The 118,535-nt window shown below is 43.3% G+C and overlaps 1 protein-coding gene across 1 annotated transcript; it reads left to right on the top strand.

Moving 5' to 3' along the window:
* Positions 1-13,984: 13,984 nt before the first annotated feature.
* On the top strand, positions 13,985-117,321 carry KIF26A (kinesin family member 26A). The gene is given in 21 exon segments (XM_086462853.1): positions 13,985-14,024; positions 14,027-14,119; positions 16,653-16,819; positions 16,821-16,916; positions 49,749-50,249; positions 67,656-67,822; positions 67,946-67,959; positions 77,052-77,123; positions 77,126-77,210; positions 87,228-87,411; positions 102,250-102,459; positions 104,401-104,494; positions 104,969-105,231; positions 105,492-105,675; positions 105,953-106,112; positions 107,834-107,996; positions 108,558-111,942; positions 115,385-115,575; positions 116,032-116,052; positions 116,450-116,600; positions 117,146-117,321. Coding segments are annotated over 21 exon segments (6,417 nt in total).
* Positions 117,322-118,535: the final 1,214 nt, after the last annotated feature.

The raw sequence follows: 118,535 nt of genomic DNA, 5'->3' as shown, positions 1-118,535 counted from the left end.
GTCAGTTATATCCATGTTGTACCTCAGCTGCTAGGTTTATGTGAATCACCTCTTTCCTTGCTTCCTGGAGTGCAGCGGGAAGCAATTTTTAAAACAACAGGCACTAAAATTAGAAGTAATTCAGTGACACTTTTATAGTGGCCACATGCAGGAGTACTTGTTCTGTAGTAGTTTAACCTTCACAGTATCATAAAACAGCTGTAGAGCTGGTTTTGGTGTCAAGATGAAATAAATTTATAATAATGTTTAGTTACCACATTTCATGAGTCTTACAAAGAGCTATTTTTGCCAGTAGCTTTTTTTCCTGACTCCGTAAGAAATCAGGACTGGGAAAACTGGCCTCAAAGTAAAAGCCCCAACTGTTTTTTTGGGTGTGGCTTTTTGTTTGGTTATTTTTTTTCCCAGGAACATTGCGCATAGTTGATCTGGATTAATACTGAAAGTGTAGTATATTGGCCCTTTTTTAATTTTAGGCAGTTTTAAACTGTTCTAGCAAATGTGATCTTTTCTGAGTCTTGCAGCACAGCCAACCTTATGAACCGATTTGGAGTCCATGGCTCGTTAATTACTCTGATATTTTCATCCTGCATACCTTGTTAGCTGTTTTTTTTTTCTTGTTAGCTTGTTTTGTTAGATGTTTTTTGCCCCAAAGGCTCCAGCTTCAGGATTCATGTGATTTAAGAATAACTGAGGATCTTTAAGACAGTTCCTAGCTCTCATTGTGGCAGAAGGGTTTGAAATAGTAATCTGACAACACAGAAATACTCAGAAACTGGTAAACAAATGGAATCGAAGCCATTTTTACTCTCGTGATTTTTCTTGTAGGGTGGGGATGCATGATTCATTATGTCCTCTTTTTTTCCTTCATTTTCTTAATGCTTGGAATTGGCAATATTGCATTGTAATAAGCCTCTAAAGATGTTCTCTATTAATATTATGACATCCAAACAGCCAAATCTTTTCTCTTTCACATGGGCTTAAAACCAGGACAACAACAGTAATTTGTGTACACTGATGGAACAGAATAAACAAACAGAAGATACTAGAACTGCTACAGTGATCTGTGCATTTGTCATTTCAGGTAAAACCAGTGATTCCCAATCCCAAATGCTGTCTGGCCCAGCCTGTGTTTTGCTGATCTTACTACCAGGTCAGAAGGCTTGTGAAGTTCGATTGGCACATGGAAAAATTACTTTTGGTGGGCTATTGAGAAGGGCAGTTTAAATTCTGCCAGCAAGAGATCTGGAAAGTGGTTCCCTTGATGCCTCTGTTGCCTGGGGGGCAGAATGCATAAGCCCCTGGCTCCAGGCAAGGGAGGATCTGGAGTAGGAAGGAGCTCTTTGCACCGTAGTCTTTCTCTTTGCAGTGTCTCAAGCTTCCTCCTGAATTTTTCCTCTTGGAATAAGCAGCTTTCTATGGAGTATGCTGACTTTTGTGGATCATGTTCCTGGGCACCTTAATCTCCCCCATGGATGGATGTGATTGAGATTTAGAATTAGAAGGAGAAAGTCTGACAGGATTTTTGTTCCAACTTGATCCTTCCACTCATTGCAGCCTGTATGTAAACTTGCCTCATCAGGCCATGCTTACCCTGCTGCATTCACGCAGCTTGATGTGGACTCAGCGGAGTTGTGCAGGTTTCTTTGGGGACCATTGTTGCCATCATACCTCAGCGGCACATTGCCAAACACTAAAGGTCAAAGTGGTGGCATCCCAGGCTCCCTCTAACCAGATTCAGATGTAAAATTGTAAAAGGCAGTTTTGTGCTCTTGTCAAATTAAAGAATAGTGTTTTATTGTTTTCATAGACTCAGAGTTTATAAGGCCAGAAGAGGATATTCACATGACACTAATTTTAGATGGCACATGTGAGAGGCTTATCTTCACAGACATCTCCAAAAGGAGGACAGAGGACTGTAGTAAGGCTCCTGGACAGAATCCCCTTTGCTGTAGAGGGAGTGTAGAAGACAGGCTTAAATCAAATGCACGTCAGGAGGCAGTGTGAATGCTTTCCATTGGGATAAGCTAGTTCCCTCTCTTGCGTAACATTGCTAATAGGATGTCCCTGGAATATTTATGGTTTGGAGTGGAATGCATCTTTTACAAAGACATGTGGTCCAATTGAAAAAATAAGGCAATTTCCAGACTCCCTAAAATAAACAGAAGATTCATCACATATAATAATGTTGTTCACATCTTCCCTCTCTATTTTTCTTTCCCTAGCAAATACAAACATATTTTTCCTGGCTCTTCTTATGCATTCCATTTTGTAATAAGGGTTTAAAGAAAAAACAGAGTGACCACACTACTTTAAAAACAGGCACTGGATTTTTATGTTAGTGCAAACTGTGTATTAAACAGCTAATATCCCAGAAGAGGCTGGCACCTTGCAAAGCCATGCCTTTCCAGCCCCAAAGTCTAAACTTAGCTCCAAAATCTATATTTAGACTTAATTGTAAGTGGTCTAGAAAGTCAACATGTAAGATAATCCATCTTTCAGCCTGTCAGCATCCAGGAACATGGGCATTGCCAGTATTCACTTGCTGTCCAATACTCATCACATCTGGGCTGGTGTCAGTCTGAACCCATATAGATGTGACTTCAGGTGCTACTTAGTGATACTATAGTGATCAGTGAAGAGTGCTTCTATTGTAGACATTTCAGCCTGTGGATATAGCTCCATGAAGCTATGAATTATTATTACTTGCTATCTATTAATCAGTAAAACCAAATACAGAATATGTTAGCATGAACTGTTTTTTGACAGAAAGAGAGATAACTAACCTGGCTTCAGGTGGCTTCCCACTGGGAGCAAATACCAATAGTTTTCCATGTACTGTGAATTCCAGAAAGAGCCTAGATTAAGATTATAGTTACCTTTTTATATAATGTCTCTTGAGAAATTTTCTGGATATAATAAAGTACTATAAATAGAATAGTATAAATAAAACAGTAATAATTAAAAAAGTTGTTCTCCATCTCCCTTTAAGAGATGACTTTTCAGCATGGCTAGGCATTGTACAAGAGAGATCCTTTACTGGTGGTAGCAGCTGCTCTGTCCTGGGACAGAAGATCATTCAGATTGATGAGGAGATGCCGCTGGGACCTGCATGCCTCTGACTGTTTTGCCATGTGTAGATATATCAACATTAGTGTAACTGAGGCAGTTAAGAAAAAATAATACTATGAGCTAACATAATTGTGACGGCAAACCATCCTGTGTCCCTCCTTCTCATCTGTGGGTTGTTAGATTTTTTTTAAAAAAAGGCCAAGGGCCATTTGTTTTGTGGCAGTATGTGCCATGTCACCCTATATGTCCAAGCTGTGGAGAGTACAGGCCTAGCTCTTTCATTTGGGTGCTTTCAGTCACGACTTTCGGGTCACTGGTGTTGACAAAACAGAAACTATCATACTGGTGAAGGTAAGTTCAAGCAGTATAGCTAAAGATTTTTCTACTGCTGTCACCATCCCTGTAGCTGTGAATTTGACTCCTGAGTGGCTGGGAGTCTGGGGTGAGTACACGCAACCTCGTATAAACTGGGGTTATTCCTGACTCTGTACTGGAAACTAAGCAAGACCTATTAAGGAGCTGAAAATAACAGGCTATTGTGGGGCCAGAGGAGCAGGGAGCTCTTCCTGTTCATGAAGTAGAGAAATGGTGGGTTGGTGGTGGGTGTGTGGGGTATCTTGCTGGGGATCAGCGTGGTGAGGCGCTGGCCTACGAAAGCAGCCAGCCAATGTGTATTGTGCTCTATGCTTCTGGGTGGGTTTGATAAAAGAGTGAGTTGAAACGAAGGCAGGAAGGGGATGGGTGCCTTGGTGGGTGAAGGAGAAGGATTAGGATGAATGTGTTAGGGAGAAGGTAGAAAAGGGGATGCCTTAGGTATTCATTTACTTTGAGGTCTTTTTCAAGGACGTTTTGACTCCTTACCTCTCTCCCAGTGGGGTGTCTGCCTGTATGGGAATGTTGCTTTTTCTGGCCTTTTCTTAGCCTTCCTTTGCCCTCTCTGCTTCTCTCTTTTCTCCTTTCACCTTCATACATGTTCTTCCTGACTGCATTTCCAAAATCCTGACCTTTTCCTGTGGTCCCACCTGCCAGAAGGATCATCAGAGGAGAAAGTAACCTTTGTTGCTTAAAGCTGTTGCTAGCTTTTTCAGGTAAGTCCCTGTTGAGGTTCAGTTAGCAGAGTCAGTGAACCAGCAAGATTGCCTTTCTGTTACTGTTTTAGTCTCCTGAAGATGTTTCTGAATTCTTTCCTTCCCGACTGGAAACAAACTTTTCCTTTGTATTATCAGTTTGCATCTGGTATATGATGGACTGTTTTGGCTTGATGTGTTCAGCAGACCTGGTTGAAGGCTTCTCAGCTATGCAGGCAAAGCAGCCAAAATTTGATACATTGCCCTATAAATAAGGGCATGGGCTCGGTGTCTTCTGCAATTAGATGGAGAATACTGGGGGAGAGATTCTGGCTTGGTGTCCCTACTGCTGTGGGGGAGTTGTGCCTGTATGAGAGAGACAAAGTGATCTTCCCTTTTTCCACGGAAGGGTCTGTAGCTTCCGACCTGGCTTTCTCAAGCTCTGGCAAAGGGAATAGAGGCACTGGAGCTTGTAGTCATTTTGCCATGTCTTGTCAACTGCTGCTATAGAAAGCTGCTTACTTTGCCAGTAGCTGGAGCTAGTCCTGTTCTTCATTGCCTCCATGTTTGCTGCCTACTCGTTCAGGATGGCCCGGAGATACAAATGGAAAAACATTGTTAAGCCCATAGGAGCCTCATGTACAAATAAAGTATTTGTAGCTTGAAAATGTCTGGTTCAGCATGGGTACAGAAGGAGTGCGTTTCCAGTTTAGTGAACCATTTGTAGTTTTTAAGTGTTGTATTATGCAAGAACCTGTCATCACTTTTTGTGTCATAGGCTCCCCAGCAACGTTTTCCATGTGCCAGACTGATGCTCTCACACCCCCTTTCTGCCTTGTTTCACAGAAAACTGCATTCATTCTCATTTGCCTTCTCAGGCTGTCAGTGCCCTGACACCAGTTCAGCTCTTCACTCTTTCTATCCTAGGACAGAGAATATACAACATACAGCCAAAATTCAGTGCTAAAGTTGGATAGCTAAAAGAGAAGGTTTTCTGAAGAAGACCAGTTGATGAATTGGTTGGTCTAGCTACTTGATTTTAAAACTTCCTTTGTAAAGCACCCTCATGGGGGGTGGGGGGTGGGGGGTGGGGGGTGTGTAAGAAAGAAAGGAGACCCACCAACAGTCCACCGATGCATTTGTTCATTGCGATACGTGTTTTCTTGGGGTTTTTTCTAAGGTGCGGAAGGCATGGCTAAATTCCAGCAGTGGCCCTGCAGCCCTTCCCCGCTCCCCTCGACTTCAGCCCTTCTTGGCAGCTGGCTCTGGTGGCTCTCCCGGGCCGAGGCGTGGCGGGGACCCCGCCGCAGCGGCTCCCGGCGGTCCCGGCGGCGCAGTGCCATCTGCCGAGGGCGGGCGGCTGCTGCTGATGGAAGGCTGGGAGAGACGCTTTGTTTTGCGTTTGCCTGAGGTTTGGGCTTCAAGCTCCTCCCGTGTAGTTCTGAAGATTTACAGGTATTTTTCAATCAAAATGTTCCTGCCTGTTGCTGCGAGGAGGAGCCACTAGGCTGTTGAAAAATAATCACCTGCCCTGTCCTTTGTCTCTTACCGCCAAAGCAGCCCCGTTTTAGTTGAGATGTGCAATTTTCTCTTTCAAATAAAATATTTTAAAATTGAATTTAAAAAATGAAGTCTTTTTGCTTGGTGAAAAGATAAAAAAATAAGGCACTGGGCTTCGGCCAGGGCAGTAAGAAAAATGCACTCAAGATCCAATGTGGTGAAGGAAATAAATCAGACAAGGCATTAGATGCACTGAAAGGAGATACAAGAAGAGGGCATGCCGAGCTCTCTGGAGCACGTTTTCTGACTTTGTTCCTTATAATATAATCTTCATTCTGTACAGGTGGACGAGGGAGGGGAGGAGGCTGTATTTCCAGAGTCGTGCTCGGTGTGTTCTCTAGTCACAAAAACTGTAAATGCTTCTGCTGTGTGTGGCCAGCAAACCTGATTCTGCTGCAACTTCTTGGATATTTTCATGTTTGTTGTGATGCTCTTTTACCTTTTATGAAAATATGGTTGTGTAGAACTTGAGGTTTGCTTTTTAAACGTTTGCCACAAGCAGAGTGTCCCTGGGAACGCCTCCGTGTGTGCCGTACTAGGGAGACAGGGGAACTATCTCATGAAGGCTAGAAGCCGGGGCTGGTTTGTTCCCTCTCTCTTTGCCCTTTCCCACGCACGAAGTCTTCCCAGGGTCCCGTTTGCTGCCCGGGGCGCTCGCAGCCCCACGAGAGGGTTTCCCCGCCATCCGGAGTCACTCCGCGAAGGAGGCAGAGGAGGACCCTTGGCTAATCCCAGTTCGCCCCCCAGCAGCGGAGCGAAGATTTGCCCGTGGAGCCTCGTGCGGGTCTGCTACCTCGTTAAAAGCACAGGTGGTTTTTGTTGCTTCTTGCGCTGTCTGTGTGGGCTCAGTAACGCAAACCTGTCACGGGAGAGAGCAGAGCAATCCCCAGCGCACCCGCTCCTGCGGGAGCGTCCGGCACCACCTCCCACCTGCTGCCCGCGGGATCCCCCCGCCAAAGCCGCAAGGAGCCTAAACCAGGCCCCCAGCTTCTGCCAGGAGCTTGTCTTTTCCTTTTTATCACCTGCCCCGCACGTCCACGGAGGCGGGGGTGCTCCGGACACCCTCTCCCGGGCCCTGTTTCTCCCAGAGGAGCGGCCGCCGGAGGGAGGGCGGCGGCGGCGGGCCCCGGCCGGGAGCGGGGTCGCTGTCCAGGGTGCTGAACCTCCGCCTCGCCGCGCCCCTCGGCCCGCTCCAGCACCGCGGGCGCCGCGGGGTCCCCGTCCCCGGCAGCGCGGGAAGGGGACCAGGCTCCGTGCCTCCCCCCGCCCCGCCACCGCACAGGCTGGCGAGGGACTCCCCGGACGGGTGTCTCCGCACCCAGGGAAAAGGTAGTTCTAACCGTGCGGGTAGAGCTCGGAAAAAGTAATCCTCACTCCTACTGGCCCCTTCGAAAACTGTCCAACAAAACACTTGGTTTGGTTTGGTTTCGTTTTGTTTTCTTTGCCGCTCTTCCTACGAGCTGCTGCTGCTCAAATGCATCTGGGCAGAGTTCACTGAAATAGTATTCGAACCACGGATCTATAGTGGAAGCAGGACGCTGAAGTGTCTGGGTAGGCTGTTTCACAGAGGAGATGGCAGCCAGGGCTGAGGATAAGAAGTGCCTAGGCAAGCGAGTGAGGGTTAAACTGGCATGATTAGGGTGACAACAAATTAAACGGGAGACCACGGACTGCATACTATCTCTTTATGACTTGCAAATTAGAATGGAAATTAAAAAGCTTGAAGACAGAGATCCCCACGCCTCCCAGACACGGACAACTGAGCAAAAGATTGTCTGCAACTGTCTTTCATTAAGTGGTGTCAGGCTTTCCTTCCCCTGACCTTCACCAGTTGTTTACAGGAGAGCTTTCAATCTCCCCTTGGAAAGCCAGGTCACGAAGAGGCAAGGGACCAAGCCAGAGCAGGCCTGAGATCAGCTCTGAGCTGCCAGGCCGAGGCAATGACAGTAGAGCCCTTGCATCAAGAAGCCCTCCCCTACAAGGCAGATCATGACCTGAGGATTGCTTAAGACCCTGCTTTCTCAAGGCTTGTGAGATCCACTCTGTGGCCTGAATTGCCTCAAGTGCAGGCAGGACATGGTCTTGGCATGGCAGGGAGCCCTGTTACTGTGCTGGAAACTGAGAAGGGGTCCTGCAGGCTGGGCTGGACACCCCCCCCCCCACCCCCCCCCGGACCTCAGGGGTGGCAAAGAAGCACCAACGAAGTGAGCAGAGGGCAGAGCCCTAGTGCTGTGGGGAAGAGTCACCCAAGCGCAGAGCTGGAAGGAGAGCTGCTCGGAGGCAGGACAGAGGTGGCCAGCCCGGCTCAGCTCGGGGACAGAGAGGAAATCTACCTCGGGGGGTGAATTTGGCCACTCTTCTCCGTGTGTCCTTCCCGGCCCTTTTGGTGCAGACACATCCCGCCGCGGAGCCACCACGGAGCCGGCATCTTCTCTCTTGCAGCCCTGAGGCTGCGGCTGGCGACCGGGAGAGGATCGGGGGCTTCTTTGAGCGCACTCCCGGACTCCAGGGGTGTCCCAGGCGGCCCTGTAGCTGCACCCGGGCACCCCCAGGTCTCCGGGGTGGCTGCATCCCCATCTGCGTGTGAAGATGCTTGTGGAGGGGGGAAGGTTGTGTTTATTTTTCACGATTGTTTCACCGATACGATCGTTTTCTCCACAGTCTGCAAGGGCTGAAGTTTCCCTTGATAGTCTCAAGTGCCCGCCCCGCAAATCAATTAAACCCAGTGCCGGCAACCGGCCCTGATCAAAATAAGGGAGAGGCCACGCAGCAAACAAACAAACAGACCAACCCCAAACAAACAGGCGCCCCCGCGGCTCCCAGGGCGCCCCTCGCGTACGTTCCCCCCCCTTACCCGCGCAGCCTGGGGTGAGGAGCGCCCAGGAACGCCCCGAAACCTGCAGCGCCCCGCGGGGAAACTAGCTCCCCTTTACCCCTCCCCAGGGAGAGGGTCCAGCCCGCCCCCCCCCCCCGCGGTGCCCCCGCGGCTTCCCACCGCCGGTGCTCTCTGCCCCCGGGGCTCCCCGGGGCTCCCCGGGCGGGCCGGGGCCGGGGGAAGCCGCCTCCCGGGGCGGCGGGAAGGCGGGGCGGGGAGGGGTGTATGTATGTGTGTCTCCGCGGGGTCCTGCCGAGGGGCGCCTGCGGGGCTTTCCCGTCCCCCCTCCGAGGTTTGGGCTCCGCTTGGGTCGCCCTCGGGGCCGGCTTTGAAACGGGACGTGCCCGCCTCCCCTGGCCACCCTCCCCGCCCGCTCCGCCATCTATCTCTTTAAAGAACCACTAATTTATCGTGTTTTCCTAATTACGTTTTATTTAGCTATTCATGAGCTATTTGGTGTTCCAGTGTCTAGGGCTATTCCTGCTCTGCTTTCCTTTCTCTCCCTCCCCCTCTTTCCTCGCTTTGATGTCCTTTTGCATATTATACAAACAAGATCAAAAGCTACTTTTACCACCTCCGCCCACCTTGCGCAGTATTTGTTACAGGAGAAAGTGTATTTCGGGTCTAAACGCTGCCTTATTAGAGAGAGCTACTACCTAGCTGAAAGCTAGGGGGGCGACACACGACACCAGGTATCTGAACTTTAAAGTGAGCCCTATTACCGCGTTATTTAAAGGTCTGATCGTGTCAGGCGTAATACTGAAGAAAAATGTTATGTCAGACAAAATGCTTATATTTTCCTGCGGTATTAATGAGAAGCTTGCCCTGGGCTATTTCCCCATCTCAGAGGGCAGCAGATGCGGAAAGTCCTTGGGGAGTCGATCTTTGAAATTTCATCAGCATTCATGGGTGACCTAGCCTTTTCAAGCACAATGATAGACATGATAAATCATCTTTACAACGAATTCTAATTATCCTTTATATGGCCGGGTTGCCTCTCGAAAAGCAGAAATCTAACACTTTTCCATATTGCTTCCAGATTTCGGTGAGGGTGTCCAAAGTCTTGTGCCATCCTTCTTCCCTGCTGCAGACTGCATTGCATGACATTAGTCCTAAACCCGCAAGTGTGCAGGAGCCAAACTACTCTATTAAGTTACACGCTTGCCTGTATTGAACTAAATTTAATTCCTATCCTCTCTTACCCAATGAAATTATGTGGCGTGGTGTAAGATAGGATTAGAAGTATATCATTATAGCAATTAATACTATAATGCCTCCATGATTAGTGTGCTACATTGAATTTCATGGATTTTTGCTCACTGTTGCCTAGATTTCCCTTGGGTCCTCTAGCCCAAACCATTGTATTCTTAGTAAATTAAATGTGAAATCACAGCAATACACTTAATAAATCCACTATCACCTGTATGGTGTAGTAATAAAGGAGTCCAGTGCAACCTGTACAGCATCACCTTGCAGCCTGGGATGCGCACACTGGGAAGGCCTTTTCCCCCAAGGAGATGGTGGCTATGTCCTGCTCTCCTGACCAACTTTCTCTCTGCTTGCAGAGCAGGCCCAGGCGGGCAGAACTGTGGGACTCCAATGGAGGGCACAGGGGGGATGTATTTAGGCTTTTGACTGGCAGAGAGCGCCTTGCTCCGTGGTAACTTATGGAAGGGAATGCATTGCAATGCAGTAACCCCCCACCCTTCCTGGGAACTTGGCTGAAATCCCCTGCCTCTTGCTGGCTTGCCCCTGTGCAAGAAGCTTCAAGCCTTCCCCCACCTCCCCTCAGGGAGGAGGGGGGGGGTCTTTAAAGAGGAGCCTGTTTGAAGTGGCCCTGATGGAAATGGGGTTATTTCAGAGGTACAGTAATGGCTGTCTGGTTATCTGCAGCCAGGGCTCTGTGGCAGGGAGATAAGATATTTATTAAGAGACCCGTTTTAATGCTCAGGGATCGCTTTCAGAGGGCCCAAGAAAAAATGACTTTATCTAGTCTATTATTATGTACAGTCACCCCGTTGATGTTTTACTTTAGTTTAGACACCATGAATAAAAGCTAATAACTTTTCCTTTAGCTTGTTTATCGGCAAGACACCTGAGGGCAGTGAGGTGGGGAGATATTTGCTTTAATAAGGGTGATTAAAGAGAGACTTTCCAGGATTAGAGGTGAGGTTGGTCTTGCACAGGGACCCTCACTGCCTGACATTCAGGGCATATTTTAGACTCAGACTTTCCCAGGATTCTTGCCAAGAGCCTGGGAAGAGGAGCAAACTGTGATGGGGAAGGGAGACCTGGTAGGCTGGAGGTGACCTGGGGACAGGGAAGAGCTAGGCCCTTCCTGGTGCCAGACCAGCATGGGGTGAGTGCTTAAACTTGGGTTGGGCTGAAGATGTGGGGGAGGGGGACAGATGCCACAGGCCATCTCCAAAGTGGTCAACAGGCCTCCCTGGCCTGGCCATGTTTGTCTCTGCCCTTGGATGTTTCAGAATCTCTTTCCCCAATGCATGGGAAATGGCATTTGATGCTTTGGGTTCTGGTGATGGGCACTGTCCTACCTCATGATGAGCACCTGGGCTGAGGACCTGTGTGCAACGCTTTTTACCCCTAGGTTCTTCCTAGTATAGGAACTATATCCTAGTTCCTATATAGTCTTGGTATAAAACACCCTAGCTGATGTTCATACCACCATTTTGCTTGAATTGTTTTTCCTTCTACCCTCCCCATCACCCTCTTCTTCCACCCCGCTGGCAATGTGGCACCTTCCAAGCACAGGGATCTCTGGAGCAGGGGAATGTCCCACCTGTGCAGGGGAGGGTGGAGGAAGACTTTGTGTGCAGAGTGGTGCACAGAGAGGCAGGAGGCTGGGAGGGGGTTGGTGTGGGGGTGAAAGGATGAGTCTGTGCAAGGCGGCACAGGGGCTGGGTCCCTGCAGACTCCATCCCAGGAGGGTTCAGGGACCAGTTGGCACATCTCTGGTCTGAGATGCCTACATCAGGAAGGGATGCAATAAGGAGCCAAACAAATCCTTGCCCCTTTGCTGTAAGCATCTCACCATTCCCTTCCTCCTCTCCTCCATCCCAGCATCTCTCCTGTGCCTGCCTGTGGACACTGTATTTCACCTCCATTGTACAGAGCTGCCATTATGTGGCTAACACCTACCTCATCCATCACACAGGATCATCATTAGCTGGAAGCCCATAACAGGCAACATAGTAAATTCAAAATAAAGATAAGTGATGGTGCCCTTTTGTGGCCATAAAGACATAAGATCTCCTTCTCTTCTCTTCTCTTCTCTTCTCTTCTCTTCTCTCTCTTCTCTTCTCTTCTCTTCTTCTCTTCTCTTCTTCTCTTTCTCTTCTCTTCTCTTCTCTTCTTCTCTTCTCTTTCTCTTCTCTTCTCTTCTCTCTTCTCTTCTCTTCTCTCTCTTCCTTTCTCTTCTCTTCTCTTCTCTTCTCTTCTCTTCTCTTCTCTTCTCTTCTCTTCTCTTCCTCTTCTCTTCTCTCTTTCTCTTCTCTTCTCTTCTCTTCTCTTCTCTTCTCTCTCTCTCTTCTCTTCTCTTCTCTTCTCTTCTCTTTCTCTTCTCTTTCTCTCTTCTCTTCTCTTCTCTTCTCTTCTCTTCTCTTCTCTTCTCTTCTCTTCTCTTCTCTTCTCTTCTCTCTCTTCTCTCTCTCTTCTCTCTCTCCTCTCCTCTCCTCTCCTCTCCTCTCCTCTCCTCTCTCCTCTCCTCTCCTCTCTCCTCTCCTCTCCTCTCCTCTCCTCTCCTCTCCTCTCCTCTCCTCTCCTCTCCTCTCCTCTCCTCTCCTCTCCTCTCCCTCCTTCGCCCATTCCCTTCCCCTTCCTCATCGCCATCCCTCCTCTCCTCCTTCCCCCCCACCCTTCCCTCCCTCCCTCCCTCCTCCCTCCCTCCCTCCCTCCCTCCCTCCCTCCTCCCTCCCTCCCTCCCCGCTCCCCCGCAGCACCCTCGACGTGCCGGCCCGGCCGAGGCCGGGCGGCGGGCAGGACCTCAGCCCTGCCCAGGCCGCAGCTGGGGCCGGGAGCGCGGGTCCTGCCGCTGCTGCCCCCCCTGCCCCCCCGCCAGCAGCGCCCGGTGTCCGGGCGGGGCGAGCGGCGCGGAGCCCGCGGGCGGGGCGCGTTGCCCCGCGGAGCCCCGGCTAAACAGATTGTTCAACTCGCTTTCACCGCGGGCGTTACGAAGCGGATAAGGCTTTTGTCAGGGGGTGAATTATCTGTTTAGCGTGAAAGTACACCGGGAAGGATCAGCGCTCCGCCAGAGCCCCCACCGCCGCTTTGCAGGGAGCCCGGTCGATCCATCCGCCCGCCCCGACGGGACGGGCGGCGCCTCGGCGGAGGCCCCCGGTCCGAGAGCTCTGCCCCGGCTCCCGGGCTGGCACACGCGTGGGGAGATACGCGTGGGACGCTGCGTACGCGGGGGCGGAGGGGGCGGCTGGAGAGGCAGCCTGCAGGGAGGGCTCCCCTCTCCCCGGGGCAGCCGGCAGGGCCCTGTTTCTCGGTCCTCTCGGTGAGGAGGAGCTCGCTCCCTCCCTGCCATCCTCACCCACTGCAAATAAAATTAAGCGGCGAGGGAAAAAAGAGGTGGAAGCTTTTCAGAGTGAAAGGCCGGATCCCTTCCGGAAAGTGCTCCACTTCTGCTCCCTCACGCTTTCATTTCTTTCTTCTTCCCCCTTTTTTCCCCATTTTTTCTGGTGCGTCCTCTTTTTCGCCTCCTAAGCTGACTTCACTGGCATTTTCCCTCCTCGCGCTCACCCCGGAGGAGGAGGAGAAGGAGGAGGGAAAAAAAAAACCCAACACAACCAACCCAGCCACTAAACCCACCCAGCAGTGGATGGGGGGAGGCAGGAGGCTCGCAGTGCGGGCTCCTGACCAGCGGGCGGTGGAAGCCCCCCTCGCTCGGCGAGCTGATGGCCGGCGGCGGGGAGCAGGGCGCTACCGGCCCCGCGCACCCCAGCGCAGCGGCGGCCCCGGCCCCGGCGCCGGCGGGGCGGTGAGCGGGGCCCGCACCCGCGCTCGCTCGTCAGGCAAGGTGCGCTGGAGGGGGGATAAAACGGGAGGGAGAGCGGCGGAGAGAGGCAGAGAGAGGCAGGGAGGCTGGTGGGTCTGCCCGGCTGCTGGCTACCTCACCCGGCAGCGCGCATCCTGGCAGATGAAGGAGTAACTCACCCGCGTCTGGCTTTTTAAAATTTTTTCTTCTTCCCTTTATTTTTTTTTAAGGGGTGGGAAGTGTTTTACTATTTGATCCCATTTTTTCTTTCTTTCTTTCTTTCGTTCTTTCTTTTTTTTTTTTTTTTTTTTTTTTTTTTTTTTTTTTTTTTTTTCCCCCCCTCTCTAATTGTCTGTTTGTGTATACAAATACATCGCCTCCGCTCAGGGAGCCGGATATTTCCAACCCCAAACTATGGCTTTTCAAAAATCGCCTGATGCCTCCAACGCCACGAGGAAAACCCCCAGCTGCTGGAGATAGGAGCCTTGTGCTTGGACTCGGAGATCATCTTCGGCTTCACCAGCCACCTCCTGAGGGAGGAAAGCCAAGGTAAGGGCACCTTGCCCTGGCCCCGGGGGGGCAGGGGGCCGGGAGGGGTTCGGGGGAGGGGTGTTGTCCCGGCTGCGTTCCCTGCCCCGGGCCGGCTCACGGGAAGAGGAAGGCAAACTTGGCGGTGCGAAGTTTGGCGGCGGCCGTTCTGGGGCGGTTTTCAGCACAACGAACAGTCCTGGCGGCTCCGCGGAGCGGCGCGGAGCGGCACGGGGGGACCGCGCTGCCCGGCCCGCTCCCGGGGCTCCCCGCCCGGCACCGAGCCGCCTTGTGTACCCCCGCCTTCAAATGGGGAGTGGGGGGCACCGCGTCCCGGTATTTCCAGGAGGGTTTTTTTTTTTTTTTTAACTTAATAAGAAATGGAGGGGGCTCAGCCCAGCAGCGCGGCTCAGCCCACCCTCCTGCGCCGGCCGGGGGAGCGAAACCCTTTACCCCCCCTCCCCGTCCAAGCTGGGACTTGGAGCCGCGGGAGGGTTTTGCAGCCGTTACTCGGGCACATGAAATTTCGGAGCAAGTTCCCGGAGACCTGCAGAGCCCCGAGTAGGCGACAGAATGGACCTGGGGCGGATCGACCTGGGTGCGTGTGCCTGTGCCAGCCCCGCTTCCCCCGACCGCCCCCGAGGGGGGCACATGGCAGCCCCCGGGGCAACCGCCCGCCACTTCCCCGCGTCCCTCCTCTTCACCTCCCCACCCAAACTTTTCTCGGGCTCCAGGCGGGCGGGGGGGACAGCGGCCGCAGTGCCCCCAGGGGCTTTGCCCGCTGTGCGGGGGGCGCCTCGGGGGCTGTGCCGGGGCGCACATGGCTCCCGCCCTCCCCCGGGGCACGCACCCCTTTGGGGGGTGGGGGGGGGAGGGGGAGAGGCGCTTCAGCGACGTGCTGAGGAGAGCCAGGAAAGTTTAAGCGGCTGGGGAAGGTGCCTGTTGAGGCGGTGGATATTTCCCCCCCCCGCCATATACATGTTTTTTCCCACTCTTTGTGCTCGGCGCTGCTCGCATCCCCGCAGACACCCACCCCACAGTTCAGGTGCCACTGGCACCCACTCGCGCGGGTGGCGGGCAAGGAGACAAGGAGCCGCGTTTGGCATCGTCGGGGGGAAGCCGCCGCCGCCGTCTACCCGGCGCTGCCCCGCCGCTCCCCCGCGGTGGTGCCGGCTCCGGCTCCGGCTCCGTCCCGGGTGGGACCGGGGGCTCCCGTGTGCGGTCCCGCAGCGGCGCCGGCAGGTGGCGCTCTGGTCACGGGGACGGCGGCGGCAGCCGGGCTGCGCCCCGCGGGGCCGCTCCGAGCGCCCGGGCACGTCCCGGCTCGGCCCTTGCGCACCGCCGCCGGCCTGGCCGCCGCGGGGGCAATGGGACCGGGCAGGCCGGGGGCAAGGAGCGATAGACCGTGACGCAGGGTCCTCTCGCTGGGGGGATGGGGAAAAAAAAAGCTAACAAATGGGCTAAATATACGAGCCGGAGCGGCAGCCAAGTAGACAATTAGCTGCGAACGTTAATTTCTCCATCTGTCAGGTCAATTTTCGCATGTAGGAACATCCCATCGCGCCCGCCGAGCGGCTGGGCAGTCGGCCCGCCGGGGGGGGTGTCTGTGCCCCGCGGCACCGCGCATCTTGCCTGCGGAGGGGGGTGGGAGGTGGAGTGGGCACCGTACCCCCAACCCCCGGGCAGGGGGAGGACCAGCCGCGAGGGCGGAGCGGGGCCCTGCCGGTCCCCCGACCGCCGTCTGCAGCTGGTCCGTGCCCACAGCTCCCGTTCCGCGCCCGCGGCAGGAGCCGATGCCTGCGCGGGGGCAGCAAAGCGGGACCGGCACCCGGAGCCAGGCCCTTTTTTCCTCACTCCCGGGGAACTTGCGTGTGGGAACTTGGGTGTTGGAGTGTCAAGAAGGCACCCGCGGGAGTGTCCACGCTTTAGTCACAGCGGTTTGGGACTATAGTATAGGGTCACTATGAAATGGCATCTTCCCCCCTATCCCCCCCCCCCCCCCCCAAACCTAAACCCCAGCCCGCCCTGACCGAGGCTCCCCCGCCCCGCTTACCCCACCCCACCCGCCCCCGCCGCCCAGCCCCTCCTCCCCTGCCCTCCGAGCACTTTTCCAGCTTTTTTTCCGACGTGTTCCCGTGCTCCGGGTCCTTCCCCGTGCCGCCGTGGGGAGCTCACTCCGCCTCCCTTTCCCAACCCAAACTTCACTCCCTTCTCAACATGGGAGGCAACATCACCTAGAGCGGCAGCCCGGACGGCGGGGAACGGGCGAGATCACTGTTGGCACCCCCCGCCCCCCGCCCCGCCATGGGCGCCGCGGGCCGGCCGCACCGCCGGGCACCGCACCGCCCGCACTAGCGGGGCAGAGGCGCATCCCCCGCTATCATGATCGCGGCCGCCGGCAGGAAGGGTCTGGGACCTGAGCCCCGGGCGCCGGGGGTAAGTTGTTACAACTCCTTCCCCGCGTTTGGGCTTTTTTTTTTTTTTTTTTTTCCCCCTTTCTTTTCCCGCGGAGGGGGGTGGGAGCCGCGTTGCCTCCGCGATCCGCGGCGCTGAGCTCCGCTCTCTCCGCAGGTGGCGGAGGGGAGCGCGGCGCGGGAGCTCTCCCCGCGGAAGAGGCCGCCGGCCGCCGCCGAGGAGGAGCGCTGCGCTAGCCGCCCGCCGCCCGAGGGAGCGGGGGCCGCCGCGGGGGCCGAGCCGCGGCCGCTGGAGCGGGCGGCGGCCGGGGGGCTGGTGCCGGAGCTGCCAGGCCCAGCTGGCCGAGCTGAGGAGGCAGGCGGCGCGGCTGGCCGCCGGCGGCTGCCCGCCCAACGCCCCGCCGGTAAGTGCGCCCACGCCGCCCGTACAGCGCCGAGCACCGCGGGGCGGGCCCGGGGGGGGCGGAGGGAGCGTGGGGGTGCGGGGGCCGCGGGAGCCTGACCCCCAGCCCGGGAGGGGTCAGGTGTTCATCCCCGCGGATCTGGGAGGAGAGCGTGACGGCAAAGCCGGCGATTTCTAAGCCAGGAAGGTTCCTCAGAAGTTCAAGGGTTTCCCGTCCCGGGCTTTAGCAAAAAGCGAAACCGTGCGGCTGGACGCTCCCCCGCTGTTACAGTCACCAGCTGCCAGAAACAGTTACAAAAAAATATAATAATAGCGAGTTTGGCAAGAGGAGCGGGCGCCGTCCGGGACGCGCACTCGGTGGAGCCCAGAGCCGCTCCGAGAGCCCCGGTGCCAAACGAGTCCCCGTCCCGCTCCGCGGGGGCGGCCCCCGCTGGCCTCTGCCCCCCGGCCCCGGCGACACCGTTTCGGGGGTGCCGGCTCGGGGCTCTCTTCCTACGAGGAGCTGCCGGTACCAGCGGCTCAGCTCCTCCTTCCCATAAAATGCAGCTGAAAAGCACGCGCTCGTGATTGTGGCACTGGAGGAAACCTGGAGCTGGATGGTTTTGCTGGGCTTTGGCCTCCTGGATGCTTGAGTGTACCTCCCTGGCTTATGGGCTCGTTCCTGTCCTCAGTGTCACTCGGACAAGCCAGGGCTGTGCCATTTTCATCCAGTTTGTGCCTTAGGGTGGCCCTTCATCTTTGGTAGTGAATGGAGAAAGCGCATGAGGACGCCAGAGGTTTCCTTTAACACATATGCAGCTTTATTTGTGTGTATTGTAGTTGCCTGCACAGTTTTTCTTTCTATGTTTGTTTTCTGTAGATCAGAGGTCTTTGTTATTGTCGTCCCTTTTCCTTTAGTCGAAGGCATGTGAAACAAAAGTTTTAAAGGATGATACAGGTGAAAAAATACAGTCTTGATAGAGATTCTTGTCTAGGCACCTGAAGAGGTCCTGAGGATTTGCTGATGGGGCAAAATGCAACAGAAGACCCTGAGATTCTGTTTCAGGGCACATAAAATGTGTGTTGGGTTTTCGATAACATTTGGAAGTAACGTATTGTTTTCTAAACAATGCTTATCTGGATGTTTGCAAGAATGGGGGGGAGGGTCTGAAGAGGAAGCCAAACCCTACTGACCTTCATTTTCATTCAAAGAGTTCCTGTATGATCTACAGAATTCCCATTGAATCTAAATATAGTTTTGTTTGGAAGTGCATTGTGGAGCAGTGTCCGAATGCGCAGTGAGGTTTGTGTTTTCAGGCTGGATCCAAAGCCCTTTGAAATCAACAGGAGTCTCTCTATTGACCTGCTAGGTTTGGAGCGGGCTCTTATTTCTGCGGTGTAAAAGGTCACGTATCTTATCTCATTGAATTCAGGACTGCTGGGCCTTTTGTTTTCTGGATTGCAGCAAATAGTGCAAAGAAGTTTAATTTCCCCTTGTGAAGTGCATGAGACAGGCTGCTGCAGCATGGAGCACTTTCAGACCCCTCTTCCCACTGTTGGGCTGGGCCTCTGCCGTAAAGAATAGTGTCCTATCTGGGAGCGGATCTCTGTCATGGGAAAAAAAGCTGCTGGTGCAGCAGAGTCAGGGGGCCTTGGCCAGGTGTTCAGGTGAGGAGACCTGTGAGCAAAGGCCTGTTTGTGTGGTCTCCTTCCTGCAAGTCTCAGGGGACTTCCTTGATAGGCACTTGATGACGGGTAAATGAATCCCCCTTTTCTGCAGGGTTTCAAAGCATGCCGAGGAGCATCATAAAGCAGTAGTCATCACAGTGTCAGAACCTCAACAGACCTGATCGCAGAGTGACAGATACCGGGACTTACTGAGTAGCATACAGCACAGTTAAATGTTTAAATTTAAAAAAATCCCCATACCTTTTCTAATGCTTGTGAGACCTCTAGCCTAGTTGCAAGCTCAAAACCCCCACTAATCCTGGTGTAGTGAGCAGCTCCTCAGGAAGGAAGATGCAATAAACAGTCCTACTTACTGCCTTTGGAGTGTGAAGTAGGTTAGCGGGAGATAACAGTCAGGGGTTCGGCTACTCAGCTGCTGTGAATTGGCCTTGCAGTGGGAATCTGATGCAATATGCTGGCAGGTTGAGCACTGTGTTAATGTTTGTGCCAGAAAGGCAGCTTGCTTTCCCCCCCCCCGCCCCTTCCTTGTTTAATTATATAACAAGACATCTGAAAAAGCAATTCCTCTCCCTAAGAGCTTCATGCCCATACAATAAAAGCCCAAAGAGTTGCTTATAAGTTCTTCTAATGTACTGTCAAACTAAGCAACTACTGGCTGAGTAAACACCAGAAGGCTACTGCTCCTAGCGTGGGGCTCTCAAAGGGTTTACCTCCTTTGCCGTAATAATTAAGGGATCTTTCAGCACAGATTCAGAAAGATTTCCACACCTGGCTGAAAACCCTTTGGAAAGGTGGGTGGGTGCCTCAGAGATGAAAGAAGGGCTAGTTTCCTGCTGTTGATATCTTTCCTGATGAAAGAGAGGAGGTGTATTCTCATGCGTGGGGCAGCTGACAAGGGATTGAATTCACATTAGAATAAAAAGCCAACATACTGTTTGCAGTCTGCAGGGATAACAAATCTAATTGCTTGAGAGGGCTATGATTCATACAGTTTATGTGTTGCTGTCCTTTCAATTAGATGTATTTAAAATATATAAATAATTTAAAGTTTCAGTGCTCAGATGATGTGCATTGATTACAGAATACTGTTAGTTGTTTGTGTCTCTTTAAAACTCCTCCAAATCTCTGTGGACATCTGATAAAAAGGTGCACCTCTTTGCTTATGTTAAAACTCTTTAACAGTTCTCCCAAGTACAAGATTTACTGCACCCTACACTGTCAATTCCCTTCTTTTTACTGCTGCTGCCTTTACAGTTTGCCACCACAGCGAGGCCTGTGTGTGAATCAAAGCACTATTTTCATCAAATGTGGATGGAAATGCACAAAGTTTAATCTGAAATTATTCCAGATTAGGTATTGCGGTGTCAGCATCAGTTGCTGGGTCATGTACTGAACTGGTGTAGGAGTTAAAAAAAAAAAAAAAAAAAAAAAGGTGCCTTGGTTTATTCCTAATTAAAAGTTTTGTATGTGCCTTGCAGGTTGTGTCCCTGGGGAGCTGGTAATGGGATACAGGATCTCCTCCCTCCAGGGTTCTGGCTGGAGTGGAGAGCAGGTTGTTGTGCCTGGAAGTTGTTGCTTTTGGCAGCTGTGGGGCAATCCACGGGAAATGGGTTGGTGGTCTCTGTCTCACTCCCAGTTGGCAAACAGCCTTGTCACAAAACCACCACAACAATTACCGCTAATTGGCATCACTGTTGGCAGTTTCACAGGAGAGGCTGAGGACTGAATGGGGATGTAGATTAAATTAGTAATAATAATACTTAGCACCTCAAATCTTCACAGTTCTTTGCAAATGCTAATTAATTAATTTGCGTCATGCCCCTGTTCAGTAAACCCAAATGTGCTGTCATTTCTAAAGTGGTGTATGTCAGAGCGAGGTGTGGGTCTCTGAAAGGAAGGGGACAGGCAGGGACTGTCCAATGTGAGATGTGCTCCTGCAGCTGCATCGCTGGAAGTAAACTCTGCGCTCCCTGTAGCGCAGGCAATAGCCTTAAGGTTATACAGCTACTGGAAAATGGTTTTGGCGAATCCCTTATGAGCAGAGGAAGAAAACTCTCATGGTATGAGAAATGTGCACACTGATTCAGCTACATCCACAGAAGGGTTTTATACTGCTATAAATATTTTGGTTATAGAAAAGTAATAGTCGTACCCAGTTATACTAGAACAAAAGAATTTTTTTTTATTGGTACTGAAAGGAAGGCAAGACCAGAGGAAGTTAATTTTGGAAGTGATCAGCTTTGAGGATTGTGTTTCTCCCAGCCCAGGGATTCAGATGCCTCATTTCACCTGTCCCCACCCACCCTGACCCCCAACCCCTCCAGTCTGAACAGTTTATATTGTACCTACTGCTGTCGCAGGCGTGTGTCAGAGGCAGCATTAAGAGAGGCAGAAACAGGCACATGGTATTGTAGCTTGAGTTCAGCCAAGTTCTTGCTGTCCCATTTTTTAAGAGCTTCTTTTCTTCCCTGTTCCCCCCCGCGTTGCATTATCTGCACTGCATCTTACATGACGCACACCGCTGAAAGTCTTCCAGGGAGCTTGAGGGACAACGGAGTGAGTGTGGGCTCTTTATTGCTGGTGGGGTGGACAATACTTTTTCTCCAGTACCTAAAAAAACTGTATTGCCAGTTGAGCGAGTAAGCTGTGGTTGGGTACAAAGAGGCACACTGCCAGCCCTGGTCTGCAGAGAGTCTTGGTGACCAGGACAGGTCATGCCTTTTGTTGCTAACAAACCATGAATCATTTGAGGGAGCTAAGCAAGTCCTAGCCCGCCGTGTCCTTGGCAGGACTCTGTGTTACACCAGCTAGAGTTGGAGGAAGCCCAGCTTCTCCAGGAAAAAGGGGAGGATAGCAGTGGCTTTAGACATGCTGTTTGCACTGACGTGTCTCAGCTGTGCAGATACCACGCAGCACTGCTGGACTGAACTCCCACCACACCTGCTTGTGATCAAAGCGATGGTCTTTTGGTACACCTGTATGTGCTGCTGCTTGCATCACCTGAAGGGGAGATGAACAACAAAGTTTTGGGAAGGGCATGCTCTTTCCTGTGGGTTTCTCCTGTATGTTAAATAACCCCACATGTTTCCACGAGCAGCAGAACTAAGGAAGGATGGTTTGGTAGGATGGATGCTTTGCTTACCTCCTTTGCTCTCCCCATCCCACTGCATTAGTCTCAGCTGTTCCTGCCTTGTCCTCGATGATAAGAGGCAGCACCTTCGCTGCACACATACTGGATGGTTGGCAGTAAGCTAGTACTTGGACATCTGGCTTCTGCCAAATGGTTAATAACAGGTGGATCCTGCCCAACTTGTGGATGTTGTAGGAACTTGCGCTGAGCCTTCTACCTCAATTTCAGATCATTGGACAGGTTCAAAAGGTGTTGAGGAGGGCTCTCGGCAAGGAGAATGGAAAGAAGGGCAATGCAGCAGTTCTCATTGCATTGGAAAACTAGGCCAAGAGGACAGGCATGGGATTGAGGACTCTGGTCTTGATGTGTGAGGGCCAGGTACACTTTGTCATTCCCACCTTGGCCACTCTAATGGCATGGTATCAGCATGACTAGTAGCAAGGAGAGCTCGCATGATCCCTGGCTGCCCGTACTTGTCTCTTCACAGTTGTGCGCACTGTTGGGTGCTTCAGGAGCTTGTGCTGCACATGGAGAAGCCTGGGAGAGGGCTCTGTGTCCTTAGTGTTTGCCTGCAGGCTCATACTTCCCTGAAAGAGCGAGGATTCAGAGCACATGGGGACTTCTCACAACATTTGAGGTGGATGTGGGATAGGTCTAAGCGTTTAGGAGCAGTGCCTGATTTTTTGTGCAGTTTCTCTTCCCGTGCCCACTGTTTTCTATTAGTGTGTCAGCCCTTTCTACTGAGTGGCATGGTCACCTGGAATTTAAGAGTCCTGGTGATGGTTTAGAAACTGTACTGTCTTGCCTAATTTTGGGACCCTCTGTTACTGAGGGGCTGTTTTTCTTTTCTGCAGCAGGGTTGATGTGGATAAGGGGAATTGAGTGGGAGAACTGTGTCTTTTACAGATTCCTCTGTAGAGGAATCTGGTTTTCAGGGCTCTTTGCAAGCACTAAATGCACCTTAAAGCATTCGATATTTACCATTTCAAAAGTGAGTAAATGGAAAAGTAATGTCTTAGTTAATAAATATGAAACTATGGGGCATTTTTTTTGAGATGCACATTTAATATTTAATTTTGTGAGATGCTTGCAGAGACTTGGCCATGGAGTGCTTCAGGCTATGAGCTCAGATGTGGATTTCAGGTACGTGTGTAGTCTAATAACGGGGTTAGTGACACCCCTGTGTCAAATGTGTTGACATGAGCAGTTCCCTTGTTTCAGTCAGTGCAGTAGTCCCCATGCTATACGATAGGCTGAGGAAAGTAATTGTAATGAGTTTGCTTTAGACATTTAGGATTTTCAAGCATGCCCTTTTAACATACAGGTGAGTGGGATTATCTTGCAGTTCAGATGCTGGAGGCAAGAGACCTTCTCACTGGGGGATCTGAAGTGGGAGAGCGGGGATTGTGCAATTAGCTGAAGGTACCAGCGGTCTCCTGGGTAGCTGAGGGTAATTAGTATTGCTCCAGCTCTTTCTTTAGCTAATTCCTTCAGCACCCTGCCCTATTAGGGAAAGGGAGGAAACACATAAACCATTTCAAAATCCCAGGGGGTGGAAAAGAGCATCTGCTCCTAACATCTGAGGTTACTTTGAACCTGTTGAAATATGTAGTAGCTGCTTTATTGTTTTTGCCAAGAGTTTCCACCTACAGTGATCCCAACCTCTGACTTGTTAACAGTGGGGTTATAGGAGGCAGTAGTCATCCTCCTCTTCCTCAGCCCATGGCAGCTGATAGTGGCTGCTGCTCTGGACTTGGCACTGCAGGGTATTGGAGCAGGGATGGCTGAAACCACCAAGAGATTTTTCTTTCCCAAGACCAGGATCACCCACCATGTACACAGTTGCTGTATGAGTCTCCTGCTGTTCAGCTGCTCCACCAAAACTGCACTCTCTGGGTCTGAATCCTTCTTCCCACAGTGAGGATGCTGATGAAGAGAAGAGCCAGCTAGTCTCTGGGTTTTCAGCTGGCAGATGAACATTTTGTCATGAAAAGTGAGCGGAGCTTTTGCTTCACCCTGGCTAGAGGAAGAGAATCTATTGTCTTACGGAAGATTTTTCCATGATGATGCTGTTGCCTTTCTCAAAATTGGATTACCTTCAGGAACTAGTTCTATTCAGATATTACTCACACTGTGTATGGCAGGCAGCTGGACATTTGAAAGCATTGTATCATCTTTTTTTTTTTTTTTTTTTTTTTTAATTTACTGGAAATCTATGGAATTTAATTTGTCCGGATTTGTCTCCCTGCCCTCTGACTTCAGACCAGCAGCACTGGAATAACTGTTTTGTATTTATGTGTCCAGTATATCCCCAAATGGAAGGCATCTCTAGGAAGATGGGGGTCTTGTATGGTGCTGGCTGTGCTTGTGATCAGGAACAGGCTGACTTCTTTTACAAGTGTTTACTGATTTTTCAATGGTCTTTCAGATGGGTGGCTTATGGGAGAAAACTTGTGCCTTACTTTCAGGAAATTATGCCTCCTGCTGCCTTTGTTAACAGGAGGAATTGTGTCCCATTGCAGGGAGGCAAGACCTGAATTTAATCCCTAGATCTGTCACTGACTTTGTGAATTTGGGCAAGCTGCTTAGTATCCATGTGCTTAATTTCTCCTTTGCCCAGCAGACAGAAGGTGCTTCCGTCTCTTGTCCATTTCCAGTAAAAACTTTCTTTTTTTTTTTTTTTTTTTTTTTTTGTGGTGGGGACTCTGTCTTGCTTGTATGGCATTCAGCATCATTGGCTGCTGTTAGTAGGGCTGACTGCTCCTGTAATATGCACAGGAAGGAAAAACATATAATAACGCAGGGACACAGAAAACAGCGGACTCTGTGACTAGCAACTGAACTTTCAGGTCGGGTGTTGGGGAGGGGGTTCTGGGACTGGGGTCTCTGTAACAGCAGAAACAGCAAACAAAGCCAGGGGCTTCAGATAAACTGTGAAGATAGTAACAGACAGTCCTGAAAATCTTCCAGCTCACCAGGAGGGGAGTGGTGAGGCTGCGGAAGGGGACTGAAGGTGCTGCAGTGTATGTTTGGGCAAAGGGGAGCTTGCTTAAGTAGCAGGTATCAGATCAGCTTGGGGAGCATGGATTAGAGCTGTGCTGATCCTATCTAAAAGGGGTTTATCTGCATACTGTGCTGTGCCTCCCTGTGATAAAACTAGAAAAATGCCTTGTGGAAATGTGGTGTGGCCTTCTAAATCAGGAACTCTTCAGTGGCTTCAGTCCCTCATACTGCTATTGAAATTTATGCCAAAGCGTGTTACTTATTAGTTTTTCATTACAAATGTTTTATTTTTAAATGGAAAAAAGAAAAATTTTGTAGAGGAATCCAAGAGCAGCAAAGCTTCGAATGATTATTCCAAGCAAGGGGGGTGGTGGGGATATGTCACTTTGCAGGGGTAATGTATTCTTCTCTAGGATAAGTTAAAGTGAATGTAAACTTTTGGTGTATAGTTCTTTGGATGGACTTCTTTGCTTTGAAGCTGCATGAGCTTTTAAGGCGTAGCTGGCAGATGTTCATTTTCATGTTGGAGAAAGAATGTTTAACTCGTATAAATATATCCACCTATTTTAGGCAGCATAATGCCATTGTTGCATGTTTGTTTTATCACTAAGAGTCTGACTGTTTATGCATCACCCTAACATACAGTGAATCAGTGGAATCTCAGCACTTGCTCACAAAAAAAGGCTTAGGTGCACACAATTATCTTTCTGTCTGAGTCAAGCCTTAAAATCAGTCTTTGATCAGTGTTCCTGGAATTTGGTAGGCTGCTCTGAGTTTCGGCTGGGGCCAGGACAGCATTGGCATATGTCAATACCTGTGCAGAATGCCGTATAGCTGTGGGAGAATGATCAATTTCCATTTAGCTCTTAGCAAATCTTCCCCTAACATTGCTGAGGGATTTTACACTGCTCAGTGAATGGAATGGGAAGCCTTCTGTACAAAACTGAAATGTGATACTTCTGGCTAGGCTGGGCATTGACTGGCTTTGAGCATTAACTGTGAAAGTGAAGCATTAGTCCTAGTTCTCACAGCATTCAAAAGATTATGTTAAGATATGTTTCCTGTTTTACCACAACATACAAATTGTTACAGCATGGTTTGTGTCGCTGTCGGTGTGTATATATTGATCAGTGATGATTATACTGTAAATGGGCAGTGTTTGGCTTTGTGTTTTAAGTCATTTGTGAAGTTAGATGTACTCAGTTTGTATTGTACTCTTTTTTTCTTTTCTCTTTTTTTTTTTTTTTTAGTTGCCTTGTGTTGTTCTCCCTGTATTGTGTGTTGTAGCATGTTTTTACTCCTTTTGGCCTTGTTGCTGTTCTCCTGGACTTCAGAATACAGCAGTATAGCTTTGCCTGTAGCTTTATCAAGTAAAATTTTTTTTTCAGGGGTTGCCTGCTGCTTTTACATCTTGCGTGGGTCCAGTTCAGAGGTGGTGGCTGTGCCCAGGGTACATCACGCAACCCTCAGCAGAGTGGTACTGCAGAGTGTTTTGGGGGAGGTGAGCCTGCTGGGGTAATTCACGTCAACGGCATGATGCTGGATCGGTGGTACACATCTGATTTCCATCCCAAGACAGGGCACTGGGAGCTGTTGTCATCCCTGGGCTGTGACATGTCTCCAAGGACTCTCTGGGATGTGGCAGTTTCAACAGCTGTTGGAAATACCATGCAAGCGGCTTCTACAATCAAGAAATCTGGCCATCCTTGTTTCAGTTGCTTTACAACTTTTGGGTCATCTGTATAGGCTCTCTGTACTGCTTGGTGTGGAGTGGCGAGAACATTTGGCTCTTTCCTTGGTAGCTGTTGAGTCCTCTTTGAGTGCCCCTGGACACAACACACCAGTGTGGTGACAGACCCTCCCTACCACCAGATTGTCTAGTGTGGAGTGTAAAACCATCTGCTTGTGTCTACTGCCCAACAGCAGCCAGGCTCTAGCAACCAATGGGACAGTTCACAGGAGGGTTAAGAGACCAAGAGACAAACCTTAAAATGTGCTCTGTGCTTTGTCTGTGGAGCGCTTGGTAGATGTTGGTGTGGTGATGGCTCCAGAAGCCAAGACCAGTGCAATGCCTGGGTGACCAGTCACCAGCCCAGACTGGGAACATCTCATACTGCCTGTTTCATGCAAGTAAATGATTTTCAGCTGCAATAGTCAGCAAAAGTTGAACAGATCTGGCTGAATAGAGGTTCAGCAGGTGAAGCTTGACTAATAATGCCAAAGCACCTGGCATCCAAATGATTGAAGGAAGGACAGGGAGATAGTTGAGTGAGTAATCTCTGGCAGCTGGGGCAAGGAGGATTTTGCTTCCCATGTAGCGAGTATGCTTAGGACAAGTGTAAAGAGCATGCCAACCTCTGTCAGTGTTGGACTGTGTTTTGTGTTGGTAGAGCAGCAGAGTTTTGTCAGAGTTTTGGCCTGAATTAAGTAAAAGTGATTGCTGAATGTTAGGAGAAGGGAAGTTTGATTGACTTGGGTATTACTTGAGAAACACCAGCCATGTTGTGATAGTGCATCAGTTTTGTGTTGAACACATGTACATGTGTGTGTTTGTATAGAGACCTGGCTGTTCCACTTGTGAGAACGAGTGCTCCATGAAAGAGAGGGAGCAATCTTTGATGAAAATGTCACATAATCCCCAAGTGCATGCCCTAATGCTGGGTGCATCGTGAGGAAGAGGGGCGTTCCCATATCACTGCCTGGCTCTGGGCCATCTGGTTCTAAGGAAACAGTAATTAGTGATGAAAACCGAATTTTCTCTACAAAATTTGGCCTTTGAAGGATGCAGATGAGGCACAAGTGTCTTTGCCACTGTAATTTCTGGGCAATGCTGGTGCTCCTTTTCTGGTAGGTGGGCAGAAGATGGAAGGGCTGGTTTGTCCCAAATACCACTTTTAGAAGTCCTTAATATGAACTACAGGTGCTGCAGAGCTTTTGTAAGTTATCTTGAAAACTATGCTGTGGGTGAAACATAGGCCAGTAACTATTTTGCCTGTAGCTTGTAATTAAATACAAAGTTAAACCCAGAATCTCCAGTGAAAATGTTCAGGTGTTAGTGTAGCTTGTACAACTGTGAATGCAGAAGTGAGCTATTTTGCTGTCTTTCTCTGAAGATTTTGTTGCAAAGGAAGGCAAGTACATTTGACATTCCTCCAACAAGCTCTCACAAGGGTAATTTTGTGTGGATGATTAAGTGGCATGGAAACACTGTAAGATACTGTCCTTTTGTGGGTTTTGTGAAGAGGAGATACAGTTGAAGTAATTTATAATATGCAGAGTCTCAGCAGTCTGCTGAGAGAGCTTCTTTCAGCAATTACCTGTAAGAATAAAGTAAAAAGCATTTATTATTGATATTCACATTCCACATATTAAGAAATATTTCTTCTGATATTGTTAATTTTTTATTTGTAAGCTCCAAAGGAGTGTAGAGTAAGACAAATGTGGTAGAGGAAGAAAAATAGATGAGTTAATGTATTAAGTTTACATATTTTTCATTTGATGGATTTATGGTTTTTAATTACACCGTCATGTCTTGCATTGGGATCCCTGGGGGCCCTTTCTGAATTTTGTGCTTATGCTCTTAAAAATATGAGATGCTTTAACCCGCCACCTTGTGCAGTGTTACTGCTGCTTGACTGACCTCTGTTAAAGTTACTTTTCATTTGAGTTTAAAATTCAAGGCCTCACCGAACAGCTAAATGAATTGAAAAATATTTGTGTGATTTAGAGAGTTTCTCAGCCTGCCATGTTGTGCCTGTGAAACACAGATTGTGAATGGATTTCTTTGATATTTGCATGGAAGGCTGGACTTTGTGCTCAGCGTTTGCCAATTTGATCATGAGTAGCAACACCTTGGCCTCAGCTTATGGCCTTACTGGCTCCCAGTGGGGTGTCTGGCAGTGGAACGTGGTCGTGTCTTTGGTCATAACCTTTTGGGGAGCCATCACTGGATTTAGGGAAGAGTATGTTCAGTAATACATTGTCCTGAATCTGGCTGTACATCTCTTTACTTCTGTCTTCAGTTACATACAGCACTGGATTTTAATTTCATAATAGTTTGCATCATGGTTCTTTTATTGACAGTGGAATCGAAAACCTGTGTTAACAGGTGGAAAATGAAGCCTGTTGGCTCTGTGTAGTTTCAGTTGATTTACACTGGTGAAACAGGAGAGGAAGCCAGACTGCAGAACTGAGTCAATGTCAGTATTCCAAATCCATTTCTCTGTGTAGCTATCATTACCTCTGTCTGCTTTTTCCCAGCATATCCTCTTCATTTTTATGTTCAGTGGGAACATAATTACCTGTATGTGGGGGGAAAAAACATAATGCCAGGATTGTTTGGTATAACTGAGATATAGCTTATCTGAGAGGTGAACAACCCAAGCGGATAATACTCAAAATTTCCAAAATAAATTTGCCTTGGGACTGACACCGAGCATGAATATTCAGCCACAACGTGAGCCTCTTTTCTCAGATCTGTGCTGTATATCCTTTTATAATTCTGTTAATGGCTGCTCTTAAGCACACACAGCTCAGGAACAAAATAGCTCTGATTTGTGTGGTTAGAATTTAGTTTGGTTTCAGCTTCTTATTGCCAAGTCTTTTGATGACATGAAAGATATGTTAGATGCAGGGCTGGCTTTTCTGACCCACCCTGAGTTCTTCTCTGAGCTTTTTATTGCTGTGGGAGGGCTTGACTCTTGCAGGATTGGGTACAATGAAAAGCGTGAAGTAGATAGCTAAAGAACTGCAATGCAGAATAGACACTTGGCGCTGGGAAGTGAACACAAGTGAGAACACAAAGGCATTGTTCTCTGAAGTGATGCATTGGAAGATCTCTACTTTTCTGTGTTTTCTTTTTGTAGTTTCTATTTTGGTTCCTCTTGCTAGTCCTGGTTCAATCTGATTTTTCTTCTTGCCACTGGAGCAACAGCCCCGTTTGCCAGTGTTGGAAAATAATCCAGGGCATCCCCTCCTTACTGAAGGCTATACTTCTGCTTTCTGTGGAAGCAATGAAAGGCCTGGTACAGAAGATCGTCTCACTAAGCATAACGGTACAGAAGCAGTTCACCTGCACCTAAAGCAGTGAGCTGAAAAATGTCTATGGTTGTTCAACAAGAAAAAATGTAGATCCACTGTGTGAAAAATCCGCTTCTTTCTGTACCTGGAGAGGATTCCTTAAGTCTGCGCAAGAGCAAAGTAAGGTAATCCTGATCTTACAGAGGAGTTAGTTAACCCAGGAGTCTTGTAGCTCAGCTGAATACAATACAGGAGTGACATCAGTGAGAGATTAGAATAAGCTTGTTATCTTCAAAGACTGTTTACTTAAAGGTTGGGGAATCACTGTGTTTGTAGGTAGAGGTAGGAAATGTCCTCAGGCAGGCAGGAGCTGATAACGTTAAACAGAGCAGTAGTGTTTCTCCTGGAGCATCCTTGTGTGCTTCTCCCAGCCTGCTGGCTGCCTCTGCTTTTGTGTATGCCACTGGTACAGAGGTCTTTAAGACATAGCCAGGGTGATTTTGGAGGCTAAGCACTGAACTCAAGCAGTATCCTTGTAGCTTTTGGGTTATTTCTTCCATGATCTATGAACTTTGGCCCTATACGGGGTGATTATATGGATGGTTTGTAGCCTCTAGCTTGTTTTTATATTGTTTGCCTGTAATTTTTTTTTTTCCTGTTAATTTTCAGGGTAGATGTGCTTATAGGGTAGCTTCTGAAAGCATATCCTGAATTAGCCTGTCTGTCTGTGGAATGGTGGGGAGGGAAAGGAGAAGGGAGCAGGGTGTGCTGCTTTTCTGTGCTGGGCTATCAGTGGCCTGTCTAGTGGTGCGATGCAATGACTATGGGGCACGTGCTGCTGTACAGCATTTGCTCTGCTGGGAAGCAGAGTTGTTCTGATAAATATCTCCATGCGACAACCTGAGGAATCAACTTCTACGAATCCTGGGGCAGTATTGCTTGTATTTTTCTTACATATTTACATCTGTAAGTTTTCTTTAAAATGTTGGTTAGAGGTATTTTAAAAAAATCTGAGTTGAGCAGTGTTACCTACTCTTGGATATTTCATCTACTGCTTGTATTGCATGGAAGACAATATGTAGTTGGCTTGGTTTTTTTTGAGCATTGTTATGTAGGACTTGGATCTTTCCCGCAGCGTTCCTTTTGACAGCAGTGAAGTTACTTCTGTTCTGCAGTAAAAAGGGCAATTTGATTTGCAGGTTGCTGCGTAAGAGCGTCTATAAACTTAATTTGGAGCCCACTGGGATACATGTCCTGCATGCAAGTGTTTAGCTTTTCCATTTTGTTCTCATGAAAACATTTCTGTAAAAGTGGTCTTTAAGGCCAATTTGTACCTAACTGGCATTTTTTTTTAAGACAAAGCAGAGATGCAGTGTTCCAGGCAGATATATTTTTGTTCCCAGCTGTTTTGAATGCTCATTTGATGTTAAGTCTTTGTTTAATCCAGTCCTATGTCGTTAATGGCTCTGGAGTAAGTAGGTATGCAGAGCTGGAGGAAATCCTGTTTTATACCTCAGAAAGACTAACAATAATGCCGCTTGGTGAGGTAATGGGTAAACACAGTAAAAAATAAAAACGTGCTTACTTATTACTGAAGCAGAAAAATAGCTTATGAAGCATAATGTTGTCTTTGATACGTGTAGATAATCTGACCTGCTTCAGTCTGTGGATTAAGGCATTAACTGGGCCAGCCAAAATGGCTTCTTGTAAAGAACCCGCCCCACTGGTTGTAAAGGAGTTGTCAGCAAATGCTAATGAGAATTAAAAAGAGGTAGGAGCCCAGTCATAACCCAGCAAAGTCACTTGGAAGACTTGCCTTTACTTCAGTGGTCAGTTAATTCCCACCTGAGGTGGAGGGTTGCGTTGTGCAGCTCAGTGTTGTCACGAGTCTTATGTGGGTGCTGGTTCCAGTCAAGGGGGTGGGTGGTGCACAGCAGAGCTCTGATGAAGCCTTAGGTTTGTACCTGTCCTCTTCCTGGTCCTTTCAAGACACTGTAGGAAAGAGAAATTGGGGGCATCCCCAAGCTTTTCCTTCCATTTCCTGAATGAGTTAAGTTTAGGAGAAAAGAAGTATTTGTTTTCAGGAACAACCAGTGCTCTTGTAGGAGGTCAAATGTCTTCATCAAGTTCTTGAGGAATTCAAGGCTGGATTTAAAGCTCTTGATCTTGGTCAGTAGATGGATGACAAGTGGAAAAACAGGCTGAAATTTTGGTAGCCATTTTGGGAAATCATTGACTTTTTTTAAGAAGAAAACGTGAAATTGTGTAATTTTTGCATCAGCCAGGTTCCATAGCAGTGTGTGTGAATACAGTGAAACATCTCAACTTCAGCCTACTTGCACCTGCTGTGCTACAGGCTTCCCTAGGGACCTAGGGCAAGTCAGCTAGCATTTGCACTTTTAGGCATACTTACCCCATTTAGCACATGAATTTTGCTCACCATGTGATTACAGGCTAGTGAGTTGCAAGCATATATACCAGAGCCCTCCTGCTGGTGATCCTTACATATGCACCATTTCTTCTGTGCATTTATCTAGTATATATTTCACCTGTATTTCTAATCTCTCTTTGCCTTCATGTTTTTGACTGTGAAACAGCAGTGATCCCTTTTCTTTGAGTAAGTAGCTGGAGTCATACTTGTAACATATTTTAAGACCATTTAGAAGGTACAAAATTATTTAAGTGCTTGTGATTTGTCTTGTTTTGCTTTATTTGATTTCTTAAATGTCAGCCACTCTGAACAGTTCCTAGGATTTTCCTCTTCTCATCAGCTGACACTTCCCAAATAAAAGGCAGCTGGTGTGCTGAAAGCATCATTCCCTTAAGAATTTGGTGTGTGATGTGTTTAGCTGGGGAGAAAGCCCAGTGATGGTTACCCTTTTTTTTTAATTTTTATTTTTCCCCCTAAAAGTTACTGTTTCCCCTGTTGGTTTAATGGTGGAAGAACACTGCAACACGTTTAGCTGTGCAGTGCCTTTCAGGTAGTGAGAGATACTTGAGGAATGAGATCCCATGTGCATAACTGGCTGGCACTTGGTTGACCTAAGCTGACGAGTCTATACATAGTCCTGATTCCTGCCTGCCAAAAGAGCATCTGATGCAGACAGCTGCTGGGTGTGTGACCCCTTTTGGTACCTGGGGCTTGCGTGGGCATGTGCCTTCCTACCTGTTTGGTGGGTGCGGCTACCTCCAACGCTTTCTGCTCTGCGTCTGTGCTTTTGGAGAGGACAGCCCCACCAGGAGACGTTGTCCTTGGTGGAGGGAGCTGTTGGACCCCTGATGGCAGGAGGGAGCTGGGATACCTGTGCTTACCTTCTGTAGAGGAGCAGATGGTCATGGCTCCCTTATGCAAACAGTGCTTCTTGGCAGAGTATTTAGGGTAAGGACGAGAAGCGGTGAATATGCATTGGGCATCACAAGCTTGTAACTGCCTGGTGGGAAGCGCAAAGGGGAGGTTGCTTGAAGCATCTCCCTGCCCTAGACCCCAATAACTGTGTTATTGGCTCCAAGACGTAGGAGGGAGGGAAACCATCCATTAACAGCTGCTTTCCAGAAATGCTTGAGATCAGAGTCTAATGAGTATGTATCACCTCTAGTGTATCTTGCTTGTTTCAGGTTATGTTGTGATGGCAGTCCTGATCATTATCTCATATTAATTTTCTAGAGCATGATGTATGTGGCTACACCTACTGCGCTCAGAGATTTCACTGCAAGATTAGAGACATGTTTAGGAAATTAGTAATGAGAGAAAAACACGTAATTAAAAATGATATCAGTTTGCAAGCTCATCCATCTTCAGCCAGCTTGCTGGAAGAGAAAGGAGTCTTACACAATGCTTAGTGGTGGGAAAACGCATTTGGCTTTCTAAATTTTAAACAGGAAGGAACTATTTAAAAGACAGACTTACAATACTAATCAGGGCACTTACTTGGGAACGTTGGGTCACGTATTGTAGCTGCATAATGTCAAGGTAACTCAGACTGTGTAAAGTTAAAACAGATCTCATTATATTTGTTTTCTTTTAATGATGCCTTCAGACATTTTTTTTTGGACCCTTTATAAAGTAATTGGGTCCTTGTACTGAAAATAGTACTCATACTTTGAGGTAATCAGATTTACATATGCTGAATAATGGCTGTAATGTTATGAGGTTGCAAGCTTAACAATTAATTTGTTTGCCGAGATATGCAATTTTATGTGAAATGTCTTAAATTCAGTCTGCAACAGAATTTTAGCTCTTCATCCCCAATGACCATTATGAAATTGTCGTATGCCTAAAAGTGTGCTCAGCACAACTGCAATTGTTCAGACTGAATTTCCAGTCATTTTATGATGCAAACCTTAGTTCAGAATAAAATTGTTCTTTAGCAGAAAGGAGAAACATCATTCGGTTGTATATGGTTCATTATAAAATGTGGTAACTTTTAAACGTTTCAAACAGTGCACATGCTTTATTTGAGTTTTTGTGCCATTTTTCATGAACAGTTAACAGTACCTTGTTGTCATTTTTGTCATGGTATGTCCATAAATTCAATTATCTTTCTCTTTGGTCCAAATTACAAACACATAGAAAACCTAAGCAGATGTCAGAGCAATAAGCAGGTGTACATTGTAGTATTTTGCAAAGTTTTAATTGCTGCAGGGATGTTTCCTAGTTAATGGATCTGTTTATTAAGTGCTTCTATCTGTGTGTCTTGTTCAGGAGTGTACCTTACACATGGTATTTTCAGGCTGAATCTGGCTGTTTTCTCTAGTGACAGCCTCCGAGTAACCATGCAGAGGGACGTGTTTCTTCACTTATGATGTCCATAGTGTAGTTCACAAAACTACTGAATTGCTTGTTGTGTAGGTTACTGTTTGCTTATTGGTAAAATCATTAAATGCTTTAGAGTTGCTAGTTTGACACAGGGGGGCCTAGACCCGGCTGGGCCTATGGATGTGACCAGCGTGTAAATATTTACTCTTATTGCCTCTGTAAGCACTCTGGGGTAAGGCCAAACATGGGCCATGAAAAAAGGTCAGAGGGCCGGAGCACCTCTCCAGTGAAGAAAAGCTGAGAGAGTTGGGGTTGTTCGGCTTGGAGAAGAGAAGGCTCCGGGGAGACCTTACAGTGGCCTTTCAGTACGTAAAGGGGCCTTATAAGACGAAGAAAGGCTTTTTAGCAAGGTCTGTAGTGTTAGGACAAGGGGTAATGGTTTTAAACTAGACAAGGGTAGATTTTGATTTGATACAAGGAAGAAATTCTTTACGACAAGGGTGGTGAGATAGTGGAATAGGTTGCCCAGAGAAGTTGTGGGTGCCCCACCATTGGATGTGTTCAAGGTAAAGTTAGATGGGGCTTTGAGAAACCTGATCTAGTGGAAGGTGTCCCCTGCAAGTTGGACCTAGATGATCTTTAAAGGCCCCTTCGAACCAAACTATTCTATGATCTTTGGGTGGCTGCTGATGGCAGCTGTTGGGTGTCCATCTGTTGAGAGATGATGGCTGTTGTTATCCAGGAGGAGGGACAACAAGTGAGGAGAGTATGGCCAAAATGTCTGAACAAAGACCAGCAGTTCTTGATGGTGCTTGGAGTGAGGAGCTGTTAGTTTGGTGGCCAAGGGACCCCTCATGTCTGGGAGCTGGAGGTCAGCAGCTGTCAGGGACAGTGTAGGCAGCTCCCTGGCATTCGCTATAATGCTTACCCATGAAGAACTGGCCTTCCTGGAGAGGTGCAAGGGGAAGCACAGTCTTGGCAGCCACTTTGGGGTCTGTGCAGATGTGTGTGAATGGGGGAATGTGTATATGGTCTGGGGATGTGTCCACTTGCTCTGTGCTCACTGCCCAGAAGCAACTGCATTGTGGGAAGAGGAGGCACTTGAGTTCGTGGCCCTGTGTGATGCTGCAGATTTGTACCCAGACCAGGCCATGGAGCCAGGACTGGGGCTTTTGTGAGCAATATTATGTATTGATGAAACAATGAGAGAGAAATTCTTTTCCCAGGAATTAAATAATTGCTTCCTTGATGAAAGGACCCAACATCTGGCTTTTGTGCTTCATGTATTTTGTCATGTAGATATAACTGTTTGCTTTGTTCCTGGTAGTAATGTTAACTTATTAATGAATGAATCTGTTTCCAGGTCAGTGGAAAATTGCATATAAATCTTTATTACATGTACTTGATTGTCTTTAACTCTTTATAAGATATAATTAGCATCCAGTAGTCATATTGTGGTGCTGTTTCTGTGATTACGGTGGTAGTTAGTGTGCAGTGCAATTCTGGTTTTATAGACTGGAGCTAATGTTATCTTGATTTAAAATAAAGGATAAACATCGGCCTATGTTGTTGGCCAGTTAATTTTCTCACCTTTCTGCTGCCCAGTTTTCATTGCCTCCTGCAGTTCTGAGATGTGATTGCCTGCCACTGAGTAGCTTCAGATTAAAAAGCCGTGATTTTTAATACATGGTGCTTGACATTGAAGTGGAGCCACTTTCAGTAACGGTGTCTGCGATGGGAGGGAAAATGGGATTGCGGCAGGATCTTCAAGGACAGTGACTTGGCGAACCACTAGTACCTAGAAATGTTTTGATCCTATTGTAATGAATAGCTGCTAGTTCCTGTTGTTGTTTCTATTTTGATTGAGTGCCCAGCTGGTGTATGGTGGAGATAGGATGTCAGGGCAGGGAAAGGAAGTAACTGTCAAAAGTGCATCTCCCTTAGGAAAGCAAGAATGTGGAGGCACAGTAGAATTGGGGTTTAAATAGCACTTATTTTTCCTTGGTTTTCATAGTGCACTGACCCCATGCAATTTTCCACATGCTGGGTAATGGAAAGTTGGCCCCAGAGGAAGTCACTTTGTAAGTCAAGTTTGGGATTATAAAATCAATCACTGTTGGGTCACTAACTGCTGTGGAAGATAGGAATTTCCTATACAGTATGATAAGTTCATTGGTTTTCTGGCAGTGTGTGTGCAGTGAGCTGTTTAGCCAACAGTATTCTTTCCTGGTTCTGTTGTTAACTCAGGAAAAGCATCAGGTCATATATAGCTACACCCAAATCACTGGTTTGTTTGAGTAGTAAGGGGAGGGTGGGGGAGGTTGATGTCATGTAGAATCTACATGAAGTTTGTTTTCAACTCTTTGTGGCATAATAGTGAAGCTTGGCAGCCACGTGGAAATCATGAAGAATGATTGCTCTTGGTGTTAAGCATCTCGCATCTCCGAGTTTATATCAACACAAGCCTTCTTCCAGCAGCAGCATCTGGCTCATTGGCAAGAGCTGTGGACAGTTGTTCGTATCGCTCTGGAGATGCCTCTGGCTGTCGTGTGGCTGCTGCCTTGGCTGTGCTGCTTTGTTATTCTAGCTGGTCCCATTTTCATTTATTTGATTTTTGGCTTACCTTTGATTCTGATGAATTGCTCCTGAGATTGTGGTCTTGAATAAATCTTGCTTAACTTCCTCATGCAGGGACTTCCATGAGATGCTGATGTTAATTTATTTCAGTGACTATTTGCTGTTTTGAGCTGAAGCAATAACATCCCAGCCTGTGCCTTCTGTGCAGGTTTTCCCTGTGAATCACAGCATCAGTCTTGTGAAGTAAAACATACATCTTTGAGCATATCTTGCATAATGGGTTTCTCTGAGACTAGAGCTGCAAGCGTAAATCAAATATTACCAGTACACAATCGGTGTCTGGGATGGTGCTGAGAGTCCTGGAATCAACCACTTGGATTTCTCAAGTTGACCATTGGAAGTGGAGTTTCTGGCTTCAGCTGATATAAACTGGCACAGGAGAAAAGAATAGTGTGTGTCAGCGCTGGATTTACATCACCTCAAGTGCTGTCTCTGTCTGTTTGATTGTATGTTTTCTGTTCATATACTTGAAAAACATGATTCTTTCTGAAGTACTGTGGCTTTGGGAAGACATGTGGGCTCAAATAAAAGTGTTTCTTAAAATACTAAAGCATCTATTTTCATTAAATAAGCCTATTGGGGTCAGTGCTTCTTCTGGTTGAAATTAGCAGAGCTGTGATGTGCAGGAGGCCAGACAAGATGGTTATCTTCACTGGCCTTTAACTCTAATGATCTGTGGAACTGCTTCGGCACTGTCTACAATGATGAGCTTTTGATGAGCTGTCAGATTTTATAAGGAAGTTAGCAAGGCCTGATTACACACAGTTTTCTGGATTTAAATGTGTGTTTACATCCTTAATAATAATACTAAGGCAACTTGGATGTCATCTGTATTTTTTAGTGATTTACTGCAAATTTGGCACATTCTCCACTGTCACAAAACGTCATTTTAAAATGAAAGAGGAAAATTGCGCACTGAGATCACCCAACATCTACAAACATGCATTTCCTGGGCGTTTTATGAAATTAAGAGGCAAGTTCATTAAAGAGGTGGTTGCTGATTTGAAGCTAGGAACAGGATGCTTCAACTTAGAGGGAGAAGTACTGACTTTGCATTCAGTGTGAATGTTACCATGGATTTATTTAGGGCCCAGGTCTCACTCTGGGGCTGTAATTTCTCTTCTTAAAAGAGCCCTTTCCTCCTCTGTACTTGGCCTTTTCCAGCAGGTGATGAGGCAGCTTCTTTTCCAACGTTTCAGAATACAAATTAAAAAAAAAAAATCCTTTTCTGTAGTACCTTCAGTTGAATGGAAACATAAATATATCCTATTATGTTAGGCATTGTCTACATTTGTGGAATTTCTATAGAAGCAATGTTAGGTACAGTAAATGTTTAAGAGCCCTGTAAGTGTGACTGGTAGGATGAGCTAGAGCCTTTAATCTCTTAGATGCTGGTTTTAATAGGATCTGGCTTGAAGGGTTTTGAAAGTTGTTGCCAGGTATTTGTTTCTGTGTCTCAGGAGATAAGGCTTTTTTTTTGTGCGTGAGGAGCCTGAAAGAGTTTACAGAGGTATTTTCATCAGCCATCTGTGGGCATGTCTACATGTGTGTGTATTATAGGCAGATACACTTTGCTCATGTGTTTAAAATGTTTATGCCCTGTGTCGTAGCGGAGTTTATAAACCTTATTAACATGGCTTTCAGGATGCTCTGAGCATGGGTGGAGTGGGTTTTTGTCTGCTTGTGGGCATAGCCACATTGATTTATATTTGTAGAAGAGAGACCTTAGGCAAAGGGAGTTGCTTCTGTTTGATTACACCAGCCCTTTGGCTGGGGAGAGGTTGCACAGCTTGCGGTTTTCACAGGACCACTGCAGGGCTTCTCACAATAAGGATTACAGGTGGGTATTAATTACAGGACTGTGTTGTCCCACTCACACAACTGTGATTTGCTGGGCTGACAAAGGCAAGTCTTACTTGTTTTTTAGGTTGTGTAGAAAATGTACCATGTGTTTTGGTGCCCAGTCACATATTTGAAGGATTCAAGGCTGGATACATGCTTCACTGTTCACAATGCAGTATAGTCATGGAGAGGCTTGTTACGAGACTAAGATCAAAGGACAGCAGCCAACTTGCAAACAGTGCTGTTCTTATGGGAAGCCAAGCTACTCTCATGCAAAGCAATTGATTGATTTGACCTAGGACTATTAGAAGTAAGTTGTTTTGTAGATAAGGATTATCTTATACTGTTCAGGTAATGGCTGTTGAAGAACCAACAGGATCAACAAAACCAGATATTGTACTACTACTACTAATCTTGTCCTTGCTATGTTTCTACATAGTGTCTTGCTATGACACTGCTATTAGGTCATGGTCCATGATGTTGTGGTGCTAAGTGCTGAACTTTTCATCTAAAGTAACTGTTGAAATAGAAGTCTGTAAGCAAATTACAGCCATAGAGCATACTGGACTATTTTAGGTTTTCAGGAGCTCTTTAAGTAACTAGTTCTTAGTCCTAACTGGTTCCCTGCTCACTGCAGGGGGCTTGGACTAGATGACCTTTAAAGGTCCCATTCAACCCAAAATATTCTCTGATTTATTGTTCTTTATTCAGTGTATATATTTAGGTTTTTGGTTATCTCTGCCCATCTGTCATTTCTGTGGGTATCTGGGGGAAACCACACCTCTTTTTGTGATTATTTGTACTCCTGAAAACCTGATAGAAATGTCTCAGGGTCAGAGGAATAACAGGTTTACTGAGAAAATTTTTTTCGAAGGTGCTGTGACATGTGTTGATGGCAGAGCCTCTGAAAAAACCTGTACAGATAAGCCTGCAGATAGCTATGGATTCACCTTTCTCAAGCCATCCTGTTACAAACATTCCTGGTGTATCATCAGCAACCCTGAGATGTCTTGCATTCCTTCACAGCTCCTTTTAGCGGGCTTTGCAATGAGGTTTTTTTGAACCTTTGCAAGGAGATAGTCTAGTTACTGTAATGCAACTCTTTGGGTTGGTTTGGTTGGTTGGTTGTTGTTCCCCCCCCCCCCCCCCCCCCCCCCCCCGAGTCTTATATCTGAAGTTTTAATCAATCTTGATTATTATGTTTATTTCCAGAATGTTATGCCCAGATAGGAGCAGTTTGACTTATACCATCTAATTTAGGCATCTCCTTTGGATTCTTACAGTTATCACCTGAACTTTCAGGGAATGAAATGTAACAATTCGGTACTTTTTATCTGTAAGGGTAGATTGAAAGTGGAATATATGTATGTAGTATAGTTAATGATAAAGAATGTTTTGGGTATCATGGTGATGGGCTGTGAGTATTTGGCAAAAGAATTACTGTTCAAGGTGCTACAGAGAGCCACAACTAGAACAAGTGCCATGGAATTAATAGAGGAATGATGCAAGTAGGAAAACTTACTGTGAACAAGTTAGTGTAGGTTACTGAATAGTCATCTAAGGAGAATAGTATTTTGAAGTCTCTATTCCTTGTCTGTCTGTGGCACTTGAACCCAAGCGACAATTCGGTCTACAGATACATTACTCATCTTTCCAAAACTAGGATCATAAGAATGTAGGGCTGGAAAAGGATCTTCAGATCTTTAAAAAGTAGTCCAGCTTCCTCCACTGAAATGGGATCACCTGTCTCTTGATCACCTCCCATAGATATTTCTCACCTGCTCTTCAGAACCTGTCACAAAGGAATGAGATTGCTCAACATCATTCTCTAGCACTTGCCAGTATTCACTGACCTTTGACAGTTTTTCTTAAGGAGTCTTTGGTGAAAAGTGGCATGATTTCTTATTTTCCTTCCCCAGGTGGTTACAGAAAGTAATTGGTCACCCGTCTCTTTTTGTGTACTGGAGGAGTCTGCTCAGTTTTCTCTCTTCCCAACTAAATAAACCACACTCTTTGAACTTTCCACAACATTCTTGTTTTCTAAACAGCTTTTTGTCCTATAGACGCTCCTCAAATGGTCTGTCTTAATTTGCTGTTCATATGGCTGAGATCATACTTCACCCTAATGAGATTCCATAGGATCATTTGATTCTTTGGGCAGTGTCCCCCACCTGCAGATGGCCTTTAGGATCTGCATATTTATCTTTTCTTTCTAATGCAAGATGGGGCCAGAAAAACATGGTCGATTATTTCTATACACCAGTATCTTAACTGAAACCAAGGGACAGCCATGGACCTTACTTCCATACAAGTCCAGAGACAGTGGAAGTGCCAGGACTTCACTTTCCAACAGGTAGCTGATGTCAAATTTGTGACTTACCTTGCTGAAGTTCCTCTGCTGAAGAGTAGTAATTAAAAAAACCCATCCAAGGATCCATTTTAAAGAGCTGCTGTGGGATGAACAGATTGGAGAGGGAGGTGGTGTCTCACACATGCCACCTAGTAGGCAAAGGAACTAGATCAGACTCTTCAGGCACTCTGTGGCCTACTTGTGGTTGAGGAGTTAGAAATATGCTTCCTCATTCCTTTTCTGTTCATCCCTGCTTAGACTTTTTTTTTCTTCTTTTTTTCCTTAATTAAGTCGAAGCAAGGAGAAAAAGGAAAAACTCTTAACACACTACACTACTGCTTAAATTCACATGTAAACACAGAATTTTTCAGCCAATAAGTTGGTTTTTGGTGAAGCCATTGAACTGAGGCAGTGGCACTTTAATTAAGATGAAGAATAAGTGTAATCCACTTTGTTTCTGGAGACAGACTGCCTGGTGTCCTAACTGTGCACTATATGCAGCAATTTGTAGCTTGCAAGAGGAGTGCACAATGGGCAGCCCTTCGGCTGTGAAAGCTAAATTGTTTCTGTGCAGTCCTCAAGTATTCATTTACCAAACAAATAATTGATAAAATGAGCGAGTGAAAGAGACACTAAGAGGGTGTGATCCAACGCCAAGCATTGGTTTTCGTAGTTGATTTTAAACCTACATTATGCTAATGATGTTCATTTGGAAAATGTGTCCACTCCCTAACTTCTGCTGCTGAGCATTCTTTTAATTGGATTCAGATGGTTGGACTGAAACAGTTGTAGGGTTTGTATACAGATGTCATGAGTGCTTCAAGCACTTTTTTCCTATCCAGTTTTTCTAAGTCAAAGTCGCCTTCGGTGTGGCTGGTGTCCAGAGTTCTTGAACTCCCTCATTAGAGGTCTGCCTGATACAAATGGGCACGGTTCTGCTGGGACAAATGCGGTTACAATCACTTAAAGATGGTGAAGATCTCATCTGCGGCATGACTCCTCTCCTAGCTGGGCTGTCTGGGCTGGGTTCCTGGTCACCAAGCAGAGTTCATCAGTGAAGAAGTCTGTCCCACAAGGCTTACCATTGCAATTTGTCATCCTGAAAACACAGGCTGTTGCCTAAATAATTGTAATAGTGGAAACAGCCTTTTGTTTCCAATAAAATGCTATTAAGAGTTGATGTTTCTGAGGCATTTTGACAAGGCAGCATGTTTTCTGTGTGGTGGTGCTGTGCTCTGATTTTCGTCCCTATGCTAAAATTCAGAACTACCTTATTATCTGAGCAGCCTGACTGAACTCAAACTGTATGAGGAGTAGGTAGCATTCAATGTAATGAAGGTATCAGAGAGCATCGGTTTTCTAAGTAGTTGTTCTAATACTTTTCGTAAGCACTCAGTTTGCTTTTAATAGGAGAGGGAAGTTGTGACTTTTTATGCAGTGTAATAGGCAGAGTTTCTATAACCTAATTTACCATGCTTATAATTCTGAACATTTACTCTCTGCTTTCAAGGAAGAAATAGTTAAGGATAGAAAGCTATTTATCCTTTAAATAAAAGTGTCTAATTTCTATCAGAAGTTTTTGTTGGAATTTCTGAAAGGCAACTTCGACTAAGTTAGCTGTTGGACTTGGTGATCTTAAAGGTCTTTTCCAACCCAAACGGTTCTATGATTCTATAACTCTAAGTGGCTGTTTCTGAAAGTAATAATCAAACAAAGGCTTTTCAGACACCAAAGTGTTGTGTGGTGATGTGTATGCAACTATTTCACCATACACTTGCTGCTCTTCAAAATGATAATACTTTTGATGAAGGTTTTGAAAAAAAAAAAAAAAAAAAAAGAGAGAAAGAAAAAAAGACACAATGGGTGTTGGAAGACAGCGTTTTCATATGGACAAAATCAGTACTGAATTTGCATTGTGAAGCTACAGTAAGCCACAGACCCAAGAGGGAAAATTAAAGGATTACTTAAAACCAACAATAAACATGCAAATTAAAAGTCATTATTTTTAAATGAAGTCATACACTATTAAAAATAAGCACAAAATTACATGCTAGTTTGGATGTGTAGTTTATAGAATACACCAAATGTTAAAATTGAATGAAATTAAGAAAAACATTTTCCAAAGGCAAGTAAAATATCTGTTTAATTAGATCGTAAAGAAAGGAGATTAAAAGTAATATTTTGTGATACAGTAATTACTGTTTTTCAGAAGTAGTCAGGTTCCTGTGTGTTGATCTAAATTTAACTGTGATAGCAGATCTCTTTGGGGTCTTTTGTTTTGTTTGTGTCTTTAATTGTTTTAAATCACAACCACTACCTTTATTTTGTTTTCTTTGCACTAACACACCGCATGGCTGTTTGCTCCAATACCCTGCCAGCTCATGAACGCAAATCTGGGAGATCAGCTCATACCCTCTGGTTCTGCGAGGTTAAAAGCCAAATCATTGCAGGGGACTATACAGCAAGATAACAGGAAAGGCGGCTGAAACCATTGGGAGGTGGGTTGAGGTGCTGATGGGGGCCTGAGATGTAAATAAACCAGATTGCTCTCATTTCCTCTTTCCACTGTATTATGCATTCCAATAGCACTATTCATCTTTATGACAGACACCTATTGCTTTAACTTTACTGCGGGCCACTGAAGTACATTAAAGTGGGCAGGAAATGGAAATAAATAGAGTTCAGTGGAGGCTGCAGAATAACTAAACACACTACAGTCATTTTTAGTGTGGGGTCATGCGTTTTTTAGCAGATTTATCGTATTGCTTGAGTTTTGTTAGAAAGATGGGTGCCATTTAAGAGAGATGCAGTGTACTTATAAAATAAGTGAGAAAATGTGCATGAATACTTTTTTTTTTTCCCCAAAACTCTTTGGGATGCTAAAGATGAAAAGAAATTGGGTTGAGTCTCAGCTGGGTAGAGTCAGTGGGATATGTCTGTGTGCAGTACCTGAGGTTGTGGTTAGAAACAGAATAATGGGATTGGAGAGATTTGAAGAAAACCTGCTAGCGGACAGCGTGGGAGGAGGACCACAGTCCATTGACTTAAATTAATCTTCCGCCTAAAGGTAGTGAGACATTCAGGTAGAGAGGTTGGGTGGAATTTGGCCTTAAAAATGCATCTATTTGTTTTTTAATGAGTGTGCATTTTGCTCACTTTGTGAATGTGGATTGCTCTCCTACTTATTCAGAGGGCTGTTTTCAAGGACAGCAAAGTTACACTGCAAGTTCCAGATACCCTTAACCCTCAGGAGATGGGACTTCTGGTGAATTCTGTTTTTGTAAAAGCTTTGTGTGTTTGTTTTTCCTTGGTTGTTTATATTCTGATAAGATTAGATCAGTAAATGAATGAATTCACAACATGAGTTACTTGAAGACTTACAGCTCATATTTTTACTCCCTTGAGATATTCAGCTACTTGGAAATTTCTTTTAAAAAAAAAAAGTTAACCATTAGCACTGTTTTTTTCCTTGACGACATTGAGCAGTCTCTGGTTTTGCCGAGTATAGCGTTCTCTTTCTCTTTTTCTGACAATGACTACTATATAGTTGAAAGCAAGCATCAGCCTTCGAAGTATTTGTCAATATAGAAGATATTAGTGCGTATTTCACAGTGTCATGTAAGGTAAAAACTAATTTGTAAGCAGCATGGCAGAAATCTGGAAAGACAATTAAGACAAAAAATCATTAACATTGATTCTTTTGCACTGGGAAAGTACATTATTTTCTCCCAAAGCATCCTTTAAAAATGTTGTTTACCTAGGTCTGTATTTAAGTATATATTTCAGTGTGACATTCAGGGATTCTTCTTTGTTTTTAATTATCTTTATATCAGGAATTTAATTTAATTCAGAATGCTGCTCCAGATACACTTACATTGCAGAAACTAGTGCCAGGCAGAATTGCAGGTAATTACTGAGGATGATTGTTGGCAATTTGACTTTTCATCATTTGTTCGTCATCGTTTGTTCGCACTCTGTGGATAGTTCCTCGCTGAAAGGATTAGGTTACAGATGGGTGGGTATTACTTCAGGGACTTCTTAAGTGAGAATCCAGATGCTTTTCTGCGTCCTCCTCTTGCTTAGTTTGGGAGTTACAATTCAGTAGCTGCAGGTAAGATTTAAAGCTTGTATCTTTGTTTCTCTTTTGCGATGGAAAAGCTCTCTATTACACCTTGTTAACTAAACAAACAATCTAACTGAAGACTTTAAATACTTGGGAAATTACAGATTGAGCTAAAATTTCAAAATAATCTATTTTTTAAGTGCAATATCACTGACAGACTGCTTCAGATTTTCAAAAGAGGTCAGCTCCAGCAAGGCTATTTGGTCTTGCATGCTTTTGAGAGCTTGGCTATGATTTTGGTGTCTAAGCTGCAGAGGGGCTTTTCGGGGCTGCTGGGCTTTGGCCACATCCAGTTTCTTTGACTGTGTCTGTAGTTTCAAGGGCAATGGTCTCAGGCTGTAATGTTTTACGGTTGTGAGATGTGGGGTTTGTGTGTGTGCCCCACATGCAGCACATCAGTGTTACCTGCATAGCTGAAACCCTGCTTGGTTCTCGCTGGAGTTCACAGGGAGGCAGCAGCAACTGAGGTATACCTCCAAGAGGGAAGCGTGAATTAAAATGACTGTTTCTTTCTTTCTGTTATATGTTGCTGGATGTGTTTTCAAATCTGAGATGGTTTTCTCTACTCCTGGTTTCAAAAATAAAGCCTGAAGGCAAACTCCAGGCTAAATGCAGCTGGTGTTGAACTGAATGAGTCTTTTGCCTTGTGTCCTAGCGGGTGCACAATCTTGGTTTTCCAAGTTTACCATGTTGCCTGGTTGAGCTTGGAAGGGCTTGTGGACCGTGTCAGTGTGCTCTTCCTCATGTGGGCAGTTTGCACGTGTGTGTTTAGTCTCCCAGCAGCAGTTTGCAAGTTTGTTTGTGTCTGTAAGAACCACTTGCTGAAAAACAGTGGTAAATTCAGGCATTTCACTAAATTCTTCCTCACGTAAGTACATATAATTATCTTGTGCCTTGACCTTGCTGGAGGCTGCTGGGCTTCCCAGTGGAGTTGTCCCTAGTGGGACCATTTATTTTACCCTTTTAACAGTCTGTGATGTTTGAATATCTAAAATTTGTACGCAAAAGTTAACAAGCTGAGACTGAAATTAGGGTTTTGGTTTCTGTAGTGGGAGGGGAAGCTGTAAATGTTAGACCATCACAGTATTTTGCTTATCCTACTTGTTCAGAAGGTAAGAATGGCCTTTGGAAAGTAGATGTGACAAAGACAGCATAGTTTGGTTATGCTGTGCAGGAATAAAGGACTCATCTTCTTTGTAGCAGAGTGGACTAAATTGGTTTTGGAGCACTGTTTGGAATAGAGGCTTGTATGTTGTATGTTTAATTTTTGTGCCAATCCCCCCAGCGACTTGCACACCCCCTTTGTCTGGCTTGTCTCTCCGTGGCGGAGCTGTAACAAGGATGGCTTTAATGGCTTCCTCCCATCCCACGTGTGTGCCTAACACATTTGGTCACTCAAGTTTTATTTCTTCCCTCTGTAAAACATGAGAGTGTAACTTCTACCCCAGCCTTGTTAGGGTGTGAGCTGCCGAAGCAGGGGCTCCCTGGGATCAAGCATTGTCACCGGGTAGTAAAACCCCTTTAATGGGGCTGGCTTAACTTTTAAGTTACGGTTAATGTTTTTAACAGTAACTTGTGTTTCCTCTGCCCTTCACACCCAACCATTAGCCAGGTGTTTTTGTTGCACAGAGTGGAAAAATAAAAGTAATCTAACCGTACAGCTGGGCCCTTGGTGCGGTGCTGGACGAAGGTGGCCACAGATGCAAACTGGGCATCACAGAGGCTGGATAAGTGAGTTAAAAGACTCCTTGTAAATGCTTGGCAAAATACAAGCACTGGAAATGAGATGGCTTTTTTCTTTCCTTTTTTTTTTTTTCCTGTAAATAAATTAGAAGGTTTAAATTTGACATACTGTGTGCTTATATGGTTTGCTCTGTGTAATTTTCTAAATAAATCATTTTTTTTTTCCCCCCCTTTAATATCGCATCCACTTGGTTTCCTTGTAACCACAAGACAGGCCTGACTCTGGTCTGCCTAACATTGTAAACTGTGTTTATGGAGCTAGAATTGGGGTCATTAATTTTCTTTACATCAAAAGAAGTAGTTTCTTTTAAATGAGAAGCCTGTTTCACATAGTAATTCGCTTTAATTGCTTATTTGAAACTTTTGACATTTGATAGCAATTTTAAACATTGCCAGATGAGGCTCGCACAATCGGGACCTGCAGGTGCTTCCTTGTGTGCCCAAATTGGATCAAAGGAGAAAGCCCAGGGATGTGCCTGGCTGCGGATGGGGCACCTGGCACTGGAAGGTGCTGTGTCTGGGGCTGTTTGAGTAGATGCTGTGTGTCAGCCTCGGCAAGAATTTACTCACAGGGCTCTCCCTTGGAAAGGTTTCTGTGGAGTGGTGCTGTTTGTTTTTCTTGGGAGATAGACTTCATGGCCTTTGTTTTGCCTGAGGCTTAGTAGTGCTTGCAGCACTGAGTCTTGATGTTTTTTAAGTCTAACCAGTAGCACTTTCTGCTGAAGGGTTAGAGAAAAGTTCCTAAAATATTAATTACTTTTTTTTTCTGACTAATATCTGTTAATTTAGTATTATCGTCTTCTGGGAGGTTTGGAAGGAAAGAATTTTCTTGCTCATGAGGGTAGGCAAATGGTGCAACCGCAAAGGCATTTTTACCAGGATCTAAACCTCAATAAAGAGAGAAGACAAAAATGAAACAGTGTCTTTCACTTGATTTTCTAAACTGGTTCACTAATGTGAATGCAATTTATTGTTCAGTCAGCAGTAGGAGTAGCTTTCCTTGCCCTGAGAAGTATTTTTTTTTTAAGTCAGTAGATAAACAATAATTTAGATTATTTTGGAAAGCGCAACTTTGTTAATGGCTTTTGGCTTCAGAGTGCTGTGACACTGGTTATGCTTACAATGGTTTCTTTCCACACTGTACTGTGTCTTGTGAGATGGATTAAAAACTATTGCAGGAGTAGTCCAGCAGCTGAAAATGAGATAAATTTCAGGCTGCTGGTGCAGAAGTTAGCCGGTGTTTAGGACTTTCTGAATTCAGAGCAAAGGGAAATAGCGCAATTGAAAGAGAATAAGCCAAAGTACCAGTGCCAAGACTTTCTTAAAAGAGTTTTATTGATGTCTGCTGTAATTAAAACCAGAATTAGTTAGTTTTCTAATAGGACATTAATTTCCTAGAGAGCAATTGCAGCTTGGCATAAAGTAATACATTTTTTAAAATGACTACTGATCTGGGGATACCCCCAGCATATGTTGGATGGCTGACTTACTAGCTTTGTGTGCCCTCATTATTAACAAGCAAATTAAATATTTTCACTTAAAATAATTACACAAATAAACTTTTGGCTGCACTGTGATTTCATTAAAACCTTAATTGTTTAGAGAGCTCAACAAGAGTGTGTGTGAAGTTGGGTCAGTTTTACTGCATGGCATTAGTCTTGATAGCAGATTTACAACAGGGCTGGATTTAATCTCTTGACTAATCTTTACAGTAGCAGGCTTGGGATGGGAAGGCGTTTGTGTGTTTCGGGAGATAGGTAACTCTATATCTGAACTGGAAACAGAGAGCTTGGTTTTAAAATGTCTAGGCAGCCTTAAAATGAACTAGAGGGGGAGGGACGGGGGAAATTACTCTGTGGAAACAAAATAGGTGTTGCTTTTAAATCAGCTTCTTAGTGTGCACATTGTCACACCTTCACACATGGCTGTAGGCTCAAATCTATTTCTCATCAAAGCAACTGTAGCGTGAGGGAATATTACGACCATCTGGGTTGCAAAGATCAGAAATAACAGTCCTTACTAGCAGAGGAGCCAGCTGTGGGCAGCACCACGTAAAACTTTTTTATGCCGCTTGATTAATCATTTCTGAGGGTGAGGACAACAAAACGTTACCAAGTCATGCACTAATTTTTAAAATGCTTTAAAGTCTAATTTTCCTGGATTTAAGGTGGTGGTATGCCTTTGGAACACATTAAGACGTTTGGAGGTTCAGCATCTCAACTAACGTTCTTGAGCATGGGAAACACAGGCACATTAGATGTCTCCAAAGGAGAGTTAATTAGAAGACTGGGTAGTTATCATGTACACCACAGCTCCACTGTTTGATTCTGATGATAATTTTCATGCTAGGTCTAATACAAATGAATTTACTTTTAGTTTATGCAACCTTTGAGTCTTTTAGAGTACTTAGGGGAAAAAAAGCCTGAAAGTTACCAGAATAAATTTAAAGTATTTCCATGGGTGGAGAGCAAATCACAGAGAACTTTTGTCTTTTTCTTTCTTTTTATCTTTCTGCATTGTTTTAACTCAGTATGGTTTTTCTGCCTTTCCTCACTTCTTTAGGACCCACGATTATCAGCTTTAATTTTTGACAAGCTTCAAGTGCCTGACTATTTACAGAAAAACAGGAATGAAGGAGAGAGCAGATGCGAAACTTGTGCCACTCACTTGAATCAGCTGAAGCAGGAAGCCATTCAGATGATGCACACCCTCAATCAAACCAGCTACCCAGAAATGCCCGATGTCCCTTCTGGCACTGGGGCAGTGACTAGCATGGTACCCAGGATGGTCACTGTCTCTTCCCAGAGAGACCTGCCACTCATTGCTGGGCAGGTGGGCAGGCAGCCTGGAAAGTCACCGAATCTCTTCTCTGGGGCAGAGAGGAAGAAGGGACTTGGATGGTCTCAAGGTGCCGGCAGTTTTCCGAACTCCAGCGTTCAAGTCACGGTGGCCCCCAGTGGTCTCAGCGGCGCTCTGAGCTCAGTCACCATCCAAGCTCAGCAGTACCTTGAGGGCATGTGGAGTATCTCCAGGGTGAACAGCTTCCTGCCTCAGGCTTGTCTAGTAAGTAGCGATAATTCAGATGCTTGAGTTTTGTTTGCATGTGTGTGGATAAAGAGAGAGAAAGATAAAATTTGAGATGTATATATATTTATCTTAGAGAGGATCAGCTAATAGTATTCTAAACCACGGTTGAAGAGCTGAAGAGCTGAAAAAGAGCTTTGAATGATGTTCTGTCAGATATCACAAGGAATTTGCTTTCTTCTCTCAGATAGTGAGATCCTTTCCTCAGATGTTTTTGTGCCTGTTTTATCTTCACGTATGCAGGTGATGTTATTTGGCTGTCATATACCTGATGACCCCTTTAGAAAATCATAAAAGGCCAAATTTGTCACATACGAAACTCTGGGAGCTTGATGGGGATTATATAAAAGATGAACTTGACCCTCAAGTCTAGTGCTAAACTTCTAAGGCTGTGTTCAGTTCGGCAGATGCTGTTGATAGACTGTGATGGAGAGTATTAATCTTCAGGTTAGATGTGCTGCAAAACAGTTTGCTGTAAAGAAGGGTGTTCAGAAGGTTGCTTCAGAGCCACATGCTTGTAAATGTCATTGCACTTGGATTTTAAGCATTGATGTTGATTTCCTGTATTCTGTGTATATTTTAAGAACTCTTGGGGAAATGAAAGAGCTTTATAGAGTTGCATGTTACCTTTGAAAGCAAGTTCATTACAGATTTGTGACTATCTGTGGAATCGTGCTAAGAAGAATATGATGACTGGTTTTGACTAAGATTTATTCCTAAACCATTTTCACGTGGTAGTGAACAGGGGAGTGTGACTAATGGTGAAATGTGTATAAATAGAATGTGTGGTTTTCACTTAAAGACGTAACAGATCTTGCAAGACCAGGTATGTTGGTGCTAGACAGCTTTAATTTTAACATAATGCCCTATGTGCTGTTATACATAAACACTACCTGATATTGCTTGGTAGGTGCAGCTGGTTGAGCTCCAAGATCATCAGAAATAAATAATTAAGAGTGCCATTGTTTAGCGTTACTTTTACAGGGTGGCTGTTGTGTTTCCTTCCAGAAAAGGGATGGAGACGTGATTCCTCCCTCCTCTCATATGGAAATTTATGAATGTACATACATCCCACCTTTGAGGGGTCCCCTTTAAATCCAGTGAATCTTCACTGATGCCACTCTTCTCTGATGATCTTACATTGAGAAAAGGGAAAAAAATGGCCCATTTAGCTCTTTATGATTTATGAGGAACTGCTGCTATGAATGCTTTTCTCTAAAACGCTGCTCCATGTGTTAGGGATCAGTTTGGCCAATGTAAGGCATATGGTGTTACCTTTTAATTATCTTTTAAATTCTGTGTATATCACAGAAATGCAGAAAAAAAATGGGAAAGCTACTGAGTTAAGAAGCCTGCACTCTCTGAAAGAAGTATTTTGATTTCTCTGCTCATTCCTTCTCTGCCCTTATTCTTGTCTTAAATAATTCACTAACAGCCAGCTCCAGATTTCTTCCTGCTTAGCTGTGATGACTGATAGCTGTGATTTTCCCTAACCATGGCAGTATTCTAAGATAAACTGAATTGCCTCATTTAACCCCTGTGAAGAAAAAAATGCGTATAATGCAACAGAGCTTAAGTGTGATCTAGAAATGTGCAAAAAACTCAGTAGCCTGGAAAACAGTGACCTTTAGTGAAAGGACAAACACTGTTGGAGGCTGCTTGGATGTGATCCAGTCATCTGCAAGTACAGTTCAGATTTAGAAGCAGTTTTTTGGAGAGAAGCTAGGCTTCAGTTGTTTTCTCTCTCTTTTTTGTTTTTTTTAAAATTTATTAATTTAAGCCCAAGTGTAGTTACTGAAGGCTGTATTGTGCATCTCTTCCCATATTGTGCTGTCTGTGTCTGTTTGAATTCTACTGCTGCCTTTTGTATTATTAAGAGCCTTGTGTCTGATGAAACTGTTTGGGCGGGTGAGGCAGAAAGTGCTTCCCCTACGCTTTTTCCCCAAGGAATCACAGGTGTTGAAGGAAGTGGGATTGGAGGGACTTCAGGAATCAGCTGGTATAGCCCTTGCCTAGGACAGAATCCACTGCAGGACATTGTTGTCCGATGCTCATCTCACTTAATTTTACAATTTTGCAGGCTGGGATTCTACAACTTCTATTGATTGTCAAGTCCGAACTTCCTTTCCTCTAGAAAAGTTTATTTTATTTATTTATTTTTTTCCCAAAACCCTGGTTAGAGAGATGATTTTGGCTATTCTTTCCTGAAGTAGGAGACAGAGTTTATGGTTGAGATTAACCAAGCAGAGAGCTGTGGATACACATACTTTTAGAAATGTCTGTCTTTAACCTTTCCCATCTGCCTGTGAGGCAAAGCTGATGTGGCTAGAGGAATTCGTGAGCAAGAATAATTGCAGTAGAAAGGACGGCATTGAATAGACTATTTATTATGTATAATGTGACTACATCTTGAAGTCTTCAGCCCCTGTTTAGGCAAGATACTGCACAAATACAGAAGAAAAACATGGCCCCTTTCCCGGGAACTTTACACTCTCAGTGGTGATACGAGTTATTTTGACCACTCTGTAAACACCTCTGTTTCACTGAGAAACTATACTTTTGCCTTGTTTTCTTACTGAAAGGGGTTCTTGAACCAAGTGCTGAACTGTTACCCAAGCACATTACTTCTCGGTGATTTAACTCAGTGCTACATACAAAGTGAGCATGACTAATTTTCTGAAGATGGGAAGACGGACACAGGTAAAGGCTGGGGTTCATCCCAACTATTTTAGCTGCCAAAAAGACAAGTGTTTATTCTAAGCTAATTACTGAGGCTTCCTTTGTAGTTGTGGGAGAGCAACAGGCACCTCTAAGAGGTGCTTTGTCGTTCTCACCTTGGATGTCTGTCTTAGCTTGCCTTGTCTGCCAAAGGTGCCTGTGGCTTTCTGCTGGTGCTGGCAGAACCCAGGGGGGTGACACAGAGCAAACCTTTGCATGGGTGGCCGACGTTGTGTGCCCAGTGCCTTGTAGGCACCAAAATACACCCCAGCGTATGGCTGCCAAACCTCAGGAGACATTGTACCTACAAACGTTTCTCCAGGATCCATAGTTTTTATATATGGTTAGTTTTAGTAGTGGAATTGTCTGCAGAGAGAAAATATGAGTTGATTTCTGCTCTTCTCATCTCTCTCCCCAAACTCACATGTATTACCTTGTAATGTCACTTATGGCTGCAAAAACACTTCTGGGCTGAATGTTGGGGGTCAGAAGTGCAGGACATCGTAAATTTTTAATATATGTTTGGAGTTCAAGTGTGAAAATCCATTATATAGAATATAAATTTTTTTGAACAGGACTGTGTCTTCGAAGGATAGTGTGGGTGCTGCTTAAACCAAAATAATACTCATGGGCTTCGGGAGCTGTGAAGAGGAACAGTAATTAAGGATCCAGAGGAGGGTCCAGGGAGGGGAAGACTAGGGTTGGAACCAAAGTGCAAAAGGTGAAGATGTAATCAGCTGCTTTACCCAAGTGGCCTGTTGTGAAAGATTACAAAAAATAATCACCAGCAGCAGTGATAAGTAGTCTGACCAGACAGCAAGTACTGTGGAGGGGAGGGAGCTGGAATAACTCTGGGTAAGACAACTGATTTGTAGTGGACAGCTGACAACTTTAATTAATAAATAGTTTTATATTGTTTTTAATTCTAGACCTGACAAGTGAATATAAGGTTACTACTCAAATGAAAAAACATGCTAGCAGTGCTCAGCATTGCCACTCAGTTTAACACAGAAGCAGAGGGGCGAGGGGAGTTCAGGCTTGCTAAATGCGTTTTATCTGGCTGAGAAGGTAAAATATTAAAACTACTGAAAATACCTTGAACACCTCTTAGAAGTGTCTGCATGTATTGTGTATTGTGGAAAAAAGAGGACTTGCTGTATGCTTTCAATTGACTGTTATTACTATGCAGTGTTATGTACTGTATAAAAGTGGTAAAGTAGCCATGCCATGTGCTATAAAGACATCACAGTGAAATAGTTTGTTTTGCAAATTGCGCTTTCTTTCATCTTATGCAAAATGAAATCCTTGCCATGCCGTAGTTCTAATTTAAATATATACAAATGGTACTGGTTATAAGGCAAATATTGTGGCTCCTTGAATCTTTACCAGTTCCTAAGTTGCTTTAAAAAGATATTAAGAAATGCACCATTAGGAAATTGGAAAAGTTGGAGCACTGGAAAACTGAAAGTGACTTAAGTAAGACTTTCAAAGCATATGTAGATAAAATTGTAAATTTATCAAAAGTCCAATATTTGTGCCTGAGAACATTCACAAATTTAAAGTTAGGTATAAGTTTATGGCCTGGTTCAATGAGGTTCGGAGCGGGGAGGGTTCACCCACAGCATGTGCAAATGGGTGCATACTCTGAAGTTAAAGGAGTTATGTTTGTTTTATGTGAAAAATCTGAGTTGTTTTAGTCACAATTCAAGCTTTCCCATAGTTCCTACTAATAAGTCTTGTGCTTACCCTAATCTAAACCAGATGGATTCATCTGAGGGCAATTCAGCCTCTGTTGACTTTCCTTAAATCCTATTTGTTTGTTTATAGCAAGGAAGACTTACATTTTGCTTAAAAGATACAATGAAAAGCTGACTATGGAAAACAGAAGAATGACAAGATATACTTTCTAGCATTTACTTTTTTAGTTTGATAAATGTCATACCAAATGGATTTTTAAATTAATTTTTAAACCCCTTCTTGATAGCTTTCTCAGTGACCTTTTGTTAATACAATGTGTGAAATATATTTTTTAACGAAACAATTAAAATATAGTGCTTTGACCATAAGTCTTGTCTGTGAGACATCTGGATGACTTTGAGATTTGGGATGTTTCTCAGACTCCACATATAACTTCTTGATTCTGCAGGAAGTCAATAGCAAACCCCAGACAGATGGTGGGACCAGGGCTGCACAGAGGCTTTTCTGTTTTCCCTTTAGCTTTAGTGATGTTGGTGTTACTGCTCTTGCAGAGGAAGCACATAAAGGAAAGGGGGTAGCAAAAAAAAAAAAAAAAAGTCTTCAAAGTTACTGCTGGTCACTCTCCATAACAAGTCTGAACAGCAGAAAGAAACCTTTTGATCCAAGTTACTAAACGCTTTCTCATACTAACCTAATTTATAGCTCCCATGGAAGAGACCTTTCCTGAGACTGTTGCGTCTCAGCTGGGCAGTAATGCCTTGCCTTGCACTTTGCTGCCTTAGCAAATGCAGAGGGAGGGGTGTGATGTGGGAGGGCGATGATGCTGCTGATGCCGTGCCTTCAGAGTCAGCGAGACCCTGCCCCAGCAGCCAGGGAGCGGACCAGCATAGAAAGCGTGGGTTGGAAATTCAGCCTTAAACATGCGGATAAAAATTTAGCCCTCCGTTTTGTGTGGCTGTTAAGGTCTTCGTGCTCTCTTTTTCTAGATTGCCCCCAGTGTAGGATGCTGAAGGTGCAAATGAGGTTACTTTTTAATGTATTCCCAGGTATCAGAGAGTGACTTAGGACACATACTAAGAGTTGACAGAAAGGGTATTTGCTGCAAGATGGAAATGAGCATTTTCTTAGGTGAGGGTGTAGATTGCATCTCTCTGTGTATTTGACACTTCTGCCACAGTATTGGTTTTACAGTTGTGGGACAGAGTAACTATTTGCAGGACTCAGCCCCTCTTGTGGCTCAAATTGCCACCTGAAAACAGTTCTTTTGATCCTTCACCCCTCTAGGCTAAGCAGTTGTTATTACAGCTCTTACAGGGAAACAAGTCCATACTCGCCTTTGTTGACAATTGAAGTCAACAAGCAATAATAAAGAATCTTGGCCCAGACTTCACCTGTACTCATCAGAGGTGGATTTAAGACAAGCAGACTTCAGAGATTATGTGCAAATGATAATCCACGAAATTTACTTTTGGCCCACAGGTCATTCTCACATCCAGTAAGTGTATCATAAGCTACTCCAAGATAAAAAAATCCCCTCCTTTTCTTACCCCAAATGTTTAAATTTTCTACTCTTGCCTTTGAACTAGTTTTGTAGGGATGGCCTTTTCTGTTCACTTCATTCCCTTTAGCTTCTTTTGCTTCCCACTGGTCCATTTATACTGTGCATGTGTTCCACTATGAATTCTCCAGTGAACTGATGGTTAATCAATGCATCCCATTCCACCTCACCATTAGGAATCACCTTACAAGGAACGCCTACACTTTTTGGCTGGAGCTCAGAAGTGTCATCCAATATTTGAAAAAGACTCTATAGATCTGGTGTAGAAGTGCTTTTATGAGGCTGCTGCTGCTCTGTGCTGGCTACATTGGTTGTTAAGCGTGGTCTGCAGCTGAATAACACCCTTTGGTTTCAAAGGTTAATGCCTCAGAGAAACCAGATAAATTCATGCTGAGCTCAAGCCTTAGTTGTGTGCAGGTTGGCGGAGAGAAAGTCTTTTGCAGTGGTCTCTATATACCACGTGGAAGGAATTAATTTGCATGGCTGGATGCAGGTGTGGATTGCCCAGTTGTCCTGCTTGTGTAAAATAGCCTTAAACATCATACATTTTTTGGAAAGTGCTTTGAATTTAACATTTACTTTATAGGCTGTGTACTGGAATGATGGCATGTTGAGGTTGTGGGCCTCCAGGTAGTCAAGCTGTGCACAGTGTGAGCATTGCCAAAAGCATCTCCCATTGTTTTGTGGCATGAGTGGCTGAGCATATGTCAAATATTGATGCCCTTTGTTACTTGCAACTACAGTCAGTGAAATGCCCTGGGTGGTAGCTTCTGAAAGGAGGTTTAAAAGGCATCAATAGAAAATGTATCTACTTTTCTGTTTCAGCACTTGGGGGAGAATTTATGATGTATAGATAGAGTTCATAGATGTTTCAAGCGTTTCATATGTGTGTGCATAATGGAATGGATTGCCACTTTACTGAATGTAGCATCAAATCAGCTCTGTTAATTGAAAAAGATTTTTTTCACATTATTGCTAATGATGTGACACAGTTTTGTTAGAGATGGTGCATAAAATAGTGCTACTTGAAATGACATTAATGTATGCATTTAAATTCCCTTTTTCCCATTTACGTGCATTATTGATTTTATTTCATTGTTGAGGAGATAATGGATTTATAATTAGAATACAGTCACCATAATCAATGATGAGATTATTAAACTTATAAATAGAACTTTAAAACTACGATGAGGTAATTTCCCAGTGTAACGAAGGATCAATAATTAGAGTTTTGCTTTGAATCTGAAAGTAATACTTGTAAGATTCAAGTGTGAAACACTTCTAGGGAAGTGTGTCCATATTAATTATTATACAAACTGATGATGCGGTTAGGCATTTTCCAAAGCTGACCTATTATTTTTATCACTTTTGTTTGGTGCCCAAATGCTTCCGAGTTGATTCCTCTGGGTTGCATAGCTGCCACTATCTCAAAACTGGATGAGTTTTTTCTTTTCTAATACCTTAGTTGAAGGAAGCGTTTGAAAGGTGCTGTAGGCAAGAGTCCATTGCTGTTTTTTTGGTGGTGTTGGGCAAAGATAATGGATCTGCTGTTCAGAACCTCCCCCTTCTGCCTCTTAGAAGTGACTGTGGTAAAGCTGAGCAAGGCAATTGGCTTTTGTAGAGGGGGAGATGGCAGTGGAAGGATGAAGGGGAGGGTGACCCTTGTGATGTCTCGGTTTAGTTGGTCCATGCAGAGTAGCCTCTCCTGATGACTCTGAAGTACTCATGGGCACCTATGGGAATAGCACAACCTCCTGTTACTAGTTAAGCTAAGAAAGACTGTAGTGAAAAAATAGTATTGGAGGCTGCACCTCGAGTACTGTGTCCAGTTTTGGGCCCCTCTCTACAAGAAGGACATTGAAGTGCTGGAGAGGGTACAGAAGTGGGCTACCAAGCTAGTAAAGGATTTGGAGCATGTCTAATATGAGGAACGGCTGAGGGATCTGGGGCTGTTTAGCCTGGAGAAGAGAGAGTGATAAGGTCTCCCCTCAGCCTTCTACAACTACCTGAAAGGAAGTTGTAGCGAGGTGGGGGTCGGTCTCTTCTCCCTAGTAACAAGTGATAGAACAAGGGGAAATGGCCTTAAGCTGCACCAGGGGAGGTTCAGGCTGGATATTAGGAAGAATTTCTTTACTGAAAGGGTTGTCAGTCATTGGAACAGCCTGCCCAGGGACGTGGTGGAGTCACCATCCCTGGAGGTGTTTGAGAGATGGGTAGATGTTGTACTTAGGGACATGGTTTAGTGGTGTTGATACAGCTAGAACAAAGGTTGGACTCGATGATCTTAAAGATCTCTTCCAACCGCAACTGTTCTATGATTCTATGATTAGAAATACCCTACTGGGTCTCAGCTGCAGCCTGTCTAGCCCAGGGCTGTCTCCAGCAGTGGAGGTAGAAATCGTGTTTAGAGAGCACTGTGGAGCTTGGCTGCTTTCTGCAGTCAGCTTATACTCCCCAGCCTGTATAGTTGGGGAAATCTCAGGGACACATCACTGTCTGTTCCCTTTAGTATCTGTCTATGGACCTGCTGTCCAGCAATTTATTTAATCCCTCTTTGACCCTACTGACACTCTCTGCCTCCACAGCCTCCTGTGCCAGCAGGTTCCACGAGTTCACCTATCCCAGTGCAAAGAAGTACTCTCCTTCAGTTTATCCACCACCTCCATGACTTTGTAAAACTCAGTCAGGCCCCCCTCAGCCTTCCCCTCTCCAAACGACAGTCACGGCTTCTTTTGTCTCTCCTCCTGAGGCAGCTGCTCCATCTTCTTGATGGTTTAGTTGCTTGTCTCTGTCATTTCCTTTATTCCATTACCCCTGTCTTGAGATGCAGGACCAGGACTGCACCTGGCACTCAATGTGCAGACACCCTCCTTGTTCTTTGTGCCCTGCCTTGTGATGTCCAAAATTTGTTTTATGGTTTTTCTGGCTGCTGCTACATCTTGATTTCAGAGGAACTGTCAATGACCCGTAGATCTTTCAAGGTGTAACTGCAGGTTTTGAGTTCAGTATCATTTAGGAGTTATTTGTTTTTCCCTAAATGCATGGTCTTGTCTATCATAGAATCGTAGAATCATTCAGGTTGGAAAAGACCTTTGAGATCAACAAGTCCAACCACCAACCCTACTGTACCAAGTACACCCCTAAACCACATCTAACTGACCTTTAAAAACATTAAGGGATGGTGACTCAAACACCTCCCTGGGCAGCCTATTCCAGTGTTTGACAACCCTTTCAGTAAAATAATTTTTCCTAATGTCAAGCCTAAATCTACACTGGTGCAGCTTGAGTACGTTTCCTCTTGTTCTATCGTTAATTACCTGTGAGAAGAGACCAGCACCTACCTCTCTACAATGTCCTCTCAGGTAGTTGTAGAGAGCAGTAGTCTCCCCTCAGCCTCCTCTTCTCCAGACTAAACAGCTCCAGCTCCTTCAACCGCTCTTCGTAAGACTTATTCTCTAGGCCTTTCACCAGCTTTGTTGCCCTTCTCTGCACTCTCTCCAGCACCTCAATGTCTTTCTTGTATTGAGGTGCCCAAAACTGCACACAGTACTCTAGGTGTGGCCTCACCAATGCCAAGTAGAGGGGGACTCACTACTCCTGCTGGCCACACTATTCCTAATACAAGCCAGGATGCCATTGGCTTTTTTGGCCAGCTGGGCACGCTGCTGACTCATATTCAGACAGTTGTCAATCAGTACCCCCAGGTCCTTTTCTGCTGGGCAGCTTTCCAGCCACTCTTCCCCAAGCCTGTAGCATTGCATGGGGTTGTTGTGACCCAAGTGCAGGACTCGGCACTTGACCTTGTTGAAGCTCATACAGTTGTCTTGAGCCCATTGATCCAGCCTGTTCAAATCCCTCTGTGGAGCCTTCCTACCCTTGAGCAGATAAACACTCCCACCTAACTTGGTGTTGTCTGCAAACTTACTATGTCAAATCTCACCTGACACTTGTTTGCCCACTCACATTTGGGAAGTTCTTTGGGAGTTCCTCATTAGTGTTGTGGCATTTGGCTACTTGAAAGAGCTTTGGGACATCTATAGGCTTAAGTTTTCACTCTAGTCATGGTGAATCATGACTCTGTGCATCTGGGTTACATGGTTCCCACATGGGGAGTAAACAGGTCAGCAGGGAACAGTCACAAGAAAAAAAAGAGCATCATCTGCCCAGCTCCATCCCTAATGTGGGACCTTGCTGTCCTTCAACAGTGATCACATAGTCAGAGCTGTCCCTGTGTTTGCGAACTTGATGCTGCTTTATGAGCTTGCCTGTAGCTGAATCTTGTTCTCCAGATTTGGGCGTAGTAAAGACCCGGTTTTCCCTTCAGATAATGAGGGCTTGTACCTCTTCAAGTGAGATACTCGTCAATGGGTGCCTTGCATGTGGTAGCTGTCAGGCAAATTCATCCCAAGGGATGTTATCTTTAAAGCAGTTACATCTAATATACAAGCAGTTCAAGCATGATTGAAATAGAAATTAGGTATGACAGTCTCCGTCCACCTTTGCCTTTATTTGCTGACATGGTATGTCGATCATTATAACAATATAATGATTATAATAAAATTGTAAGACCTGTAGTTCTTGGGAACTTGGTTATTCCGTTTTGCTGAATAGAGAGTAATCAGTGCATGGTGAGATTTTGGTTGAGTGGCCTAAAGTCATTGAGAGATTTTGTTGTGGAGTCAGGAAGGTGACACAAGTTCTCCTGATTCAAAGTTCTGTGCTTGTCCTGTGTTTTGCTACTGTTAGAGACACATCTGGCCTATGGAAGTCAGTCCTAATGGAAAAGCATTGGTCTTCTTGTAGGAAACCCAGTCTTAAGCTGACAGAAATTTGCATTATTATGACTTGTTAATGAATTCCTTCACTTGCTCATATCAACCTCTGACAAAAAACCAGAGATTCAACTGTATATTTGTCCACTTGAATAAACAGTTCATTTTTTTATTTTGACCACAATGGTAAATTAAAACACCCTGAGCAGTACACAGCTATATTTTTTGGCTTTGGAGGCTGTAACTATTGTAATACATGTCAGCAGGGAGGGCTCTGATGCTTGCCTGGAGGCATTAGAAGAAACAGTTCCTTTAGCCTGGCTGTCTTAAATACGCTGCATGTGGAAGGTCCCAATCTGTGTTCATGTGCAGGAGGATCTATGTCCTTCTTGATAGCCCTTTTTCGTGTTCTCCTGACTTTCCAGGTTGGTGGGTTTACATGTGATAGGAGAGCGAAGTTTGTGTGACTGATGGTCAGCTAGCTGTGAAGAAGGAAAGAAAGGTCATTGCTTGCTGCCTCTTTTGGTACCAGTGTCTTGAGTGGCTGAAATGTGAAGTAATTGGTCCATCACTGCCTGGTGGCATCTTTGTGCTACCAGAGCCCTGGCTGCAGAGACCTTCTAGCCTGAGAACATGAGCAGGCTGAAGGAAGGAACAGGCTTTTTGTAGACGAAGGAGGCCTGCCCAAGGCCTGCCCCAGACCTTAATAAATTTCTCAAGGAGCGTGGTTTAGGAGAGATCTGAGTCAGACCGAGATCAAGAGCTCTTGGTCAGAGGGGAACAAGCTGCTGTTTCTTCATCCCTGTACTGCCAAGGGCACCAGCTCTGGATGCAGCTGGGTACATGTGCCCTGCAGTTGAAGGATGAGGTCCTTTTTGTGTGTGAAGCACAGACTGCTAGTGATTTCTGGTGGTGAAGACCCAAACCTTTAACCTGTCTTAGTAACACAGATACTAATCCAAAAAGCAAGGGCCTCAAGGTTGCCTTTGGGTCTCTTATATTACTTTCCAGTCTGTGACAGCAGACAGGCCCTCTTATTTCTATTTAATTCTACTTCTCTGTGAGTTTTCCTCCTTCTACCTCACCTTCAGAGACCAATGATAAGCCAGGCATTAGCAACTCTTGTAGCTAAAACCCTGTTTTGGGGGAAGGGATATTGTGCTCTGCATTTGATTTACGTTGGACACGAGATGCACGTAAAACTCTGAAACTACAGGTTTAGGCATTCTTGTTACCACATCTCAGCTGCAGGTTATAAAATGACTACAGTAGTGTATTGTAGTTATAAAATGCCCTAGTTATTTTATAATGAGCCTTGGCAGAAACATCGTCAAATGGCAGTAAAAAGTTTATCCAGAACACGTTTCACTTAAACCTGGCATATGCTGCACTGTTAACTTTATGTAATGCTGGTCAGTCAGGAAGCGACATTTCACATAGAAGATATACGCAGGACTTATCCACGCTTACGGGAAAGAAGGGTTTATAGTATGAGCATTATCCAGATAGAGATTTACGTCACATTTGTTCCAGTTAGGATATTAGGTCATAAGAATCTTAGCTTGAATCATTTAGGGGGAAAATTATAGTTTTATCATATACAAACAGTATATTTAATGTATTACAAAATCATGAGATCAAGTAGTTTTTATGATTTAATTGGCTGTGATGTTCTAGTCTGAAAGGGGAAAATAGTAATTTAAAGCAAATACTCCAAATTCTGTATGTCTGCCTGCTAGTCAGAAAGGGGTAAAAACAACTTAAGAAAAAAAAAAAAAGCCCCAGTACAGACTCAGGCTTGATATTGCTAGAGCTTTGCCTGCAATGTACTGTTGAAACCCTGGTGAATGCTTTCATTATGGGACCAATTTTTTTTAAATAAAATAAATTACACTGAGTTCTGACTCTTGATTACACAGATGTGTGTCAGACTCAATGCTTTGCAATTTTTCTCCTTTCCCTCTTTTGTGAATCTGTTCTTGATACTTACATTTAGACATCATATCTAGTTACTTTCTTTTGCAGCTCTATCCAACCTCCTGGTTTTCTTTTACCAGGACAGTACCGTCCCGGGATTGATCTATTTTTCTGTAGATTTTTGTATCCCCATGTTTTTCTTGCCTGTTGCCAGGCACATATTTTGCACGCGTTACAGAGACAAAGTGGCATCCAAAAAAGATTGGCTTTTTTAGATCCCTGAACAAAGGTCAATATCCAGAGAATGGAAATACTCAGGAAACTGGAAACATTATGGCTTATTTTTTGGCTTTGCAGTTCAAACTTGTAAAGAGCTTGTTAAGGTTGTAATTACCCTTCAGATGATAATGGCCTGACAGTGTACTGTGTACCTGGAAATTTAAGCTATGGCCAACTTCTCTACAGTATAATTTTGGACTTGTTTAAACTTGGGCAGATGTTTCCTGCCATCTGGTCATGGCAGGGAACTTGTATGCTGGGAACTGGGGACAGGGCAGGGGATGCCCCTGCTTTGCCCAGCACAACTCCACAGCCTGAGGATGTCAGGTTGCCTCTGTCTCTTCCTGCCCTCTCCCCCAGCCTTTGGCCATCTTAACTGGGAAAAACTCATTCTGTCATTGCTTGTTGTGGCCCTGCCAACCTCAGCTATGTGTGTGGATGTTGCCAGCCAAAATACAGCATGTCTAGCTCTGCTCCCATGCCCTCAGGACAGGTGCTGGGACCTGGTACCAAAACCCTCCCGTCCATGACTCAGGCATCGATAATAAAGCACTGAGACATTGGTCATTCCTGCACAGGCAAAATGCCTGATGTGATATTTTCAAGTGTTTTCTTGGTGCGCTCTAACTGGTACCAGTTTTCATGTGGCTTTGGAGAGAGTAGAGAGAATGGGTCCTATAGAGCAGGAAATCCTTCCTTAGAGGATTAGCTGGTTTCCAGAGGGTTAATGGCTTTTGTCTGGCAAACATTTTCTTAGAAAATTAAAACAAACATTAATCTCTGGTTTCAGAAGCCTATGACACTTTAAATATTCAGTGCAGTAACATTTTATAGTGACAAGGTTGTGATTTCTGTGTTTGATCATGAGTGATTTATGAAAATTTAGTAAACGGTGAAGAACAGTTCCCTCTCAGCTGCAGACTGGAGTCTTCTCTCTGTACAGACTTGTGTGCTTAAAGTCATGCAAAGTTGCTCCCGTTCCTCTAGAGAATTATATTTTCCACATGCAGTCCCCAGAAGAGCATGGGTTGAGGTGAAGGAGGCACAGGAAGTAATTTCTGCATTTAGTTTAAAAACAAAGCCCCTTTATCTTACTCATACCGCTTCAGCAGCTGTAAGCCACGCAAGCCAAAACCCAGGTGTGACAAACCAGAGTGCCCAGGAGGGTCCCATTACTTTAGTTTTCCTGCCTCAGGGCAAATGACTCGGACCTGACAAATTTCATCATACCTGAGCCCTCCTCATCAGCTGAGAGATGCAGCTGTCTCAGGGAGAGTTGAACGTAGTTGTGCTGGAAAATCCTGTCACTTTGGGTGCTGCAAGCAGTCCTTGAAATGAATCCTAAACTTGGCAGAACTTGTTTTGTGCTTTTTCATCTTCTCACCATGCAGCCAAACTGGTGTTACCTCTGTGTTTAAGAATACTAATTGGGTAATTGAAGACTTGAAAAAGATATGAGGTTTCTTCTGCACTAGTCTTCTGATGATCTTACCTTGCATGTCTTACTCCACTTTTTCCCCCTTCACAAGAATCAGTGCCTTCTCCATGGCTTCCCCTTACCCTCCTTTCCTGCACACATGGAACTGAGAATAAAACTTCCAAATTTACCCAGAAATTACAGTTTGAGTTTTTGAAAGTGTCTAATGTGGGAATGGAAATTTACAGACATCTGTCTTAGATGTGCTGTTTTGGAAAGTATATTGACCATCAGTATCTGAAATAGCAGGTTTGATTTGGCTGGATATTTCAAGTTAGGTGCCTGATATGTCCACAATCATTGATCTCTTAGAAATGTAGGCTTCTAAGTTCTCATAGAAATAAAAAAGCGGTGAAAAAGGAATGCATGTTACATGTTGTTCATATTTTTGTTAAGTGTGAATAGCTTTTACAGGAATTGATGCAGTTAAGAGATTCCAGTCAGTTCTTAAAAATCTGTTACACTTTGCTGTAAAAGTCACAGAAGTTTCATGCTAACTCTACAGATTTCTTATTTAGCTTTAGATTATGCTATCATTTATATTATGCATGTTACATTACGATTGATTAGAAACACGTTGCTGCTTCTGCCTTCTTTTTTCAGAATTCTGCTTAAACATGATTTTCTTTGTTTCAAAGTCCTGTTGTCTAATATAGCACCTGTTGAAAGTGAATGGAAAAATATTTATTGGGAATTCATCTTGACCTTGTAATTTTTAAACTGAGGCAATAGCTCATGTGACAGAGGGTTAAGGTTGTCTTCCTGGCAGAATGTAGGGGAGCATTCAAACACTGATGTTGGCCTGCCAGTGGTTGCTGGTCAGGTTTCACTCTCTTGCTGGTCATCATGCCGCTGACATGCTGTTCATGGCAGCCCCCTGATGTGCCAGTTTGTAAGCCCCACATACTGGCTCCAGAGTTTCTGGTGAAGATTTCTTAGTCTGTAAATTGCTAAGTCCATAGTAAGCTCGACTTATTATTAGCACCTTGTGTCAGCTCGTGTAACCCAGAAGTTCAGACATCACATTGGATTTTTCCCAGTCTGTGTGTTTTTCCCCATGCGATATACTTTCTGTGACTGGTATAGGTCAAGACCACGCATTTGTTGCTTCAATTCAATGGTCAAGTACCTGCTCTATTGACCACCTCAAGGTCTTCATTACTCCATCACTTAGTTTTAAGCAATTATCCACATGAGTGACTCTGATCCTTTTCCCAGCATCTCCGTTCCTGGCTGTCATTGCCAGTAGATTGTGGATGGGCTAGGCAGACTCCCTTTTTTAAACGTGTGTTCCTGGCATACCATTTCTTTGTGCCAGTCTTGATCTCTAGTAGTGCTTGGTCTCTGCCTTTCTGCCTGCATCACTAAGAAATCTGATCTCATGAGACCTCTTATTACAAAGTGAAGGGTTTTGCAGAGGGTTATTCAGAGTTTCCAGTTAGCCTTCTAGTGTGAGTAACTTCGCGAGGGTTAAGTTAATCTGCGTGAATATTCTTCTGTGTCTCAGCCTCAGCTCTCTTAGGTGAGCTCTATAGAAGTACTTTTTTCTGTAGCAGTCTATGGTAAAGCATGTCAGCCACTCCATAATACTGATAATAGTATTAATCTTTAAAGAACAGACCTTCAAAATTGCTGGGTGCACTTTCTTGTTGTTGACTTTGCTGGGAACTGGGAATTCAGCACTCAACCTATGGGAATGAGTCCAGATGAAACTCCAGACGGCCTTTCATGCACCAGTTGAGCACTACTCGGCTGGCAGTTTTCTTTTACTTGGTAACTAATAACTGGGTTGCCTCAGTTCTCATGAGAAAAATTCTGTTTGGGTTGTCAGTGTATGAGAAAATTGAGGGTGTGTATGTAACTGGGAAGGCCCTATTACCATGTCTGCATATCTGTAGTTGTAAAGCATGATCTATGGCAGCACAAAATTTGAAATTTGGTGGCATCCCAGGAAGTACTTAATTGCGTTTGTGCTTCATTACAAGGCTGTCTCCTTTTCTGGAATTTATTTTAGCTAATTAGTTGGAAATGTCAAAGTAGTATTTCAGATGACAGAAACATCATATATTATCATACATGAAGCAATTAACTCTTTTGACAAATATTTATTGTGGTGTCATCTTTAATTAAATCTTCAGTACTCCTAGACACAGAGCAGGTTCTTCTGAAAAGGAGGCCTTCCCAGCACTGTCAATGAGCATTTGACTGATGGGGCTAACTGAACTTGGTACTGAGAGAGTTGGTGGCCTAAATGTGAAGATATTGACATGACACAATTTCACAATACGGATGTCTGATATTTTGGCAAAATCCCAAAACAGTCTCCCCCCTCCAAACTCTGTCTTAGATACTGCAGGTGCATTATGCTGAAGAAGATGCATCTCCGGTCACTCCTGTTCTTCCACTGGGATGGTTTGCAGGAGAAAACAAATGCTGTGCACTTGTGCTGCTAAGATAAATAATGCTGAAAAGCAGGGCTGTATATATCTTTCAAAAAATCGTATTTTTTTTATTAAGTTCTTGGGATTATTCGTGTGGAAACATGTTGCAAAGATCTGACTGTTTGGTTAGTTCCTCTTAAGCAGGTAGGTCTTGTAGATGATGTGCCACTGAGAAATAATTCCTGACAGTTACAACTGAACCAGATAAACAGTTCTGATGACTCCCAAATAGCACTGTAAAACAAAAGGGTTCTGCTTATTGTTTTCCATTTCTTCATGCCTGTCAAACTATTTAATTGTGCATTACTCATCACAAAGGGTCTCTGTGTCTTTCTGATCATCTGCTATGGTCACGGTTTTTACTTTCTCTGTTGCAGGACCTACTGCAATATGCTTGTCCAGCTGTACCGCTCCTCAGCATTCTCCCTTGCAAAGACACTCTTTGGAAGTGTTGCATGAGATTTCTTCCTGTCATGGCCATTCAGCAAGTGTATTAACCTGTATATGTGCTTTTATTTTTTTCAGGCAGAAACAGCACCAGAAAGTGGCCGAGATGGTCCCAATGTTCAGATCAGCTCAGGGCAGAACAACTCCGACCCCACAGGAGCAGGTGGCTCAGTAGCCTCCCAGAGCCTGGTTGCTCCAGCTGCGGTCTCGGCAGGTACCTCAGCTGCAGCTTCGTTCTTCATAAGGTAGTTTTTCAGCTTTCTGGTTCCTGTAACTGCTGATGGGTCTTCAAAAGGTTGTGAAATGCTGTTGAGTCTTTGCCATGTGTAGAAGGTGTAGCGTGTGGTGCTGATTGCTGAGAGGTGGAGTTCGTCACATGGTTGTGACTGTGGCTTTCCACTGCCACTGGCGAGCAGGGATGTGATGGTGACACCCTGTTTATCTCTCTGGAGACCTGAGCAGGAACCCCTATTGACCAAAACCCAATAAAATATGGGTTGGTCTTTGTCTAGTCCTTAATGGCCATTTCCACCTGTAGCAGGTCTGTTATTCTGTAGGTTCCTTGGAGCAGAAGCTGAAGTAACAAGGTTTTTTCACTCAGATCTACATAAAAAAAGTTAGACTTTTGTTCAGTAGCATGGCCTATGTGTGCAAATAAAAGTTTTTGCATAGTTGGTAACAACAGTTAAAACAGTTTAAGACATTCTTTTTTTTTAGCAGTAGCCCAGAACAATCTTTTTTTTTCCGTTCTTGGGTCTTACAACAAAAATGATATGTTAGTTTTGTTTGTGAAATATTTGTTGTAATTAGCAATGTTGATTAAATGCAATATGCTGTCAAGCAGATGGTATTTAAAACAACAAAATTCAGGGCTTTGTACTTGCATTCCAAACTCCTTTTTTAATTCAGAACTGAACATGTTTTGAGACAATATTGAAAAATGTATGTCTGTGAATGGTATTAAAGTAAAATTTATGCACTGAGGATCCTTCTTATCATGTAATCACGATGATAATTGTATTGTTTCCTTTTCCTTGATCTTTAAAATGTTTTGCACCATTGAGTAAACCATGTTTACTGTAAGTTACAATCTGACCTCAGAAGGAGCTCAACTTCCCAAGTCCTGTTTTTTAGAAGAACATAGTACGATAAGTCTTAAGCATTATGTGCCTATGTATCACAGTCTGTCTGTACACAAGAGATTGGGAAATGACTGCCTCAAGAGTGGGGTATGTAAGTTAGTGTTTTGTCTCTGTGCTAAGTGCTGCACGTTTAAAGTCGATGCAGAGATGGTTGCTTACAGAGGATGATTTGTTTAATTTTAAGACAGATGTCTGTAATCAGTGGGAGTGGAGAGGAAGGATAAGGGGAAAAGCTCAGACATCTCTTTTCTTGTTTAGTTACCTAAATAAGGACAGTTGAATCGTCTCCAATATACATAAACTGGACAGCAGCACAGCTTTCATTACTCTATTTCATATTGTGGGCATGAACAGTGTGATTTAGCTTAATCTACTTTAGTTTTATTTCTGTGTGAATCTGTATGTCATAAGCAAATGTAAAGACTGTCACTTTCACTGGGGAGTCAATAAAATAAAATACCCTCCTTGGAGCTGAAAGAAATCTGTGCCTAATAATCTGAAATAAGACCCCAAATTTTTTCTCCCAGTGATGCTTCTGACACTGGTCAGCAAAACTCAGTTCCAGTTTTAGTGTAAAGCAACAGATCCTTACTAATGATTGTTATTGGCTTGATTCAAAGATTCTTGAAGTCAGCAACAAGACGGCAAATGACATCATTGTATGTTGGATCAGGCCCTAATTGCTTCTCATGAATCTGCCTTTGCCTTCAGTGAATCGGAGTTTTATAGCTTTAGCAGCTATGTGCTAGCTAAAACATTTTAAAACCCATTAGTACATTGCTTATTCCCTACCCAGGTTTCCTCTGTTCAAAACTGATTCTCTTTTTTAACCAAAGAACAGGGCTGGTTGAAATTTTTTTGCAGAAAGCACTTCTGTCTCTTTTTCTGTGGTTGTTGCTGGAGAGAGAGACTTAAGTGAGAAATAAATTTTTCCTTTAACAGTTATCAGTTATCTGAATTAGTTTTGTAGGATTTTAATGATCTTTCATCATGCTGCTGGTTAATGCATTTCAGCATTCACGTCTCAGTACTCCAGAGCCCATCTAAGAATCCTGGGTTCTCTGAAAGCAAGCATGCAAGAAACAAGTTCAGTTATGACTGTGATTAAAACCACAAATTGAAACGCAGACACTCTCACAAAGGCTGGTGGAGAGAGATCCGTTATTGATCCCTGGTGGTCATAAATATGTTGAGCAGGTCCTCAGGTGGCAACTGTTGCATAGTCCTGGCCAGGCTGCTCCACCACCGTCTGTATTAACCTCAGGAGAGTCTCCCTCTCCCACTGCTCCTTCTCTTCTGACTGGTCCTGCCATTGAGACCTTATGGATCAAAGTTTCCTTGCTGGGTCTTCCTCCCACCCTCGAGCCATGCAGTCCTCGGCAAGAGGGGAGAGGAAGAGGAGGAAATCTTCAAGGATGACTCATCCTGGCAGAAACCAGGGTGGAAGCAGCCTATCCAAGGACCACAAGTATTGGGATATCAACAGTTTTGGCTGGTTTTGTTCAATACTGATGGGATACCAGGCTTCTGTGCTCTAGCCTTTCCAGTCCCATTTCCTCTTTCCCTTTGCACCATCCAGCCTTGAGCATCTCGAGGAAGAAGGTCATCCCTGCCTTGAATGCTTTGCAGCAGCATCCACTTCTCTGTCCTTCATCTCTCTGTTTAGCTAATCCTCTCTCAGCAAGCACCTAGAGATGAAAGAGAAGTCATAGCACTAGTGTTACGCTGTAGTCCCTATTCATTAAATTTGCTAATTCTTTCCTTACTATGTTTCTCTCAGCCACTTAGATTCTGAACTTCATAGCAGGGCCAGTGTGTTACATGCGTTATGCAGAGCCTGGCACATTTTGTTCCTTGTTCTCTACTGGAATAAATGCAATTAATTTATTGATAATCACACACACATATATTTTTTTTCCAAACATTGTCCTCCCTTTGGTCTACTGAGTACTTCCATCTTTTTACGGGAGTCCTTTTGTAAAAGGGGCTGTGTTTGGGACTTTATTTTGGGAAAAGGGCTGTTTTGTCATAGAAACAAAGCAGCTAGGCGAAAATATGCATGTATGTTAACACTCAGTGTATTGGGGTGCAGGGTTAGTTACTTTGGAAGACAGAGCCTTCATAGGGTGCTCATGGAAACTGCATCTGTGATTTTCTTTGCAGCAACAACACTAGATGCAGATTTTTTTCACATGAATAAAGGATTCCAGTCTTGTTCTTCATGAAATAGCATTAACTGTGTTTCTACAGGTCCTAGCACAATTAGCTTTTAGGCTGTGGCATGGTTTCCTGGCAGCAAATAAATGGCTTTTTCACGTTAAGGCTAGAGTCTCTGTTCAGTGAAATAACACCCTTTGACTCTTGCTTGTGGGCTCTCTTGTGCCTGGGAAGGGAGGAGGTCTGTGCAGGTTTTGTTGGTTGATTGGTTGGTTTGTTTTTTACTCCAGCTTGTTCCTCAGTGAGTCATAGCTTTGTGTTTGTAAGGTCACAAACTCAGGACTGTGCAGAGAGTTCATGTCCTCACCTGGAAAATAATAACTAAAAGCTGCAGCAAAACATTTACCTGGTGATAAGAGGTACCTGTGGTTAAAATGAGTATCTTTAAGATAGTCTTTGCAGTGAATGCATTGATTTTGTCGAGCATATGTGCAGCCCAAATCTGCATATTCATCCAAAGCTCTTTCTCATTTGAATATCATATTTAATTTCTCCAAGCTTAATTATGTTCTGCTTTTAAAAAAATAGTATTTTATTCATTACCTAGAAATGCAGAGTGTCTAGCATGGAAGTGCTAAGTATTCAAAATCAAAGCCAAATACTAGAGCCAGCAGACAGAAGCGTATTAAGAAATTAAATCAGTTTTAAGCTTTTTTCCTCACTCTGATCTGTCATACAAGGAGGAAAGCTTTGATTAACATCTGACTGTGTCACACAAGCAAATTGCCAGACATTACTCAATGGTCACGTTACTGAAGGACCAGAGGATTTAGCAGAAAATGCAACTTCTGAGTAGGTCACTGACAATAAGAAAGCCAGAGCAAAAAGCACAGCTCGTGAGCATGGATGGCTGTGAAGGGGCTCCTAGTTTACCCTTACAATGCAGGAGGAGAAGTTTAATTTTGCATTCTTCAGATTTAAGAAGAACGCAGCTGGGCTTTGTCCCTTGTTGTGGCATGAGCTGCACCTTCCTTAGTGCTCCACACTTTATACCTGTTACCAGGGTGGCTTTTTTTTTTGTGTACGGAACCTGAACAAACTTTATTACTGACTGAAAATATGTGAGAGTTGTAGGACCCTTCTGTGGGCTGTGCTTTCAACTAAGTAAATATTGGCATATTGTGGTATAAAGCTGTATAAGCTGTTGGGTTTTTTGTCACCCAGACACCTGGGGAAGAGAGGAAATGGTCTTTCCAAGAAGAGACAGGAGAAGGGCAGAGAGGAAGAGGAGGAGAGTGGGCATGCACTTGGGAAGAGATTAATGGGCTATCTGCCAAAAAAGAAAATACCCTTCACTTGGGAGGAGAATCAAGGCCCCCGAGAAATCAAAGCCATCACCATCAATGTGCCGTTTCCACCTGTTGGTGGCTGGTGACAGTGGTGGCAGCACTGCTGGTGATGCTGGGTAGGGGTGCAGTGTTTTCAGTGAGAACATGGGTGTCTGGCCTTGGTGTGAAAGGGCGAGCTGGAAGGAAGGTTTGAGTAGTAACAGGACAGCTAGGAGGAATCAAAGCTGTTTAGAAAAACATATTTATAAAAACAAGCAACCCTGAGCAGTGCTGAGCAGAAGACAAAGTGTATTAAAGTCTCCCTTCTTAAATTTCAATCTTGTGATGGTGAGTTGCTTTCACATCTTTTCAAACTGGTTTGGTCACAAGATTGCTCTTGCTGCTGTGGGACTGCTGCCTTTGAAGCAAGGAAATAGTGGTATAGTTGCAGCTACTTTTGCTTGCATCTGCCTGCTTTTGAAGAATTAGTCTTTCAAACCTAGCATTCACTGTGCACTCACTAGTTTTCAGGTTTTGAAATTATTAGCAGTGTTGCTGGCCTTTGCTAGGTTAAAACCATTTAAGTTAATAAATCTGGAAAATCGTAGTGGTGAATCACACCCATTATCTTTCCACTCTTGTCCTGTTCCTGGATGTTTGGGAAAGCTGTGTCAATTTAGACAGGATATAAAACATTACACATGATATCCTTTTTACAAGTAGCTTTTCTTAACAAGATATAACATACAATCTCTGAGTAATGTAATTGAACGTCTTAAGAGTTAAAATAAACACAGTTGTCTTTTTCTAGATTCGGGATATTCTGTCATATTTTAATGCCTGTGAGTAGTGGATTAAAGAATCTAATTATTCACTAATAAGCAGTAATGGTACATATAAACTAAGGGTCACTATCCTATTACAGGCACCTGATGGTTAGCTGATAAGCATTTGGTCATTAGATTGACCATAAAATATAGTCAATAATTGAGGTTACTCATAGAGCAGACACCTTATCAGCTTTAGGCATGGTGGGACAGCTTGTCAGTACTCTGTGTACTGATTGTGCTGTGACTGAGCATATGATTAGGGTATTGGAGCAGTCTGTATCTAATGAAACTGCAGGAAAGGCATAGCAATATTAGCACAACCACTAAATGACTAATGTGTTTTTGTTCCAAGCCTCAGACACATCAATTAGTTCCAATAAACTCTGATCTAGTGTAGCAGTAGGCAGAGAATTCAGATATTTTGTGTACAAGCTTTCATTACACTGCTGAAAATTTGTAATGTTTTGGGGACAGATGAAATCTGCGTGGCTTTGAATGAAAAATGATGGAAATAATAAAGGCTGTCATTACCATTTTTACTTCATTTTTTTCAGCTTTAATTTTGCGTTTTTTACATTCAGAATACTTTTTGAGACAATGCCTAGTGCCTGATTTAAAAGATGAAGTTGACAGCAGCAAATTAGATGTCTACATATTCTGCTTTAAGGTCCATTCATGCAGTTCATGTAGGCTTGTGCATATAGATCTAAACGTAGAATGTGTTCCTTAGCGTTTTGTACCATATGGAACATTAGTCAAATAGTCTAGTTCTTGAAGGCTTTTGTAGAGATATTGATTTTGCTGTGCTTCAAACTATTGCTGAGAAAATAACCTCAGAACCTATTCTTTTATGTTTTTTTTTTTTTTCCATGAGGATGCCTTAACTTTCATAAATTATTTAGTATGGTGAAGGATGCAAAATGCCATTTGTCTTTCTGAACTGCTGTTCAGGCTTCTATGATGCAACCTTGGAAAGTAACCATAGAAACATGTTAAAAGCATCAACTGAAAATCGGTAGTTCAGTTTGACAGTAATGCAAATTCTGTGAAAGAAGATTATGATGTATTAGGAACACTTGAGGCATATATTACTGCTAACCTGTTAAACCTGATTATTCCATGACTATCAGTACTTTCAGAATTTAATGCAGGGTAAAAAGCACAAAAAAATGAAAAATACTTTTTTTAAGTTGCCACGTTTAAGACATTTCTGTCTAAGTCACTTCAGCCTATCATTCTCTGTCCTGTTAAAAGCAAGAATTATATTTCTGCCAAGCTCATAATGTAGTTCACCAGTTCTCTGTATTTAACTGCTGTAAACTTTTGCCCTGTATGCTGCTGGGATGCACTGGTATCCTGGCTTTGTGCAGAGCTGGCACTATTTAAATCTCTTTGACAGATAAAGGGGATAACTGGGTTAGGAATAAGTAGTAGTTCACCAAAAGGTGAAGAAAATGCGTGACTCACTGGATGCTGAGTTAGTTTTTGTACTGACCTGTGGTAGTTAAGCTAGTCTGTGAGGTTGAAACAAAAGTGCTTGCTGTAGTTACAGGTAACCGTAGTAAATTCTCGGTGAATGATGGGTCAAGGGAAGAAGTGGAGTCCTTTGTTAAAGCTTCCTCATTAAGCATAACCCATGCCCAAGAAATCCTGTGATGAGGTGATGTGGGAAAATTAAATTTGAATTAATTACCTAGGAAAGTGGGGTACCAGCTCTTCCCAATTAAGACTGCCTTGCTGGCAGATATATCCAAAACCCATGCATGGTTTGTGCTGTCTTTGCAGTGTCATAGCAGTATCCCGGGAGCTGCAGGGCTGGCTGTGATGGCTCATTGGCATTAACGTAGCTCAACAGCTGCTTGGTGCCTCAACCTATCTTTGTTAAATGCCCCGCAATGCCCCAGTTTCTCTTGCTACCATGTGATCACTGTTCGAAGCTGGTCAGGAAGGGTGGCTGAGCAATCTGTGGGTTGGGGGAGAGCTACAGATGTGCAAATGAAGTGAGTATCCAGCTGTTTCAAGGGGAGCCAGATATATAATTAGCCTCTTCCCCTTAATGAATCCCTCCTCTGAATCTAGTGGGCTGGAGCAGCCTGGTCCCTGCACTGTCCTCCCCATTGCATGGTCCTCGAGAGGGGGATGCCTTTCTGGCCCCCTTTTCCTCTCTGCATGGAGCCGGGGAAAGCAAGAAAGCCCTCATGCAGATGTGCAAATGGAGTAAGAGCAGGTGCCACTGAAGAAGGGCTTGCCTCATCTTGCTGATGCCATGCCATGGCTGCTGGAATGTGGTTGTTAGCTGTCCCTGGAGAGTAAATGTGACCTGTGCATAGCATGACGCTGTGCAGGGGCAGGAGACAGGGTAGGGTGTGCAGCATTGTACAGTATCTTGTATCATCTTAGGGCAGCTTAAGCTTTTCTAGTTGCTGTGGCAGCATAATACTGCCTATAATTAAGGACAAACAAAACAATGTATGCTTTAGGTATATCCAATTTCGCGTTAGCTCATAAAGAGGATGAATTAGAAGATAAGCCTTGAATTTAGTAGGCTTTGTTCTTGGAAACAGAAATGGCTCTCAGGACAGCACATTTAAGAGCAGAACATCATTACTGGTATCATTGTTAATACTGCATCATACATTTACACAGTGCTTTATCAGCATATGGTAAGCCAGGCTCCCTGCTATGAAGAGCTCATCTGTGATGACTATGAGACTGACGGGGCAAACAGAGATTAGACGCAGAGCTGCAGTTCAGCAAAGGGAGGAGGAGCTGAGAGGAGAAGGAAGGTAGAGTTTTGGATGTCAATACTGCTGAGTTACAGCACTGCTGAAAGCATGGAAAATGTCCCAAAGGCCAGTAGCTCTGTGATCAGGATATGCCTATCTAATTAGAGGGGGGAGGCACTGAATGATCAGCCAAGGTGGAGAGCCTGTGGTGAGGATTTGAGAGTGCCTCAAAGGGAATTGGCTGAGAAAGAGGATGGTGCTGACCAGATGAAGCAGCACTGAGCATCTAGGAGTCATTGCCTTGGAATACGAAGCTCCCCTGTATAGGGGGTCAGGGATCATGGTATGAAACAAGGAGAGCTTGTGCAAGACATCAGTGTCAGGGAGATGTTTGGAAGAAGCCTTACCTGGATAGCACAGGCCACAGAGGTTGTGTGGGAGCAGGATGGGCTATGCTGGAGGTGGCAAAATGAAGAAAGGAGGGAGCCTACCAACTTGGCAAAAAATAGGAAAAGGAGGAAACAGTGAAAGAGGGGAAAAACAGTACTAGTGATGTGGGGATCTCGTGATGAGGTTCTAGGTCTTTACTCCAGCTTCGTAGCAAATTGGGGCACAACAAAACACTTGCAGTATTTCTTGCTGACCAGGTGCCTTAAAGATCCTTATAATGTAGGGCCACCCCTGGGGAGGGCTGATTTTTGTCAACCCTGAGTGCCTTGGATACAGGAGGTTCTGGAGCACCACAGGCAGCCCCCCCTGGAGACACGGTGACTTTTTCAGCTTCTCTAGGTGATGCTCAGACTGCTGTGACTGTAGCAGTTGGGTCTTGGATTAGCTCTGTGTTCTGAGACATTCACGATGCCCAGGAGGAAAAGCAAAGCAGAGTAATTTAAAACAGATGTACTCACAGATATGTTGGAGGGGAAAATCAGTGCTTTCAGAGCCACCCAAGTTTGAATTTATTTGTGGGGGTAAATGATGGTCAGTGGAAGGGATTTTAAACTAGTGAAAAGCCTGAAGTATTTATGGATAATCTTGACTGGAGTTGTGCAGTTATTTCTTCTTACTTTGTCCTCTCCCTGATGTTCTGCTCTCCCGAACTTGTTATTTTCTCCCTTAATTTAAGGGTTTTTCATATGATCCTTCCTATATTTTCTCATTCATCCACAGCTGAATGCACCTCATTATTCTGTTTTCCTGAATATGTGGAATCTCACTGTTGTCTAGCTACCGAAGTCTCTTTTTCTCTTTGGCTTCATCCCTTCTTTCTGCCCTTCCTAGTGCCCAAGAGCACTTCTCCTGCCTCCCACCCCACCCCTCCTGCATTTTTTGGTTCTTGGTCTCATGAACACCAGTGCTTGCTCTACTCTGTTATTTGGGGCTCCTCAGCTTGGCAGCAGTGGCAGCTGTGTTGGTGGTTTTGCTGCAGTGGGAATGGAGCATTCCATAGGTAAAATGATAATGGTGACTTTCCTGTGGGGCTGTAATTTGACAGTTTGCACCTGTTTTGCAACTTCATTAGTGACTTTCAGACTCTTCCAATAACGTATTTAACTATTTTAATATTTTGTTAAGACAGACAGACTTAGCAGGCGAAATAGTAAAATCAGACTGAAAGTTAATTGAATATTTAGTTCTCATGGCTGACTTGCAATCACTCTGACACTCAGTTTACAATGTGCGGGGTGTGGTTTGCAGGGCAGATGGATTTTCAAGTGACATTGTCTCTATTCTGAGCTAGACTGCTTCGCTTGCTTGTGCTCGTGGCAAAATAAGACATCCCACCTTATCATTTATAACAAAAATGAAATGTCAAGCCAAAATAATGCACCAGCATTATTGCTGCAGTGCTTGATCAACTGCAGGATTACTCTGAAGGTACTCTTAAATTCTCTGTGAAATAGCATGAAATTTATCTTTCTAAAACTTCCCTCATCCTTCCTGCTGGAGGATGGAAGATGCTTCTTTTGGCAGGACATTTCAAAGAGCTTAGCCAGTACCTCACTCACCATCAGTTAGTGCTGCTTTGCTGGTCATCACAGAGTGATGCTCTTGGGGTTGCTTTCTGCTTTGTTGGCCTTTTCCTGTCCTCAGTGGTGGAGCTCACTTCTGTTAAGAAGCACTGCCCTATGGAGTTTTTACTGAGAGGAAATGACTCAGTGGAAGTTCATCAGCATAAAATGAATCTAATCTAAATGTTATTAGTGAAGCTAGTTGGAGTCCAGGGCAAGCTTCAGAATATTCTGTGATAATGTGTCTCGAGCAGGTCTTCAGGAGTTGCTTATTTCTGCTGAAATTTGAAGTTATCATCTTTGTGTCAGAAATAGTCAAATCTCTCCATCTGCAGTGACAGAAGAACATGCATAGAATCATAGAATCGTAGAACCATTCAGGTTGGAAAAGACCTTTGAGATCATCAAGTCCAACCATCAACCCTAGTGTACCAAGTACACCCCTAAACCATATCTCCCAGCACCACATCTAAACGACCTTTAAACACATTAAGGGATGGTGACTCACATTTTCCTCCTAAGTGCTATTTTAAATGGTGCTGCAATTCCAGCCTGTTATACCTGTGAGAAGTATCGTTTCAGAACTCATGCTCTGAAATCACAGGAATGCAGGGCTTTAAGAAGCACACATGTCCTTCCTCTGTTTAAAAATACTCATTGTGTGGGCATATGACTTTTGTACTTGAGTGATTTCCACTGCATCATTTAATGCTGTCAGTGACCATTTCACTTGCTAATAGTCAGAATAAGTAAATGCCCCCTTGAGAAGTTGATTGCTTGGCAGTATAGGTGTCAAGCCTTTGACTAAGCTTCTGAAATAAAACCCAGCTGAAGCGGGAATGGATCCTCTATGGATTTTCTAGATATGCACTAAAATGTGGAACTGAGAGAGCTGGAAGTGGTGAGAAAGGTATGTGTGTGGGGATGGTGTGTTGGGGCAAAGGAAGGTGACCCAGAAACATAACCTACCCCAGAGCTTTTATGGTAAAGGAGGCTTTACAGTCACAGATGCTAACTTGTATTCAGACTGTATTCAGACTGCTACATGTGATCAGGAATGTGAAAATACTGAATTTCCCCCTTGTCCAGTCCCTCTCTTTCCTGTCTGATATTTGCTTGAATCTAGTGGTTCAGTTGAACCCTTGTTAGCCATGTGCTATATTTTATCTCTCATCCTTTCCACTCGCAAATGTGCCTGTTTCTTCCCTGGAGCAGCCTGAATGAGCAGAATGTTTTTCCTTTTTGTACCAGGTTGTTTTTGATAAATAGCATGGAGTGTAATATCCTTTGTAACAAAAATAATTTATTGCCTGGTAAGTAATTTTGATACTGGCTTCTTTCTGTATGTCGGGAGCTGATATTACAGGGCAAAACTTTAAGTGAAGTATTTAAGTAGTTTCTTTAATAATGAAGGGCTAGTTAGCACTATTGTTTCTGTTTCATTACTTTGTAGTTTAAAAAATGTCTTTATTACTTTTTCTTGATAGAACAAAAAAAAGACTATAATTGTATTTTGCTTAACCTGTTTCATGAGTCTGTGTCTCGCTGGCAAGTAAGTCCAACTTTTTTGCCTAAGGAGTGTGCTTAGATTGATGCGGTTCTGCCTGCTTTAGCTCAGTTAGTTCATGAAACAGAGCGAGGAAATCTTGCCAGCATTCAGGTAGCTGTATTTTCAATGCGTAGCTGTCTATGCAATGTGCAGCCCAGGAACTGACATATTTCTATATTAGGTGTTGACAGTCTTGCTTACTTAAAGATTAACCTATACAGGTTTTCAGCAGTTTGTCATATGGTACAATTGTAAACAGAGAGTATGGAAGTACAGCAGTATGTTCATCTGCTCTTGCTTTGTTTTACATCATTAGTGAACAGAGCTGGAAATGGTATGTGGCAGGCTGTGGTGACTAGCTGTTATTCTGGTTTATGTATCTAAAAAAGTCAGTTCCTGAACCCTAGTCCTGGCTGCTGCAGCCATGTTCTTTGGCCAGAAAAAGTGTCTTAAATCTGCAAGCTGAAGACAATATGGAGCTGATATCATTCATGACAATTTTGTAGCAGCAACCACAGAAATTGCTGGTTTGAGAGAGCAGAAAAAATTTTGGTTGGAGTGTAACAGCCAGCACTCATGAAGATTTGCACTTTGGTGTTTTTTAAACCTGGGGAAGAATTACAGAGAAGAGCTGTGAAAATTCCTTCTTGGATTCCTGTGTGCAAATTGCTTGAGTGCTTGAAGATGGGCTTGATTGGTTGCTTCTGTTTAAATAATAATGTGTAGCTGAGAGGAGGGATCAGCCCTTGAGTCTGTACAGCATGAGAAAGCTCTTCTGATGTCAGGGGTACCCTGCAGGTTTGTTTTAACTTGTCATCTTCCCGAGGTCTTTTTGAGTTTGTCCCAAAGTGGCTTTGCCTTGTCTTTCTGTATGGTGCCTGAAGTCAGGTGAGCCTCGATCATTGCTCACTGATGCACAAAGCCTGGATTCCGTACTTTATGAAGATGTGAGTAGGGTAGCGGCAGAGCAAGAAGGTTGGTCAGAAATCAAGGAAACTTGACCTGTGAGGAAAGGGTGAAGGTTAAAAGGATCGAGACTTTTTAATTTGTAAAAGAGAAGACTGGGGTGTGGTAGTGGTCTTCATACAGGTAATACGTGCTGCAGGAGAAGGAAATAAGCTCCTCTGCATGTCTGCTGTGGAGGTGGGGGGAAAATAAGGAACATGAATTCTGGCAAGTCAGATTTATGAGAGATAGGAGGTGTGAATTTTCTAACAGTGAGACTAGTTAAACACCGGAATTGATTGCCTTGGGAAGCTATAGACTTGCTTTCACTGGAGATTTCTAAGTACAAGTTGGACATATAAGTATACTGGAATGTATTAGGTGAAGTTCATCCTACCATGGAGCATTGGGAAAGTGTAGATAACCTCTTAAAATCCCTTCTGGACCCGTCTTCTCTGATCAGCTGTGAGCAGATGATGTTCCTAATGTGTCAACATAGCAGATTTTTATTTCTGCCTTGCTGATTTTAATAAGAGATAGTAAGAGAAAATTAAGAGGTCACTCAAAGTGAGAGGCTGAAATTCAAGCCTGAATTGCAAGATTATGCTATGTACAAGAGGCAAGGCACAAATTTAATCTGATATTAGAGATACTTTCTCTCCTGATGTTGGGTTGGTAATATCCCTACAATATTAGATATGGTTTGACATTTTGGAATGTTTCAGAATAATGGTTTTATTGAAACTTTATTATCATGACCCATTATAAAAATGCCATTGTTTGAGGCTGTGCATTGTGATCCAGATGAACTGATTATTTATTGAGGAAGTTGAACCACTGAAATAAGGAACATTAATTGTTTGTTCTTCTGGCAGTGCTTCTCAACAGCATTGCTGGGACAGCTAAGCTAACAAAGGTTTGGTGCTGTACTTCTGTAATGGTACTAATGTGAGGAAAGCCTTTATATCCTCCTGAAGCTATATATGCATCACAGGAACCTAGTAAGCTTTTTCTAGGGGGAAGAACAGACCATAACCTCAAAATTTAATGTATAAGTGACTCCTTGAACAAAATTTACTGTAGAAATACAGATGGCGACTGTCCTTTCCAAACTTTCATGATAGATTTAGACGTTCCCAGTTTTCTCTTTAAAAATATCTCTTTCTGAACCGGGTTTTATTTTCCAAATCAAATGCTGTTAGTGGAAACGGATACCTTGTTTATTTTTAAATTTGCTTGGGGTTTTGGGTAGCAACTGCACTGTTTCATTGTGCTAGCTTGCTAATTTTAGAACCACAAATCAAACAGTGATAGCAGTAATAAAAGTAATAATGCTAACCAAGTTTATTCTGTGAGTTACGGAAGGCTCAGGACAGAGTACTGAGGGTGTATTGTAGGACATCCGTCTATTTGTTGTCTATATTGACGAGTAATTAAGGAAACAATAACTGGAACTGTAGATACAATGACAGACTGTGACTTTCCCACTGCTTCCTTTGGAGCTGGTTTGCAGTGGGAGAGGCTTGGGATATTAGTTATGTGGCAGAGGAGTGATGCTTTGTTGGGCTGGGAAGTGGGAAAATTTGGAAGAGTCTTGCTTTAGAGTAGACTGATTCCCACCATAAACCTGCATCCAGAATTTTGCAAGCTTTGCAGAGGGTTCAGAATCAGGATAAAAATTGCTCCTGTGATGTCTGTCAAGGTCAAACCAAAACTCTTGAGTAAGTGTACTCTTGAGTAAACTCCAAAGTTGAGGATATTTAAGGTTTGGACTGTACACTTCTTTGGCCTCGACCCTTTCAGTGAAGCCCTTAAGCATTCTCACAAGATGAATAATGACAGTGATCTCTGCAAGATAAGGCTGGCTAATAACACTAAACCTGTTAATATGTAGTGAGTCATGCTGAAATGAATGTGCAGAACTTTTATTATTTTTGTCAGAGGAGCTTAATAATGGGAATCAGGATTCCCAGTTCTATTTCTGACTTGTGGCAGTTTGTCTGTAAACCCACTGCGTCATTTAAATCCTCTGTGTCTATCTCAGTTGACCCTTTTCTAGTATGTGTCCCAGAGTATATTTCACATCACTCTTCCTTCTGAAGCTTAATAAATTCCACAAAGTGTTAAGCAAAAATTTTATAATTTTGCATAGTTATAAAATTTTGAAATCTAGTTTTTCTTTTCATGGAGAAATTATGCCCAGAAGGAACACTGTTCATTAGGGATTTAAATTGTGCTGTTTACTTTCGCAGCTATAATGTGCAGAACGTGTGCAGTGAGTGTAAGCTAGAAGCAGCTTGCTGTACATCAGAGTATCTGAAACGCCATGTTAACTACATAGGCAGAATTGGAAATAAAAAATTGTATGATGCTTTTAATGGCAGGCTTTGTAGCTACTATTGTTGCACAGTCTTATTCCCTAAATGCTGAGCATTATGTAGTTGATTTGGCCATGGTTTTCCTCACTGGTCTCGTCCTTGCATAGCAGAAAACCTAGTAATCTGTAAATTGTGGGGGGGAAAGAGCAGGTTAGAGACTGTCCCTTGTCATTTGATATTTGAGTGCCCCTGCATGTGCCATATATTAGTTTTATTTTCTACTGTGACACCTAGCTATGAGAAAAGAACTCTCCAGAGCCTCTTAAAAGACATCTTCTATTAAAGATGGAAAGAGTTAAGCAAAAAGCAGACAGTAGATCTCACAGCCGGAGGTAAAAATAATATACACGGATGTCTCTCATGCTTTAATTGGAAGAGAGTGTGGAGCTTAGTTTCCCTTGCAGGAATGTTTTGTAAAAGAGTGCTTGGTGGAGGTTGAATGGGGAAAGCGAAGGTAGGTGGAAAGCGTACATCTGTGTCAAAGCTGTGACAAAATGCTTGGAAAATGCCCAGAAAAACAAGTGACTCTAACGCTTAAGTTTTGCATAGTGTTCCCTACAGGTCATAATTTTCCCTGTGAGGAGACAGAAATGGATATTGGAGAAGGTCAGACAGCCCATTGTGGTGCTGAAGGTGGATATGAGGGCCTCCTGTGCAAGGTTAAATTTGAGAAAAAGATGCAAATCAGGAAATAGGTGTGGCACCCAATTAGGCTCCTGCAGAAAGTGATCTGGTATGAGCCTGGCTTCTGTCTTTCTGGTGCTGGGCAAAAAGGGTCCCGTTTATGAGAGCTTTGCCTTCCCTGTGTTCATCGGACAAGTTGCCCCTGAGAAAAGGAATGCTGGAGAAAGAAAGAACTGCAAACTTAGGTGTAACTTCAGTAATGGGTTGTTGGATAAGGACTACAGAAAATCCAGCACTCTGGAGTGTCTCAGGAGTTGCTCCCTGTAAATACGTAACTCTCATGAAATTTACTGAAGTAAGGAGTTTTGTGAAGTTGGATTTTGTTCAATTTAGTTGGGCCCATGTCCAAACCAGCTTGGCCTGTATTTTTACCTAATGAGTACTTGGCTGGGATGCCACCAAGTATATTGTTGGTGCTGCAAGAAGTGCGTGAGGATTGATGGGTTCTTATGTGGTAATCTTTGCCTAGACCAGTCCAGGAGCCCAAGTGAAGCATATGAAGGCTGCTGCCCAGCTGGCTTTTGTAGTAGTTGAAGAACTGACTGTGCGTTTTATAGGAGCTGAGGATGACAATTCCTTGAACTCATATTCAGGGTCTACAGTTTGATAGTGATGTTTTGTTTTGCCTAAATTGTCCGAATCTTTCCTTAACTTTTCCCTTTTAGAAAAAAAAACCAAAACAAAACAACAAACAAACCAAAACCAAAACAACAAACAAAATCAAACCCAACAAACTGTTTGATACTGCTGGTACAAGATGTTTGTGACGTTCCAGCTCCAGAAACAAACTAATTTTAGTGTCGGGCAAGGTAATTCTTGCATTCAAACACAGAGAGATTGTAATTAAGCTTTGTGCATTGCTACCTGAGAAGAGATGCTTCTTAAATGTGAACCACATCATTATTAGTGCAGTTGGCCTGTTGCCTATCAAAGCACTGATTATTTTCTACAACAGCTACTCCAGTTCCTCTGCTTTTTCAGTTTCCTGTTATCTCACATGGACATCAGCAGTCCCTTTGCCAAATTTCTTAGTAAACGTGGCACTGCAGACTCATAGGAAGAGGGTTTATCAGCACTATAGCAGTTAATTGCTTTAGCTAGCATATGGCACCGTCCTGTGAACAGTGGAGATGCAGAAAGTGTGTGAATACTGTTGGAAGTGAATCACTTTGATAGTTGTTCTGTCTTGGTGGGGATGTTAAGACAGCTAGTAATGGATTTGGTATCTTAGATCTGCTTTTTGAAGTGGTTCAAAACTGTGTTACTGAGCTATTTTGAGAGATCCTATACTTTAAAAATGCTGAATTTTCTGTTTACTTGTTTATAAACTTTGCTTTGGCTTTTTTGGGTGCATTTACTTATTAAGTGTTAGTGCTTAGTTAGGTGCCTGGATACACAATTCCTGAGTGAACTTGTCCTTTGTATCTCATTCTCTTTCATGTATGTTTCTCAGAGGAGCTCCTTCAGCCAGATCTATTGAAGGAATAATTATTTCATCAGGATTTAATGTATATCTTGATTGCACTTTAAAGACATTCTCTTGAGGAGTTTTTATCATTTCAACAAGGTATCATAGCATGTAAACAAGGAAATAAACATTATCTTTCATATTAATCAACAAGATGATTAAATAATAAAGACTGTTGTTAATTGGTACTTGGAGATAGAGGGTAATGACTGCCTTGAGTTCCACAATGAGAGTACCAACCAGTAGAGAGACTTTTCTGCACAGTAAAGCTGCATATAATTTAGGAGGCATTACGGTTTTAGTGTGCAGCTGCAACCATAGTGAAATTGTGCAACTGTTTGCCTGGTGTCCTATTTCAGGCGCATGTTTTCATACTGAATGAAGTATTACCAAGGGGATTTGAGATTTAGGCAGTTAAATCAGTTCTCATTGCCACCAAAACCCCAAGGTTCTGCATAAACCTATGCTTGCAATGTTTTGCTTCGCTGTGGGATACGGTTCCTGCTGGTTTCAGGATGCAGCAGGAATCAAAGGCTACTTCTTTCCTCAGAGGCAAAAGTCCAACTTGTTCCTCACAAGACAGTGGCTTCTGGCTCCCTCTGAGTTTGGAACTAGAGCCTCATTTTTTCATCACACGAGCCTTTGTCTTTTTCTAAATACTGCAGTGTTTGCAGAGAGAGAGAAGGAAGTGCATAAGGGGTCTGCACCTCCAGAAGTCGATGAAGTGAAAAGGTCCAGGAGTTTAACACACAAGTTTGGGAATATAGAGCATAGGACTGGGAATTTTGGAGATCTTTATTGAAAGTCCTGCCCCTCATACTGACTAGCTGTATAATCTTGTCCCAAGTGAGTAATTTTGCTTCTCAGACATAACCAGTTCTTCATAGTGTAAATCATTTGAAGCCAATAGTGCTGCTGGAAGAAACTGTGCAACCCTTCTGCTCTCAGTGGTCATTTTTGCTTCTAACTTACCATAAATATAAGCAAAGGAAGAGTTTCCTTCTCTGATTGGCTTACTAAGCTGACTAAGCCTAAGGCTGCCTGATGACAGATTCATGGCAAGTTTAGGGATCTAGGTTTACCCTAAATTAAGTATGACAGCAAAGCACTGCCTTAGTTTCTGCCTATGTCTCTTGCTTATAATACTTCACAGATGCTAGTGCCAGTTTGATCTCATTAAGAAGTACTTGGAGATCCTTAGCTGAAAGGCACGATGAAAATATAAAGTAGCTGTTGTATAAAGAGACTTTTTATCATCACATATTTATAAAGTAATTTGTCCAAAGTGACAAGCCTTTATATTGCAAGCATGGACCAGAATAGTGATTTGTCCCCAGAAGACCTGTTGGCATCAGTAGCATGATCTCAGGTTGCCCACAGATGCTGACAGTGTAACACTTTGCATTTTTGCTGGCTTAACAGTTATTCAAAGTGATGTTGAAATATAGCACATTGGATGCTTTTTTGGATATATATCTGAGAGTGGGTTATCTACTGACAGTCTCGGGGTCAGATCACATGTGGCAAAGCTCTCCTTGGCTTTGGCAGAGCTGAGATTTCACCCTCACGGCCACCCCCAGCTGCCCAGCGTGTGCTCACTAACACATGTATTTGTTCTACCTAACTCAGCAGGGTGATTTTTTTCCCATATGGGTTTTGATGTAGAGTCAAGTTTCTGTTTTTGTTTCTTGCTATACTGTTTGGTGTTGCTGATGGGAAATAGCAGAAAAACTGATTATGTTGCTATTCTTATTCACAAGGAAGAATGTTACAATTTTAATTGTATGTTTTAATTTTTCCTTCTTCATCTTTTATGTTTTGAAATTCTGCATTTCAAAAGCTGGATCATTATCATTTAGAACATTAAAGCATGTCTTTTTAATAGCTTTCCCTTTTAATGTGAAAGAATGGAATTGAGGAGGAAAAAACAATCTGGCTTGAAGGAAATTCTCTGTTATCTAAGGATTTTCAGTGCAGCCAACAGGAGAGGATCTTGAGCTCAGCTGACTTGGAGTGTTAAGCTCTGCCTTGAGTAACTTGTAGAGTACAAAGAACCACTTTCATAATGTTATCACCAGCAAAGTCCATCTGGTCCTGCCAGTGACAAGGGGATTATTTCAGCTTTTTATTATGTCAGTGAGATTTTAGCATTTTAAGATCCCTGTGTCAAGCTGTTGGGGAAAAGAGGGGAAAGTTGGATTATAATTGAAACTTTGTTGGGGGAGAAATTAGCTGAATATTTTGCTAGTAATTTTTCTACCCATATTTCCTTCGATTAGTCTCCTGATGGTTTGTCCTTATGAAATCAGATTAGAACACAATGACTTGATTTGTTAAGCAGGCAGTGATAACAATGAGCATCTGTTTATCTGGTCCAGGTTCCCATTAACACCTAGTAACATTGTCCTTTCTTGCTATTACTTTTATACAGAGCAGCACAGAAGCTTAACCTGTCTTCGAAGAGAAAGAAATACCATCCGCCCCTGCCACACACTCACGACTTCTCTATTTATGCTACTAACTTTAGTGGCATCCTGCAGCTCTGTCCTCCCCCAGCACCACCATGCCTTCTGAGAGCTGTGTCCAAAATCAAGGACAACCCTGGCATTGGAAAGGTAACTTTGGATTTCAATTTTTTAAAATAGTGTTCTAGATTAATTTTAACAGGACTGGGAGCTTTCAGCCTAGAACAGGGTTGGATAGGCTCAAGGGAAGGGCTTTGGGATAGAGAGATAGCCACATCCATTTGAATGTGCCTGAGAACAGTTATCTGCTGTGGACTTTGGGAAGAGTTGGTAGGCTCAGAGCAGATTCAGTGCTAAAGTGTCAGCTTCCTTGAAGCCAGTTGACGTCACTGACAACAAAATTGGCAAAGGTCATTTTGTCCTTCCTTCTATTAAAATAAGAGACAAAATTTCCTATGACATCATTGTTCCAAAACCAATGCACAGGCAGGCTTCACCTTTGGCAGAAGCAGTCTCTGTGTCGCCAGCAAGGCTCAGCCACTGATGCTGTGTTGCCTGTCTGCTTGAGGTTAAGGAGATATGTAGAGGGGGGCTTTGTTTCCTTTGCTTCACGTGCCATTGTAAGTCAGGAGTATGGAAATGAAGTAGCAGGAGAGAAACAGATGTCTGTCCAACTTAGGAAATACAGCACCTTTCAAATTGTAAAATTTGTGCTAATTTTATTTAAAATTAATTAAAATACAACCCAGTTACTTAGAGCTTTATTCATATTTATATCTGTTTAATCACCCACACAGCAGAGTCTGAATACTTATTTACATAGGTTACAAGAGATTAGCGTTTGAAGATAGAATTGAAGTATGTAATGTGCAGAACAGCTAAAATATGCACCTTGAGTAACCATACAAATCAGCATTAACATAAAGAGATTGTCAGCCTAAATACCTATAGCTGACACTGTTGCTCACAGAGAATACTCTGTATTTCTTAAGTCATGAGTTTGTGGTAAATGGAAAACAAAGAAGTAATTTGGGCTATTTTAAGCAGGTGGAAACTCACAGATGAAAATGTGGTCTCTTCTCCTGTTTTTCCAGTGTGTTAGAAAAGAGGATATAGTATTAAATAGTGGAATACAGCAAACCTGGGACAGTTATTTAGAGATTCCCAGGTGGGGGAGTGTTCGTTAAAGAACACCCTTTCTATGTGTGTTCTCTAGCAGAGCCCATTTGTTGTGCCTGCCTCTTTGTGAGGCTTAGCACTTGACTGCAGCACCAGAAATAACAGAGAGCATGGCATTTCTAAGGGTCTTTGCCTTAGGAAGACCTTTAAGGCGTGCTTGCATCTCCTTGTGCCTGCAGCTCAATAAAACTGTCTTTGCACCTCATTGCACTTGTGTGCCTGCAGCTATGTGTAGCCAAGAGACTTCAGCCTTTTCCTATGCTTTGAGGGTGACTGGTGAAGCTTACCAGCATGACTTGTGCCTTGCGGAAAGATCTCAGTTATCTGGTATCTTCAAACAGATCAGCAAAGTCTAATGAAGATCAACTGCTTGATCCCAGATAGCAGCAGATTATATGCCTTGGGTCATATGGTCTACTTACTTTCTTCATCAGAGAGCACAGCAGAGGGCTTTTGTGGTGGCTTGGCCCTGGCCAGGTGCCCACCAAAGCCACTCTATCACTCTCAACCCCTCAGCTGGACAGGGGAGAGAAAATATAACAACAGGCACATGGGTCAGATAAAGAGTTTAATGAAGCAAAAACCACGTGTGGAAGCAAAAGCAAAACAAAAGATCTTATTCTCTACTTCCCATCAGCAGGTGATGTCCAGCCACTTTCTGGGAAGTAGGGCTCCGGTACGTGTAGCAGTTGCTCTGGATGACAAATGTGAAATGAATGTTCCCCCCTTCTTCCTGTTTTCCCCAGCTTATATTGCTGAGCCGATGTCATGCGGTATGGAATATCCCTTTGGTCAGTTTGGGTCAGCTGTCCTGGCTATATCCCCTCCTAAGTTTTACCCACCCCCAGCCTACTGGGGAAATGTTGGGGAAGCAGCCTTGGTGCTGTGTGAGCCCTGCTCAGCCGTAGTCAAGACTGGTGTGTTATCTAGCTACCACTGCACAGCATGGTGAGGGCTGCATCTCAGGCCGACCCATTACAGCTTTCAAAAGGAAGAGCTCTACCAGAATGCCAAGGGGCATGGCAGGACCTCGAGCAGCTATGTTGCTCAGCTGTGTGAGCTTCTCCTCCAAAATAGCATATATATATATATATATATGTAGCACGCTGGCAATGTGGGTGGTATTTCTCTCCTGCCTGGCACGCTACACCAAGAATTTACGCGTCAAAAAGCTTCTGTTGAAGCTTCAAATGTCTCTGTTGTTTAACTCTCAGCTGAAAACATTATTGAAGATACTGTTTATTTGGGCCCAGGGTTCCAGCTGTGTCCTTCTCGCCATGTATTTGTTGACCACAATTTGGAAGAATCCTGTGCTGAAGAAGATAAGAGCTCTTTACTAATTCAATCAGCCCTTTAGTTCTTGAGTTAAGATGTAGACCATCCAGATGGTGATGGGGTGTGCTAGTTACTGGTTTTATTGCTCCTCAAAAAATAAACTAGGCATCTTCTCTGATCCACAGTTTAAAATATGCAATACCTATTACACATCTCTGTTAACCCATTCCTCTTGTGCAACTTTATAAATGACAGTGTTTGCCCATTAAAAAACCCCTCCAACAATATAGCTTTTTGTAAAATTTATGAGTCGAGAACAAATGAAATCTCATGTATCCTAATTCTTCGAACTTGTGGTCAAACGAAAAGTATCAGTCCTATCTAGGTGTTCTTTTAGTACTAAACACTCGTAGTTTTGCCTTCTCTGAGCAGTGCCAAGTAGCTTTTGGTAGCATTTAGCCCACTGTGCAGTAACATTCTCCATTATAATTTCCTCTTCACCAGCTTCTGCTGATCAAGACTTAGTCAGCTAGTATCTCATTATGAGGATGATGGGAATAAAGTAGTTACCTTTCTTCCTCACTGCTTTAAGTATCATAGCAGTTGAGAGAACAATCAGCAAACATTGGCAGATGTGTTGTGGTCCTCTGTTAACTTCAGTCCCTCCTCTTCTAACAGCTTTCTACTTTACTCTTTCTACTTTACTGCTCCTCTCGGTTATCTTTTTCCTTGTCTTTTTCTTGCAGCCTGTCCAATAGTAAGTATGAGATACACACAGGGGACAGAATCAGTGGTGGATTTTGGAGTCACTTTTTCCTACTGCAGCAGCTGTGGCTAGTGCTCTCCTTGGTTTGTGTGATTGTTCCTAGTTCAGTGGTGTCCCTCGCCCTATTATTACTGTGTGGTTACAGTGGGTTAAGCAGCTGGTGGGGCAGCTTTTTCCTTCCTCACCTCCCAGGTTGCTGCTGTCTTGTCTTTCGTAGTTATGATGTGGAGGACTGGTTCCTTGCTGGTTTCTGCTGTACGGGTAAGAATGTAGCAGTGCTGATGGGCTGTGTAATTCCCACCTAACTTCACCTTACTAAGTTGAGAATGACACATTGAGTACCAGTCCTTACTCTCCTCAAGGGGTGATTGCTCTGAGCACAGGTAGCTTGACAAGTTTTAATTCACTTCTTGACAAATGGTTTCTTTCAGAGCAGGGCAAGATCCCATAGAGAAATATGCCTTTTCTTACTGTGAAGGGGCTGAAGAGATAAAATTTAAGGAGAAAAGAGTGTAAGTTGTGTGAGAACGAAAAATAGGGTAGCAAGCTGGAAACATGTACTGTGTCTAAGATACTTCAATGGGAGCAATGTGGCTCCCTTTATGAAAAGCTGAAGAGGTAAATGATGTCAACTGTGTGGAAATACCATTTATTGTAAGTGAGTAAGGCCTGAATCCTACAATGACTAATTATTATCTGTAATGACAGACTCTAGATAGTCCCATTTCTTCTGTAAATCTGCTGAAAACTTAGGACAAAGTACATGTTGAAACATTTACAATGACCAGTATTATTGACTTTCTGTATTTCCCCTGCAATGGTAATTCTTAACGTGCCTTTCCCCCCATTGATGCTCAGGGTTGTCTTTTAGCTGGTATTCAATACATCATTATAAGAGTCACAGGAACACAATGTGGAAAATGTGATGTTACTTTGGGGCCAAAAGGTAAAAAAGGGCTCCTGGGGGAATCTAGAAGTATAGTGGCATAAGGCTGACTTTCAGATGGAGCAACCAGGCAAAGTGGTTGAAACAATAATAAAGATAGAAATTAGCAGGCAGGGATTAATGTGATATAGTAGGGGTCAGTTGATGAAGCTTTTACAGGTGGAACACGTATGTTAGCACTCTGTGGAAGAGTCAGTGAGCATTTGAATAGGGTTGGCCTGGTTGATAGAGTGTATCTGGATTTTGAAAAAGCTTTTGACAAGTGCCCTGACATAGGTTTCTTAAAAACCCCCTAAGCTGTCATGTATACTCTAGTGGTTTAATAACTGGTACGAAACCAGAGGGCAGATGTCACACTGGAGCCAAGTTAGCAGTGGTGTCATATGGAGGTCCATGCTGTTCAGTGTCTTCCTAAATGGTTTGGATGAGGTGGTGAAGCTGCGTATTCAGAGCAGCCAAAGGTAAAACTGGCTGTGAAGACTTGGAAAAATATGTCATGGAAGTTACTGGGTGGATAAAGAGGCTGAAGGACTTTCATATTGATTAACACTAGGTAACGTACATAAGAAAAGGAGCTGTAACTATGCGTTCACAAACGATAAGCTGTAAGGAAATCAGGCATGACTGTAACCTATTTTACCAGCATCGTACTACAGCATTAGGTTTGCTATCATGAGTCTGAGATTCTAAAGAAATGCTTTATTGACTGTTCAGGAGGCCAGAAGATTAAGCATCTTTAGTTTTAGGGGATCTCTAACAGTATGTGATATAAATACATGTTACTGCTTCAGGCTTATAATGCTTAAATAACAGTCACTCATTGATGTTTTTTTCTTTACTGGCCTTCTTCCTTGAGGTAATATCTTTAAATAAGTTTAATAGAGGATGGTGACAACTGAAGAAATGTAAAGATTTCCCATCCTCCCCTATGTATTTATCTCTAAATTACCTTCTCAGAGGGGAGCTATTGCTGTGGCTGAGCAAGGGAAGGGCTGGATCCTAAAAGCCCAGCATGCAGAAGCAGTAGCAGTGTGTGTTTTGCTGCTGATAGAGACCTGGACCTCACTAAGCCTAAACCTTTGGAAAAAGACCTCACCAAACAAATTAACATCTGTACCTGGAATTTTACCTTATTTGATACGCACTTTGAAAGCTGCCGTGTTATGACTATTGGCTTATTGCGCCAAAGAAACTCCCTTGGCCAAAACGCCAATTGGGTGGAGAGCTTCCCCATGTATTAAGTCCTTTTCATTGATTTCACAGTTAAACACATGAATAAGAGTTATTCTGAACTGACTGAAAGGACAGTTGAATCTAAGGAGCTGATTGAGTTGAGCATAGGCAGCATCAGGACTATCATGGGTGTTTCTGTGGTGTCTAGAAATGGACAGGTCCTGTCACTGGTTGTGGGACCTTGTCTTGAACTTGTGAGCTTGATGGATGTTCAGGGAAGGGAAGAGGCTTGAATTCTTGCTTATTGTAAGCTGCACGACTATAGCAAAGGCAGTAACTGTGCATTGTGAGAACTGCTGGAGGAAGCAGGAATGTGAAAAGATCGTGATGGACAGTTCTTGCACTTGAACTCAGTTATTGATTATTTGGGCCCAAGATCTGAATTTGTTCTTAATCTTGCATCATCATCTCCATGCATATCATACAGTTTTGCTGTGGTGAAATCGCTGTATGGCTTTCGTGGTTGAATGCTTTTGTTCTTAGAGACTTACTACAGCAGAGAACTTGTATGTATCTTTTGCAATTTCTATGCATAATTTCTCATTGTTTCAAGCACTGTCTTGGAAGGTTGATGCAGAAAACAAGTGACTTAGTAGTTTCTTTTACGTTTCATAAATATCAATTTTTCCCTTATAATAGTTGCAGCAGGAGTGTGTGGACATGTCCTGGGATACAAAACCTCAATTAAGCCTTTAGCTTAATTTTCTTTACTAAGAGTGCAAAATGTTTTACACTCTCACAGGTGCTTGCAGTGTTTGTCCATATTCAGGAACACCAAGCAGGGAAAAATTTGTGTGGTTTTTTTTTTTTTTGTTTTGTCTTGTTTTTTAAAAAAAAGTAATTTAGAACTGTAGGTCTGTCCGGGACTGGTGCTTCGTATAATCAACAATTATCAAACTCTCATGCACAAAGGAAAATCCCACTACCAATGCAAACTGGATACCCAACGGAATTTTGCTTGCTACTGATAAATGCTATGTAGCAAATTTCATACCTTTCTCCTGAATGTGCCAAAAACATCAGAGTCCAAATCATTTAGCTGAATCCTACTTAAAAGGCAATGATCCAGTACAGTATGATTCTTGTAACTGAATCATTTTTGTGGTCTCTCTGGGTGTTATTAAATTTAATGTCAGAATAGTAGGAAAGATGTCTGAAAGCCATTTAATATTGTCACTGGAAAGAAGTTAGATTATGCTCAATTTCTGACATTAATGTGCTACTTAAGATAATTTATCATATTGTGGTATTAAAAAAGACATCCATTTTACAGTGGCTGCTGTGTAGCATTCTAATTTGCTATTTTTCTTTAGCATGGTAGGAAGCCTTTTTAATGCAAAATGTTTTTTTTTCTGGGGTTCTATTCAGCTCATTCTTTATAATACTGCATCACTTACAACAGCAACTTTAAGTGCCTGTCTCTTCCAAGGATCCTGTCAATTTTTTATGTTAGAATGACAGAATCCTCCTGTGTGAGACAATTGAAGTGGAGCATTTAAAGAGAACCTGAATTGTCAGACATGTTTCTTGGACAGGTATATACATACTGGTCTCCGTTTATGTGTTTTAGAAATTTACTTTCATTTATGCTTTACTAAGCCATAGCTAAGGTACTGCTAATATGATTTACTGATCATGCAGGGTTTTCTTAAGTGTGCTGTATGTCCCATTCAGTGGTTCTTCGGTTGGTTTGATGACGGATAACAAATAGGTACTTAATTTTGTCATCTTTATTGCTGCTTGTTTCCTAATGACTAGAGTGTTATTTCTGATATAAATCTTGTATCATACTAAGTACGCTTCTGTCATTGTATGTAGACCTGTATCATCCACGGTAGATACATCCCTGCTGAAATTCCTTGGACTGCTTAAACAAAAATGTGGAAAAATTAGAAAAAAATACATAAATTCTTCTACTTTTTCACCTTTAAAAATGAAGTTGTTTTCTTCAAGTCTTCTGGGAGCAGAGAATCAATTCTTCTTTAATAGAGTACAATACAGAAGTGATTTTTTTTTTTTTTTTTTTTTAGGTTCTCCCAGGGGAGCTAGATGGTCTATGCTAGCATGGCAATTTTGCATATAAATTTACCATCCGTTGGTAGTGGCAGTATATGAAAGGCTTGTAAGAACTACCCACAGTAAACCAATTTAGCAAGGGTTATATATCTGTCAGTTACAATTAAATCCATGAAAAATATTGGCTCTGTACTAGGACTTTTGTAATTTGATTTACACTGTAGTTGAAAAATAAGTGATTTCATTGGAAAATGGTCTTTATTCAACTGAATGTGAATTCTTTGTAATTTCTTGCTGAGAAATCTTAATTCAGAATGGTAGATGTCTAAACATAGTTATTTAATTAACCTGCTGTTCTATGCTGTTTTGTGAACATTGGACAAAATTAACTTCCTGGCTGCACATTGCCTGTCAAGGATGTGTGTTTCCAGGGAACATTTAGTGTCCGTTCAAATTTGATATAATGACATTTATTGCTAAAGACCAAATTGGTTGTTCATTTAGGGATTATGATACTGCTGTAACACAGAATATGACCAGCATTTTTAGAATAGATTCCAGTATAGTGTCAGCACTTTCCCAAAATACAAACAGATAAAGTCAGAGTTTATTTTAGTGAAAAAGGCTTGAGCACATGTATCTTAAAATTTTACATGCTTTTTAATTCATTTCTTATATTTTTTCATTCTCATTCTATCTAATTTGAAACTTGACAACTATATAAGCATCAAATGCTAAAAAAGCATCACTATAAACACACAAACACTGCACATCCATTGATTTCAAAGGGGGTACCATGTGCTACATTTATGCCTGTGCTAGCATACTTGGATGGGTCAGGGTCTTAGTTTCCTCAGCATTCAAAATGCCATGGAGTCTAGTCATTACTTAGTGAATTAGTGGAGTCTTCTCTGTCTACACGTCTGCCTCAAATTAAACAGTGTACAGTATTTGGCACCCTTCACTCCTCTGAAAGATGAATGACCAACTTTCTGAGATTATAAATAGGGTTTTTTTTGTATTTGTTGTGTAAGACATGTAGTAGAGGTCTGTGATAGTCTTAGGAACAGAATTCAAATCATCTGGCCTTTAAGTATGAGACAGTCCTTCCCCTTTCTCTGGTCTCAGAGTTGATAGCCCTTCCATCTCTTTTGATTGCGGGATAATAATCAATGTGAACTTGACTGTCTCAGTCTCCTGGCTATTTCTGTCTAAAATTGTGTAGGATTATGTCATTCTCTCTGTTATTACTGGCTCTTTTCTCTACAAATTCAGCCTTGGATGTGATTTCTTCTGAGACGATGCATGCCTCACTGGTCTTGGAGGAGTTTTGTGTTCATTGACGCATGGCTTTGCTGTAGCTCCATTCAATTCATCATATCCAAAATATATGGGCTGTATTAGACAAAACTGCTAGCTTGCCTCTGGCCATCAGTCTCACATTCGTGTCTTGCTGTCAGAGAGTTGCTTTGAAATTTGTGTTTCGTGGCTTTTTGGTCTGTCTCTTACTTTTTCCAAACCTGCTTTTTGTCACTGACATGTGCTTGATGTTCTGCACTGTCTTGACCTGTCCTGAAGCCAGCCCACTATTTCGGTTGCTGTGACTCCCCTGTCTTGTTCTTCTCAACTCCAGCTGGTTCAGTATGCAGGGGGAGGTCTGGAAATCATGAGTCTGCACAAAGGGGGCATGTGGGGGTGGCACTGCTGGAGAAGGTCACAGCGTGGGAACAGCGACTGCTGCGTGGCAGTGGGGCAGAAGGTCTTTTCTTTTGACCCTTAGGTGTGAGACAGGGTAGAAAGTAGCAATGGAGGAGGAGGGCTGTAAGTGGAGGAAGGGGCGGTACCAGCCAGGATGTACATCCCTCAGTTTCTGAGATATTTCGGTGTTTAGGTCAGAATTGTTAAATATGCATCTAGATTTGACTTTCGTAAGGGTCAAAGATGTTAAGGTCTAGAGTTTTGTCTCAGGACTCCAGCAAGCTACTGATATTTGAGTGTGCTATATGATCTGTGATTCTCTAGTGGTCTCATCAGGTGTTTCTGAAACTGTACAGGGTTTAGCCTCAGAGTCCTCCACATAGCCATTGTCCTTCACTCAGGGGGTGGGTTTTTTCCGCCTCTCATTCTTTTCAGGAATCTGTGCTTTGCCAGTTTTTCTCCTTTAAAATTCTTTATGTGTGCATAAGACTGTGGTATGATTTTTTATTTTTATGCTTCAGCATCCATCCACTGGGTTTGCCCGTACATAGCTGGAGCAAATTGATTCTAGCTTGCAGATGTTTGCTTTTGTTGCCTTTCTTTTCCCTGACTTCCACTGTAGGCTGACAGACAGATTAATTAAAAAAAAAAATAAATTCCTCGATGGTTATGAATCTTTCTCCCAGCCTTGCCAGTGAGGGTTAAAATTACACCCATTGTTGTGCTGGGTGGGTAGACCTCTGACCTTATGCCACCCGTGTCTAGGGCTTTTTCAAATTATGAGCTCGTTTATTTTTTAAATTCTTTATCTTTTAATGGCATATTCAGGATGTATTTACCATCTTCTTTTCCTAAACACTTTTTATTTTAATAGGGCTTCCTTTAGCAATTCTGCTGACCTCCTGGTTCTTGCAGAAACATGAATTTGGAGAGTTCAGCAGCGGAGTGTTAACCCCCAGTGTACAAACTCTACCAGATTAGAGACAGTTAATTAATGAGATCCTTCAGTGGTTTGCATGATTTAGGCTGTCTTCAGGCACTGAGAAATATGTTAATAATGTGCAAGTACTGTGATGTTGATGTTTCTTTTATTTTTATTTGCAGAAATTGAACTCCAATACAAACCTATCCTCTTTTTCTATCAACATCCTCATTAAATGGAGCCTCTATCTAATATTCAACGTCTGTATGAATGTCTATGTACAATTCCTTGTATCCTTGATAATGATAAACTTCCACTTGTAATTCTTTTTCTTACTTTGCATCTTTCTGTGACATTGAAGAAGAAATACACAAAAGAGGGGTAAAAAAAGTACTTTGTAAAAATCCTCAGTTCCAGAAGGAAGGGTCACCCCTGTCACAGGGTGAATGTGCCATCTTAGTTCTCCTTAGGGAGTCTTAAAAGTGGTCAGGGCAGAGATGCCCTGAGCCTCAGATGACTTTTCTGGAATTGCCATATTTGTGTTGTCTTTCCTTTTTGGTGTTCTCTCTCTTTCTCTCCCTCTGCATACCGCCCCCCCCCCCCCCCCCTTGCCATTCCTTTTAGCTCCCCCCCCCCCGACCTGTTCTTGTTCTTTCAGACCTGTCTTATTCTTCCATTTATTCATCCATTCTCCTCTAAATTCCTTATCTTGTGTTTCTTTGCTTTGTACAAGTGTTACCAGTAGCTGGTACTGCTGCAGTTGGAACTGACCACCAGAAAGCTGGCCATATTGTTGAATAACTGCCCACAGAGGGTGTGATCCTGGATGGGCCTGAAATTAATGTTATTGCGCTTAATTCTAGTAATTCATTTTCATAAACAAATAAAAACATTAGCGTGCAGTGCAGGTATTGCTGCTTTGCTCCCTAGTTATGGGCCAAAGTTACTGTAAGATTTACAGGTTCCTGTGTTTTCTTGAATCCTTCCCTCACTGCAAGCCCTTGAATCTGGATGATTTCCTCCACTGCATGTTGCTATGTGTACAGGTGAGCATGCCTTTTGTATGAGAACTAGATAAAGACACCCAGGAGAAGATGCAGTTAAGTTGATGCTTAAGGCAGAAACCATGCTGGCGCGGTAGTATACTGCTTTTTCTGCAGTACTCATCCCAGAAGAGTACTGGGATGAACTTCAGAGCTGAGAATATAAATCTGTCTCTTAAGATTGGTCCTGAAACATAGAATGGCAAGAAGTGTAAGAAGAATAAATAGTATAACACCAAACCTTTCTTTTAGCGTGTGCATGCACCTGGGATCTGCCTGCACTTAGTTTTTGCTATTGCGAAGGGATATGTTTGAGTAATCTCTATGCTTGTTGGTACTTTCACAAGCATTTCCGCTTCATATCTGAGCAAAGTTGGAGTCTCGCTCAGTATCATGAATGTGACACATTATAACTCTACAATTTCTGGTAGGCATCACTTATGGATAGATTTAGTGAGAAGAGAAACTAAATTTGAAATCAGTGTTTTTCTACTCTGCAAATCATCTTTTATACACGAAAGACTAAAAGAGGAATCTCCCTCAAGCTGCTTTTCTCTTCCCCCTCCCATTTGCCTTAAAAGCTCACTTCCACTGTGAAAATGAAGATGACCCTTGAGGCCTCTTAAGTTTGGGATCTAATCCATTATGGGAAGCTATTTTAGTATCTTTCTGCTTCAGAGAGATGGTCTCAAAAAGCTAATTTGACACAAAAGGTTTTTCTGGGGGTGAAGCCATCTTTGTGTTAGGGGGAGCAATGCTCTGATGGAAGTAACTTGCTGGTTAGGTCAGGAGCAAACCAATTTTCCTGTTATCCAAGCTCTGGCTGCTATAATCTAATAATAGGTGGAAGTGAGAACAGAAAGAACTGTTCAGAGAAGTGCTTTGAAAACAGCATATATTTTAAAATTCATTTTAATCAAGTGACCCTGAAGTGTGCATTTGTGCTTATATATATATATATTTAGTTTTTTTTTTTTTTTTTTTTTTTTCCTGAGGGAGGTTATTTTTCTGAGCACCTTGGTAGCATGTCAAGGTTGAGCTAACAGTCTAACACACAAAGCTGTCTTCATGGAGCTTTTATGGGGAAACAGCCTTGAGTGTGTCACCTCTGATGCACTTTGCTTTTGAAGCAGCTGTTTCATTTATTCTAAGGTATGCTTATTTTCTGGGAATGTATTTTCATATTCATATCACTATGAAAGGGGAAAGAAAAGAAAGTGTTGAAATCAGGGGACTGCTTGAGTCAATAGGTGGAAGAATTTGCTGCTGCCTTTGGTGGAGCCTCCTGCAGTGTTTACTGAAGGGGTTGGTTGTTTCTTAACCTCTTTGTTTGGAAAAAATGTTGGGGAAAAGCTTTTATAGCTGCTTTGTGGAAAGTATTTTCTGTGAGGATGCTTGAGTAACTGTGCAGGGATGCCTAGGTGCAGCCTAGTTAGTCCGTGTAGAAAGGAGAAGCTGGAAAAATGGAACAGTTGAGGACCTAAATGAAATCTTCAAATTACCCACCCTCCCCAGCTGATAAAGGCAGGGACAGTTCGGCATGGTGCTTACTGCTGCACCCACCTGCCTGCTATGGATCATCCTGGCTTGGGCACTACATTTCGCTGCACCCACATGGGTGCAGGTGTGTATGCCATCACCTTTTCACCTTGTCTGGTAAGAAGGGCAGTCCTAGAGTGTATCTCAGTCTCTCTGGTCTCTATTGCATGTTTTGCTAAAGTAGTTTTTCAGCTTTGGTTCTTCCTTTGCCATTATTTCTCTGGCTACAGCAGTGACAGGGAAGTGCTGACTGCAAAGCACATTTTTTTTGTAAAGACACAAAGAATCTGTCAGTGTGATAAGTGCACACCATTTTAATGACATAATGTCTCAGAACGTAGTAAGTAGGAGTCAAATTGTTCTGGCAGATCTAAGGTTAAATTTAGCAACAAGAAGTTACTGAAAAGGAGGATCGTTCTTTATCAGAGGTGCATGCTTTCCAACCCAGCTTCCGCATGTAACGTCTAGGTCAGGGCTACAGGTGGGCCTGACTCATAGAATCATAGAATCATTTAGGTTGGAAAGGACTCTTAAGATTGAGTCCAACCACTAACCTGCACTAAACCGTGTCCCTAAGTGCCACCTCTACACATCTTTTCAATACCTCCAGGGACGGTGACTCCACCACTTCCCTGGGCAGCCTGTTCCAATGCTTGACAGCCCTTTCAGTGAAGAAATTTTTCCTAATGTCCAATCTAAACCTCCCCTGGCGCAACTTGAGGCCATTTCCTCTTGTCCTATCACTTGTTGCCTGGGAGAAGAAACCCACCTCGCTACAACCTCCTTTGAGGTAGTTGTAGAGAGTGATAAGGTCTCCCCTCAGCCTCCTTTTCTCCAGACTAAACAGCCCCAGTTCCCTCAGCCGCTCCTCATCAGACCTGTTCTCCAGACCCTTCACCAGCTTTGTTGCCCTTCTCTGGACATGCTCCAGCACCTCAGTGTCTTTCTTGTAGTGAGGGGCCCAAAACTGCACCCAGCATTCGAGGTGTGGCCTCACCAGTGCTGAGTGCCGACTCATCAGCAAGTGACTGCGTGCCCTGTGTTTGGAGGGTTCACCTGGTAGGTTTGCAGCAGAGGGGTTGCTATCTGTCACTCCCCTTCCAAATCAGGTGCAAGTGCTGTAAAAGGAGCAGGTGTTTTGCAGGTCAGTGGTTGCATTGCAGAAGATGAAAATCCTGATGGGTGCTCTGGAGAGTATGAGTGTAAATTGTTCTAGCTGTGCTGGCTGTGGCGTATTATTACAGCCTTGGAGGCTCTTCACCCAGTGAAATTAGATGGTTAACACTGGCGCTGTGAAAGTTGTCTGGTAGTTGGATGAGAAGATAATGCTGTTGTTCAGATTGTTATTGAAACATTTCCTACTGGCTGTGGAAAGTCACTCTGCCTGAGCATTGCTTTTCTCTTAAGTTTGATCTGCTGGGCAGTGCAGAGTTGAAGTTGTGCCTGTAATAGTCATTTACTTCAGTGCAAGGTGTATGAAACACACTGGTTCTGACCTGGGACTATTTTGTAAGGATAAATGGTTTTGAGTGGGTGTGAGGCAGTATTTCACAGGTTTTCAGAGTTAAGGGTATGATTTCCAGGAAGCTTAAAAGAAGCAGGTGTGCAGCCTTTGCTGAACTTCCGTGAGACCCAGTCACTTGGCTTCCATAAGCTGCTTTGGAAATCACAGCCAGCATGTCTAACCTCTCTAAAAATGCTGTCTTAAAGTGCCATATGTAGGAAATAAGCATTTGCAATGCTGTAATAGAAATGTACTTTGTGAGTGGTATCTCTTCAAGCTTTTTGACCTTTTAATGTTTTTTTTTTTTCTTGCCTTCTTTCCTGTTAAATCTGCACCTAGCCACCAAACAGCCTAGCAATGATAGCATAAAGGCATCTGCCTGGAAAAGCTATAAGAGAAGCACCTTTTTATTAGAAGAATGTGAACAAGGAATTGAAAGTTTCTAGATTTAGTTTGATTTGCATGCACTAGCTATGCGTTATTCAGACAGATTTTCAGAGTGGATTGATTTGTGCTTTTGGTCACATTGAGTACTTGAAAGGTAGGAGACTAGAGTTTCCTTTTCTTTAGGCATGGTATTACACCTACAGTGGATTATACCTGCAGATCAGACATTTATAAATTGAAATGGTAAAACTGGAACGAAGTCAACTGAAGGGACAAAGTGCACCTTTAAAAGCTGAAGACCCCAGGGTGGAAACCAGGCTGGAAAATCTGCCTCTGGTTTTGTCCCACGGTTGTTCTGACACTCCAAAGTATAACAAATGAGCCTGTCATGGGAAGGGGAGTGGGTTTGGGAGGAATGCTTTGCATGTGTTTATCTGTAGCTGGGAACTCAAGTGGTTGCTTTCTTCTGAATTCTTGCAGGTGAAAGTAATGGTAAGGATTTGTCCCTCTCAAGGAGCACATGAAACATCTGAATCCATGTCCTTCCTAAAGGTAGACCCGCGAAAAAAGCAAATCACATTTTATGATCCAGCGACAAGTGGGCCTTCCAATGCAGGTCACAGAAGAGGCGTTGTTGCTGTCCCAAAGATGTTTGCCTTTGATGCGGTTTTCCCCCAGGATGCTTCGCAGGTACTGGAGTCACTCGCATAAACCTCCTGAGTCTTCTCTGTATTTATTGCCTGAAGAGTTCTTTCTGTTTCTGGGGAATTTTATTTGAATGAGTTGCCTTAATGCCAGGAAAAAATACAGTTATTAATAGAGAAGTGAGTAAATTCTTACATTTTCGGTTTAGTCAAGATGTAAAATTAAGGAATAATAGCTGGGGAGATGAATTTGCTGACTGAATTATCTTCCTGCATTTTCTTGTGTTAGAGAAAGACACAGCCAATTTGAAATTCACTTTTCCATCCAGTTAGTTTTTAACCCATTTGATGTCACTGAAATAAAGTCCTTCCCCACTGCTTTCAATGGGAAATGAACATGTGCTTAATGCTAAACTAAATGCTGTTGTTAGGAGAAGAAATACAGCTAACCCCGTGGGATTGCTATGTTGAAACAGTTAGGGAGCTTTTATGTTTTCCTTGGCTTTTCCAGTTTGTTCATACTGTGTTTTTGACTGATTATTTTGTCTTGATGTTTGTGCTGATGGTGGTGCATGCCTTCCTTTTGGCCTGCAAAAGTGTGTGTTTGTACAGTATCAGCCTCAGAACTGAAATGTGATGTGCAGATGGATAGCTGGTATTTGAGAGGATTGTGGGCTGCAGTATATTTGGTGAGATTGTACTCATGGACACCTGAAATTTCCTTCTGGGAAAAAGCTTCAGGAAAAAAATCCTAGAACACCTTTAAAAAAGAACAAATTCAGCAGCACATGAAGAACTACTCTAAGTTTGAAGTGCTGAAAAACATTAGGGTGAAAAACACACCACAAAACATCCAAAGTGAAAATGGTATATTAATGTTGAGAAAACATGACAAGATCTCATTCAGCCTCAGATCTTCTCCTAGGATTTTGTTTAATTTCTTGGGTCCTGAACGAGAGGTATGAACAAAGTTCTAGCCAAGCACTAGAGATGAAGAATAACCTCCCACACACATCAGTGCCTAAAGCAATGGTAACCACAACACGAGGCTGTTTTTAAGATTCTGCATAAGCTCAAGCGGTGTCTTTGTGCAGAAATATGCAACAGTGATCTCAACATTAGTCCAGAACTGGAAGTTGCTTTTGCTTACTTACATTGCCAGCCCTGCTGCAAGGTGGCTGGTCACAGCCTGCTTCTCTGCTGGTTTTGGCACCAGTCCTTCAGGTGTTTGACCCCTGGTTTGGGCTAGGCTCTTTCAGGTCCTTGTGGTGTGCCTGCTGAGTGGCCTGTTTGTGATGTTTCTGGGTGACATTGGCCAGTGCAGCCACTCCCGTGCAGGCGTTGTGGCTCGAGGCAAGCTTGCTGCCATGCACCTGCAAACAGAGTCTTCTCATTTCACTGTAGTTACATATTTACACGAACCCTCTTCCCTGCCCCCAGTTGCTGTACTTAGTAGATCATCTTATTGTATATTTGAAACTTTCACTGATGTGGATAAACTGGTTTTGGTACACTCAAATATTTTAGCAAGTTCTCTTTATTGATGATGGTGTTTCCCATGGAAGAGGAAAATGTGATACTGTGAAATCTTATTCAGGGATCTTAATGCATTTTTTTCCAGTGTGAATGTCTTTCTAATTCCTGTGAGCACTCTTGAGTAGCTTAATTTCAGTGGAGTTCCTACTATTGCTGAAGCTATTATACCAGCAGGAAACCTGGTTGGATAGCATTCAGTTTGCTACATTAGTCATAAAATCAATATTCCAAGAGAATTGGTTTAATAGAATTGAAAACTATTTTAGGCTGTAGTAGCATATTTTATTATTTTTAAGGTAGCATAGTGACTAAAATAATAGGACTGATGCCATAAAAATGGGGAGAATATTGTGCCTCAAAAATATTGAGTAATTCATTTCATTACAGAAGAACAGTAAAAACCATAGGAGTATATGCTCTTTTACTTACTTGTCTCCAATCTTTCTTTCAGGCTGAGGTATGCTCTGGAACAGTAGCAGAAGTAATCCAGTCTGTTGTGAATGGTGCAGATGGTTGCATATTTTGCTTTGGTCACGTCAAGCTTGGTGAGCTCCCAAATTCGTTACAGTTAATTACTATGTCAGTCTGGTAATTACATGCTGTCAGCTCCTGGAACAATAAACCTGGAGTATATGAATAGATTAGAATTTCTTTTTAATTAGCTTTGCAAACTTATCATAGTTTATTTCTACACTGGGATTGTAAGTTTTAATTTGAAAAGGTAAAATGTAACATCAGATTAGCTTATTGAAGATCAAGTTTATATAGGTGAGTTGTGATGAAAATCAAAAGGTCAGAGATGTTTTTAACATTAATTTGCTGTGGATCTGTGTTACAAAAATTGCAAAACTAATTGAATAAATAGTAATGGATTAATAATTAAATACTTTGCATTTTTGCATCTATTCTTTCCCATTATCTGTGCAGCACATGGCGTTGCATGTAGTGTACGGTGGTGATATGAACACAGTCTTGTACAAGAAAGGTGAATTAAGTTCATGCTTGTCTTTTCATTCTAGGAAAATCTTTTACCATGATTGGGAAAGATAACTCCACGCAAAGCCTTGGTATCATCCCCTGTGCAATTTCTTGGCTCTTCAAATTAATCAATGAACGTAAAGAAAAAACTGGGACTCGTTTCTCTATTAGAGTATCTGCTGTGGAGATCAGTGGCAAAGATGAAAACCTTAAGGATTTGTTAGCTGAAGTAGCCAGTGGCAGCCTTCAGGATGGCCAGTCTCCTGGGGTTTATCTGAGAGAAGATCCAATATGTGGAACCCAGGTATAATGGATATCACAACATAGATTTTTCTAAGCCTGACTTTCTTCTGTTTTTTATTTCCTTTTATCTGACAACAATTAGGACAACTTTTAAGACAGTAAAAAAAATCTATTGCTTTTAATTTATAAGTCCTTCTCCCATGGTGTACATACTTGTTTCTTTTAGTGCCCTAGAAATTTAGCCAGTTCAGCAAAAATGTAAAAAAAAAAAAAAAAAAAAAGCCACTGTGCTAATTAGTCATTTTTTTGTTTATATTCAAGCTTCAAAACCAAAGTGAGCTAAGGGCCCCGACAGCAGAGAAAGCTGCCTTTTTCCTTGATGCTGCAATTGCTGCCAGAAGTACCAGCAAACCTGAATGCGAGGAAGAAGATAGGAGGAATTCACATATGCTCTTTACTCTTCACATATACCAGTATCGCATGGAGAAGAGTGGCAAAGGAGGAAGTATGAATCTTCTTACTATATTGTTTATTTTTAAATGACGTAGGTTTTGGTTAGTTTAAATGATAATTTAATTAACTTAAAAAGAAAAAATGAAGTGAACCCTCAAGCCAGTCGAGTCACCTTAAACTTTGGTAGCTGTGGCTAATATCTGGTTTCCTTACTATTAATATTTAATTTGGTCATTATTTTCCTCATTTGAATACATTTTGAATACGAAGTTTGGCTTGAGTCCATGCAAGAACGTGATGTACAACTGCTTTTCCCCTTTTTGTTTTAGTGTCTGGAGGACGCAGCCGTTTGCATCTCATTGATCTAGGGAGCTGTGAAAAAGTGCTGAGCAAGAGCCGAGATGGAGGAGGCTCTCTGTGTCTGTCTCTCTCTGCCTTGGGCAATGTAATTTTGGCCTTAATTAATGGTGCTAAGCATGTGCCATATAAGTAAGTGAATTATTGTCTGCATTATCTTAAATTTGTGGCTGGTGTTACCTTAGCAATGAATTGCAGCAACAATTTACTCTTTACCTAGGATGAAGTTAAAGGAAGTTCTGTCAGAAAGGGGTCTGTCTTCTTTTAAGGTTGCTTTGTATTAGAGATACAAATATCTATTCATCTACCTGTCTGTACTTATATATACATGCACACCACTTTTTGAGTGTCATGTAGTAGCATGAAATTTTTAATTATGTGGCCAAAAATTACATGCATATATTCACCCAACTTAAGGTTGGGTGAAAGGTTGGGGAGGATTTGATTGTTGAAAAACGCAGGGGAAAAGGGCCCAAATGTTTTCTTTCCTTCTATCTCCTCTTTGTTTCTTGGATTTGGAATTTAGACTAATCTCAGCCAGCTAGACATTAGTGAAAATGTCATCAAAATTTCCTAGAATTTTCTCTCCTTTTTCAAAATTTAAAAATTGTATTGAAATTTCAGAAAATATTGAGAGTTTATCAAGTATAGTTATCAAAGGTTATTATTTCTGTATGCTTTTTTGAATGATACATCTTTTAAAGTAAAAATAAGATGACCACCATGTTGCACATTTGTTTAGCAGAAGCAAACATTTAGGTGTGTTCCTTTGTGGAGTGTACTTGATAACAATATTGTGTCAAACACACCTGTGGGCAGCCCAGCTTAAAGACAACAGCCACATTGTAAACGCCCTTACCAGAACCTGGCCTTCAGTCCTTAAATTTAATTGCTGCTTGTCTTCCTGCGTTATAACTTCATGCTGTTGTTATCAATCATGTCATTTCACATATTTACCTAGTGCTGCATCTCAAACAGGTGTTCTTTCTTTCTGTATTAGGCAGAAAGTTAATTTCCTCAGGCTAGTCGCTAGGTTTGTGGATGGAGTAGAGGATGGATGAGTTAGAATAGGGAAGGGCAGATCCTCAACTTTGTTACCTACCATGGCTTATTGAGCAGACATGGCGGTAGTTCCCACGTGTTGGGCCAGCTCAGGGGAGCGATAGGAAGCAGCCTCCAGAGAGCTCTGGGGAGAGAGGTCTTGGAGACAAGTGGAGGACAAAATGTCACCTGTCTTGTCAGCTTTGCTGTCCATGGTGGAGGACTTGCATCACCAGGAAAGCCTTCTGAGAGAAATTCTGCTTCCCATTTGCTATGTCAGAGCAGAGCACAGCAGGCAGAATGGAAACTAGATTAGCTGGGGTGGCACTGATAATGAATTTCTGATATCTAAATTGTTATATTTATTTAGAGTTTTCTTACCATTTCTGTTGACTTATTTTTTTCTTACTATCAAAATTGTTTGCATAGAGCTCACAGAGCTTAGCTATACAGGTACTAAGTCTGCTCAGCTAAAAATACAGCACTCGTGAGCTTTTTTGGTAATATGAACTAAACCTGAGATAACTAAACTAGTTATCAAGCAATTGTTTTACAATTATCTAAGTAGCAAATAAAATGACTTCTCATACTGCGTACACGGGCAGATAAATAATTAAAGTATTGATATATTCGTATGCATACATTTAGACACATTTTAAATGTGGTCAAAATATAGGAGCATGCTTGTTATCTACACATACCACACATGCATATATCCTGTGAGAATGAAAGCGCAGCTTGTGATGTAAAAATCTGCAAAAAAAAGATTGTGATTTCTTTAAACCATCCTAGTGTTCTCATTTGTTACACAGGGACAACAAATTGACAATGTTGTTGAGGGAATCGCTTGGGAACATCAACTGCAGAACTACTATGATTGCGCATATTTCTGACTCCCCGGCCAATTATGCAGAAACTCTCACCACCATTCAGCTTGCATCGCGAATCCACCGAATGAGAAAGAAAAAATCCAAGGTTGGTTCCCAAACAAGCAGAAATTAATTCATTTGAAAATGAGTTTTCCTGACCTCTCGGTGGGGGAACATGGGATTTCTCGGCAGTAAGAAGTAATACAAAATACATAAAAGCTCAGGAGAGGAACTGACAAATGACTTGGCACTGAGCCATCATCCCGCCCCCAATCCTTAATCCTGAAATTCCTTTCTTTTTGTTCCAAACACTTGTTCTTTCTTTTGTTATATGTGGAACTATCTCAAAAGCTCCTATTTGTGTTAATTAAAAAACAATAAGGAAGGAACAGAAAACTGTTGAAGAGAAAGACAATGCATAATATTGAATGGAAGTTATCTGAAAAGGTGTGATTGTTAGCTTACTCCTAATGCAGTAAAAATCTATGTGGCATGTCCTTATTATTTTAAGTCACACTTTTACCATTTTTCCGCTAGATGTAGTTGTGATAGTATACACAAAGCATAGACTAAATAGCAAACCTGACCTTTTAATCAATTATATGTACTTATGTATGTATAATTATCAATTAATATTAATAACTTTTCCCTTACTGATCATTTGCAGTATGCATCCAGCTCGTCTGGAGGAGAGAGTTCATGTGAAGAAGGACATGTCCGAAGACCACCGCATTTGCGACCGTTCCACCCACGAACTGTTGCCCTTGACCCTGACCTTCCTGTCCTGAGTATATCTAGTGATCCTGATTACTCCTCCAGCAGTGAACAGTCTTGTGATACTGTCATCTATGTTGGTCCCAATGGCGCAGCTTTGTCTGACAGGGAATTGACAGATAATGAAGGTCCTCCAGAGTTTGTTCCCATAATCCCATCCTTAAACAAGAAGAGAAGTAAAGACAATTCTGCTATTGGTAGGAGTTCTGACAAGGACCATTTTAAATGCAACACTTTTGCTGAACTGCAAGAAAGATTAGAGTGCATTGATGGAAGTGAGGAACCCATCAGATTTGCTTGTGGAGAAATCTCTGTGGTGTCTAATTGTAGTCCTGTCCCTGGAGGTACAGAAAATGCTCAGTCTAAGCTGATAAAGGAAAAAATATCTTCTCCTTCTGGTGGATTTAAGAAACCAGTTGCACAAGAAACTGCATCTCCCAAAAAAGGACATAACCTTCCTTTCCAGGCTGTTGCACCAAGGGGTGTCAATGGAAATTGTCATGAAAAGAGCACACCTCAGTTGAAAACAGAGCTTTCCAAGCTGCAGAGCAGAGCTGACAACAAAATAGTAGACTCTATACTGGAGGGAGAGGGAGAGACAATCACCGATTCCCTACAGTCCTCAAGATGTAGCCCTTCAAGGAATCTGGAGCAGAATAAGGCCACAGCTGAATGCGTCATTAAAGAAAAGTCCTTGTATGTGAAGAGGCCCTTGCCAAGCCCAGCACCTCCACCTGCGCAGCAGAAAGAGCATGTACTGAACTCCAAAGCTGAGAATTTGGAGCTGGACAATAGCAATGCAGTTCGGACTCCTCCTGTGGGAATGAGCAAACAGATGGGAAACAAACCTGAGCAAAACCCTGTAGGGAGCACGTTCCTGGTTGGTAGCAATGCCCAGAATCAGTCAGGTGCAATAGAGGTACACAGCTTCAGGTCAGCATTCAGAGGGAAATGTTTTGATCGGGATATACTGACCACCACGGTGACTTTGCAGCAGCCTGTTGAGCTGAATGGAGAGGATGAGCTTGTTTTCACTGTGGTGGAAGAACTATCCATTAGCGGGATTATGGATAATGGAAGACCTTCCAGTATCATTAGCTTTAACAGTGACTGCTCCCTTCAGGCCCTTGCATCAGGTTCGAGACCAGTCAGTATTATCAGCAGCATAAACGATGAGTTTGATGCTTATACCTCCCAGGAGACTTCTACTGGTGTAAATATTGACATTGTTGTCCCCTTTGCTAAGGATCCCTTTACCAGCAGCAGACGTTCCTCCATCAGTTCGTGGCTTAGTGAAGTCAGCATCTGTACAATCGAAAGTGATGGAGCCCAGTCTAGTGACAGTTTTGTAGCACAGTCATCTTACAGCTGTAATAAGTCTGAGGAAGCCTTCAACTTGGATGCATCCCATTTATCTGTCCCCCTGAAAAGCACTCTGAACGACAGTGGATTTTGCTTCTCTGAACTGGATAGTGAGAGCTTGGGTTCCAGCAAGCTGTCCTCGGGCATCAGCAAAAGCCCTCAAACCTCTGAAACTACCAAAGCATCTCATATAAAAAGTGCTTTTTGTGTCACTGATCAGCCCGTAAAAATTAAATTTAGTAATTCTCATGATATGCCTGTGATAGAAACAATACATTCTAGTCTTCCTAGGAAAACAAAAACTACCTCGTCTCCAATCCACAATAATACTGTCCTCAGCTGTAAAGAGCTTCAGAATCCACATGGTATATTTGAAGATCCCTGGCTGTTGCGCACTGATTATCAGTTGGAAGCAAAACCTGCAGACTCACTGCTTTCTCCAAAATCTCACACATTTGGTACTGAGAAGCAGCCAGGAAAAGCTGCCCAGTATTTTGACGCAGCATCCAGGCCAACGAAGTCGCAGACTATGCTTGCCTGTTCGCAGAGGGTTGTGGATGGTTGCGAAATGGCCTGCAAATCCTCCAGCGGAGCTGCAAAGAAGTCAGAAGTTGCAATGAAGATGCCACAGCTGAAGAGAGGAGCCACCACACTGGGAGTGATGCCAGTGTCGCACGCTAACAGTACTTTGTCGGAGGCTGTGACCCGAGGGAATTCAGATGCTCCTTTGGCCACTGGCAGCTTGAAATCATCACTGGGAAAGAAGAGTGCATCACAGAAGTCCACCATGTTGCCCAGGCCAGGTGGGCCAACACCTCCAACACCTCCTGTACGCAAATCAAGCCTGGAGCAGAAACCTGTTGGTCTGGGTAATGGTGGGGTAAAATCCTCCACCCTGGACTTCGCCAGAGCTGCCGCGCCAAAGGCTGAAGATGAAGCAGATTTGCGGTTGAAAGCTGGGTCTTACTTCGGCGAAAGTGCCAGCAGCAAAATGAACCTGAAGGGTGACCACTCTTTGCCCAAGATGACGTCCAGCTTAAAGACGAAGGCATCAAAGAGTGAAGCCGTTCACCGTTATGGGAGCCACATGTCCCTGGAGAGGTGTGACAGCCTGACATCGGTTGGATCCAAAGCTAGCATGGTGAGGGAGAATGGGAGCGCCAGCAACAGCCGGGCAGGGCGCTCTGTCCCGAGGCTGGGGGTCCCCCCTGTTGCCTCCAGTGTGGGTTTGCCACCACCCTTCACCACCCCTGTGCCTGGTAAAAACAGCCAGGCAAAACCCACAGCTAACCAGAAGGTGCAAGCAAATGGGAGTAAAAACCGAGGCCTCTCTGCCAGTGGGTCAAAGTCTCTCAGTTCCTCTGTGAAGTCCCTGGTGCAGCCCACAGGGAAGGGCTCTGGCATGGCCTCTGGTGGGAAGGCAGCCCCCCGCTCCATGCAGCCCGTCAGCGGCAAACCTGGCCGAGGGACCATCATGGGGACCAAGCAGGCCATGAGGGCGGCCAACAGCCGTGTGAACGAGCTGGTATCAGGTGGCTCTGCCAAGGTAGGCCACTTCCGAGGCTCTACGGACTCTGACAGTGGCAACGACAGTGGCATTAACCTCAGTGACGAGAAGTCGCAAATCCCAGTGCTGCCATCTCCGTACAGCAAGATAACGGCGCCCCGGCGACCTCAGCGGTACAGCAGCGGGCATGGCAGTGACAACAGCAGCGTACTAAGCGGGGAGCTGCCGCCGGCCATGGGGAGAACGGCTCTGTTTTACCACAGTGGTGGTAGCAGCGGCTATGAGAGCATGATTCGGGACAGCGAGGCCACTGGCAGTGCCTCCTCGGCACATGACTCCATGAGCGAAAGTGGGATGTCATCTCCGGGCCGGATGAGGAGCCTCAAGTCCCCCAAGAAACGATCAACAGGTAAGAAATGAAGGGGAGGGTGGCCAGGTGTCCACTGGCACTCCACTGCATCCCTGAGGATGGGAGGTTTTCATGGCATCTCTGATGGAGAGGGAGAGGAGATTTGGGGGAAACTCAAAGCGGGGAGTTGCACTGCCTGCATGCGCTCGCGTGTGCACGCATATCGCTGTGACAGCAGCTACCTGTCATTTATTTCACTTCAAAGCTGCAGGTGTGACACAGGTGCTACAGCGGAGAGGGCAGGAGAGGTGCAGGGCGCCCTGGGGCGCCGGCAGCCTCCCTGCGAGGGAGGAGGCAGCAGCTGGCCGCCGGCAGACGGGGGGACGTTCCTTCCTCCCTCAGCAGGGTTGTCAGCGAGTGTGGCACTAGGGTGGCCAAAAATAGGAGGGTGTTAAGGGTGGGTTGGGAAGAGTGAGGGTGAGTGGGTGCTGGTGAGTTTTTGTGAGGATTGAGTGAGTGTCAGGGAAGACTGGTGAGAGAAGGCCAGTGAGGAGAGGAGGAACTCTGCTGCCAGGCAGGGAATTTCAGTGAGATGGGCTGGGACTGTAGTTTGGAAACAAGGGAATAGGTCTGGAGGGGAGAAGATTGTGAATTAATTAGGATTGCTGAATGCGTGTTAGTTTGCCCAAAGGTAAGGATTAGGGGCAGAGCAGTTGGGTGTGTACATAAAATGCAGTGACTCTTACATTAATGCTACCAGCTAATTGCAAAATTACTGTATTGCACTGTAATAGTGTTTTTGTGAAGAAATTTGAGGGTATACATGCAGATACTATGAGCAATAGGAAACCGACTGGGGGAGTTGCTCAGAAGAGGCAGCTCTGGGTTAAGTACTGTGCCGAGGCAGACGTGTCCAACCACACCATGCAAAGGTGGGCATACGAGAGCCAGCTCCCTTTTCCTGCTCTCTGGTGCCTTTCCTTATTGCTTTCACAGGTGGTGCTCATGTAAGTGCCACTAGTTTTAGCCAGCTTCAAAATCAGGCTCATATGACTGCTGTTACGGTATTAATTTTTACTGATCTAGGTTGAAGTCCTGTAGTATCGTGAAGAAGCAGTGGCAATCGCTGCCATATAGCTAATGACCAGCAACCTCATTCAGCAACCTAAGCATACTGACTGTTGGAAATATAGTAGGAACTAATTAGCAATGCGCTGAATCTGAGCTTTTGGTTGGAAAGCGGTAATTATTGTAATCCCTGTAGACACCCATGATGCTCAATTCTGGCAGTAAAACCAAATGAGTTAAACTGATGTAGATCTCGTGGTGCTTTCTGGTCAAAGCAACTGAGTTGCTTCAGCAGGTGATAAATAATTTTCGAAACTTAGTGCAACATTTGTTGCAGTTCTTTCCATAGCATATCAACCTCTTAAACCTTTCCTACAAATCAATATTAACAGCTGTGTAAGTTGCACACATATTGAGAAGGCATTACCCACTGATGGATTTGTATTTGGTTTTGCCCCAGGAAATGCTTATGAGGTCTTTAAAAATGACGAACTATTTTTTTTCCAATTGAAATTGCTCTATATCAATAAATTATGTATTACTTTTTTGGAGTGCTGTAGACTTTGAGACAATAATGTGTTTTATAGATGAAATGAGGTTTCCTAGGAAGTTCATGAAATATTTCTTACAAGAAATATTTGGTGCAGACCCATTATTGGCCTGAAATATATTGTAATCTTTGCAAAGTGTTAGAGATTCTTGGATTAGTTTATGTTGCTCCAAGCTGTGTTGGAGTCATGCAGTCTCTGGATTTAAGGACAGATTCTACTTTCATATATGTCATTTGAAATTTTCTCCCCTTATCCTTTAACTTGATCTTTGAAGAAATGAGGTTGACCCTGGATGATACAGTGGAAGGATATGAAGTTTGTCTGCTTACTCTGTGTGTTTGGTGTCCTTTTTGGAGGGATCCTGCTGTCACCAAAGTGGTTACAGGATCAGAGTTAGAGCAGGTAATTTCAGCAGGCAGGAACATAGTCATGATTCAGGTTAAATGAACTGGGGTTGTGAGAATGATAAACAGGTGTTGTAGAAGTAGAATCAAGTCTTCCCCTTTCCAAACCATTCCTGTTGTGATTGTTCTTGTTAGAAATTAGCAAGGATGCAGTTAAGAATTAGGGAAGTTTCTCTTAAGAATATGTAAAAGCTTTCAGGTATCTATGGAGGTGTGTTGCTTTGGGGGTACCTGCTGGAATTTTGTCTCCATTTCATGTGGAAGTTTGTGACAGGGCTTAACTTGCACTTGACTCTCCAGTAGAGGTTTCAGCCCAGAAGTTATTTTGGCGGCACTGTCCTCTGAGCAGCACTGTCTTGTCTGTTTGATGTGCTCCCCTTTGTAAGAAGACCAGAAATAAGATTCCTTACCTCTGACTTGGTTTTCAGTAAGAGGAGGAAATTAAGCACTATATTTATTGCCACCAGTCACCCAAAAGCTGCTTATCCTTACTGCTACCATGTAACTTTTCAGCTTGTTTCTGGTGGCCTTCAGCCCTCCTCTTTACCTAGGGATTGGACTGCAGCCTTGTTACCAGCTCTGTGCATGTAGTCATCCTTGACATGTGCAGTGTAAAGGTCAGCCTTTTAGAGAATGAAGAGACGTATAATTGCAAAAAATGCTGGACACCGAAGTGCCAACTCTTATATACAAAAGTACCAGCATTTTTGAAGGACATAAGTCAGTCTCTGCCTCATTGAACTCGAGCCCTAGCAGATGCATCAAGGTGGCAGTATGGTGTTTGTTTGTAAATCTGGGAGCCCTCCTGTTGAAGAATTTGGTGAGTTTTGTCATGCTCTGAGCTTCTGAGTGCTGGTTCCAATGGGTGGTGGTAGGCCTCAACATTAGAGGTGGCTCAGGTTGCAGCTTGGTTGGTTGCTGCTTTCTGAATGCCTCCCAATCCCATGAAGTCATTGAAAACTGCCAGTATTTAGCACCTTAAAGCATGGGTAGTAGTTCTGGAGGGAAATGTTTGCTCTTTGCGAAGAGGTAATACAATGAGAGGGATCTTAGATAGCCTTGCTTGGCATTAACTGTGGGAGCAGGAGATTCCAGATTTGTCTGCTACTATCAGTATTGGTTTGAAATTACTCAGTATCTCATTGCCATTGCAAGATAGTGAATACCATTGTGGCCCACCAAAGAAAACTGAATCCAGGCAAAATATTTTTGCAAGGAGAGAATAAAGAACTGATGCTCAGATATCTGCTTTGGGAGAGGAACTACTGTTACTCCCATCCATGAACCGAGTGGAACATACTTTGTTAAGGCAGTAACTCAATGAGAAACCCGGGGGAATTTTACTAAAAGAAAAAGATCGAGAAAAGCATTTCTTCCTAAATATCCCGAGAACCTAGATCTTTCTTTAATTTGCTGCAGTATGTTCTGCAGTCTGTTAGTCTCCTAGAGTCTGAGGAATGCTTGTCTTCTGTATTTTAGGTCTCCAGCGTCGTAGACTGATTCCTGCTCCATTGCCAGATGCTGCCTCACTAGGAAGAAAACCCAGCGTCACTGGCCAATGGGTTGATCTACCACCTTTGCCAGGCACTTTAAAAGAGCCATTTGAAATTAAAGTTTATGAGATTGATGATGTGGAACGATTACAGCGACACAGACAAGAGGAAACTGAGGTCAGCACATATTTTACAACAACTGTAGACAACTTGAATTACAGTATACAGGCAGAGTCCTTGCTTGAATGCCGGAGTGGTGTTCAGGAAATTGATTGCAATTAAAGCACTGTAATTATTAATTTTACAATTCATATGTTGGGGTACCCTTAACACAGAAAGTGAAAATTATTACTGTCTAAAATTAATTGTGTCTAACATGACTGATGGTATAAATGGAAGTTACCGATGAATACATTATGAGAAGACTTTATAATCTTAGCCTGGTTGATGAAACCTTACAGGTTCCCTCAATGATAGGGTCATTAACTCTTTATGTAAATGACAGGATTCTATTAAACCAGGGATACACTGAGTTTAATTTACTTGTAATCGGAAAACACTTCAGCTAATTCTGTTTTGGAGACCAGAATTCTGTATTCTTCTGATGTCTTTTTCCCATTTCTTTCATAATAGCCTTTCCAGGATGTTGAGAAGGTAGGAATGCTTTTAAGAAAATAAGAATTCATATGTTTTAGGATTAAATATAATTATTAACATTGTTATTAGGCTGTGTTTAGTATTTGCACTGCTGGAAAAAAAATACCTCTACAAACAGTAGTAATTTCAGAATGTATTAAGAGATGTTTGCTGATTCAGAGAAGTGGAACAAATGCTCAAGTGATGTAGCATGCTGTTCCTCTAGATTAGAATCCTTGATGTAAACTTCAAATAAAAAAAAAAAAACCAAACCCAAACACACACCCCACAACCAAACAAAACAACCTACCTGCTAACTCTTACAAGTAATGCGCTAGGAGCAATTTATGTCAAACTGTTGGAGGTTAGCTCCTAACAGGCAAATTCATGAAATGGTCTTTCTGTGTCTTAAAAGGGTCTGATGTATTTCCATACCAAGCTGAAGATACTAGAAAGGCGCCAGCAGCGAATCAGAGAAGTAAAGGCAAAGCATGAATTTTTGAAAGAAGAGTTGGAAGAGACAAAGTGCAGATTGATGATGGATCCAAATAAGTGGAAAGACGACTGTAAGTATTTTGCAAAAACAGCGGTATGATCAGCATGTAACAAATTTTCAGCATGTGAGCCATCCCACTGGAAAAGTTAAGCACTTGCTAAGATATTTTGCTGAATTAAGCCCTAAAGTACTCTGTGACTTCATTTGTGTTTCTGTGGTACGGGATTTGTTCAGTGCTGAGTCGTACTGGAAATTAACAAAAACACCTCTCCAAACCAACCACAAGAGAACGTCAAAACAATGCAGAGACTCACTGTGATGCTTGTTCATATTAAATATTTATATAACCTTTTATCATACTTCTTTCCAAAGAAGGAAAAATATGTTTTGATATCCATATTACAGCTGGGAAACTGAGGCATGAGATTTATACAGAGACTGAGTGCTGTGCTTAACTGGAGCCTCAAGGTAGTGTTTTGTATCTGCTGAACACATTGAAAAAAATTTCTTAGCTCAGGAGAAATAAAATTGTACTCTACATTATTAGCTCCCTTGTGATAGAATAATGTTTTGCTATGAGCTGTTTCTCTTACTCACTAATTTTTTGTCCAACAGTTGAAGTGGATCCTGATCTCGATAAGGAGTCACAGGAGTACCTGGAGGCACTGGAACAAGTGACAGAGGAACTGGAGCAGTGTGTTAATCTGTGCAAGTCACATATCATGATAGTGACGTGTTTTGATATTGGAATAACAGATGCGCAAGATGGAGTAAGGGAAGTGGAAGTTTGAAGAGAGGTTTTTCAAGGGACTGAAGGAAGTGGAGCTGGATTGCCCGACATGAAGAAGAGATAAAGTAGCTGGGAAGTGAAGCAGGAAAGGTGAAGACTAAAAAGCAACAATGAACGTTGTAAGAGAAAGAAACAGCTGAGGGATGGGAATGTTCATAAATAATTTGGTGCCTCAACGTGACCTGAACTGTACAAAGATAAAAGTAGGATCAAGCATTGCTTCTACCAGAGGGAAGCAAAGAAATTTAGTACAAACTAAGATGTTAATTAACAAACAAACAAACGTACAATGGAAGTGCCTTTAAAGTTCATTTGATTTTTGTTTTTGTATTTGGTGCTAAAATTAAAGCCAGCAAACCTAAGCAGACCGCAAAATGTATTCCTACGAAATATTTTATACTGTATAGTGTATTTATGACTATATGTAAAAAACAAACAACATTGTAGCAAAAGCAATAAGTAAATTATGTTTTCATACCTGAACTTGCCTTCTTGTTTCATAGAAAAGCTGTTTTATGTAGCAGAATTAAAATTGTATTATAATTGTTTTCTTGGTTAGGGTTCAAGATATTTTTATGAACATTTATCTATTGAAAAGGTGTATTATGGCATTTTGAGATGATTGTTTTACCTTCAGGTTTTGTATTATTACTTTTTCAGATCAAAATAAATGTTTGTTTTCCATTTTATATATACATATATAGATATATATTAGCTTACCTACTTCCTTGGTTACTAACCTCACTTATCACAGACCTGGTCTTTTTGGAGTTGTAAACTTAATGTGAGGAAGTCTACAAAGGGCACTGTGCTTTGTTTTGGTTTTCTTTTTTCCTCTCTGACTGCAGGAATTGAGAATTATGTTTATTACCAAAACCATAAAACAAACAAAAAAAAGGAACAAAAAGGTTTTGTAAATGTTAAGTTAGGTCCATATTTTTATATAGTTTTGACTATAAATATAGCATTTGCATTTTGAACTTTTAAGACAAATAGTATATCTTTTTACAGTTTTTCTAAGGAAGGCAAACCCTCAGGATCAAGTTTATACATGCTGCATGAGATTTGTGCTTTTTTGAAGGAGGCCACTTAAGTGTGGAAACTATTGATAAATTGTTGCCAAACAAATACTTTTGAAAAGGTTTAATAGTGTATGTAATACCACATTTCATAATGAATCATATTTTCTAATCATCTTCCTTTTTATGGTTTTTT

Source organism: Leptosomus discolor, chromosome 3 (assembly GCF_034619465.1).
Source record: "Leptosomus discolor isolate bLepDis1 chromosome 3, bLepDis1.hap2, whole genome shotgun sequence".
In the NCBI taxonomy this organism is placed as follows: domain Eukaryota; kingdom Metazoa; phylum Chordata; class Aves; order Leptosomiformes; family Leptosomidae; genus Leptosomus; species Leptosomus discolor.
The sequence above is the reverse complement of the archived record's forward strand: the minus strand, read 5'-3'. Positions and strand labels throughout refer to the sequence as shown.